Source organism: Ailuropoda melanoleuca, chromosome 20 (assembly GCF_002007445.2).
Source record: "Ailuropoda melanoleuca isolate Jingjing chromosome 20, ASM200744v2, whole genome shotgun sequence".
NCBI classification, from domain to species: Eukaryota; Metazoa; Chordata; class Mammalia; order Carnivora; family Ursidae; genus Ailuropoda; species Ailuropoda melanoleuca.
In genome coordinates, this window is record NC_048237.1 from 16,257,239 (window position 1) to 16,372,290 (window position 115,052).

At 36.3% G+C, this 115,052-nt stretch overlaps 1 protein-coding gene and 1 pseudogene across 10 annotated transcripts; one reads left to right on the forward strand and one right to left on the reverse strand.

Annotated features, from left to right (window-relative positions):
• Nucleotides 1–8,981: 8,981 nt before the first annotated feature.
• MIA2 (MIA SH3 domain ER export factor 2) lies at nucleotides 8,982–104,438 on the forward strand. 10 transcript variants are annotated; one of them, XM_019796635.2, is made up of 30 exons: nucleotides 8,983–9,132; nucleotides 22,725–22,840; nucleotides 25,211–25,344; nucleotides 28,008–28,094; nucleotides 30,862–32,089; nucleotides 39,128–39,331; nucleotides 39,428–39,528; nucleotides 47,416–47,547; nucleotides 50,794–50,815; nucleotides 50,914–51,002; nucleotides 53,473–53,544; nucleotides 56,685–56,795; nucleotides 57,598–57,669; nucleotides 58,223–58,327; nucleotides 62,525–62,647; nucleotides 64,778–64,877; nucleotides 67,115–67,161; nucleotides 67,929–68,019; nucleotides 70,005–70,143; nucleotides 74,435–74,536; nucleotides 75,486–75,546; nucleotides 76,079–76,114; nucleotides 79,698–79,765; nucleotides 81,107–81,189; nucleotides 82,821–82,949; nucleotides 86,636–86,794; nucleotides 97,472–97,594; nucleotides 101,852–101,910; nucleotides 102,568–102,805; nucleotides 103,871–104,438. In XM_019796635.2, exons 2-30 carry the CDS (start codon nucleotides 22,726–22,728, stop codon nucleotides 104,035–104,037), a joined length of 4,197 nt encoding a protein of 1,398 aa, XP_019652194.2. In that variant the 5' UTR covers nucleotides 8,983–9,132; nucleotide 22,725; the 3' UTR covers nucleotides 104,038–104,438. The 10 variants fall into 10 exon arrangements, with proteins under 10 accessions (XP_034504308.1, XP_034504307.1, XP_019652194.2 ...); XM_034648417.1 differs by lacking the exon at nucleotides 82,821–82,949 and having other exon boundaries at nucleotides 8,982–9,132; XM_034648416.1 differs by lacking the exon at nucleotides 53,473–53,544 and having other exon boundaries at nucleotides 8,982–9,132.
• On the reverse strand, nucleotides 9,931–15,073 carry LOC100478468 (annotated as a pseudogene).
• Nucleotides 104,439–115,052: the final 10,614 nt, after the last annotated feature.

A 115,052-nucleotide genomic window follows, 5' to 3' on the forward strand; every position in this document is an offset into this window, starting at 1 on the left:
TCTCCAAAATTAATGTGAGCTTCACTTTTATTCTGAGGCATTTTTGAAACTGACCTTAAGTAAATTCACATATGTAAAATTGATGGGTCAGTGAGACATTTGAAGCATATTGGAAAATTACACAAATTTATACTTCTACCAACTATAGGTGAGATTGCTTTTCTTTCTACATCCTTAACAATGCTGAGTTTTGTGAACTGTATTTTTTTTAATCTTAAACTAAAATTTTGTACTGATTTGTATTTCTTTAATAAAGAAACATATATTCTAGTACATGTATAATTTGGGTTTTTTTCCTTTAATTTTTAATTTTAATTGAGTTGTTTTAAAAAAAAGGTTTTTTTAAAAAGTTGCTGTTTGGGGCGCCTGGGTGGCACAGCGGTTAAGCCTCTGCCTTCGGCTCAGGGCGTGATCCCGGCGTTCTGGGATCGAGCCACGTCAGGCTCCTCNTGATGTGGGGCTGGATCCCATAACGCCGGGATCACGCCCTGAGCCGAAGGCAGACGCTTTAACCGCTGTGCCACCCAGGCGCCCCAATAAATAAAATCTTTAAAAAAAAAATAAAAAGTTGCTGTTAAAAATGAACTGTTGGGACTTCATCAAGATAAAAAGGTTTGGGACACCTGGGTGGCTCAGTCGGTTAAGTGCCTGCCTTGGGCTCAGGTCTTGATTGGGATTGAGCCCCGTGTTGGGTTCCCTGCTCAGCAGGAGGCCTGCTTCTCCCTCTCCCTCTGCCACTCTGCCTGCCTGTGCTCTCTCTCTGTCAAATAAAATCTTCGAAAAATTTTTAAAATAAAAAGCTTTTGCACAGCAAAGGAAAAAGTAAGCAAAACTAAAAGGCAACCTACAGAATGGGAGAAAATGTGTGCAAATGATATATCCAATAAAGGGTTGATATCCAAATATATAAGAACTTATACATTCAACACTAAAAAACCCAAACAATCTGATTTAAAAATGGGTAGAGGACCTGAATAGACATCTTTCCAAAAACATACAGGTTGCCAAGAACACATGAAAGATGCTCAACATCACTAATCAGGGAAATGCAAATCAAAACCACAATGAGATACCACCTCCCACCTGTCAGAATGGCTAAATTAACAACTCAAGAAACAGCAGGGGTTGACAAGGATGTGGAGAAAGGGGAACCCTCTTACACCATTGGTGGGAATGCAAGGTGGTGCAACCACTCTAGAAAATAGTATGGAGGTTCCTCAAAAAGGTAAAAATGAGCTACCCTATGACCCAGCAATTGTAATTGTATCCAAAGGATACACACAGTGATCTGAAGGGGTACCTGCACCCCAACATTTATAGCGCCAATAGTCCACAATAGCCAAACTATGGAAAGAGCCCAGATGTCCATCGACAGATGAATGGATAAAGAAGAGGTGGTGTCTATACATATACTGGAATATTACTCAGCCATCAAAAAGCATGAAATCTTGCCATTTGCAATGATCTGGTTGGAACTAGAGGGTATTATGCTAAATGAAATAAGTCAGTCAGAGAAAGACAAATACCATATGATTTCACGCATGTGGAATTTAAGAAACAAAACAGGTGAACATCAGTCAGGAAAGGAAAAAGATGAAAATAGAGAAGGAGGCAAACCATAAGAGATGCTGAACTCTAGGAAACAAATATAGGGTTGCTGGAGGGGAGGAGTGTCGGGGGAGGGGATAATTGGGTCATGGGCATTAAGGAGGGCACTTGATGTAATGAGCACTGGGTGTTATATGCAACTGATGAATCATTAAATTCTACCCCTGAAACTTAAAAAAAAAGTTGCTAGTAGAATGCCAATATAATTATTGAATAACTTCGTCTGTTTCCCTATGTTGAAATGTAATCATATAGCAAATTACCATATTTTCTTCGGTCAACTCCATTCAATTGAGTGCTGTATCGTATTACTTAAGGTTGTGTTATAGTAGTAGGGCTTTTTTTTTTTTTTCAAATTTTTGTTTAAATTCTAATTAGTTAATATACAGTGCAATATTGGTTTCAGGAGTAGAATTCAGTAGTTCATCCCTTACATACAATTCCCATGCTTATGGCAACAAGTGCCCTCCTTAACACTCATCACCCATCTAGCCCATCCCCCACCCACCTCCCTCCATCAACCTTCAGTTTGTCCTCCATCGGTAAGATCTGTTGGGGCATCTGGGTGGCTCAGTCGGTTAAGCTTCTGCCTTTGGCTCAGGTCATGATCCCAAGGTCCTGGGATTGAGCCCCACATTGGCTTCCAGCTCAGCAGGGAAACTGCTTCTCCCTCTGCAGCTCCCCACTGCTTCTGTGCATGCTTGCTCTCTCTCTGTGTCAAATAATTTTTTTTAAAAGAGTCTCTTATAGTTTGTTTCCTCTCTCTTTTCCCCCCTCCCAAATGTTCACCTGTTTTGTTTTTGTTTGATTCCACATGAGTGAAATCATACGGTATTTGTCTTTCTCTGACTAATCTATTTCGTTTAGCATAATACACTCCAGCTCCACCTGCATCATTGCAAGTGGCAAGATTTCATTCTTTTTGATAGCTGAGTAATATTCCATTATATATATATAATCTATAATATATCTCTATCTCTATATATCTATATATGAGATATATATATCTCCCACCTGTTTTTTATCCATTCATCAGTCTATGGACATTTGAGCCCTTTCAGTAGTTTGGCTGTTGTTGATAATGCTGCTATAAACATTGGGGTGCATGTACCACTTCCAATCTGTATTTTTGTACCCTTTGGACAAATACCTAGTAGTGCAATTACTGGGTCATAGGGTAGTTCTATTTTTAACTTTTTGAGGAACCTCCATACTGTTTCCCAGAGTGGCTGCACCCGTTTGCATTCCCAAGGACAGTGCAAGGAGTTCCTCTTTCCCCTGCATCTTTGCCAACACCCGTTGTTTCCTGTGTTGTTAATTTTAGCCATTCTGTCAGGTGTGAGGTGGTATCTCATCGTGATTTTGATTTGTATTTCCCAGATGATGAGTGTTGTTGAGCTATAGTAGGTTTTAATATCTAGTGTGCTAAATTCTCCCCCAATTATATGGTGGCTTTTTTTTGGGTTTTTTTTGTTTTTTTGTTTTTGTTTTTTTAACTAGGCACAGGACTTCATTAACCTTTGTTTCAAAATTTATTCCCAGGCTTCTTCAGCTTAGTTAGCTGCAAAGAATGAATTGTGTATAAGCAAAAGCCGAAAAGAGCTGCAATGTCTAGGGGACTTGGGCTTAAAAATATCAGATATAGGTTTTATCAGATCCATGAACAAAATTTGAAAAGCAGTTATAAAGTAGCAACTCTCATTAACTTCTTAGAGTTTTGTCCTCTTCAGAAGCTGACTCAGTTCACTCTGATGCCTTCTTGGAAGCTCACTATCCACAAGGTCTGGACCTTCATTATTATCAGTCTCTTCAATAGCAAGTGGTGCTTTTCCACCCGCAGAGTTTAGGCAGAAATTCTGCAGTCTCCGTACACTAGTCAGACTGCACCAGGCTGGTTCAGATGCTCCGTAGCGTCTCTGTCAGCAGTTTTGTCTCTGCATGACCTGTCATGGTCAAAGCATTGGCTGCCAGCAATGCCTGAACTTCAGGGTTATGGAAGTGCATCACTGCTCTTTGGTTTGTTAACGTAGTCATCTCTTCAATATGAGAGATATTGTTTACCCCTAATATTCTTTAAGGAGAATTAAAATTTCTTTTCTGTCATCTGCTGTAGCTGTTCTGTGAACCACGTAGTTTCTGCAAGCAGTTCCTTTTCTCCTAGTACACACTTGTGCCTGCAGTGTGGCAAGTTTCTCCTGGCTCATGATCCTTCCTTTCTTCTTGTTGGGATGAAAATGGAGTTGCATAGGGAACTAGGGTTGTTGCTAGTCTTAGGCAGACCAGCTGGGATTATGGGCACACATGTAGGAATGCCCCCAATTTTACTTTTCCAAATTTCCCCAAATAATACGTATTTTAGTGAAAACTTTAATGAAGAATTACTTTTCAAGTTGCCAAAAAATTAATTTCGATTGTGATTAAATTGACTTTATACTTTAGGAATAATCAACATCTTTAGAATATTGACTCTGTCTAAACATAAACTAGTGTGTCTCTCCATTTATTCTTTCATGTATATTAGTAAAATTCTATAGTTTTCTTCATATAGGTTCTGCAGATTTTTATTAACTTTAAGCCCAGGGTTTGTGTGTGTGAATGAGTTCCTATTTTGAATAGGGTTTTTTTCTTGCATTTATATTTTCAATTAGTTGCTGTTTGTATATAGCAAATTTGGAGAAGTTTTTTCAGTTTGCAGGAAGCTCCTTTGCTTTCCTCTTGTTTATAGTGGAGACTTATGTAACTCTATTTTCCCCCATCCAGTGGTTGACTGAATCATAGTTAAAGAGACCAGATAAGGCACTTCATCAAGAAGACAAAAATTTTTTTAATTTAAATTTTAATTTCTTTTTTATTTTTCTTTTCTTTTTTTAAAATTTTTATCTATTTAAACAATCTCTACACGTAACGTGGGGCTCGAACTCACGACCCCAAGGTCAAGAGTCTCAAGCTCTGACCCCCAAGAAAATTTCTTTTTGCTATATGTTGGACCTATAACATGTTTAACTGATTTGAATAATAAGTCTTAATTCATTGATATCTAATTTTTCCCCCATTCCTGTTACCAAGAATGCTCTGTTGAACCTCCTGGTATCAGGCTTTCTTAACAATTTGGTCCAATTCTGTACCCTTAAAAAAGGTCTTTGTTGTAAATTTGAGGGACGAAGAGTGTTGAAAAGACTTCTCTGACTACATTTTGTTTGAGAGGTTTTTTTTAAATATTTTATTTATTTATTTGTCAGAGAGCACAAGCAAGGGGAGTGGCAGGCAGAGCAAGCAGAGGGAGAAGCAGTCTCCCTGCTGAGCAAGGAGACTGATGTCGGACTTGGTCTCAGGATCCTGGGATCATGACCTGAGGTGCAGGCAGATGCTTAACCAACTGAGCCACCAGGCAACCCTGTTTTATAGTTTTGGCTTTGGAACCATGTGAATGGTTCATGTAATTAAAAAACTTGAATCAAAAAGGAAAAAAAAATCCCTAAAAATCTGAAACAAATAGATAAAAATGAACTTTGGAGTATATCAGATTGACGGTATAACTGCAGAAAAAATATTTCAAATGATTTAAAAACTCAGTCAGTTGAGGTACCTCCCTGTTGGATATATCCTAAGAAGTAAAAAGAACCACAATGAAATATTCAGTTGTAATTGGTAGTCCTAATTGTTAGTAGTAATATTAGTATTGTTTGAAACTATTTTATGCACTATATATATATGTATATATTATAGGCATAAACAAGTAATTATGTTAATGACATTAACATAAAGATTTTCAGTGTAATAAAAAGGAATACAAAAATAGAAAACATAAATAAAAATATAAATCAAAGAATTTAAAAGTAAAATAATTTAAGGAAACACTACAATATTTCATTTGAATTGGAAATAACCATATGGACTCATGATTTAGTTTTCTTTTTAAAATTCACATATTTCCTAGCTTTGTCTACTGAGAGGGCATAGAAATAATGACAGTCCAATAATGGTGAGCATCCCAGTGCCAACCGCAGTCTCTGAACACTGTTCTCCAACAAAAAGAAGCAGGGCTTCTTGAAGAAATGGCTGACTCTAAGTCTGGGGCAGGAAATGTACAAGATGAGTTTGAGACATCTTGTCATGACAGAAAGCAGGGATGCTAAGAGGCACTTTTAGAGATTTCTGGAACAACTCATTCTGAGAATTGATGAATGAAGGAAAAGAATTATTTACCTTGCCTTTTCTCAGAGAGGAGGAGGGAGAAGGAACTATTATGCATTCAAAAGGACTTAAGAGATAAATAAATATCAACTGAATGTGGATCTTTTTGAATCTTATTCAAACAAACCAACTGTAAAAGCCTTTTTTTTTTTTGGCAACAAGTGGGAAAAATTATACACAGTCTAGGTGTTAGAAAATGTTAAGGAATGTGTGTTAAAGGGTTAAATTTGTTAAATGTGATGATGCTGTTGTAGTCGTGTTTTTGTCTCTTACTGTTACTGGAGTTATTTATGGGTGAGATTACATGACATTTGGGTTTACTTTAATATCTAGCCCACCCAAAAAACTGAGTGGGAGAAAGAGGTGATACAAGATTGCAAAAAGCTGGTCACGGTTGAAGCTAAATGATGTATACATGCAACTTCTATATGTGAGTTCATATACTTTTGTGTATATTTCAAAATTTTCATAATAAAAATTTAAGAGAAGTCCTTCTCAGACAAATGGTTCATCTTTCTGGGCTGCCTTCTCTGAGTTTTTAAGGCAGGGGTGCCAAGAGGTGTCTCAGGAGACTTATCCTCCTTATAAAGTCTCTAGCCACCCTAATAAATGTGTGATAAATAAAAACAGTGTGCTTGTTCTACAAACAAAGACAAATTCCAAGACAAATGCCCCATCTTCTTCAAACCAGAGTGCCGTTTGCTAGATGAAATTTCTAGAGCTGCCCTTATCAAATATGTTCTGAAAGAATTTCTTGTCCTTCTTGTAGTCTGCTTATGCCTTCAGCACACATCCCTTCCAGCTGGAGGGATATTAATAGGGTCTTTCTGAATTTCTTTCACTTGTTACCTGAAATAGTTAACTGTGCCAATAAAATAGGGATTTATTGTTAGCTCCTGACATCCTTTTTAAAATTTTGATGTAAAATATCTTTTATGGTTCTAATATTATTTGGAGCTTGTAATATGAGATGAGCTTTTTAAAAAAATATATCAAAATAAATGATATTTTCCTTTCTTTACTCATCATCAAGAAAGAAGTGTGCTTTTTTATATGCTTTTTTTCCTCTGAAAATTTTGTTTTTAAGCGACACTGTACAACTGATGGTTTATACGCTTTTTACTTACATTTATCAAAGTTTTTGTTTTTTGTTTTTGTGGGGTTTTGGACCACAAAAAACAATAGGATGGGTGATGAATGAAATGAAATGAAATAATTTTTGTTTGCATAATAAAAAAAATCTGGATATTAAGTAAGCACTCAAGTTCATCCTCTGCTTTTTGGATTATGTGATGGTTAATTTTATATGTCAAGTTGACTGAGTCACAAGTGCCCAGATATTTGGTCAAACATTATTCTGGGTATGTCTGTGAGGGTGTTTTTGGATGAGATTAACATTTGAATTGGTGGACTGAGTAGAGCAGATTGCCCTCCCTAATGTGGGTGGCCCTTATCCAATCATTTGATGGCCTGAATAGAACAAAAAGGCTGCCCCTCCTGCCTGGCTGCTCTGAACTGGGACGTAGGGTTTTTTTTCAGTTTTTGGACTTGAACTGCATCATTAGCTCTTGAGTTCTGACCTTGCTGGTTTGGGGACTGAAATTTACCTTATTGGGTCTTCTGGATCTCAAACCTACAAACTTGGACTGGAACTATACCATTGGCTCTTTTGGATCTCCAAATTGCCATCTGCCCATCTTGGGATTTTTCATCCAATTCTTTATAATCTGTGTGTGTGTGTGTGTGTGTGTGTGTGTGTGTGTGTATCTCCATCCATTCGATTGATTCTATTTCTCTGGAAAACGCTAATGATAATTAACCATTCTTTTGATACCCCTTTGCTTGCTGGGCTGGGAAGCCTAAGGAAACACCACCGTACATATCCATCACAAATTTCTTTATGATTTCAGGTTGTTTGCCTCAGTACTTTTCTTGTTTCTGCAGGTTTGAATTTTAACTTCTGACTCATATTTTCAATTGAAAATAAAAATTAAAAATTAGTACACATTAAAAAAATAGCCAAAAGAGAGTGGAGGCCAGGACAGTAAAAAAATGCTCCCTTGGGGGGGGTGCCTGGTTGGCTCTGGTAGAGCATGAAACTCTTGGTCTTGGGGTTGTGAGTTTGAGCCCCATATACTTAAAAATAAAATCTTTTTTTTAAAAAAAAGCTCCCTTGAGGCACGTGACTGGGTGATCAGTTAAGCTTCTGCCTTCAGCTCAGGTCATGATCTCAGGGTCCTGAGATTGAGGCCTGCATGGAGCTCCCTCCTCAGCGGGGAGCCTGCTTCTCTCTCTCTCTCCCTCTGCCTCTCCCCCAGCTTGTGCTCTCTCTCTCTTTCTCTTTCTCTCGAATAAAGAAATAAAATCTTTATATATATTTATTCTAGAGAGAGAGCACAAGAGGGGGAGCAGCAGACAGAGGAGTCCAAGATCATGACCCAGTGGAAGGCAGACGCTTAACCAACTGAGCCACTCAGACACCCCTCACCTAGTTCTTTTTATCTTTAGTGTTGCCACTAGAACATTACATATTTGGCTCACTGTTTATTTTATAGGACAATGCTGATTTAGAACATTATGTCTGGATATTCTGTGTGTTGGACAAATGCAAAATTAATTTTTGAGAAGTCTTAGACTGTCCTCAAGCCCTCCTTTGGGTTTCTTTCAAGGTGGGGCTGGGAGGTGACTTTCTATTTAGTCATTAGGCCTCTTGAACTGCTTAGCTTTCATAAAACAATTATCAGTCTCATCTCTACTCCGCTGAGTTAAAGCATATGATTCAGCATCATCAGGCAAGATAGAACAGTCACATTCTACATATTATCCAGGAATATGACCTCATACTCACAGTTGTTCAGTACTTACCTATTTGAACAAAATCACATTTTACTGCTTATTTAAAGAAGTCATATTATTGCTGAAATTACAGAAGCAAAGATAAACGTTACACATCTGGTATAGGCCTACTTTAGGACTAACAAATGTTTGCACAAAACCATACTACAGGGTTTCTTGTGGTATAAACTAGCTAGCTAGACACTATCTAGACATCAAGTATTTCTTCCTCCTGGGTGCACATATCTTAGCTTTCCTTGGAGTTAGCTTGTAGCCATGTGATTAGGTACTGTCCAGTGGTAGTGGGCAAAGGAGATATACTTCCAGGCCTGGCCATAAAAGCTCATGCATTATCATTCACACGTTCTCTATCCCTTCTATATTAACCTCAGAGGCCACATGTTCAAGATGGCAAAATCATGAAATGGAAGGCTTCTGGATCCCTGAGGCACCACCTGGAAGAAAGCCACCAAGTGAAGTTGCATGACTGACTTGGTGAGTAAGAAAGAAGCCATTGCTTTTTTAAGTCAAAGAGATTTTTGTGATTTGTTACCATGTCGTATCTTAGCTTACACTAACTAATATAGTTCTATTTAATATTGACTTTTTAGGAGTTAATTCTGGAAATCACATGGCTAAGTTGATTTCCGATTATACATAATTTGCAAAGTACATATGCCCATGAACCAGCAGGTGAATAGCTCTTGAAATATAACTAATGCAAAAATGTGGAAATGCTCCATGTGTCCTTGGAGGCTGATGTGACAATTCATAAAGTCATATCAGAAGAGCATGACAAATTTTGTTATAATTCTGTGAAGTTACAGTTTAGTGATCTACTGGACGATGGGTACTTATAAATTTCAAACAGACAATACAGGTGGCACTTCTCTTGTTTCTATTCAGGATTTTAGGGTTTTAGTATTTCCCCAAATAAAAAGTACTTCTTCTGTTCCTAGATTCTTCTGGCTAGCCACATTGTTTAAGTATTTCTAGATATTTTGGCAGCTCAGAGAATAAAGGCAAAGCTCCTCTACCCTTTTGGTTTACTTGATGTTATTGTTTTACATATTTATTTTGTAATCCATAGGAATTTTATTTCATTTCAATATTCTTTTATTTTATTTTATTTTATTTTTTTTTAAAGATTTTATTTATTTATTTGACAGAGATAGAGACAGCCAGCGAGAGAGGGAACACAAGCAGGGGGAGTGGGAGAGGAAGAAGCAGGCTCATAGCGGAGGAGCCTGATGTGGGGCTCGATCCCATAACGCTGGGATCACGCCCTGAGCCGAAGGCAGACGCTTAAACGCTGTGCCACCCAGGCGCCCCCATTTCAATATTCTTTTAAAGAGAAGTCTGTCCTTTATTGGCCGAATAGGCTACTTGAGAGGGAAGAAGCGGGAAGAGTGGGTGGCCCGGATGCCGGGGCTGCACTGCTTTACAGGGTTCTAGGTGATGGAGAACGTGCCCAGGTGTGTCCAATCATCTTGGGCTTGATTTCCATTCGGCAGAAGACCTTGCCGCTGTAGACAGCCACCATGCTGCCCACCATCTTGGGCATGATGATCGTGTCCCTCAGGTGCTCCTTAACCACCCTGGGCTATGCGATTGCGAGGAGCTTCCTTCTTGTCCTTCCGCAGACGCTCCAGCAGTGAGTGTGGCTTCCTCCACAAACCCGGGTTCAGCCTCCGCTGCTGCTGGGCGCTGTACAGCGGCATCAACCTCCTAGGACTGTCCAGCAGCTGGTCGAGGACTGCGCTGTAGGTCAACTTGCAGAAGCTGTTGTTCTTCTGCTCTGCTTCCACCATCTTGTCAGCTCTTTGGATACGAATTTTAATTATAGATCAAAACCTACATTATTTACTGAAGGTTTTAAAGTTTATATAGTATTTATACTCGTAACAAGCCAATGAGGCTATTCTTTTAAAAATGCTTTATGAACACATGAAAACCCTTTTCCTTTTTTTTTTTTTTTTTTAAGATCTATTTATTTGAGAGAGAGAGCGTGCATGCACGGGGCGAGGGCGGGGGGCGGCAGAGGGAGAAAATCTTCAAGAGGACTCCCGGCTGAGCTGGGAGCCAGAGCTGGGGCTCCATCTCAGGACCCATGAAATCTTGACCTGAGCTGAAACTAAGAGTGGGATGCCTAACTGACTGAGCTACCCAGGTGCCCCACAAAAACCCTTTTCTATATTTTTATTACCCAACTATAGTGGGAGATGACATTTGATTTGGCATCCTAGATTGATGTCAAGGATAGCAGCACTTGACAAAGCCGAAGTTGTACTTTTTCAAAGGGGGAAATGGGGTAAGCACAAGAGGAGGAAGAAAAGACCATGAAGAATGATAAACAGAAGACATTTGTAGAGTGATTACTTTCCCAAGAGTTCAGGAGGATATCTCTGTACTTTGTCCTGTCCAGCTGAGTCGCTGAATCATACACCCTATAGCTATACTAGTGACAACGTCATTGTCTTTCGTGGTGTTGTTTCTAATAATGCACATGCTTTAAAGTTCAAGAGGACTAATCACAAGGGAGACTTTAATGCTGAAAGATGCAAAATGTCTGCACTGAGGCCTTTGGGAATGATATATTTAAGATGGCATAGATATGAAATATTGAAAACAGAAGTATAACAGACGGGTGCCTGGGTGGCTCAGTTGGTTAAGTGTCTAACTTCAGCTCAGGTCATGATCCCAGGGTCCTGGGACAGAAACCCACATCTGGCTCCCTGCTCTGTGGGGAGTCTGCCTCTCCCTCTCCCTTTGTGTGCTTTCTCTCTCTCAAATAAATAAATAAAAATCTTAAAAAAAGTTTGTTATAACAGAGCGAGGCTTAGTCATAGTATACAATGGTTGTAATGTGAATTTTTACTTCTGTGGTTATTTGCAGGAAATTTAAATCCCAACCAAATTTCTCTTGCCCCTAAGATTACTTCCAAGATGGTTCTTTTTGCCACCAGTTTACATATGTGCCAAGAAATAAAAATTCATTTTAATATAAGTTTAAGAAACATGCTACTTTTTAAAAAGATTTATGTATTTTTGAGAGAGAGAGAGAGTGAACATGAATGGGGGAGGGGCAGAGGGAGAGAATCTTCAAGCAGACTCCCTGTTGGGCACCCAGCGTGAGGTAGGTCTGGATCCCATGATCCTGCTTTATTGACTGAGCCACCCAGGTGCTCCCAAGAAACATGCTACTTGAAAAGTATTGGCAATTATTTTCTGGGATCTCATAATATGTTCCAAATCCTCACAATTACTCCCTTATTCTCATTGTTAATGAGGTTTACTAAGTTGATATCCAATGTCCCTTCAGTTAGAGAATACTGCTTAGTCCAGAGGGTAACTTGTGAAAAAAAAGAAGGAAGGGAGGGAGGGAGGAAGGAAGGAAAGAAAGAAAAGAAAGAAAGAAGGAAGGAAGGAAGGAAGGAAGGAGAGAAAGGAAAAAAAAGTTATTGAGAACAGTAAAGTTAATACTATAGTGGAGTCCTTTTTTGGAATTTCCTTGAGTGATAGCAAGATCTGCAGTGTTGGGGTGCCTGGGTGGCTCAGTCGGTTAGGCGTCTGCCTTTGTCTCAGGTCATGATCCCAGGGTGCTGAGATTGAGCCCCGCATCCGGCTCCCTGCTCAGTGGGGAGCCTGCTTCCCCCTCTTCCTCTGCCTGCTGCTTTGCCTACTTGCGCTCCTTCTCTCTCTCTCTCCGTCAAATAAATGAATAAAATCTTCAAAAAAACTTTAAAATTTTTTTAAAAATTAGAAAAAAAGATCTGCTTTGTTGAAGTGAGCAAGGACATGGTTAACATGCTTTAAAAATTTATAACTATGGGGCGCCTGAGTGGCTCAGTTATTTAGGTTAAGTGTTAGACTCTTGATTTTGGCTCTGGTCATGATCTTTGAGCAGTCCGCTTGATTTCTCTTTCTCTCCCTCTGCCCTTCCTCCACCTTACACACACTCTCTCTCTAAAATAAATAAATCTTTGAGAAAAATTTATAACTAGAAAGGGAATTTGTCATTCCTAAACCAACCATAATACTAACAATATTCAGATAATTCCAGAAACTTCTAAAATAGTGTGGCTTGTGAATATAAATTCCCAACATCTCTTTCATCACATTGTGGGAGACAAAGAAATAAACAAAACATAGTCCCACATGACCCAGGAAAAAAATCATAAGTTGTCAGCTTAGACTCATTGGCCAGGATGACATCATGCCACATTTTCTGGGATCTCAACTAGCAGCCTTACCCCACAGAAACTTTGTAAGTCAGTAAAAATCTTATTGATTTGATGTCAAGTAAAATACTTTTTGGTGGAGAAAACATATACTTAAGATGGTCGTTGTGTGAAATCTTGTTGTAATGAAAAATGGAGACTCAAATACATCATAAATGATATTGTTTAAAAATATTGTGTCCTGAAGAAATGTAAAATAAACCCCTAAGGTGACAATAATACAAGATGTTATTGTTATATGATTGCCTTCTATGAAGCAATGGTGAGCTCAAGTCATAGTTACTTCTGAGGCTAAAAGTCTGGGTATATTCAGTAGTATAATTAGAGTGAATTTAGTGGATTAATTCTGGTTTGTGGACAAAGCCTTGGAAAACACCTTCTCAAATGATTTCTTAATATCTTCATCATTAACAGTGCATTGTTAATAGTTTGCTGAATTAAAATGGTACCATATGCATTTTCCTGAGGTCAGTCAGATTGTATACTTTTGTTGTCTTTTAAAATAAATAGTAGGCTTGTGTGTGGTGAGTCATTGTTACCGTGTAGATACAGGCTTAGGAGAAGAAAAAACATGCATGCTTGAACTAGGACAAGTCTGCTGGATCCATTGCACCCTTCCTAACCTTCCAGTTATTTCTCTCTTCCTTTCTCACTGCCACCTCTGCCACCACTTCATTAGGAGTAAAGCGTATTTGGGGGACGGTTATGTAAAAGGAGACAAAATTGCCTGGTAGTGTATTGGGACAAGAATGGGTTATGGAAATTATTTATTTGAGAAACATTATTTTAAAAACTAGTTATTATACTTCCAAATTGTTTTTCATTCAATTTGATGAGTGTTCTAATTGATTTTTATTTTGCATTTCTTTTTGCACAGTGTCATATTTGTGTGATTTACCTAATCCTTGTGATTTATCTAATGAAAAAAGTCACAAAAGGTACATTTATTTTTTTAAGCACCCTCAACTTTGACCCGTAGAAAGGTGCAAAGGTAACCTTTATTGGAATTTTGTCTTCCAACAATCAAAAGATATATTTATTTTGCTTTCAGTAATCTTATATATTAAGTATCTTTCTATTCTGCTAAAGAATTAACCAACCTCATGAAGAGAATTGGCAAAATTAAGAATTCTCCACATAATTCAGATAAAATAAGTTTTTGACTTAAATGTTAACTTTAAAATGACTTTGAACTGTTCTGTATGGTATAGTGGTAGTGGATACATGACTATGCATTTGTCAAAACCCATAGAACTCTCTGCTACAGTTAATTTTACTGTATCCAAATTAAAAAAAATCAACTTGAGGGTGCTTCAGTGGCCTAGTCAGTTAAGTGTCTGCCTTCGGCTCAGGTCATGATCCCAGGGTCCTGGGATCAAGTCCCACATCAGGCTCCCTGCTCAGTGGGTAGTCTGCTTCTCCCTCTCTGTCTGCCCCTCCCTCCCCACTTGGTCTCCCTCTCTCTCTCACAAGTAAATAAAATTCTTGAAAAAAATCAACTTGAATGGCAAGGGAACCCAAGATGAAATGTAGGCTATGGCAAATAAATCTAGCTGTATTACACATGAATTACATACTGCACTGAAGGGGATGGGGAGGACAGAAGCTGACCTGAATAGCTTTGTAAAAAAGTGTCTTGATTAGCTACTGTAAGGCTAAGGGCAAAAAGTGTTATACATAAACATCTAAGTCTGATTGGTAAATTTGTTTGTCACGGGGTCTGGGTTATCAATTTTGAATCTATTTTACATGTATGCTAGGGTTAAACAAATAAGTAAATATAGATAATGAGCCAGTTTTCTTTCTGTTGGACAACTTACTGTTGAGTTCTTTGATAGTCCTCCCTCCAAGAGATGGAATTAGAGTCCCCTCTCTTGAAAGTGGGGTGTACTTAGTAACTCCTGTCAAATGAACAGAATACAGAAGAGGAAAAACAGTTACTTTACATTGGAGACACCTGGCGAAACTTAACCAAGTAATCAAGATTAATAGTACCAGTAATTAGACATATTGATATCATGTATACCCGCTGATAGGCTGTGATGAGAAGGGTACACCACTCTGAGATTCTTCCCACAAACTACAATTTCAGTGTAATTACGAGAAGGCATCAGATAAATCCAAATTGAGAGACATTAAATAAAAAGTATCAACGCATGAAAAGCAAGGAAAGAATAAGGGACTGTCACAGGAGATTATCCTAGAAGATTGAGGGGAAATGACAATTGAATACAATGTAGTAACCTGGATTTGATCTTAGAACAGAAAAAGGACGTTAGTTGGAGAAGTAGGGAAATCATAATGAAGTCTGTAGTTTAGTTAATGTATTGTACTAATGTTAATTTATTATGTTTGATCATTGTACTATGCTTATATAAGGCTATGTAAGGTGTTAACATTGGGGGAGCCTGGGTCAATAGTATACAGGAACTCTGTATTTACCACTTTTCTGAAGGTCTAAAATTGTTTCAAAATAAGTAAGCCTTTTTTTTTTTTTTAAAGATTTTATTTATTTATTTGAGAGAGAGAGCATAAGCAGGCAGAGGGGCAGAGGGAGACGGAGAAGCAGGCTCTCCACTGAGCAGGGAGCCCAATACAGGGCTTGATCCCAGGACCCTGAGGTCATGACCTGAGCTGAATGCAGACACTTAACTGACTGAGCCACCCAGGCACCCCTAAGTAAGCCTTTTGAAAACAGGCTTATGAATAATTTCTCAAAACTATCAAATTTTAATTTTTTCCGGAAATAATCTGCATTGCTTTACTTTCATTTACTTAACATGTCCTAAACCAAACTCATGATCTTCCTCCGCCTCCCTTCCCAACCTGCTCCCTCCTGTGCTCCAGTCTCAGTAAATGGCGCCTCCACATTCTCTCTCAGCTGTCCAACTAGGAAACAGAGTCATCTTTGACATTTCCTTCTCCCGTACTTCACAACAAATTAATCACCAATCCCTAATCACAAATTCTGAATGTCTCCCTTTATATTCTAGAAATGAGTTGTCTTGTTTGTCTTCTCCTGTAGATTATAATCTCCCTGGGAGCAAGGACAGTGTCTGCTTTATTCCCCCATGTGTTCCACATGCCTCACACAGTATCTGGTACATAGCAGACACTCAAAAGCTATTGTTAAAGAAAAGAATGAATGCACATTATATTGTATGTTACTGTTTAATTGTATTTTCACATCTGAATCCCTTCTGTCTAACATAGTGGGATGCATCCATATACCTCATTTATTTGTTTTTTTATAACTGTGGTCATCAAGTTTTAGAAATCAAGTGCAGTTCCATTAACAAGTTTCACCAAGTCCAATTTGATGTTCTGATTGCAGTAGTCAGTGATAGTTCAGAGAATCATGTGATACCTGAGCTGGAAGGACTTGTGGAGGAGGTCCTTTGGCACAAGTCTCTCATTCTATGAGCAAAGACTTTGAAGCTCCAAGAAACTAAGTATTTTGCCAGATCCTAGTATGAGTCCCTTGACAGAGGGGCATTTTTTTCTGTCCCAGGGAACTTGGAAGAAAAGGAGAGAAAAATAAACAAAAAACAAGGAGAATGGTAGTAGTAGATTCATTACTCTTTACATGATTGAAAGAAGTGGATAAAATAAATAATCAAAAAGAACTTATCTATTCATTTCCATGCAGAAATTTTATTCTATATGCTTTTAAAAAAATTTAGTTATTTGTGGGGAGGTATAAACATTAAGTTACTGATATTTTTGTGCTTGTGGGCATGAGGTACTTAGGGACATGGACACCAAAATATGCAAGAAGGAAAGGTACATAAATGGGGACAGAATGGCAGCAGATAGTGAAGGAGGATGATTTTGGAAGGGATGGCATAAGAGTATATAAAATTGACCCATATTGATAGTTCTTAAAAGACATTAAGCTATTGATGACTAGAAATTAATTGAAATACTAAATATGTCTGTATTATTGCTCCTTAACTTATTCATGTAGCAACCTGTCAAACATTACCTACAGTGTTTGGGAACCCAAAGCAAAAATTTTGCTTGCTGGATATTAACACTGCTACTACTAATACCAATGAGATGACAAAGATATATATGAGATCCAATTCCTTTTGTCAAATTTTTAAAAGAAAATTTAATCAAAAAGATTACCTGACTTTCTTTTTGAAACAAGAGAAAGAGAGCAATTGAGCAGCACAGCTGAAGATAAAATTTCATTTAGTCACGAGGCATCTTGAAAGTAAATAAATTCATTTATTCATTCATGCATGTATTTTTCATTCATTCAATAAAGTTATGAGTCATCTATTTATTAAGTGATTTAACCTAAGAAGAATAAGTAGAAGTTAGCAAAGCAAAAACAGTGAAATTATATGATAAAAACACAAATAATGTTACTCTCTTCCTTAAAATCTCCTATGGCATCCCACTGCACTTAGGATAAAACTTACACTTATTTCCACAGCCCAAAGTCCCTGCATGATTGGACCGCCTATGTCTCCTACCTCATCTCCTACCACTCTCCACTTGCCTTTCTGTTTCTCGATTGTATGTGCCAACTTATTTTCCACCTTTCCATCTTACATACTGGAATGCTCTGATATGGCTCCTTCATTTTTTTCTTTCAGTGTTTGGTAATCAAACTTCAGACAATGAAGTATGACCTCCTCCTTAATTCTTCCCTCTGCACAGAATGTTCTGCTTTCCTATTCCCCTATGTTAAGTCAAATGTCACTCTCCAGAGATGACTTCCCTGACAACTTTATCTAAATAGACACTTTTCTCCATAATAACTTATCACTACCTGCAGTTATCTTGTTCATTTATTTGTTTGCTTGTTCTTGTCTGTGTTGCTTCATTAGCATGCAAGGTCCATGAGAGCAAGGACTTTGTCCTGTTCACTCCTATATCTCCAATCCCTAGAAGAGTGTCTGACACACTCTGGGCATTCAATAAATAATATCTACCCTGAAGGATGAATTCGTATGTGAAATATTAAGCTCACTGGTACACAGTTGGTACCATGGTACCATGGTACCATTGTACCACTGGTACAATGCTCAACAAACATTAAATACCTTTCCTTTGCATAGATGAGACTAATCAGTTCAATCCCCTGATCAGCAAATATCTCACACATATCATCTTGGATGTCGGGGATGTCCTGTACTATTATTCAAAAACACATAGTAAAGGAATAATGGTCATGTGTGGGATATTCTTTTTTTTTTTTTTAAGATTTTATTTATTTATTTGACAGAGATAGAGACAGCCAGCGAGAGAGGGAACACAAGCAGGGTGAGTAGGAGAGGAAGAAGCAGGCTCATAGCGGAGGAGCCGGCTCATAGCGGAGGAGCCTGATGTGGGGCTCGATCCCACAATGCCAGGATCACACCCTGAGCCAAAGGCAGACGCTTGACCGCCGTGCCACCCAGGCGCCCCGGGATATTCTCTTTTTGCTCCTCCCAATCCATTTCTCACTTTTGGCCAGTGTGCTCTGTGTCCCTGGAACACAGACCTTTAAGCCTGCTCCAAAGCGGCTCCCTTATTCTCTGGCATCTGGCTGGGTTTGGTCAATGCAAATCACCACTGGGAGTTCAGAAAGTAGAAGAGTGAGGTCTTCCTGACTCAGTTTCTCTTGGGCAGGCCTCTCCTATAGTTCTCTCCAGGTAGTGCTCATTGTTCCCTCATGCCTAGGGACATTACATCCCTTACTGGTTTCCCAGATCCTTCCCTATCATTTCCTCAATCACAGAGTAGTGCCATTCCTCAAAATGGAACACTCACTGTTTCCCGTTAGAACTCTAATAGAGGCAGAGGAAGAAAATGTGGGCGGAATTAAAACACGGCCTTCAGCAACACAAAAGCAAACAAAGGTAAAAGGAACCGTGGAGCGACAAGCACAGATCATGGCCCCAAATGTGCATGTTCTGCCATCTCCCTGTTTTGTGTCTTTGGATCACTAGTGTCTGAGATTGGGTCCTCTAGAAGTAGGTGATGAGAAGATTTTGGGGTTCAAGGGATCACCACTAATGAAAAGAAGGGGGAGAAACCAGGATTAGGCAAAAGGCAAAGTCAAACTTCAGTGCAGGCTCTACAAAGCTTCAGTCAACCCAGTAGGGAGCTTTGGAGTGAGGAATGCCTGTCAGTGTTCCACATAAGGCTCCAATGACCCAACCTTTGTACTCTCTTGTAATTTATCCACTAGATCACACAGGAAGGGGTGTCTGCCATAGGTTACCTGCTACCTGTACTCTCTGCAGCTGAACAGAAGGTCTTACTTTGAAGAGGGAATATGGGGGACCATCTCTATGTCTTCCACACCAGTTTGAATCTTAATCTTTCTTGGGCCTTATCTCTCACTGTTTACCATGGGAACTGTTTTCAAAAGCTTTGTTCCAGTACCTCTCCCTAGTAAAAATCACCCCAGCTTAATTAGTTCAGCTTATCCCATGTACTTCTAATTAAACTTCTCTATCTTATAAATTTCCAGAGTAACAGACAGCTAGTTGAAAGAAATATGTTCCCACTTTAGGAAATCTGACGTACTGGGGTGCCTGGGTGGCGCAGTCTTTAAGCGTCTGCCTTTGGCTCAGGGCGTGATCCCAGCGTTCTGGGATTGAGCCGCACATCAGGCTTCTCCGCTAGGAGCCTGCTTCTTCCTCTCCCACTCCCCCTGCTTGTGTTCCCTCTCTCGCTGGCTGTCTCTCTCTGTCAAATAAAGAAATAAAAAATCTTAAAAAAAAAAAAAAGGAAATCTGACGTACTAAGAAACAAGATAGTAACTATATAGTATCAGAAATAACGCCATCAAGCAGTAGAAGGACAGCATTCATGATTATGTCTTCATATTGTCATGGAAAGAGTTCCTCTGTGATATTATCTCTAAGATACTGAATATGTGTGGCTTTGATGATTCATTCTTTAGCTTTATGCAGTAAGTACTCTTACTTCCTGTATGGTTTCTGAAGAAGGCCATAGTTCTTCCAAATCAGTATTCCTGACTGAGTGTTACCATGAAATCTTCCTCAGGAACAGTATATTTTAATATTGACACAATACTTGACCTGCAAAATGCATCAGCAATCAGATAATATCTAGCTAGCTTAATAGGACTGTCTTCATAGTGAAAATGGATGTTTTGGTTTCTTTAAACCAAATGCTCTTATCTCTTTCACGTACCAACTTCTTCACCTGGGTCTGTTAGAGAAGGTTAACATTATGCTACCACATTTCAGATATCTTGTTAAATTATATTTAAGTGATGATCTGAAAATAAAGTGAAATAATCCTAGTGCATTAAGTAAAAAGAAAGTGGGAACATTTGTAGTAGAAGAAAATCTCCAGGCTGGTATCTTAGGCAAAAATTTTTCTCCTGATTTTCTTTCTTTTTTTTTTTTTTAATTTAATTTAGATCTTATTTATTTTTGTGAGAGAGAGAGCGAGAGAGAGAGCGATCACACAAGTTGGGGGTGGGGGAAAAGCAGAGGGAGAAGCAGACTCCTCGCTGAGCAGGGAGCCCGATGGGTCATGACCCGAGTCAAAGGCAGATGCTTAACTGACTGAGCCACCCAGGTGCCCTCTCCTGTTTCTCTTGACTCAGATTTCCTTAAGGCCAATCAATGGCCAAATTTAAATTTAGCTGGGTACTTAACTTAAAACAAAATTGGGGCACCTGGCTGGCTCAGTTGGTAGAACTTGTGAGTCTTGATCTTGGGGTTGTGAGTTTGAGACCCATGCTGGGTATAGAGATTGCTTAAAAAAAAAAAATCTTAAAATAACNTAGCTGGGTACTTAACTTAAAACAAAATTGGGGCACCTGGCTGGCTCAGTTGGTAGAACTTGTGAGTCTTGATCTTGGGGTTGTGAGTTTGAGACCCATGCTGGGTATAGAGATTGCTTAAAAAAAAAAAAAATCTTAAAAAAAACCCAAAATTCAATTAATTAGTTGAGAATGTAACTGTAATGTCTTTAATATTAACTATAAAAAAGGAAAAATAATATTAATTATTAAATATTCTTGATTTGATATTATAAATTATGCAAATAATTGTGCTCCAAAGTTTGAAGCTGAAGTGTTAATCCTTTAAATGTCTTTGACAACGTACTTTATAGACTTGTAAAAGTATTTAAAAAAGTAAGCTAAAGCTTTTTTTTTTAATTAAAAAAATTTTTTTTAAAGATTTTATTTATTTATTTGATAGAGAGAGAGAGTGATAGCGAGAGCGGGNTTAAATGTCTTTGACAACGTACTTTATAGACTTGTAAAAGTATTTAAAAAAGTAAGCTAAAGCTTTTTTTTTAATTAAAAAAATTTTTTTTAAAGATTTTATTTATTTATTTGATAGAGAGAGAGAGTGATAGTCAGCGAGAGAGGGAACAGGCAGGGGGAGTGGGAGAGGAAGAAGCAGGCTCCCAGAGAAGCCTGATGTGGGGCTCAATCCCAGGTGTCCGGGATCACCGCCCTGAGCCGAAGGCAGACGCTTAATGACTGAGCCACCCAGGCGCCCCTAAGCTAAAGCTTCTTGAGTGTGCGTGTGTACAGCTCTACAGTGTTCTGATTGCTAGCCAAATGATCCTCAAATTCATCCTCTATCAGATTCTTTCTAAAGATGTAAAAATCTTTGACCTTCTGAGAAAGGGGGATTCTTACTATTGTTTTTGTAAAACATACGAGCAAAAAACACACTGTTAACATAAACACACTGTTTTTTGTTTGTTTTGTTTTGTGTTTTAGGATCCTGAAAGCAAAAGTCCTTCACTTTAGCTTGCTCAGGTGCTGGATATTTGCTTTGTTTATGTCAGGCACTAGAGGGGAGTGTGGTGTCATACAGCTGCTGTATTCTGCACGCTGTGCACACCGCAGCCTGCCCGAATATAGGGAAGAGGTACAGCAAAGGAGTTAGAAAAATACCTTGTCAAGGTTGAAATAGGACAACTGTGGTTTCCCCAAATCTACTGAGATCTAGTGTTTTACACAGGAAGTCCCAGTATAGGGCTTTGATCCTTTTTAAGCAGCAATAACATCCAAATAACTTAATTTTCATAGCTTTAATTATTATTTTACAATAAGATATGCCCCTGGTTTTTATCTTTTTGCTTATTTCTTTTTGATATGTCTCTGATTTTTAAAAAAGGCAAACGGAATAGAAAAGTACAAAGAAGAAATTGAACACAACTTAGAATCATACTATACGCTCTCACCGTATGGGGGAGGATTGTTTCTGATATCTCTCTCCACTGACAGAAATAGTCATACAATTTTATTTATTTATTTATTTATTTATTTATTTATTTGTTTGTTTATTTATTTAGATTTTACTTATTTATTTGTGTGTGAGAGAGAGAGCACAAGCCGGGGGAGCTGCAGGGAGAGGGAAAAGATGGCACCCTGCTGAGCAAGGAGCCTAATGCAGAACTTGATCCCAGGACCCTGGGATCCAAAGCACGCAGCAAATACTCAGGTTGTATTTATTGACTGATCTACCTGAAGACTTTAACATAAAGAGATGAGCCACCTTTTTGTGGAGGCCTGTTTAAGAACTGTTCTGTTGAATGCAAGGTACCTTTAAGTGAGACAGTTTTACATGGTTCACCTTTATAAGCCATGAGTCCAACTAAAAATCTGTTAATTATTAAACCCTTATGTATTATCTGGATGCCTGATTGCAGATTGCGAACAGAGAGCGTTTGTCCCTCAAGTTAAGCCTAAACACCAGTTGAAAATGTAATTTTCAAGGGATTTTAAAAAACAAACATTTTCCTCTTAAATTTAGTAGAGAGAGTGGGGTATCTCTTGTTTTGTCTGGCATATCTACGGCCTAAACAATTGGCTTAAACCTTTTTTGCGATTCCTGCTTGTTTTAGCATGGCGGAGCTTGGAGTTCACAGAACCCTCCTTTTGGTAATTTCTTTGGCAAAGTGTCTGGAGGGCACAAAACTGCTGGCAGATTTTAAAAAATGTGGTGACTTGGAATGTGAAAGTAAGTTTGCTTTTCTTTTTTTCCTTCTTTTCTTCTTAAACTAAGGTTCTGAAATAACATAATATGTTATTGTGGACATGCATGATAGAAGTGAGGATTAATATCACAGAAATATTTGCGATTATAAAATATACTTCACTATAAAAAGAAAATGCTAGAAGCAAAGCATTTCACAATAATTTTTAATGTTAGTTTATCAAGGGACAAAGATCAGCCTGATATATAAATATATCAGAAATTATAAGATATTAATCCAGGCCTCAAAAACAAATCAAAACTTTTACTATTTTTTAAGATAGCTAAATTGATTTGTATCGATCTGTATTAAAAAGATTTCAAGGCATTTGATAGTTCTTTATTTATGAAGCCCTTATATTTTTTAGTTTCTATTTCATAATCAGAACTTTCTGATTCTAATGAGTTTTCTAAAAATATTTTTATTTCATCTCATCATGATTTATTGTCTAAACTTTATCAAACATTAATCATTTCTGTGTTCATTTATCATGTAAAAATACTGAAATCAGTGTTAGCAGTATATAATTTTATTTGTATCCTTGAATATTAACTTTCTCCTATCTTCTACAAAGAAAAACTAATTTTCATTTTATTGCTTAAGAAGTTATTTTCTGTTATTGGCATTATGGTGCAAGATGAACAGTATCACAATATATTACAATTGTTTTAAATATGTTCTATCTCTTCAGTATGTGTGAATTATTTCTGATTTGCAACATGTAAATTAAAATGCAAAATATTATTAGTAGAAATGTAAAAAATTTATAAGTAAATTTTTTATGAGTAAACATTTTCCTTAATCATTTGGATATGTAATTTGATATATAGAGAAGATTTACTAGATGATGCTTTATAGTAGTAATCATCTTTCTTTCCCTCTTTACAACCTCATTTTAGTCTCCATAGGGCCAGACATGAAACATGAAAAGGGAACATTCAAATTTATAGTAATTTATAGTGTTATTTTAGCTTTAATCATATGACTTAATCAAAATGTTTTACACATGTTAGTATAATTATAATAGGTAATATGGTATGTGTATTACTTTATGTATCGAAGGGCTAAATCTAGTATATGTGGTTATGATCATAGTTATTGGGGGCCTATTATGTGCTGAGTCTGGAGGGGTAAGAGTGTGTATCTAAGAGGAATAAAATGAAACGTCAGATAAGTTTCTTGACCTCCAGGAATTAGGTCAACATGAAAAAGTAAGTAGCAATACAACATAAGGATAATAGGTAATATTAAGGTTCAGAGAAGGGACAGAACAAGCTGGACCAGTTTGGGATATCTCATAGAAGAAGTAGGATACCAGTTGATCACAAAGAGAGACTGAAGAGTTTCTAGGCTTAGGAAAGAACAGAAAGAGTATGGAAGGCAGATATTGCAGTGAAAATAATCTCAGTGCAAATCTGGCTCCACCATTTATCAGGTGTTGCATGTTCAATATGGACCAACTCTCTAAGACTTAGTTAAAGGCTCATTTGCTAGACTGATAAAAGATTATCGACCTTATAGGTCTGTTTTGGGGATTTAATAAAATAAAAATATGAAAGAGTTATCATAATGCCTGGAATATATAATAGTCCCCTTTACCCATGGGTCACTTTCCATGGTTCTAGTTACCTGGGGTCAACCATGGTCCAAAAGCAGAAGATCAGTAGTAGCCCAACTCTATGTCATAGGGCTTACCTCATGTACCTCACTTCATCTCATTAGGGAGGCATTTTATCATCTTACATCATTGTAAGAAGAGTAAGTACAGTATAATAAGGTATTTTGAGAAAGAGAGATTGGTCACATAACTTTTATTACAGTATATTGTTGTAATTGTTTGATTTTACTATTATTGTTGTTAATCTCTTACTGTGCCTAATTTATAAATTAAACTTTATTATATGTATGTATACATAGGAAAAAAACATATTGTATACAGGGTTCAGTACTATCTGTGATTTTAGACACCCACTAGGGATCTTGGATCATATCCCCCACAGATAAGGGGGACTATTGTAGTAGGTGCTAGTAAGAAAACAAATTATCTTTACCTTTCCTTCCTGACAAGAATGATAATGACATACTCCAGAGACAATGGATAGATGAACTTGACTGTAAAGGAATAAGAGGAAGTCATTTTAAATAAGGAAGAGGATCAGGTTATGGATATCCTTGAATACCAAGCTAAAGAACTTAGAATTGATTCTGTGTGCAGTGGGAAGTCTATTCTATGTAGCTTTTTAAGGTGATAAATGATATGAAGAAATTAGGATAGAATGGAGGAGGGCAAGATGGGAGGGGGAGAAATAATATTTTAATTGAAATTGTGTTTTTTTCCTCACATGTTTACATAGCTTTAATAAGCAGAGTCTTAGCCTTGAGAGATTACAGAGGTCCTGACTGTCGATACCTGAACTTCACTAAGGGAGAAGAGATCTCTGTTTATGTTAAACTTACAGGAGAAAGGGAAGATTTGTGGGCAGGAAGTGTAAGTACCTATTTTTAAAAACTGAATGTAGAATAAAGCTTGTACAGAATACCTGCATTTCATTTCTAAAGGAACTTTAATAATTTTAAAGCACTTTACATATATAATATATATGTAATATACATATATATTTAAGAACCTTATCATTTTTTAAAAATTATTTATTTATTTGAGAGAGAGAGCAAGAGAGCATATGCATGAGTTGGGGGAGGGACAGAGGGGAAAAAACCTCAAGCAGACTCCCCGCTGAGCAGGGAGCCCCACATGGGGCTTGATCTCATGACTCTGAGATCATGATCTGAGCTGAAATCAAGAGTCCGATGCTTAACCAACTGAGCCACCCATGCTCCCCACCCTTAACATATTTAAACAAACAAAAAATGGTTGTATTCAGTCTTGGTTCCAGAATTTCTATAAAAGTAGTATTTTGGGAAGGCATTCTGGTTGGGATAGAAAACTAAGAGTGCCTTGAAATTATTTTTACATAGCATGCGTAGTTTTTGAAGTTAAGTTTTATATTTACTTGGAGAATAAAATTTAGAGGTGCTGGTGGAGATTATGGGACGTCTAGGCAGCACCAGTGATCCCATGGTGCTGCCAATAGCTAAGTTAAGAGAGACTGGGAAGTTTTAGTTAATCAGATCAAAAGACATGTCTTTCTGGGTCGCCTGGGTAGCGCAGTCCTTACCGTCTGCCTTCGGCTCAGGGTGTGATACCGGCGTTCCGGTATCGAGTCCCACACCGGGCTCCTCTGCTGTGAGCCTGCTTCTTCCTCTCCCACTCCCCCTGCTTGTGTTCCCTCTCGCCCTGTGTCTCTCTGTCACATAAATAAATAAAATCTTTAAAAAAAAAACAAAAATAAAAGACATGTCTTTCTGAGCAAATAAAAGACTTTTTGTTGTTGTTTAAGATTTTATTTATTTGAGAGAGAGAGAAGTGGTGGGGGGGGTAATGCAGAGGGAGAGGGAGAAACAGACTGTGGAGCAGGGAGCACAACGTGGGGCTTGATTCCAGGACCCCAAGAACATGACCTGAGCCGGAAGCAGACACTTACCTGACTGAGCCACCCAGGCACCCCAAGGATGGAGTTCTTATTGAAGAAATCCTCAGAGAAATGAGTAGCCTAGAGAATCAAGGTATATGAATTTTTCATGAAAAACAACAACAATTGGGAGAGCCTTTTATTTGGCCCAAAGTCCTATACTGAAATTCCTAGAAGCCTGAGTAATATCTCTAAATATGTAACAGGAAAATTAATGATTAATGTTTTCAGTTGGAAACACACTTGTATCTTTGATGGTATCATTATGCTTTATAATGAAAAGATGCTATAAGAAATTTTACTCCCAAGCTGAACAAGTGTGACCAACCTGATGCATACATTGTTTCCATATTGAACATGCAACAGATTTTTCTGTTGTATAGCCTCTGTGACCACTATTTGAAGGAGCAGGTTCTGTTTGGATGTATCCTGCTTTTTAGCATCAGGGGCTGTATGACTGAACCCCTGACTGTCAATGGCCAGAATTATTTGGCTTCTGCAGTTCCCAAGATTCCTTATTGCTTATGGTCTCTTAAACGTGCCAGTGTATGTCTTTGAACACATTAGAGGCAACCAATGCAGCTGTAAGAAAAATGACATGTTATCGTAAGAGGAAAAGAAAGCATTCTTTCATTTCCTATGTGAGAAAGTGACAGTTCCACACAAAAGCAGCATGTAATGTGTGGAGCCAGGGTGAAGTTTCAAGCATACTGAGTTCCATGCATTAGGTGTTTAGTCCAGGTAGGCAGCTGTCTAAGAAACCAAACTGCAGAGTTCACCCACAGACTATCAGTTTCCAAATAGCTACAGCAACTACAGAGCTGGAGGAATCACAGTTGAGGTGTAATGGTGCTGGATCAAAGGACCAAAACATGGTCTTTAAACTTTGCCAGGGACAGGAAATGGGCTGAGAGTGGTGAAACCTTCACTCTTGGGGGACATCTTCTATGGACTTAAACTGGATTAGGAAGATCCCTATTACCAAGGTAGCCCCAGAAAACTTGAATGGAACCACATCCTCTCAGGAGGACTCATAGATCTTTGCAGTTCTGATGAATCCATTTTGGCCCTTCAGAGTTTAAACCTCTTACTTGATTTTGACATCCTGAAAATGCTGAATATGTCACAGCTCCATCTAGCTTGGCTACTGCCATCATTCTTTTGCCTTTTGATATCCCAGGTTTACAGTGTAAATCTGGGTTCCATCTGGGTAAGGAAGGTCAGTGACAAACATAAAAAGGAAGAAAATCGGCGTGTGGAATGGTTTTCCCTCAGAAGTTTGAAAAAGTGGCCTTTTACAACTTGGCTCTTTGTTCCTTCAAATTAATACTATTTTTTTGAATAATAGGGGTGTCTGGCTGGCTTAGTTGATAGAGTGTGTGACTCTTGATCTTGGAGGTTCTAAGTTTGAGCCCCACATTGGGTGTAGAGATTACTTAAAAAAAAATCTCAAAAAAAAAAAGGAATATGATTTCACTGTCTTTTAGATGGCAAATGAAATCCAATTAATTTTTGTGATTTGAGATAGATGAAAGCCAAGGACATGGGGCAAAATTAGGCTCAATAGTAATTATAACTTTGATCATTCTTCCTTGCTAATCTTTATTCTTCATTTTGGTAGAAAGGAAAGGACTTTGGATATTTTCCCAGAGACGCAGTCCAGATTGAAGAGGTGTTCATATCTGAGGAAGTCCAGATATCAACTAAAGTGAGTATTTCAGTTGTTAATTGAATTTAAAATTTCTTGACGAAAACAGTTTTCTGCAGTGTAAGTGTCCATTGGTTAAGTATCTTGTATAGTGAATATGTAAAATAGCTGGTCTGAGAACTCACTCTAGGAATAGTTTGAGTATGTGAATAAAATTAGGTAAGACAAAGTTGATGACAGGCATAATGCTTTCCGAAAAATTTACAGACAGGTTAAGAGCATCATGGATTCTGGACTGAGTTCAAAGCCTGACTGTGGCCTTGTGTGCCTTAATTTTCTAATCTGTAAAATGAGGATGATGATTATAATACAGTGCTACTTCATGAATTTATTGGGGAAAGATGAACATAAGTATATAGAATAGCACTTGGTGCTATAAAAGTATTAGATATTATTACTAATGTTATTATCCTATGGAGACAAAATTTATTTCCTATCACTCTCTCTAGGTCTCATATCTGTACAATTTCTTTTTCTGTTGAATTTTAAATGAGCTTGATATTGTTGGGTTTTATAATGTTGGGGTTGATAATGAGAAAAGGAATCAGAAGGTGACTTTTCAATATATAAATTTCATTAGCCCATTTCATTCAGATTCCAGGTTAAGACAACTTATGTTAAATAAGGTCAATGTGAAGTAAGTTAGCCTAGTCAAGCAAACTATTATCTGGCTCCTTCCCAGCATAAATTCTGGGATTAACAGTCAATTTAATGTATAATTACTGGTCCTGTCAGTTTTATCTCCAAAATACATCTGGAATATATTGTCTTCTCATCATTTTCACTTTCCCCTTAGGCCTAATCCAAGGCTTCATCATCTCTTGATTAGAATACTGCAATATTGGTCTCCTTGCCTCTACTTTTGTCCTCCTCCAATACATTCTCCAAACAGCAATGGATCTCATAAGAACAAAACCAAAACCAAAACCAAACCAAAAAAAAATACCCCCCAAAACAAAACAAACCAAAAAACAAAAACAAAAAAACCTTCAAATGTCATTCCTTTGGTTTAAAGCCTGTTAATGGCTTTCCATTGAACCTAGAATCAAGCCCTGACTCCTTACCCCGGCTCTACATGATCTGCTCCTGTCCTCCACCTCCATCCCAATGACCCTGACACTGCCCTCCCCTCACTTACTATGCTCCTGGCCACATTTGCCTGTTGACTGTTCTTAGAACATGCCAAATACTTTCCTAGCCCAGAGACCCAAACAGGCTTCTCCTTCAGGTTCAAATGCTTTCCCCAGGTTTTTCACGTAGCTAGTTCCTTCTTATCCTTTACATGGCCATGTAAACATCAGTGCCTCAGAGAGGCCTTCCATGATGATTCTCGTGGAATTACTGCATCTTAATCACAGATTCCTGTTTATTTCCTCCATAGCACTTATCACAATTCATAATTACTTTTTTCCTTTTGTTTACTGTAGAATTTCAGCACCTAGAACTGTGTATAGCACATGGTAAGCATACAGAAGCCCTGCATTCTTAGGTCAAGGTCTCTGGGAAATAGACTCTGAGGTGGACCTTTGCATGCAAGAGCTTTACCGGGGAGTACTCTTAGGAGTAACACCTGTGAGGCATCAAAAGAAAAAGCAGGATTGGGCAGAGAAGTTGAACTGTGATGCAGTTGCAACAAAGGTCTCAGTTGATTCCATAAGAAACTCTGAACCTGAGATGGCCTTTCAGAGTTGCCCTGAATAGAGGCAAGGTGTGGGGCCTTTTTACCCTTACCATTACTGGCTCATCTGGGGTGGTGTAACTTGGGCTAGGTTAAGCTAGTGTTTACTCTAGACAGTTACTATTCTAAGCACTTTATTCATTTAATCCTCACAACACAACACCCCTATAAGGTAGGTACTGTCATTATCCTCATTTTACAGATGAGGAGACTGAGGCATAGAAGGGTCATATAATTCACCCAAGTTCAAAGAGCTAATAAATGGTAGGGTCAGGATTTAAACCTAGATGGTTGGCTCCAGAGTCTGTTCTCAATCACATATTATACTACAGTGCCTAAAACATTGTAAAATTTCAATTTTGAAGTTTACTTTTAAAAAATTCTGAACTTTATTCTCATTTCATAATAATCATATCCAAAGAACAGCACATATCACTGTTTCATACCTTCAGATTAAAAAATAATAACTTTGGGGCACCTGGCTGGCTCAGTCGGTAGAGCATGCAACTCTTGATCTCCAGGTTGTGAGTTCAAGCCCCACATTGGGTGTGAAGCCTCCTTAAAATAAAATATAAAAAAAAATATTAACTTCACCGCTTTTCTTCTTGATGATCTGTTCTGTGAGCTGAACAAGAGGATTCCCCACCGCAATTGTCTGTGTACAATATCTCAGTAAAAGAAGTCTAAATGAAGTGCAACTTTTAACAAGGCTTTCATGCTTTAGAGTCTCTGGGCTGTCTGAGCTGTCACTATGTGCTGTGAAATTCCCCTCTCTCAAACCACCACACAGCTGCATGTGTTTGGTTAGTGCACTCTTAAAAGAAGCAAGATTTTGTGGACCTGTATGCCTTTTTATCAAGTTTATTTTCAGAATATACTCAAAGCCTAGATTTTTCATTTAGATTTTTATCATTGACCCTGAGTCAGTTGTGATATAAATGCTTGAGATTAGGAGATCTGATTTTAGTGTTTGTTGTGCTGCTGAGCTAGCTGTATGGCCTTGGGAAAATCATAGTCATCTATTTTAAGTGATTTAGGGAGAAACAAGGAATTTTAGTATATTTATGTCAGTCATTTTTTCTCTTATAGGAATCTGATTTTCTTTGTCTTCTTGGAGTAAGTTACACTTTTGAAAATGAAGACAGTGAATTAAACAGTGATGATGGCAAAAATATATATCCATATGAAGAAGATAAAGACCAAAAATCTAGTGTATATGAAAGTGATTTTCAGACAGAATCTGGATTTTATTCAACTTCTGAAAGTACTTTGTTTGAAGATCAGTTTCCAGCATCAGAGGCTCCTGAAGATATCAGAAGTACTAGTGAATCAAAATACTGGGAAGGAGTGGAAGCTGGAAGTATGGAAGAGGATTCTGTTCCAGAAGTGGATCACATCCCGCCATCCTCGCCTGAAGTGAAAGGTTGGTTTGGATTTGGAAGGGAACTAGCTGAAGGGAAGACCTTTGAATCAGTTATTGAACCTCTACAAGAAAGCTCATTTCAAAGTAGAAAAATAGCAGGAGAAGATGAGAATGACCTAGAAGAATTAAATAATGATGAACCCCAAACAGAAGAACCTGAACTGGAATTCAATCCAGTGCCAAAGAAACAGTCTGAACTAGGTTCTGAATCAGAGACCATTATCAGTCCTGAAGCCACTGGTTGGTTTGGGGGTAGTTTTAAAAGTTATTTAGGTTTTGGAGGTGAGGATACAGGACTTGAATTATTGTCCAAAGAAAGCAATCCACCACTACAAGATGTTCCTAATTCCCTATCATCTGAGGAAGAACCCACAGTTCCATGCACAGAAATATTAACAGAAAAAGAAGACACAATCGTCAATGATACCTCAATTCTCAAGCCAAGTTGGTTTGATTTTGGTTTTGGTATGCTAGACTTTGTATATACCAATGAAGATAAAATTCTATCAGATGATGGAAAAAGTGAAGAAGGAGGTGGGGGAGATAAACATGAACATCTTCCAACAAGTGAATTTGACCCTGATAAAGAACAAGAAACAAAAACAATAAAAATTATGGAAACTGAAGATCAAGTAGGCAAGGAAAGAGTCCTAGAGAAAACAGATGATTCTGATACCGTACCATATTTAAAGAAGTTGTTATATAATTTTGACAACCCTTGGAAATTCCAGGACATTCCCAAGGAAATGGAATTGCCATTTTCCAAACAGATACAGGATGAAAATGATGAAAATAATGTAATTGAAAATGATGAAACAGAAGAATTTTCAGCTGAAAATTATCACACAAATAATATGAAAGTTATGATGCTGAAAAGCAGATCCAGTCAGTCAGGTTGGTATAAAATATCTATAATTTTATGTATGTATGTATGTATTTATTTATTTAAGATTGTATTTATTTATTTATTTGACACAGAGAGAGAGAGCACAAGCAGGGGGAGCAGCAGAGGGAGAGGGAGAAGCTCTCTGCTGAGCAGGGAGCCTGATGTGGAACTCGATCCCAGGACCCTGGGATCATGACCTGAGCTGAAGGCAGATGCTTAACTGACTGAGCCACCCAGGCACCCCTAATATAATTTAATTTTTTAAACATAGTTTATTCTTATAAGTACAAATCGGATGAAAAAGTCCAGAAATCCATGTTTCTCAAAATACTCAATAATCAACAACCTTATCAACTACACTTCTATTAATTTCCGGTTTACTCTGGGTCTTAGATCTCTTAGTAGTATAAAATAAAATACCAAGGAAGAAAGAATGACTGGAGATACATAGATGTTCCAAGAAGATCTTAAGGTAGTTTACAATAAGTTTTTATTTTTATTTATGTAGTATATGTAAACAGGTTTAAACATATAAATATTACTAAGCCTTTTTTTTTCTTTTTAAACAAAAGCAACTTCTGTTCCCTCTGTCCATCTCTACTCTCACGTGTTCCAGGGACAGTAATTTATTTCTTTTCTTTCTTTCCCTTTCTTCCTTTTCTTTCTTTCTTTCTTTCTTTCTTTCTTTCTTTCTTTCTTTCTTTCTTAAACAAATTTCTTTTAGTATTTATCTCTTTTTTCTAAAGAAATCCTTTATATTGTTCGGCTTTGGTTAATCTGTATTAGATGATGTCCATCGACTTTCTATTTTGGTAAATGAGGATTTCTTTCTGCTCATTTACATTAAGTTTTTAGCTCATTAACACCTTCCCAATATAACTATATTTGAATGGTTTTCTTTCAATTCTGGGAGCTCAAAGGTAGGCAATGGAAGAGGGCAGAGTATCAGACAATACTTCTAGATGTAGATGTCTAGGTATCTAGCCATTTCTATGATTAAAAATACGTGGATTGTGTTTTAAGTAAAGAATTATATAACATGACTTCCCCACACTTCCATTCTGATGTCTCTCTGATGGACAGATTAGGAACTCTGCAAATACTGGCCAATAATACAGGAACGATTGAACCCTAGAATGACAGAGAGCCCTTCACAACAAGAGGTCAAAAATGTTGCAGACTCAGAAGGAAACAGATTTATTTCTATCAGAAATAGTTGATTTTCTTGAATTTCCAGAAGAACTATATGTCATTTCTTAATATTCTCCAAAATGTGAGCTCTTTACTTAATTAATATCCTTAACCAGAATGTAGACTTAGATTCTTACCCTTTTCTAAATGAGAAAGGCGTAGGTGTGATGCTTTTTAATGACTAAAATATTAAAGCCCTAGACTGCTAAAGGCTAAAGAGGAAATTATTTTGTTCGACACTTGTTAGATCCTAAAGGAATATTTGTGAAAAAGCAGATAAGAGTAATTGGGAAGAATAAGTGAGACTAAGATAAAGCAAAACAATATCAGGTCCAGAAATAGGGAAGATTCGAAATATAGATATGTGAAAATATTTTAGAGTATATGTATAGAAACTCAAGGACAACCTGAATATCACTTTGGTGGAACTAAATATCACTTTATTATTTCATATAGTGATGCTAAGGGAATTTCTAAATATGAAAACTTGGAGAACAATCAAATGAGAATAGGGCATTTATGCAATTATAACTAGTTTTGAGGGACTTTCATGAAAATAGTCAAAAATTCCTTCAAATTTCTAAAAAAGATATGTCATTCTATATAAACAAAATATCTTATTCCAAAATATTATGATATTAATTAAATGGAAAATAACCTGGTATCATGCAAAATTTGTTTTTAAAAAGAAATACTAAAAGGAATTCAGATAAAGCCATAGGCCCTATTTTTTGGCCATTGGAGAAATAGCTACAACAGCCAAAATTTTCAGATAATTTCAACAACTCTTTTAGGAAATAGCAAATGAAAATTTGCCTTAATCAGAAAGAGTGTATAAAAAAATGAATTACTGACCTTAAATCAAGATTTACGAAAGTCTGAGACCTGAGATAACCAGATTTACAGAAAAACTAATATACTGATATAGGTATTTACAAAACAGATAAATTAGGGAACATTTATTTATACCACGATATTAATAGCTATTTTACAAAAGGACTCCAGTTGAACTTATTTAAATAATGAGTTCCCCTAGTACAGTTAAATATGAAAAGTTCTTCATTATTTTATTTGACTTAAAATTGTTTATAACAATTGTATGAAAGGCATATCTGTATCTAATGTAAATTTAAAAACTTAGGTTTAAGTCGTGTGAAAATAATACCCTGACATTAATTTAATTAATTAATTAAATATAGAAATACCATAGGAAGTATTCATTTTTCTTAACACATGTATTTACTTTAAATGCAGTTAAAACAGTATTTTATTTTATTAAAGATTTTATTTGAGGGAGAGACCAAGAGAGCACGAGTTGGGGGAGGGGCTGAGGGAGAGGGAGAAGCAAGCTCCCCGCTGAGCAGGAAACCCAACATGGGGTTCCATCCCAGGACCCTGAGATCATGTCCAGAGCCAAAGGCAGACATTTAACCGACTGAGCCACCCACGCGCCCCTTTAAAAAATTGTTTTAGATGAAGACCTGAGCTGAAACCAAGAAGCTTAACCAACCGAGCCACCCACACACCTCTGATTGCTCATTTTTAACTTTAATGTCCACGGGTGGCATTATTAAATTACTGATATGTGTTTGCTTACTTGGGACTCATCTTTTGAACAATGCCAAATAAATGGCAGCATCAAAGTGTTATGTTAAATTCATAATTGAAAGTGCAATATTAGACACTGTATTATTCTCTTAGTAATCTTCAATACTACTTTTCAGAACTACACTCATACTTTCCTATGCTTGTTTTAAAAAGTAACTGAGAAGTAAATCACACAGTTTACCTGAATACTATACTTCAGGCTAGGACTGGTTAGAACTTTTTTCCCCTTTTTTACTTTTTAAAAGATTTTATTTATTTGACAGAGAGAGAAAAAAAAACAAGCAGGGGGCATGGCAAGCAGAGGGAGAGAGAGAAACAGCCTCCTGCTGAGTAAGGAGCCAGATGCAGGCTAGATCCTAGAAACCTGGGATCGTGACTTGGGCTGAAGGCAGCTGATTAACCCACCGAGCCACCCGAGCACCATGACCTTTTTTTCCCTTTAACTCTGATTAGTTAATTCAATCAAATGATCAGTTTAAACTGTGTTTGAAAATGGAATTGTCTTAAAATAAATGGCTATTTGATATGGTATGCACATGAATATATGATGCAACAATACAAATGTGGAAAATTCTGACATGGTTCAAATTAAAATTTTTTTCAATTAATTTTGGGGAAGGATAATCCTTTTTATTTTTATTTTTTATTTTATTATTTTTTAGGATTTTATTTATTTATTTGAGAGAGCACAAGCTGGGGAGGGGGCAAAGAGAGATGGAGGAACAAATTCCCCACTGAGCAGGGAGCCCAACTCAGGGCTCAATCCCAGGATCCCCAGATCACGACCTGAGCTGAAGTCAGATGCTTAACCAACTGAGCCATCCAGGGGCCCCAGATAATCCTTTTTTATTTTTATTTTTTTAAGATTTTATTTATTTATTCGACAGAGACAGAGACAGCCAGCGAGAGAGGGAACACAAGCAGGGAGAGTGGGAGAGGAAGAAGCAGGCTCATAGCGGAGGAGGCTGATGTGGGGCTCAATCCCATAATGCTGGGATCACGCCCTGACCCAAAGGCAGACGCTTAATCTTAACCACTGTGCCACCCAGATAATCCTTTTTAAATGAAGGTTCTCAAAAGATGTGCATATATATTTTCATTCTAAATTTGAACTCAGGTATATTATCATTTAAAGGTATAAATCATTTAAATATTTAATATGTAGCAAAAAAGTCAGAAAAATCAGGAATATTTTATTTAAATCTCTATCAGCCTTGTTACACTGAAATTCAAAATGAAACTTATATTTTCCCTAGTGATCATATTATCAGTTGGATAATATAAAATTTTTCTCTGCCAGTACAGATTTATGACTTCTGTAAAAAAAAGCAGTGATAAGATTTATAATTTCTTGAGTTCCTTCTCAGAAATTTATGGCACTCATTGAAGCAATATGTGAATTTCCTGAGATCACCAAATTAAGGAAACATGTAATTTTGCCTTTGTCAGACACATTCATAGCATAGTAATGAAATCCAAAATGCAATTTACTATTTATTTTAATTTGATTTCTCAGCACAACTTTATGCTGTTATTGGGTCTGAAAGAGAAAATAAGCATATATGTGTGTATACTCATGGAAGCATGTATTTTACTAACAGTTGAATGAGAATATCTTGAAGTTTTTTACTTTTATATTCTGCTTAAAATATCTGCATTTTTCCTCTACTGAGCCAACATAAACAAACAAAATGTTATTTTAATGCCGTCAATCTTTGCTTAATTGCTAAAATAACGTAAATAATGATGTCAAGAATATAGTTTGAACTTATCTATATTTGTTTTACACAACACACTCAAATTAGTAAATAATTTACTTTAAAATATAAGACATCCTATAATTACTAGCCAATAAGGATTGCTCTCAATCATTCAAAATTTTCACTTGATATAAAGGATGTATCTGATTTTAGGATTTAAAAAGCTTCTATTTATTCACTGTTTCTTCTAATATACCTACTGGATAATATGATATGCTATATAATAATATACTGGAGATGGGATGAAGGGGGAAACAAAGATTGACTTTGAAATTAACAAAGCTGCAAGAGAGTGGAAAAAGTACAATACCTAACATTTGATTGGTATGTTGTCATTTTCAAATTTGTTTCAAATATCCTAAGCTTATGGGTATCTTTCTGTGCAAATGGCTAATCGGTTTCTTTGGTAGTGGGTGGTTCTTCCATCTTTGGAGCAATTTCATTTAAAGTTTGAGAGAAGGGGTGCCTGGGTGGCTCGGGTGGTTAAGGGTCTGACTTCTGCTTGGGTCATGATCTCAGCGTTCTGGGATTGAGCCCTGAGTCAGGTTTCGCACTCAGGTGGGAGTCTGCTTCTCCCCCTTTCTCTGCCCCTCGCCCCTCTCATGCTTGCGTGCTCTCTCTCTCTAAAATAAATAGATAAAATCTTTTTAAAAAATTGAATGATAATGGCTTTTATATTTAATAGTACATACTGGCAAATATGTGTTGTAGATATGCACAATCCAGTGGACTAGATTGCAGAACTTGGAAATTAATTGCTGTAAGTTTTAATATTGCCTTTCTTTGTGTAACTGGCTCAGTTTGTTCTATTTATTAAATAGAATAGGTGGTTATGTAGGATATGATTACGCTGGTTACAATAACTGCTGTGGATATGGTGATTCCAGCAACCAGCAGAGTCGTTATGGAAAAGTATCCAGGCAAGGTGGTCATCGAAATAGTTACTGACTGTACTAAATTATTCCGTTTGCAACTTATCCCCAACAGGTGGTGAAACCCTATTTTCCAATCTGAAGATTCATTTGAAGGTGGCTCTGGCCACCTACTCATAGTAGTTTAAATAATTTTTTGTGTCAAGTCCCCAAATGGAAGTATCATGTAGAGTCCCTCTGAAGTTTGATTCTGAGTTCTCATTAAAAGAAATTTGCTTTCGTTGTTTTATTTCTTAATTGCTATGCTTCTGAATCAATTTGGGTTTTATGTCCCTTCAGTATTGTAGAGCAAGTCTTGTGTTAAAAGCCCTGTGTGACAGTGTCATGATGTAGTAGTGTCTTACTGGTTTTTTTAATTAATCCTTTTGAATTAAAAAACGGTAGGCTGTAGATCTTGTAAATGATATTGGTCATTTTGACTCTTTCTGGTTCTCTAACAGATAAAGTAAGAATAATCTATCTTACCAATTTTCTTGAATGGCAGGGACATATATTTTTGTAATGGTATTTAAATATTACACTTTCTTGGGTAATAAATGTATCTAAGAGGAATGAAATCCTATACAGAGCTATTTAATGTCTTACTCTTAGTCATAAGCTTATATAGCCAACAGAGTTGTTAAGAGTTATGTTAGTTTTTTAAAAAATAGTTTTTAGGACAAAAAGGCAATGTAGAGAACAGAATTGTATACAGTTTTAAAAATTCTTCCTTGGTAAAAGAATAAAGAAAAGGCATTGTGATAGGCTGAATAATGACCATTCAAAGATGTTCATGTCTTAATTCCCAGACCCTGTGACTATGTTACTTGACATGGCACAAATGACCTTCAGACGTGCTTAAATTAAGCATCCTGAGATGTAGAGAATATCTTAGTGGGCCCAATATAATCACAACGTTTGTTAAAGGTGGAAGGAAGAAGGGTCAGAGTAAGGGAGAGGTTAGAAGATGCTGCAGTGCTATCTTTGAAAATGAAAGAAGGGGCCATGAGCTAAAGGATGCAGGTGGCCTCCAGAAGGCAGAAAAGGCAAGGAAATAGATTCTCCTCTAGAGCCTACAGAAGGAACACAGCCTTGCCAACACCTTGGTTTTGGGACTTTTGACATCCAGAAATCTAAGAGAATATATTTGTATTGTTTAAATCACTAAGCGTGGTAATTTATTACATTGGAAGGCTGCAATTTATGTTTTAGTGAATTCATTCCATAAAGAAATGTTACAATGACCACAAAAATTCGAAGAATGTCCTGCCTAGAAAACAAAAGGGAAGCCTGCAACAAAGCAAGTATTAAAAGAACTCCAGGGGCGCCTGGGTGGTTCAGTTGGTTGAGTATCCAAATCTTGGTTTTGACTCAGGTAATGATCTCATGGATTGTGGGATTGAGCCCTACATGGTGCCCCATGTGAAGCCCCATGTGGGGCTCCCCACTTAGCGGGGAGTCTGCTTGAAGATTCCCTCCCTCTGCCCCTCTCCCAATGCACACACATGCTCTTTCTCTCTCTCTTTAAAATAAATAAGTCTTTAAAAAACCCAAACATTTCTAATTTTATTTGCAGATATGGCTTCTAAAATAGAGTCACCCGGGAGAATTCATAAAGAAGTACATTTCAAAACTCCGTCTTCTAAAAATAATGATGAAAAATCAGAAACATCACTAGGTACTGAAGGATCTACTCAGGTGGAAATAGACAGATCTGTGGAAAATATCCTGCCAAGTAGTCAGATGGTTTCAACTGGTTACTTTTTGTCTTCTCAAGAAGGTAAGAAAAAAGTTTTTTAATGCAGCAATTAAGGAAGAAATTAGATTCAAAAGTTATATCACATTAAGTGTTAACTTTTTATTTATAAATTCACAGAAGATGCTTCTGAGTATCAAATTCTGAAATATTTATTTCAAATTGACATTTGTGGTTTCATGAATTCTGCATTTTCATCAATTATAATTCTTACAGAAAGGGTAAGTTGACCTTTTAAACCTTTGCAGTAATTTTACCTATTTTTCTAAATATAGGAGCAATCGAAAATGATGTTTGAGGGAATCCTCCCTATGCAAATGTTACACAATGTTTCTCTTTCCATAAAATCTTACCTGTAAGATTTCTCTTACATGAATGTTTTGTTGCACGGATATTGTTAAGGATTTTTTTAAACCTTTCCTTAAGTTTTGTTAATCTTCAACATTTTTTTTCTATTTTCTTCCCTTTTTTTTCAAATCAGGGAAAATTATGCTAAGTGAACTAACTTGGAAATAGTATGAGCTAAAATGAATCTTAAATCTTAATAGTATCGGAGCGATAGCTGTAATCTCAAAATGGTGTGAGAATCCTACAAAAGCAACTAGTATCTCAAAATTTAACCAAGCCATAACTAAAATTCCACTTTTTATTGTAAATCCTATTAAATCCTATCTCATTTATTGTAAATGAGATATTGCCAAGGACTTAGCTATAGTACTTTACGTAGAAGGCCTTTTACAAATGTTACTTCCTTTTCTCATCTACTGCTAACATATAAATAATTGAAGAAGCACTTTTATCTTCTTATTTACATTTTAAGATGAAATTTATCAGTGGCAGCTTTAAGGAGCTTACTGTAGTTGGAGGACATAGGTAAAAAAAGCAGTAATTATAATACAGTGCTGTAATAGCCATAGGATGCTGTGATAGACTGATCAGCCTACTGATGCCCTAGTAGACTGACTGAATGGTAGGTAGAGATGGTGGGGAAGAAGGCCCTGGGAAAGTGTCTCAGAGGAGATCATACTTGAGCTTACCTTGAAGGAAGAGGAGTTAGCCAGACAAAGAAAGGTTCTGCATTCTAGGTGGAGGAGAGAACATTTTTTAAAGGCAAAGAAGTTGGAGAGATCAAGTCATTTTTGGCGAACTATAAGCAATTCAATTTGATTGAATATAGGATGAGAATGAAGATTACACAGGGATTGAATCAAGAATAGCTTCAGATGTTATAATAGGAAGGTGAACTCTATCTTGTAGATGATGGGCACTATTGAAGAATTTTAAGCAGGGAGTGAAATGAAAAAGTTTCATTTATAAAGTCTATCTGTCAACATTATCAAATAAGGATTGAACAAGTAAAGACCAAAGGCAGGCTTGGTCAAGAAGTTATTATATTAGTTTAGGAAATAAATGGTGAAGGTCTAAATCAGGGTATATAAACTCAAATGAAATGAATGAAGTCTAGGTAAAGAGGAGAACTCTAACCAACGGAGTGGGTATGCTTTCTCCAAAGGATTTAGCTACTATTTACCTTTAACCTGGTTTTGCCAGATCTTTTGATATTTCAAGAAAAGTTGGAAATCTGGATATTTTGTGTGAAATCTCTTGGTTTTGAATGCTGACAAATATTCCGATTAAGAAGAAATACCATACAGGTCAGACAAAATGTTCTGTGGATCAATTTTGGCCCACTAGCCACCCTTTTAAACCTTTGGTCTAATAGCTGATGGTGGTTGTTAAAATGATTGGAAGGACAAACTAGATAGATCTTTTGTAGATAGAATTCATTGGATTTAATGATGGATTGAATGTAGCATGGAGAGGAAAATAGAAAAGTGAGGATAACTTACCAGGTTTCTAGCTTGGGTGACCAGGTAGATCGTGGTGATTGTGGTAAGAGTCTGTGAAAACTGGGCTTAATAACATGTATCATTTTGCTTTCAGAGGCTTCCTCTTCACTTTATTTCTTCGCTGAGGTTCTAGAGAGTTGATATTACCTGGCAAATAAGCCCAGAGAAGTGATTAATTTACCCTGTATGATTTGGTCTTAAAAACACTGATTAAAACCTTTACTTAGAAATCTGCTCCATCATAGGAGAAAAGAAAAACCAATAATAATGATGATTATAAAAAGTCATAATAAAACTTTCCACTCCCCATGGAATTAGTTCTATACTGGCATGTCCTACTGACACATCCCTCCCCTTTCAACCCTTCCCCCACAAATTATACTAGTGAAGTTACTAAATTAAAAAAAAATTAATTAGTATGCCACATTCACCTCTCATATAAAGTGCTTATTTAATAAGGCTATGAAGTATGTTTATTTTTGTGGACTCAGTAAATACAGTCAAGCAGATTTTACTTTAACCCTTTTGGTTGAAATTTTTTAGACATGGGAATATTGAATTTAAATTTATGGTAATTATCTTGTGACCTTGGAAAGTTACTTGTTTTGGAGGACAGTCTCAGGTTTAAAACTCTAATAATCAGAAGGTGAGAGTAGATGACAGGCTGCTGGTTAAAACTGACTTGTGCATTGTTTAAAAAATTAAGAACCAATTACCAACATTTGAAAGGTGAGTTGATACAAAAATCTGAATTTCTGGGTTCTCTTGAAAAAGTAGAAGATTGTAATACATAGTCTCCCATTTTCATATGGCAACGAGAAGCTTAAGGAATAGTACTTGCATTTAATAGCCATGAATTCTTCATTTCCCTGCATTTATTTCACCTGTATGGCTCTAGAGGGCTTTAAGGTCATAATGTTTGGACTAAACGTTCTGAAGAATTCCTGCCAGACCTAGAATTCTAACAATCTTAGTGCATCTACTAAGCTCCCATAAGATAGCTTTGAACAGCTGCAGTAAATGGAAAATTTGAGCAATTTTCCAGTTAAATTTAGGTGAAAAGTTTTCCTTTTCTTCTGCCTGAATGTTTCAGGTTATTGTTTCTATTTGCTAGTGATTTCAGTTAGATTTTGTACACAATATACATTTTTTGAATGGTTTAAGTAATAGGAATACTACTTTTTATCTACTCAGTAACTGAGGAAGTACTTTGAGTTCTACCATTTATCTATTCTTAATTAGAATGCTTCCTTTATATGTGGAATTAACAAAGCAAAGTACCCAGCTCTTGTTCAACAGGTAACTCCTGATTCAATATGTTCTGAGAAAAACTCTTACCTCACCAGTACAGAGAATGAAAGTGTGGCTCAGTATGTGATAGCCCATGACTTGCCTGTTTAATGAAATGGGTGTAACTGGTACCTACAGCTTTGCAACAGGGCCCTTCATAAGGGAAATCAATTTCTAGGTTGTGGACAAGGTTTACTGGTTAGCATGTTTCCAGTGTTCTTTGATGCTTCCTACTAGTTGTCACTAACACTAACAGCGTTTGTTCTCCATTTCCCTTAGAGCAGGTCTACATAGGACAGTAAAATCCAATGTCTACTTGAGAACAATCTTTGAATATCTTTTACATGGTAAAAATCAGGTATTCTATATGAATAGACTATAGAATAAAACATTAAATTTAATTTTTATCAGTTATCAAATTCAGGATATCTTTTTCAATTGTAGATTTTTATGAGGGTAGTAATGTGTATGATATTTTAGAAAAAAAACATATTTAATGAGGAGTGACGGCCATGAAATTGGATTCTGTGTTGGTAGTCACAACTCCACCTATGGCACCCCTTTACCACACAAGTGTCAAAACAGGTCACAGTTTGTGTGGAAACAGGAGTGTAGCAGATGTATGAGAATCTGTAATCCTTCTCAAGGATATGAGGTGCTTAGTAGAACTTTATTTACACGCTAAGATATTTTAACATGAACTTCTTAAAAAATGGAATCGAAAGATCTAGAGGATGAGGTAAGTTTCTATATGACTATTAAGTGTACAGTAAAGAAATTAGGTTTGAATTTGGCACTGAGTTGAAGTTTTACCGTGTTTTTGTTATGGGGGAATCTTTTAGATTTTTAAAAATTTTCATTTATAATTTTGTCCCTAATCTATGTTTTTAATATTTGGAATGGTAATTACTGAAAAATTGGAAAAGGACACAGACTGCCTTAGGGTGGGCAAAAGGATTAAAAAAATGTTTTAGGTTATAAATAAGTCCTGAAAGCTGAACATGATTCTAGAGTTATCTGAAAATGTTCAGACAGTGAAGATTTTTTTTATCAATACAATGCTCTAATTGATATACATTGTTCTAGGATTCTCTGAAATTTTGAATATAAAATTTTGGTTATGCTTTTTTGACTTGAATTAAGCTATTCACATAATGTAATTCCAATACACACTGTCCAACATATAGGAAGGTTGTGTAATACCTTAAAAATGGAGAATTATTAAGCAATTTCTGCTACGTTTTGATACTGATAGTTCCTGGAAACTCCACAGGCTGATGTGGCAAAAGAGAGCACTTTGAGTTCCAAACAACTAGGCCCCATTTTGGTCCTAAAAATCAACCGTTGTTAACCTGGGCCATTTTTTGATTCTTTTTGGCACAGTTGTTCTGTTGCTGCCAGCTTACATTAGGGAACTTTGCTAAGGATTTGATATTTTGTTTAACTATTGCGTTCTCTTGGGTGATTTGTTTAGGAAGAAGTATCTGCTTCTTTTTGTTTGCTTCACTGAGGACTTGTATTAGGCCCAGTTGGTTGAGGATTATTATTGCTGGCAAGGAAGACTTACAGGTTGTCCTTTACACCTGTGTCAGCCAAAACTCTCTCACGAACCAATCCAGCACTCCATACTTTATTCAACAGACCTAAAAATAGGGTCCTAAATTTAGACCGCAAGGTGCTACTTTTAGCTACCCTTCTCAGAGGAGAACACCAGTCGCTGAGCAAAGGTCCGCTGGGGTTTGCTTTAGCGTTTGGGTAATTAGGAGCTCCTGGGATTTAAGACAGTTCTGCCTAGCAAGTGCCCAGGTAGAAGTGAGTAAACCCCTGCAATCCTCCTCAGGGCAGAGGAGACCCGATCGAAGTTGCCTTGCGTGGGAGAGGTTAAACTTTGCCCAAACCACAGCTGACCCCCGACGCCTTCCTGTCCAAAGTTCGGAAGCGGTTGGCAGGACGCACAGGCAGGGGCCCTGCAGACCATTTTCTGACTGGAATGAAGGCGGCGGCCTTTTTCCTTGGGCCGGCAGCGTCCCCCGGGGTACGCTGGGCTTCAGTGGGGTGCAGATAGGCTCTTGACTGGCTGCCAGAGAAAAGCGCTGGGGGCTGGTGCGTGACCTGGCGTCCACCGTTGGGTCGAGGGGCCGTGCAGCTCACCCGGTGGGGCTCCACACCTAGGGGCCTCCAAGACAAGCCTCACCGCTACCGCGGCCCCCCGATGTAAGGGGGTCCTGAGCCACTGCCCTAGTCTTCTGGGCTGTGTGACCCACACCACAGCGCAGAGCCTGAGGCCCAATTCCACCGGCTCTGCCTCGAGCCCCTCGACTTCCAAGGGTGGTTGGCTTCGCCAAGTAGAGCTCCGGCCCCTTTAAGAACGCGAGGCAAGGACACGTCGCGCGAAGAAGGAGGGGAAACTTACCGCGTCCCCGTGTCCCGCCTCCCCGCCGCGGCCTGGCCGAAACCAAATCGAGGGGTGGGCGGTGGGGAGAGGGCGGGTCGCGGGCTCGTGCGGGACGGGCTTGGACCTTCGGATCTTCAGGACGTAGAGCATAACTGGGGGCGAGGCTCTCTGGGTGGGCAGCATTGGACACTTGAGGCCTGTCGGTGCCGTTGCCTCCAGCAACCCCCCGCAGCCGGCTCCGCAGTGGTCTGCTCCTGTTGCCTGGTGCAGGTTTGGGTTCCGGACCGAACGCGGTGTGTTTCTACCGCTTGTTGTGGCTACGAGAGGCCCTGGCTTCGGCTACTACAGTTCAGGCAGCCTTGGCGCCATGGAGGGGCCCAGGACTGCCCCTCAGTCGTACTTGGGGCTGATTCTGGAAAAGCTACGCAGGGTGAGTTCAGGCGCGATCAGGGTTACTTGGCCCAGGGGTCGCAGGAGCCTCCTGGGGAAGGAAGCAGCCGACTTTGGCTTTGCGGTCTGAGCGGCCGTGGTTAGAGGTCCTGGAGCCAGTCCTCACCTGCCGGGCTCTGGCCTGTGTCCCAGGCAGTAGCCAGGTTCATAGCCGGCTTGGGTGGTTTGGGGGGTGTGTGTGTGTGTGTGTGTGCGCGCGGTGTGTGCGGTGTGTGTGTGTTGTGTGTGTGTGTGTGTGTGTTTTGGAAGGGGACCTGGAGATCCGGAAGGTGAAGAGAGCTTTTGCCTAGCGGGATTTTGCAAAGGTGTGTCAAATGTTTTTGGATTCCTAAAACGAATTAGCTTTTCCATCATGTTACTCGTTTTTTGAACAGGGGTCAATGACACGTGGTTCTCCCGACTGTGAGAAACTTGAGGACTGATCCTCGGAAATGAATTCTTTTTAGATGAAACTTATTGTTGTCTTGAAAGGACATCGAAGCCAGGACGGGGAGTTGGGATTGTAATTCTGCGTTTTCTTGTAATAAAGAACGCTCTTTTGAGATACTTTACCATAAGGGAGATTGTTCTTCGCTTCTTTCTGTGTGTTAATGTAAAAGGTCGTGCTAATGTAAAATTTGGAGATACTGAACTCCCAGTGCTCAAAATGTCTAGTTTTTTTAAGGTCAGTTTATAACAGGTTGCATAGATTTTTCCCCTCTTAAGTGTTTGTAGGTGTCTTTGCATGTTTAGGGGTATTTATATCCCCGTGCTTTACACTGTTTACATTAAAAATCTGAAGTCTTTTAAAATATTGGGTCAGTTATGAGGATTGGTTTCTTGTTACCTAAATTAAAAAGTGTTGTTGTCATGGTATTCTGTCATTCAACCAAGTGCACCTAGTGATTGTGTGGGTGTGTGTGTGTATGACAATTCTGTGGAGAATCTAAATGGACTGAGTTTGGGCCACTGGTATCATGCTGTCTGTTACGGGAGAGAAGGCAAAAAAAAAAATAGTACAAAGTAGAAACTGATGAACTGCTTACTGAAGCATACACAAAAAGTGGTAGGGAAATTGAGGGGTGGGAGAGATTATATTTTCTTGAGTGTTTAGGAAAGCCTTTCCAGGGTAACCCAATAGCTTAAGCAGGGGGGACGTGTAACAGCATTGTGTGTGCACGGAACTTGGACGTTTACTATAATACAGAGTGGACTCGGAATGATGAGCTATAATGCTCCTTGGAGACCTAAGTAGATGCCAGTTGATGTAGGTGCTGGAGAGCATTCGAAGAATTTCACTGGTTGGACTTTCGGTTTGAATAGCTTCCTGCTGGTAGCATGTAAGTTAGATGTAAGGAAAACAAAACTAGAAATGATGTAGGGGAGAGATGACAGAGTAGTCAAGTAGGGATAAAGAAGAGGGTACTGAATGGGGAAAATATTTAGTAGCTAAGAGCTAAAATGGGTAGGATTTTGCTGATTGGATGTGAAGGATGAGAGAGAGAGAGAGAGAGAGAGAGAAGGAATCCAGAATGACTTCCAGGATTCTGTCTATGGCAACTTATTCAGAGATAGGGTTTATAGGAAGAGAAGCACATTGTGGAACAAGAGATGATTTTAGATTGAGGGGTGAAAGCTGCTTTCAACAGCTTTCAACAATTCCTTTTCTTCACTAACAACAACAATAATCAAACTTAGTTTTTATAGAACTGTGAATGGAGAGACGCATGGAGAGGGGTAGCCAGATTTTGCAGAACTGTTTCTAGTCTTGTAAATGTATCTTTACCTGAATGATTTCTTTGCTAAAAACCACTATGCTTTCCACATGGGCCTGGGGGCTAGGATGGCACAACCCTGTTCTGCTTTAAATTTTCTTTTTAGTTTAAAAGATTATTTTTTATTAAACCATAATTCACATAACATAAGGGAAGTCTCTGTGGCCTCTTAAAAGGGGACTAATTCCATGCAGGCTCTACTTTCATGATCACCTCCCCAAAGCCCCACTTCCAAATACCATCACACTGGGGATTAGGTTGCAACATAAGAATTTTGGGGGAACACAAACATTCCACGGAAAGCAGTTTGTAATCAACACTTTTTATCAAAAGTGCATTTTTGAGAAGTTAATTTTCTTTGTTTTGAAGGTTGTGGAAGCATTGCCTGAAAATATGAGACCTGGTCCTAATTCCTATGGTTTCCCGTGGGAATTGGTGATATGTGCAGGTGTTATTGGATTTTTTGCTGTTCTCTTGTTTTTGTGGAGAAGTTTTCAATCGGTAAGTAACCCATACTAAGAGAATATTCATGTGTCTTAAGGTTGAACAGTTAGTATGAGAAACATATCTTTTATTTTAAGGAAACAAGTTAGCTTATTGTTAAGTTCGTTTCTCATGTTAACGTGTGGCTACTAGAAACTGACTGGGTTCAGAGGAATTTTTTTAAGTGTAAAAGTTTTGAAGACTTTCTTTGTAGAAGTATTCTACACTAATATTAAAACCCTACATTTATATCTTATTTATTTTTATTTATTTAGATCTGTGTTTGTTTAAAAAAAGATTTTATTTATTAGAGAGAGAATGAGTGGGGGCGGGAGGGCGGAGGGAGAGGGAGAAGCAGGCTCCCTGCTTGATCCCAGGACCCTGAGATCATGACCTGAGCTGAAGGCCAACTCTTAACCAACTGAGCCACCCAGTCGTCCTTGTACTACAGTTTATACCTTGGGGTTAAAATTACACTGATTCCCTACCTCATGCCAGACAAAAAAATTGTATTCAAGATGGGTAAGAATATACACAGCAGCACTATTTATAATAGAAAAAAACCTGGAAATAACCCAAATGTCCCAAACCAATGTACAAGTATGAAACATCTTTTCATCTTCCTTAAGATGTTTTCTGATGAACAGAAATTCTTTGAAAATATTGCTTTCAACAATTCAGTTCTTGATCCATTTTGAATACAATTTTTTTGTCTAGCATGAGGTAGGGATTCACTGGAATTTTAACCTCAAGGTATAATCATTTTCCTACCCATCTGCCATGCCACATATTAGAGTGCCACATGCATGTAGATTTTTTCTTTATTCTATTCCATTGTTTATTGTTGAAAGCAGATATATGTATATCATTCTGTATCCATCAATTAGGTCAAGCTTGCTAATGACTAATTTGTATTCATGTGTTATGTTCTTGCTCTTTTTTTTTTTTTTTTAATTTCTTTCATCTATGAAAAGGAAGAGAATTTGTCTGAATTTCACTGTCATGATAGATTTATCAATTCCTTTTTGTAGTTCTGTCAATTCTTGCTTTACATATTTTGAGCATATTTTATTACGTGTATACATGTTTAGAATTGTTATATCTCTTCTTGGTGGATAGAACTTTTTATCAATATCTGGTGACCCTCTTTAATGTCTGTGATACTTCTGTCTTATGGTTTCTCTTATCTCTTTTTGTTATAGCCATACAACTTTCTTTTGGGTGATGTTTGATGGGTCTTTTAACATCTGCTTTTAGCCTTTCTATGGCCTTCTACTTAGCGTGTATCCTATGTAAATTTATTTTATATCTAATCTGAAAAATCTGTTTTTTCCCTATTGAGTTTAGTCTATATATATTACAATTACTGATGTATTTGGACCAATTTCTTTCAGCTTAGTTTATTTATCCCACTTTTTATGTTTCTTTTACATTCTTTTTGCATTGGTAAGTAAATCTTCCTGCAATGAAGACAAGAACCTTAGCATAGTCTCACATCCCTTGGTTTCTTTGACTTTCCATCCCAGACATAGTTCTCCCTTTCTTTCTTTCTTTTATTTTTTCTTTTTAAAGATTTTATTTATTGGAGCACCTGGGTGGCTCAGTTGGTTAAGCGTCTGCCTTTGGCTCAGGTCATGATCCTAGGGTCCTGGGATCGAGCCCCAGGGTGGGCTCTCTGCTCAGCGAGGAGCCTGGTTCTCCCTCTCCTTCTGCCTGCCATTCCCCCTGCTTGTGTGTTCTCCATCAGATAAATAAATAAGATCTTAAAAAAAAAGATTTATTTATTTGAGAGAGAGAGAGCAAGAGTGTGCATGCATGAGTAGGGGGAGGGGCAGAGGAAGAGTGGCAAGCAGACTTGACACTGAGCAAGGAGCCCAGCCATGGGGCTCCATCCCATGACCCTGAGATCATGACCTGAGTTAAATTCAGGAGTTGGATGTTTAATCAGCTGAGTCACCCAGGCACCCCTTTCTCCTTCTCTTTTCTTTGTTTTTAACTTTCTCTGCCCTGTCCCCATCCCTTACAACCACAAAAAATATTACCAAGATATTTGGTTACTCTTAATTGACATACTCTTGCATGGTCTCCTGGATTTACTTATTCCGATATTTGAATACTTCTTTAGGAATTGTTTTTAGTGTAGATCTTTGTGTGGCAAACCTTCTGAGACTTTATTTTGAATGCTTGAGGATATTTGAATTATGCTCCCACATTGGAATCGTAATTTGTTTGATATAAATGTTCTAGGTCCAAAGTTCTGTCCTTTTAATACTTTAAATCCTTACTTCCTTGTCTTTTTACATCTAATCTTACTTATTGAAAAGTCTAATGTCAATGTGACTCTTACTCATTTATAAGTGATCTATTCTCTGCAGAAGCTTTTGGAATCTTTTAATTTGATATTCTTATTTCAGTATAATGTGTCTAGGCTCGAATATTTTTTTCTTATTTCTTTTTTAGAATTCTCTGGCATCTTTTATTATGAGATCTTTCATCTTTTTTTTAATCCTAGGAGATATCTTCTGCATTTTACATTTTGTTTTTCTTTTTGGGACTGTGTTTTTAGATGCTGCCGCTCTACTTCTGCCTTCCATATCTCTTAACTTCTGTTTTTCAAAATTTTTAATAGTTTCTTATTATCTTTTGAGATAGTTCCTCAATGTGATGATTCAGTTCTCTAATTTAGTCCCCATCAGTACAGATTCTACTGTGCTTTGACTTAAAAACTTTAAAAAAAAAACTTAAAAAATTTTTTCCATATACATCTTCTGTAGACGATTTAAGTCCTCTAAGCCTGCTCACTTTTATGAATGGAATTTTTCCTTCATTTTTTGAGAGAGAAAGAGATTAAAGAAGAAAAAGATTTTGTAGTCATTTCGATCTATGGCCCTATGGTAACATATTCTCAAAACTGTGTTACTTTAGATGTTTTCACTGGGGGTGATGATAATAAGGGCTTCCTGAAATAGTTTGTTTTAGGGTCAAATATATTTTAAGAACAGTGGGATAAATAAGATGAAACAGGTGTCTTTACGGTAGTTGTTTCAGAGCTTTTAATATGCTAATACATAATGTGACTCTTCAGTGGAGAGACTTTAATCGGTAGCATTTTTTCCCATTGGAAAAAGAACACTTTCAGTTAATGTATATTCATGCTAAGGCAATAAGAAACCAGTTATTTTTCAGTTGGTAGAAGTTAAATAAATTAGATTTACTTGAATATATATTTGTTTTAATGTGATTTTTGTTAAAAATTTGTTTCAGGTTAGAAGCCGGCTTTATGTGGGTAAGCTCTTTTTTCTATTCTAGATCTCATCATTATTGTTTATAATTTTGAAACTTAAAGCAATTTACATATGATGATGATATGAACTTTCTTTTCAGGACGAGAGATCAAGCTTGCTGTAGAACTTTCTACACTAATTGATGAAAAATGTAAACTACTTGAAAAACTTAGCCTTGTTCAAAAAGAGGTAAGATATTTTTGAAAATGTTAACATTCGTGTCAGAGTCAGAGGACTTAATACTTTTCAAAGCAGATACTTCAATGTAAGTTTAAGATTATTAATGCTTTATAAAGTGTGAGAGTTCAGTTGTTTTTTCTATTACCAGTCATTAATTTTAACCATTATGGTAGGTGTATAGTGGTGTCTCATTGTGGTTTCAATCTGTATTTCCCTGGTAATGAGGTTAAGCACTTTTTCATAGGTTTATTGGTCATTGTGGATATCCTTTTTGTGAAGTCGCCTGCTCGAGGTTTTTNGGGGTTTTTTTTTTTTTTTTTTTCATATTTGAAAAGGTGTGATTTCTCTTATTTTCCTTTTTGATATATAGAATATTTTCTATATTTGAACACGAGACCTTTGTCAGATAAATGTACTGCAAATATTTTCCTCCACTGTGTGGTTTGCCTTTTTATTTCAAACAGTAAACAGATGTTCTTAATTTTAACATAGTCTAATTAGTCCATCTTGTCTTCATGATGATTGCTTTTTGTTTCTTATTTAAGAATTTTTGACTACTCAAGGATTCAAAGATATTCTTTTGTGCTACTTTTAGAAACTTTGTTTTACTTTTCTCATTTAGTCTTTGTATAAGTTTGCTAGGACTGCCATAACAAAATACCACAGACCAGCTGGCTTACCCAACAGAAATTAATTTTTTCACAGTTCTGGAGGCTAGAAGTCTAAGATCAAAGTGTTGGCAGGTTTGGTTTCTTATGAGGCTCCTCTCCTTAGCCTGCATGTAATCGCCTTCTTGTCCTTACCCCACATGTCTTACCTTTGTGCAGATGTTCATTTCTGGTGTCTCTGTGTGTCTGTATTTCCTCTTCTTTTTTTTTTAAAAAAATATTTATTTGACACAGAGAGAGACAGAACACAAGCAGGGAGAGCAGCAGGCAGAGGGAGAGGGAGAAGCAGGCTCCCCACTAAGCAGGGAGCCCAATATGGGGCTTGATCCCAGGACCCTGGGGTCATGACCTGAGCCGAAGGCAGATACTTAACTGACTGAGCCACCCAGTCAGTTATTAACCTTATTTTAATGTCTTATTGAAATTCTTTTTTTTTTTTTTTTTTTAAAGATTTTATTTATTTATGTGACAGAGAGACAGCCAGTGAGAAAGGGAACACAGCAGGGGGAGTGGGAGAGGAAGAAGCAGGCTCCCAGCGGAGGAGCCCGATGTGGGACTCGATCCTGGAATGCTGGGATCACGCCCTGAGCCGAAGGTAGACGCNTGACTGTGCTACCCAGGCCCCTCAGAAAATTTTTTTTTTTTTTTTTTTAAAGACCTATTTATTTATTTGAGGGGGAGAGAGAGTGAGCACAGTGGGCAGAGGCAGAGGGAGAGAGAATCTTAAGCAGACTTCATGTTGAGTACAGAAGAGCTCTATCTCATGACTCTGAGATCACGACCTGAGCTGTATCTAAGAGTCGGGGGACTTAACCAACTGTGCCAACCGGGTGCCCCCGACTGAAAATTATATTATTTGCATCCTTCAAGAGTCTGTTTCTCTTGCTCATTTTTTCTCTTGGTTCTTAGTCAGATCTTGTGTTCATCAATGCCAGGTTATAGAAGAGAAAAATTTGAAGCTGTGAATGATGTTACCTTTCTCCAGTGAGGATTTACTGTTGCTTCTCATAGGCAGCTAGGCTGGGACATCAGAAATCATAGATTACTTTAATTACAGATTAAAATGTTTGGAAGTTTGGCCTTATTTCAAGGGGTTGGCCTGTTTCTGGTTTAGACTTTCTTATAAGGTAGCCAGTATGGGTTGGTATTAGTTTCTGCTCAGTTTCTTGGCCTGTCATCCCTTGCTTTAGGGAAGGGAGAAGGAAATGTCAAATGTAGACTTTCTTCTCTGAGGATTCTCTCTTCCATCACAAATTCTCACTATATGAATAGCTCTCTGAAGCCTTCAGACATATCCTATTATTCTGTGTGTTTTTGTCCATCTCTTGTTCTGGCGAGAAGGTTTGTGCAAATAGCTTGGTCTTCTATTTAATCACTTTTTTTTTTTTAAACATTGAAATAAGTGTATTTTGCCAAATCTTACGCATTGTATGTTTCATATTCTTTGTTTTGAATGTTTAAAGATTTTATATTGCCTACTTGCTTTATTTGTTATATGATTTGAATTACAAGTGAAAACTTCTGATGGCCAGTTTGTATTAATTTCTCTTTAATGAATAGGCAGACTCGGGACAGTTCTCTTAGTCTTAAGGGTGAAGTTCTGCCATTTGTTACTCAAGCTAGGGGGTTGTGGTGTGTTAGCTGCCCTGGCTCTATTATAGTGCTCATATTTGAAGAACATAAAGCTAAGTAAATCAAAGTAGATTAAGCATACATGTGGAAGTGGATTTTGTCTGTATCTTAGCCACCTCTCCAGATACATTTAGAATAAAATTTGTAGAGTTTTTCCCTACAATGTTGCTTTCTTTCAGTATGAAGGCTTAGAATCGTCTTTAAAGGATGCCAGTTTTGAGAAGGAGTCAACAGAAACACAGAGTTTGGAGGTAAAAACAAATAATAATTATAATTATAAAAGCTGGGGGTAAGATTCTTGCTAAGTGACATAAACTTTAAGAAAAATGTATAACTCCTCAAAACTATGTTAAAAAAGTATGAAAGAGCATTTCTAGATGTTAAAACTTAAAAAGTTAATTTTGGGAAATAGAACGTGACGTAGCATAAAATATTTTAAAAATTTGAGCTCTCCTTGCTAACGTGTTTTGAGTGAGGCATATTCAGTTTACTGGAACCTAGGTCATATAGAAGCTCTTTATTTTTCATTCATGGGAATGAAATGTATTAAGGTAACCATTCTTTTTTTTTTTTTAATTTCATTTGCTCTAGAAAGGAAAGATAGTATTCATTTTCAAAAATTTAGGAATAGTTGGCAGGAATAAATTATGTAAATTGTGGCAGTGCTTGTCTTTACTTCATCCCCATTGTATTAGGAGTTGACTATAATTAGACCAAAGATTTATACTGTAAGCAGTGGTGTGCTGGTCAAGGTTTAACAGCTGGCTCTCTGAAAAGCAGGAGTCCTTATTTGTGGCATTTGCTTGGTTCTGTTGTGTAAATATTTCCAATTTCAAGGTACCAACATGATGTCACTGAATCTAGGGTTTGGAAGAGATATGTCTAGTCAGCTCTCCTGAGCCAGGTATGATTTGGCTAGTAATAAGAAGGGAAATAATAAAAATTTATCGTTTAGCTAAGCTACAACAGATTAGGGTAACTAATAGGGTGCCTTGTTACTATTTAGAGATGGAAGTGTTGTCGGAAGTGTACCGATACTAAAGTAGAAAACAATGGACTTTGTACTTTTGCTGTATGTGTTCAGACAGTCCAGCTCGGCTGTTACCAATCACTGATGTCTGTAACCATCAGAAAGTCTGTGTATATAACACTGGATGTTAACTAACTGGAATTAAAATAGAAATTAAAAAAAATCTATAGATTATGTTTCAGAATTTCCTGGTAGAGTCTAAAGGAAGTTATAAATTGAATTACAGATGAAATAAATTTCCTAATCTTTTCTTTATTTGTTACCTACTAATATCCTCAAGAACTTGTTGAAACTGTTTTATTTACTGACCTTCTGTTTTATCGGCTGTTCCAGTAGTAACTTACTAGTTTGATTACAAAAGAATGAATTGTAGAAGACCGTTTAGCCTGCTAACAGAAGCGCAGAAACTGGACAGCAAAGGCATTTATTCAAGTTTGGTAGTATTGTGGATAAAATAAAAGACACCAATTTATTCTTAAGGCATTGAATTTACATGATCTAGCAGTAAAATTTAAATGAACATTTTGGAAGTTTTTCTGATTTTTATAATTTTAAAAAACATGTAGCGTTTATTTTTAAGCTTGATAAACATAATATAAGCTATGTATGATATAATTAAAATTTGATGGTTGAATCAGTAGATAAAACAGTACAGTAATTTTGATTCAAGTTAGGGAATTCATATAATCAAATAACCAAAATTGGGGAAATACATATAAACAAGTTTTTTAACCACTATAATATAGTATGTACTTGTTCTTTTTTAACTTTGGTTTCCATTAAATTCTTTGAATCTTTTGGTTTATTTTTTTTAAAAAGTTTGTTGAAGGATCACAAATATCAGAGGTATGTTTATTATAGTATTTAAAATCCACTTGGAATAATTCAGTAACTAATCATTTAAAATTAAAAAGGTCCCAGAAAATAATTCAATGCAGAACATTATTATGAAGCAATCTTGATTATTTTTTAAGTTTATTTTTTTTTATGTCTTTAATCGTATTAAATTAGACTTATTTCTCACTTTTTCCTTTATAATGCTCTAGAGCAGAGGTTGGCAAACTATATCCTGGGCTCTCCGCCTGTTTTATTTGTTTATTTTTTTAAATTTGAGTATAGTTGATACAAATGTTAGATTAGTTTCAGGTGTGCAACATAGTGATTCAACATCTCTATACTTTATGCCGTGCTCACCACGCGTATAGTTACCATCTGTCACCATACAATGCTATTACAGTCTCATTGACTGTATTTCTTATGCTGTACTTCTTATTCCCATGACTTATTCATTCCATAATTGGAAGCCTGATCTCCCACTTACCTTCACTCATTTTGCCCATCCCCCCACCATCTTTCCTGTGGCAACCATCAGTTTATTCTCTGAATTTATAGGTCTGATTCTGCTTTTTGTTTGTTTATTTGTTTTGTTTTTTTAGTTTCCACATATGAGTGAAATCATTTGGCATTTGTCTTTCTCAGTCTGACTTATTTCACTTAGCATAATACCCCTAGGTCCATCCACATTGTCATAAATGGCAAGATCTCATCATTTTTTATGGCTGTGTAATAGTCCATTGTGCATATATACCTCATCTTCTTCATCCATTCAACCATCGATGGACAGTTACGTTGCTTCCCTATTTTGGCTATTTTAAATAATGCTGCAGTCAGTATAGGGGTATATATATCTTTTTGAATTAGTGTTCTTGGTTTTTTTTTTTTAATTAAAAGTAGTGAGATCATTGGATCATATAGTATTTCTACTGTTTTCCACAGTGACTGTACCAGTTTACATTCCCAGCAGCAGTGCACGAGGGTTCCTTTTTCTCCACATCCTTGCCAACACTTGTTATTTCTTGTCTTTTTGATTTTAACCACTTTGACAGGTGTGAGATGACACCTCTTTGTGGTTTTGATTTGCATTTCCCTGATGATGAGTGGTTTTGAGGATATTTTCATGTGTCTGTTGGCCATCTGTATGTCTTCTTTAGAGAAATGTCTATTCAGGTCCTCTTCCCATTTTTAATCAGATTGTTTGGTTTCTCCACCTGTTTTTACAAATAAATTTTATTGGAACACAGCCATGATAATTCGTTTACATGTCTTTGCATTCTTACTACATAGGCATAGTTGGGACAGAGACTACATGGCCTGTAAGCCTAAAATATTTACTCTCTGGCTTTTTATAGAAAAAGTTTGCTGACCCCTGCTAGCATTGGTATTATTTAGATGGTATAAAAATGAATAAATATGTAAACTAAATTTATTTGATTTACAGTATATGTGTTTGATTATACTTGTCTGATTTATCATTACCAAAAATTCCTATGCCTGTCTTATAAAGTTGGCTTCCTCTTTTAGGCAGTCTGTGAAGATCTGAACAAGTCTAAATCTGAACTTGAGGATGAAATATGTTTTCTGGAACACCAATTAAAAGAAGAGAAATTTAAACATTCTGAACAAGATGAATTGGTAAGGTTTTTGTGTAAATGAGACTGTAGGAGAAGGAAAGTTTCTGAATTTTTAAAAATTAAATAGGCATCGGGGTGCCTGGTGGCTCATTTGGTTAAATGTCCAACTCTTGATCTCAGATCTCAGCTCAGGTCTTGATCTTAGGGTCATGTTTTCAAGCCCTGTGTTGGGCTCTGTGCTGGCATGGAGTGTACTTAAAGAAAAAAAAATGGTATTAGTAAAAGTATTATATGCATTCTAAAAAAGTCCAAAAAATACAGAAGACTGTTAAGTAGAGAGTAAAATTTTTGAGATCCACTAGCTTTTTTTATATGTTCAAGGTTACCAGTACCATGTTAAGTTTCTTGCATATTCTTATAGAGATTTTCTATACGCTCTAGAAACTACTATAAAGTAGCTTACATAAAGTTGAATAATCACATACATGGTGGATTTTTTTAATTATTCAAAAGTTATTTTGAGAACATTTTAACTTTGCATTATCTGTCATTTATTTTAAAACCTGTTGTAAGGAAGACCTAGATGTGTGTGATTATTTAGTAAGAGATGATGTCAGTGGACTTATCTTGAGCTTATAAATAACTTAAATGTTATGAAATATTAAAGATGAGATGAAATACTATTGTTGTCTAACTTTCATATAAAATCTCCTTAAGCATATGGCCAACAAGTTTTCTTAGAATCCTCATTTTTTTGGGTAGTTGTATTTAGGTTAACAATGTATCTAAGGTATGTGATGTCTTGGAAGCTGGAGAAATTTAGTAAATAAATACTCTTTTATTGATTGATGCTGTCTTTCCAGATGGTGGATATTTCTAAAAGGATACAGTCCCTAGAGGATGAATCAAAATCTTTTAAATCACAAGTGGCTGAAGTAAGTTGAATTAGCCTAGAAGGTCTGCTGCTTTTGAAAATCATTTTAATTTTACTGTTTCATGTTTAAGGAAGAAGATATAATAATAGAATTTGAGATATTGGGGTCTTAGATATAGTTCCTTTGTAGAAGGTACTTCAAGAAGGTTCATTTTTTTATTGGACAGATATTTATTGAGTTCTTGCTATGTACTGGTCATTGTTGAAGGTGCTTGGCACTTAACATTAGTAGATAAAATAGACAGGAAAGCTCTCATCTAGTTTAAATTCTAGTAAGAGAGGCAGATAATAAAAAGTTAACAAAATTTGCTACATAGTACATAAAGGATTACAGGTGGTTAAATCCTTTATCCAAGGCCACATGGCAAGTTCATGGTAGAGCCATGACTGGACCCTGATTCTAGATTAGCCTTTTTTCTACTACCCCACACTGCCTTTCCTATTAATATTGGCATGTTTTTGACTTTAATTCCGTGTTTTAAGGGAGTATGTATGAAAAAGAGCTTTTGTATTGAATTAATTCTTATAAGCTTGATATGTTGTGTTTTACTTAGGCCAAAACAACCTTCAAAATATTTCAAATGAATGAAGAACGACTTAAGATTGCTATAAAAGATGCTTTGAGTGAAAATTCCCAACTTCAGGAAAGCCAAAAACAGGTTTGTACTCTATAGGGACTTTTAAACTGTGAATATGTTATTATAAATGTTCTGGGCGTACTCACAACTCACCCATGCTAGGGGCAAGATTAGGCCTTTCCTGGAAAGCAGGAGAGCAGGACAATCTTCTGTATATCCTTTGGTGTCTCTTTTGTATAGGGTGCAAAAATGTATACTCCTGGCACCTTGTTCCTCCAGTAGTTAAGGTAATCCAAGGCAAATTTTAATAATCATAGCAAATAGCATTTAGTACCAACTTCTCAAAGCCAGAGTGAAGGAGGGCAGAGAATACACATGAGAATTAACTTGAAGCTATGGGTCTGAGGCCTAAAGATAGAAACAGTTCTGGTGGTAGATCGAATGAGGATTTAGCTTTTACCCTCTTCCTTCTTCATATATATAGACACTCTCACACACCCAAATATGTTTCCTGTCCCACTATTCTTCCAATATAGTTAAAATTTTTCCATGGGAAAATTTTTCATTGGTTACATTATTTACAGTTTTTTAAATGTTACAGTTGAGCCACATGATGTGCTCTGACTCCATGTTCTGTTTTACCCAACATTTTCTTTGCTCTAGGGTTAGTAATTGTTTTGTTTCCTATATACTTGTCTGTATATCTGTCTTCTGGAGATGGTGAATATCTTATTTATGCATTCAAATGCTATCTTCTGGAGATTTAAGTATCTTACTTATGCATTCAAATGCTTTGTTAATCTACTGATTTTATTTTTTTCCTGAAGCAATCCTTCTGGGGTCTTCCATCTTCCTGGTTCTATAGGAACTTATTCTCTACGTCTGTTAACGCTTCTGTTGTCCTGAGATTTCACTTCACTCCCATCTTTCCCCTGTCTTTCTCCTGTGTTGGATCTTCTCTTTTCTGTATCCAAGACTTGCACTTTTGTGGTTAATTCTCTTGATTAGCTTCTTGAGAAAGAGTTATAGAATCTATCTTTTTAAAAATTTGCATTTGAGAATGTCTTCTTCTCTCAAAGTTATTGACATTTTCATTGGATATCTTCTGGGTTGAAATATTTTTTTTCCTTGAAATTTTGACATTATTGATCTGTTGTGTTCATTTTCCAGTATTGCTTTTGAGAAGTCAAATGCTGTTTGGATAACTGGATCTTTTTTTGTGATCCACTCTTTTCCTCCCTGGAAGCTTTTAATATCTTTCATTGTTTCTGGTTTTCCAGAATGTCATGATGATGTGTGGGTCTTTTTTCATACACTTGTTGGACACTCTTAGTATTGAAACTCTTACTCTGGATTCAGTTCTGGGAAATTACTTCATGCTTTTTTTTGGATTTTTATATGATTATACAGTAATTATTTGAAGATGTCCTCTTTGATTTCTTTGTTTATGTGGAAGTTTTATTGACTTATTCTTCTATATTTTTCAGTTTTAAGTGTTCTTTCTATTTTGCTTATGCCTCTTCTTTATGGATGCCATGTTCTTATATTTCTTTTTGAAGTGTTTTTCAGTTCCCTGAGTTGTCTTGTTTTCTTTAGTTTCTGTTTTGGTCTGTGTCTTTTATCTATGAGTTTATTTTTAAAGTCAGGTATTAGGTGATTCATGACAGTCTGCTCATTTAATAGTGAAACTCTCCATGTCTGATTGGAAGCTCTGTGTTATTGGGAGGCTCTTCTGTAGGGTAATCTGCCTAGGATATTTCACTGGGAGATCCCCAGTTGTTGGTATCTGAAGACCATTTTCCACAGGGATGATACCTCCCCAGTTCCTATTTGAAAGGTATAAGCCCGTTTGCCAACAGTGAGATAAGCAGCTTAGAGAGGTAAGGGTTGTTGGTTTGTCACTGTTCAGTAAGTCATCTTTCACTTAATACTTTTATGTTTTCAATATTTTACTGACACTTTCACCTGGGCCAGGTGTCCCAGAGTTTCATTTTCTACCTCTCCCGAGAATAACTTCCTAGGCCTTTGCCAGATATGTATTTGCGTGTAAGTATGTGTGTGCATGCATGTGAAAGATGACGGTGGGTGGGAGGGATGGATGGAGAGTAAGAATGTATATATGTGTATGTGGAGGGAGAACGTGAGGGACTTTCTAACTTTTTTTATACATATTTTCAGGCAGTCCTCCTCTTTTCAAACCCACGTATACCCCTAGTGTTAGTGCCTCCAAATTATGAGCATTTTGGGTTGTATTAAATCAGCCTGCATTTGGACTCTCCCATCTTATGAGTAAATTTCAGCTTTGCTGGTCTGCTAAATCTTTTCCTATACTTCTTTCTCTTTCTACTTTTTTTTTTTTCCCCAGAGAGAGTGAGTTAGGGGGAGGGACAGAGGGGAAAGGGAGAGAATCTTAAGCAGGACAACGCCCAGTGTGGAGCCTGACATGGGACTCAGTCCTAAGACCCTGAGATCAGGATCTGAGCCGAAATCAAGAGTCAGATGCTCAACTGACTGAGCCACCCAGGTGCCCTTCTACTTTCCACATCTAGAATTACCTTTTTCCTCATTGCCTATTTTGTTTTTCCTTGTAGGTTTATGCTGCTGCTTTTTTTTCTTTTCCTAAATCTCTTAGTAGATTTACTCTCATCTTAGTAGATTTCAGGAGAAAGTGGTGGTAAACCCTGGGTTAAACTACTCTGTTGTAATAAAACCTAGCCTTTTCTGTCTTGAAAAAATTTCACGTAGGTTGATTTCCTCTTTTTTTTTTTTTTAAGATTTATTTATTTATTTGAGAGAGAGGGGTGGGGAGAGGCAGAGGGAGAGTGAGAGAGAAACTTAAGCAGACTCCACACTGAGCATGGAGCCAGACATGGGGCTTGGTCTGCAACCCTGGGTTTATGACCTGAGCTGAAATCAGGAGTCAGACGCTCAACCAGCTGTGCCACCTAAGCACCCCAGGATTGTCTTACTCTTTACACCTGCTTTCTTCTAACTCCTTTTTAATCACTAAAGTTCTTGAAATAAACTATTCTACATTTCTTGATGCCATGTTCTAATACACGCCTTCCGTAACTTCTTAAGACTGCATGCTGGGTATGCAATTTTTTGTTTTTTTATTTTTCAGATTTTTACTTATTTATTTGAGAGAGAGAGTGAGTGAGAGAGAGCAAGTATGAGCAAGGGGAGGGGCAGATGGAGAGGGAGCAGCAGACTCCCTGCTGAGCAGGGAGCCCTATGAGGAGCTCCATCCCGGGACCCTGGGATCATGACCCAAGCCAAAGGCAAATGTCTAACTGACTGAGCCACCCAGGCACCCCTGGGTATGCAGTTTCTTTAGTAATTCACTAGAGTCCACCTAATCACAAAATTCAAAATTTTGTCTTCAGTCCTCATTTGTTTTTAATCTCTCGGTATCCTCTTAATTCTGTTATACACGCATAGAAAAAATTTAGCTTCTTGTGCTAGGAAATATGCTGATGAAGCCTTAGTTTTGCAGAGAAATCCAAAAATTACTGTTTGATAGAATTGAGTTTTAAAGATTTCATAAATTTGGACTTTTCTTTCATATTTATATGGGCCATTTCTTTTGTGAATTGCTTGCTCATTCATTTTTTCCCATTTTTCTTATTGACTTCTAAGAGCTTTTTGCATGTTAAGGTTATTAATCTTTTGTTGCATATGTTATAAGAATTCCTTTTTAGTACTTGTTTGTTTTTAGATTTTGTGTTATTTTTTGATTTTTGAAGCTTGTAAGTGCTGTGTATTCAAGTCTGTGTTTTACAACAATCCTTACCTTTTGTTTCATGTTCAAAAAGTGTTTCCTATTAAAGTATATACAGTAAAAGATTGTTTATGCAGAATTTGATCTATTTCAGCTTAATGGTATCTCTGGAAGTTTAGTTATCTTAACTACGAAATAGCACATGATTTAAAAAAATATAGGACTTGAGGGATGGTAAGAAATGAGCAAATCTAACATATATGTGTGTCTCAAAAAGCCTTTTATTTGCTGTGAGTTTATTATGTAAATCAGTTGAACAGTGTTTAAGTTTTAAGTGTCTCTTATTTTACATTATCCTTCTTGAAAATTCTTTGAAAACAGGAGCCTGCCCTTCATTCTCTTCTTACCTTCCTTCATCCCTCCCCACTTTCCTTCTCAGCAACACATTGTGTTGTATAATATCTATTAATGATACATCTAAACATATAAATAAATTTCTCTACACGTAGGTATGAAAAATAATGAGTTGCTTTTTTTTGGTGGGGTTTGAATTTTAGCTTTTACAAGAAGCTGAAGGATGGAAAGAACAAGTGAATCAACTTAATAAACAGAAAATAACATTTGAAGACTCCAAAGTATATGCAGAACAAGCTCTGTGTGATAAAGAAAGTCAGATCAAGGTAAGTGGCCCTCCTGGTTTTAGTGGCTGAGTCAGCTGGAATTTTGTACTAATTCTGAAATTTGAAAATTTTTATCTTAGCAACTTTTATTTTTATTTATTTATTTATTTATTTTTTTAAAAGATTTTATTATTTATTCGACAGAGATAGAGACAGCCAGCGAGAGAGGGAACACAAGCAGGGGGAGTGGGAGAGGAAGAAGCAGGCTCATAGAGGAAGAGCCTGATGTGGGGCTTGATCCCATAACGCTGGGATCACGCCCTGAGCCGAAGGCAGACGCTTAACTGCTGTGCCACCCAGGCGCCCCAGCAACTTTTATTTTTATAATTATTTGGTCAAATTTGAGCATGTGTACTTCTTTGGCATTCATTTTAATTTGTACCAGTATTGTCATTCTTGCTCCCAAATGCTCCTTGAAGACTTACAGGTTTGTTACCTATATTATATATTACATTATGTATTATGTAATAATGTATATTAATTATATATTATGTTTATAATATATATTATTGATATTTATTAATATATAATATATGTTACATATGTATATATCAGTCAATATTCTGTATGTCCTTTTCCTCTTTTGCTCTGTATTTTATCCTAGGTATTTAATGAAGAAGGAAAAAGAATAGTGGATTTTACCTTTGTCTTTAGACTGCCATCTGTTTCTATTGATAAGAAGTTCGAAAGAATTTTAGAAATTGGACAGAAGAAGTTATATGTATTGGCTGGATATCTGTAATACCTAGATTAGCTGGTGTATGTACTATCACAGAGATGAATATTTTTCAAAAAATAAGTCTAATTGCAACTTGACTCTAATAGGAATATAATAATTGATATTATTGTAGAATTTGTTCACTTTTTCCTACTCCTGGTTTGCCTCATCCTAGCCCTTTCTTGCCTGCTCTTTTAAATCTTATGATTTCAAGCTGCAAACAGATACTCAGGTGTGAGTATCAAGTAATAAGATATAAAACTAATATTCTGTAATCTGCGCGGTTAAGTGGAGGTTGCCATCTTGAAACCTATATATTTATGCTCTTTATGTTATTACTAAGAATGTTTTTAAGATTCCAGCTTTAGGAGTTGTATTCTTTTTTTTTTTTTTTTTTAAAGATTTTATGTATTTATTCAACAGAGATAGAGACAGCCAGTGAGAGAGGGAACACAAGCAGGGGGAGTGGGAGAGGAAGAAGCAGGCTCCCAGCGGAGGAGCCTGATGTGGAGCTCGATCCCAGAACGCCGGGATCACGCCCTGAGCCGAAGGCAGACGCTTAACGCCTGCGCCACCCAGGCGCCCCTAGGAGTTGTATTCTTAATTTGGGATATTGTTTTATTTTTCTTCCTAAACTTACCCTACTAAAGAACTTGGGATTCTTCCTAAACAGAACGAGAATGAGATGCTAATCTCAAGCTCAGTCAAAGTTGTAAGCCATGTTATTTGTGCCTGGAACTCTCAAGAGGAAAGAGATTGAAGGGTAGTAATTACAGAGCAGAATGGGTTTTTAGGTGGGTCCTTCCACAGAAATACATGGCACAGTCATTTTATTACCTATAGTACTAGAAAATCTTTCTTTATTGGGGAAAATTCAAAACGTACTGTTGGAAAACCTCTAATGTACCAATTTAGATTCTGTTTTATAATTTTTTTCCTTTATTTCAGTTGAACTCCACGGGTAGTTATTTACTTGAAAAAATCAGATCTATAAAATCTGTGATCTTTTTATATATCATATGCCTCACTTGCAGATTTGTTTGACCTCACACAAAATTTGCTCTCATGTTATTGGCCACTTTTATTTGTGGCATATGAAGAAGTCCTATAAGAAGATGTCTTGTTACTTTAGAGTCATGTGATATATTTAGCAAAAATGGACCATTATCAAGTATTGTATTTGATTTAGGAATAAACAGGTTTGGTTTTTAACTTGTAGAATTTAATAGTCGATAAGTGTTACAGCTTTTCAGAGTATTTACATATCTTAATATCAGCTGGTGAATAAGAGCTTATGTATTGTTACCTAGGTAGATTGATTTTAAACTGTGACTGCACATTCAGAAGTTGTAAATCAATTAGCAAAAGGCGTTACCCTCTTTCTCTTTTTTCCTTTTTTACTAAATGTCAAGTCTCTGACTGAACGCTTGATAAAGATGAAAGATTGGGCTGCTGTGCTGGAAGAAGATAAAACAAACGACGATAACTTGGAAATGAGTGAATCAGAAAATGGTATGCAGTTGGGTCTTAAGTCATGATTCATCCTCTTTTGCTAAAAATGATGAGTCTCTTGTATTTTCTTTTAGTTCCCTATGTGCACCATGGTCTTTTTTAGAATTTTTTTTGGCTTTCAAGGTTTCTTTTTTTTCTAATTTAAATTCAGTTAATTAACATATAATGCATTATTAGTTTCAGAGGTAGAGGTCAGTGATTCATTAGTCTTATGTAATACCCAGCCCTCATTACATCATGTGCCCTCCTTAATGTCCATCACCCAGTTACCCCATCCTCCCACCCCCTCTCCTCCAGCAACCTTCAGTTTGTTTCCTATGATTAAGAGTCCCTTAAGGTTTGTCTCCCTCTCTGATTTCGTCTTGTTTTATTTTATCCTCTCTTCCCCTATGATCCTCTGTTGTCTCTGATTGACTTATTTTGCTTAGCATAATACCCTCTAGTTCCACCCATGTCATTGCAAATGGCAAGATTTCATTTTTTTTTGATGGCTGAGTAGTATTCCATTTTGTGTGTGTGTGTGTGTGTGTGTGTGTGTGTGTGTGTGTGTATGTATGTATGTATGTGTGTATTCACCACATCTTCTTTATCCATTCATCTGTCAATGGACATCTAGGCTCTTTCCATAGTTTGGCTATTGTGGATGTTGGTGCTATAAACATTGGGGTGCAGATGCCCCTTCAGATCACTGCATTTGTATCTTTGGGGTAAATACCACAAAAGTAGTACAGATATTGCTCGTAGGTTAGCTCTATTTTCAACTTTTTGAGGAACCTCCATACTGTTTTCCAGAGTGGCTGCACCAGTTTGCATTCCCACCATTAGTGTAAGAGGGTTTCCCTTTCTCTGATCCTTGCTAAAATCTGTTGTTTCCTGACTTGCTAATTTTAGCCATTCTGACAGGTGTGAGTTGGTATCTCATTGTGGTTTTGATTTGTGTTTCCCTGATGCCGAGTGATGTTGAGCATTTTTTCATGCGTCTGTTGGCCATTTGGATGTCTTCGGAAAAATGTCTTTTCATGTCTTCTGCCCATTTCTTGATTGGATTATTTGTTCTTTGTGTGCACCATGTTCTTTATACAATTCTGTTTTGGCACATCTTCTTCATCTTGTCTCTAATTCTCTGTCCTTCTCTCGCCATCCCTTATTGTTGGGCTTCAGTTGGAATACTGCCTTTTCAGTAAATCTTTCTCCCAACTCCTCAGGCAGACTTATAGCTTCTTTCCTCCTTGTTCTTTTTATATATTGTACATCTTTGTTATAGCAATTTTCACATTGCATCATAATAATTTCAATGCCTGTTTTTCCCGGTCATGTCAGCTAATCTGATGGATGGGTGGGTAGTTTAAAAAATGAATGTTATATAGATGAATACCTTTAGGATACTGTTTTTGTTTGTTTGTTTTAATTAGATGGTTTTGTACTTTAATCCCTTCCATCCCAATTCGTTATCACCACTGCTGGTTGCGATCTGGAAACTCAGGAGGAATGAGGTTCACTCTAACTGCTCACTGTATTTTCAAACCAGTTCCTTTGACTTGAAAAAATAATTTTTTGGTGACATAATTATAGATTCATTGGAAGTTCCAAAAAGAGTATAGAAGGGTTTTGTGTATCTTTTACTAGTTTCCCCCAGTGGTAGCTCTTCTGACTTTTGTGTCCTCTCTTTTTTCTCCCTCTACCCTCTGCATAATTAACAAATTTATTAAGGAGCAGAAGGTATAAATTTTTTTTTTACAAATTTCTTTGGTGATAACATCAGGGCACTGGAAGAAAACTGCATTCCTAAAGTGAACACATGTGTTCTGTTTGTACTTTTTCACTTCTGCTTTATCTTACAAGAAGCAATTCCTTTTGTAATGAGAAAATGCACACTTGTTTAATGTTATTTTACTTTGGAGTATAATTGCACTTACATTTTGTATGCTGAAAGATTTCAAGAATAGTCGAGACTGTGGACTGTATTTAGGTGAATACCAAATTCTTACTACAAATTTGTTCTTGGAATGAGTAGTGAAGAACCTCGTTACGTGAAATTATGGTACTTCCAGTGCTTTATTGTTTAGCTTCTTGGGAGCATGTCCAAGGCCGTCCTGCCTTATATCAAATTCCTTATTGTAGCAGGAAGAGGGATTATTCGGCTCTCGTTGCATGAACTAATAAAATCATTTGGATATCTGTTGTGGCATGGCACTGTTTTCCCAATTTATTGTTTTTTGTTTTTGTTTTTTCTATAGATGATCAACCAAAAGGAGCTTTGAAGAAGCTGATTCATGCTGCTAAGGTTTGCATTACTTCATAAATATAAAGAATATAGAGAAGGAAATAGAACTTGGATTAAACCTGTCTGTCCTTAGAAATTATTTTAAAGGTCTGTTTTATAGTCACCACCATAGAAGCAATCCAGATTTTCAAAAGTGATCAGAATTTCTTTATCAATTGCTTTTTTCTTTTTAATAATAACTTTAGAAATTCATATTGTTAATTTTTAGAATTATCATAATACAAATTTTTAAGGTTTGTGCTAATGTTTTTGGATAAGGAATACATTAAAAATATTTAGTATATTTTCTCTCATATTTCTATCTTTGAGCATTCTTTTTCTCTGGTCTGAGTATTTTCCTATTCCTGTTGCCCCCTATACTAATTTAAGAAGTAAATGCTAGGTTCAGTTTCTTCTGGTTCATCCCTCTCTTTTCCATTGTAGTAGTGGTCTCTTGATCTTTACTGAACTGTGTGAAGTCTTGGTAATGTAGTTTGAAGGTTGCTTTAATTAAAGCTTCTGTGTTGAAAGTAAACAGAATGAAAATAGCCACTTTTTAATGATTAGTCATTGATCTTCTCTGTCTCTGTTCTGACACTTATAACTACTGATGACTGTTAACTTTTCAAGATGGAAGCTGCATTGTTGGTTAATGCATCCTAGATGATAATTTCATCAAAATAATAAAAGAACTTCAAAAGGTTGGGATGGTATATTGAATTTTTTTGTTTTTCCTTTTTTGGTGTAACTGATTAATGTTGCTTTATTCCTTCTTCCATTCTCTGAAGTTAAATGCTTCTTTAAAAACCCTGGAAGGAGAAAGAAACCAAATTTACATTCAATTATCTGAAGTAGATAAGATAAAAGAAGAGCTTACAGGTAGGTTATCTATATAATTCCTTATACAGAATTGTACTACTAATTGAATCAATTATGTAAAGGTCCAATATGATTGTGTTTTTAACTTTTACTTTTGTTTCTGATTTGTGAAAAATTAGTACTGAGTTTTTTGTTGTTGGTGGTAAAGCCTGATTATCAGCTTCCCCCATATTCATATGAAATAACAATAATGAAAATATTTAGGGGCGCCTGGGTGGCACAGCGGTTAAGCATCTGCCTTTGGCTCAGGGCATGATCCCGGCGTTACGGGATCGAGCCCCACATCAGGCTCCTCTGCTATGAGCCTGCTTCTTCCTCTCCCACTCCTCCTGCTTGTGTTCCCTCTCTCGCTGGCTGTCTCTATCTCTGTCAAATAAATAAAATCTTAAAAAAAAAAAAACAAAAAATAATGAAAATATTTAAATAAACATGTAAAACCATACTTACCTTTGAATTTCAGTGTTATATGTGTGATACAGTTTTAGATGTTAAAAAGTAGCAAATTAGGGGCGCCTGGGTGGCACAGCGGTTAAGCGTCTGCCTTCGGCTCAGGGCGTGATCCCGGCGTTGTGGGATCGAGCCCCACGTCAGGCTCCTCTGCTGTGGGCCTGCTTCTTCCTCTCCCACTCCCCCTGCTTGTGTTCCCTCTCTCGCTGGCTGTCTCTATCTCTGTCAAATAAATAAATNAACAAAAAAAAAAAAAAAAATTTTAAAAAAAAAAAAAAAAAAAAAAAAAAAGTAGCAAATTAAAACTGTTAACTTTTAACAGATCATCCCTGTGATCCAGTTTTACCAGAGATGATTTCCAACATAAATGTCTGTTAAATGACTGTTCTTGGCATTGTCTTAAAGGCTAGGTCAGCAGATTTCTTCTGATGTAGGTTTAAAAATTTCTGTGGAAAACAGGTGTGCACATTAAACTCATTTAATGTTAGCATATTTACTTTAAACTTTCCTTTCGATATATGATTAATTAATAGATGAATAATTATATACTTAAAAAAAAGATTTGTGGTGATGATTCATACACGTTTTGGGAGATGGCACCTCAGTCTTAGAGGAGTTCAGAGGTGGAGTTATGATGTTGGAAGAGAAATGAGGTTTTTAAAAACAATCAATGCCCTAATTATCTAGCACTCATAATTAATTAGAATTGTTAATTTTTGTTTTATAGATAATTTTTTTAGGTGGGTTAGCATTTGAAACAAGCTAAAACTGATATTTTTCTCTCCAATCTTGATCTGGATTAAGCCAGGATGATTTTCTATCATTTCTTACCAGAAGATCGAAATTTCTGGCCTGACTTATAACATGTATCTAAATTTTGCTTAAAAGGAGAGCTGGCTAGAAGTATTAACTTTTTACTAAATAAAAATAAGCATTGTTCATCATGTGGAAGGAGTTTCACAGGAAATTTTTTTTTTTTTAAAGATTTTATTTATTTTTGTGAGACAGAGAGAGAAAGAGAGAAAGAACGAGCAAGAGCAAGGGCACCCTCGAGTGAGGGCATGAGGCGGGGGAGGAGAAGAGAGAAGAAGTAGGCTTCCTGCAGAGCAGGGAGCCAGAGAAGGGACTTGATCCCAGCATCCTGAGATCATGACTTGAGCCAAAGGCAGACACTTAACCGACTGAGCCACCCACGTGCCCACAGGAAATGTTGAACTAAAATATTTCCCTTCAGAACTCTCATCTCCATAATCTTGAGAATTTTACTGGTTTTTGGCACTCTAATTGAAAATTAGATGCTGGAATTAGAATATTGAAGGTTTTGGGAAATCTTGGAGTAATAAAAAAAATTATAATAGTTTATCTAGTTCTTTAGTTAAAATATTAAAGCATTTAGGGTGAACAAAATATACATTTTCTGTTGTTGGAATTTCCTTTATTAATAATTTATTATTTTTGGTAATTTTAATCATTATGAAATGCTAATGTGCATCTCAATATTTACTCCTTTAATTGTGATTCTTAAAAATTTTCTATAGAATGTATTAAAAATCTCCAGAATGAACAAGCATCTTTGCAATCAGAAAATACACAATTTGAAAGCGAGAATCAAAAGCTTCAGCAGAAACTTAAAGTAATGACCGAATTATATCAAGAAAATGAGATGACACTTCACAGGTAATAAAAATTATACTGATAACTTCACTGTATTGCAAGTAAAATAGCTTAAAAATAGTGCATATTCAGCTTATGTGATATTCAGAGTGGTCAGTTTATGATTGGGTAATATTTCATCAGTTCATTTTTAAGGAAGTTATTTGACCTTGAAACACTGTTCTTCTGAATCTGACCATTTTTCACTACCTCCCTACTATGACTCTCATCTAAACCATCATCAGTTAGTGCCTGGTTTATTGCGGTAGCCTCATGAGTAGTCTCTTTTCCACTGAGCTTTCTGAGCAGTTGTTTCCAGTGCCACGACCCTTCTAAAACATAAGTTATGGGTATTGTCAGTGTCTTGTTTGCAAACTTCAAGTGCCTTCATATAACATTAGAATTTAATCCAAAGCTTTTATATGGCCTACAAGATCTGACCATTGGCTACCTCTTTTTTTTTTTTTTTTTTTTTCTTTTCCTGGTTTGGCCTTTAATTTTAGTTTATTCGTTTTTGTTTTTGTTTTTTTTTCCCCCTTCATTGCCCACCAGCGCACTGGCCTTATCGATGATCTTTAGCATGCCAAGCACATCTGTACCTTAGGGCCTTTTGCACTTGCTCTTTCTGCCTTGGACTGGTATTCCCCTGTATAAGGTTATATCCTTCGTTTCATTTGGGTCTAGGTTCAAATGTTGCTTCAAAGAATCTTTCCCTGGTTACCCTAACTAAGATAATACCTACAATTCTCTATCTCCTTATCTTACTTCATTTTTCTTTAGAGGTTTTATAGTCCTCTGATGAATGATTGTCCTTTTTTTTTTTTTTTAATTTTCCCAACATTAAATGTAAACTCCATGAGTCAATTACTTTATTCTCTTTTCTTCTGTATTTCTGGTGCCTAATACTCTGTCTGGCACATGGTAGTTACTCAATAAACATTTGTTGAATATATGAATAAATATGTTTAGTACCTTTATATATTAGAGCGAAAGATTCTGTGCATGTGTATGCTGATGCCTAAATGCATAGATACACAGAAGACTGTTAAGATACCTGTCTGAAGACTCCAGATTTTCAAATACCACTATAGGACATATTTTTCATCATAAAAGGAAATAAAATATAACTTGATTTAATTAATGTAATCTCCAGCCCCTTTAATGAAACTTATTACAGTTGATCTTCATCATTCATAGTTTCCGTATTTGCAGATTTACCTACTTGTGAAAACTTACTTTTAACCCCAAACCAATCAATACTCACAGAGCTGTAGTGGTCATTCTTAGATGTGCACAGAATGGCAAAAAATGTGAATTGCCCAATGTGCACGTTCCCAGTCTGCCTTTGTATTTCAGCTCTCATTTTGTAAGTAGGTGTCCTTTTTGCATTAGATGTAGTTGCCACACTTTTGTGCTTTTATTGGTGATTTAGCTGTTTAAAATGGCCCCCAGCTATTTACTGAAGTGCCATTAGTGTTCCTAAGCGCAAGAAGGCTGTGGTGTGTCTAATAGAACAGTACATTGTCAGATAAGCTTTGTTCAGACGTGAATTATAATGCTGTTGACCATGAGTTCATTATTAATAAACCAACAGTAGATGTTAGCTAAGGTGTCTTTAAACCAACACACATAAAACAGGGTTATGTATTGACTGGTTGATGAAAATGCTGTCACTAGAACATACAGAAACCTAGTCCTGCTTCCCTTAAGAGCACTGGTTCAGTGTTTGCCAATTTAGGATTTGTGGTGACTTCATAGAACATAACTAATGGGAATGAGATTCTTTTTTATGTATTTGGAAACTGGTAGAAAATACCAACATTACATTGCCATTAGGATGTTGGGGGATTTATTAAGCTCTGTCATTGCCAAGCTGTATACTTCAATCAGTCTTTGGAGTCCATTCAAAAATTAAAAACTTGCTGTTCATCATGGACCTTTGGGCTACTTGGGACTGCTTGGGATATGAGAGAGAAATAAACTTGGCTAAATGAAAGAGCTACAGAGTGGACCCCTCCTGGTTTCTATTAGTAAGCTTAGGAATGGATGACCCTTCATTTTAGGTTAGGATGAAAGATATTGTGAGTAAAATTTGGACATCAAGGGGATTATTTGTGATAAAAGGAATACTTTTGAAAAAGTGTATCTTTTGAACTTGATAGGTTGATTATAGAATTTTGATGAGGAATGTTTAAAATTTCAAAGAGAAAAGGTGTTAGATATTCAGAGCAAGGATGGGAAGTTGAGTAGAATCCTGGCCCTGTGTGTGTTGTTGACATTGTGATTTCATTCATTAATCTGAAATGTTTTAAATTCTCAAAATACTATATATTACATTCTTACATTTAAATTAAAATATTTGTTACTCAAATTCAGTGAATTGTGCCGCTGGTTCTTTAGAGTGGAATATAGAGAGCTGATGGTGTCAGTAAAATGTTAGATTAAGATTTTTGCCTGCATACCAGTATGATTTAGATTCAGTCATTTTCTAGATGCTAGAGATTGTTGTTTTTTGTGATTGATATATTACATTACTAGCACTTTTCCAGGTTTAATATTGGAGAGAAGTGAAATACTATAACATAGAAGCTTGTTGTGTGGCTTTATTATTATTTTTTTATTTTCTATTTATAAAATGTGAGGGACAGTGAGGGGAAAATAATTTTTTTTTCAGATTTTTATTTTACTTATTTTTGGGCAGAGAGAATGTATGAGTGTGCAGGGGGGTGCAATGGGAGAGGGAGAGAGAAAATCTTAAGCAGGTTCCATGCCCAGTGTGGAGCCTGATATGGGGCTCAGTCTCACAACCCAGAGATCATGACCTGAGCTGTAATTGATGCTTAACCGACTGAGCCGCCCAGATGCCCCAATATGTTGCTTTAAATATGTGAAGTAAGATGTGATTGTTTTTTGATCAAATCATCAGGCTTTTTTTATAGTTCAATTTCCATCATTAATGAGCCTACCCAAATTCAAGGGGAAGGTTCATACACTTTACTTCTCAGCAGCAGAGATGTCAAAGAATTTCTGGCCATTTTTATTTATTTATTTTTTTAATTTTTATTTATTTATTTTTTAAAGATTTTATTTATTTATTTGACAGAGATAGAGACAGCCAGTGAGAGAGGGAACACAAGCAGGGGGTGTGGGAGAGGAAGAAGCAGGCTCATAGCGGAGGAGCCTGATGTGGGGCTCGATCCCAGAATGCCGGGATCACGCCCTGAGCCGAAGGCAGACGCTTAACTGCTGTGCCACCCAGGCGCCCCTCTGGCCATTTTTAATCTAGATTCTGTAAAAATACACCTCCTTCCATCTCCAAGCCCATTATATTTTCATGCTTCTTCTGAAGAGATGGCTTTTATTTTCTTCTAACACCTATGAAACAATTGACCTAGTGAGTGCTTTCTTAGCAATATGTAATGTAGTTTGTGGAATATAAAACATTTAGTCCTGCCATAGACTTTTTTCAGTAGTTTGTCATGGTCATCCCCAAAGTTCATGAAGAAGGGGAGACTCACATTTAGGACTCCAAATGCGCCTTCCTATGGTCTTCAATAAGTATTTCTTGAAGGACCAGTGTTACTGATGATACCATGTGAAACAGCATGAGTAATGTAGTATAATGGAGTCACTACTTGCTAGCTCTATGTCTAGGTTCACTTGTTTAGTTTCTCTGTGCTTCCTTTCTCTTCTTGTAGAGCTATTGTGATAATTAAAGAGGGTAATGATACATGTAAAAGTCTAAGAACAATTTCTAATGGCTCACTAAGTTTGCTATTATTATTAAAAGAACTAGAAGTAGTAAGTAGGACTATTACTACTACTTACTTTGGGTTCTTTATAAGTTGTTTTTGTTTTGTTTTGTTTTATGTGTGAACTGTCCTGGAAGCCTAATTACTATGTTAACAACTTAACAACCGATTTAAAAATTATTGAAATACAGTTCATTATTTGGTGACTTCTTGTCTAATAAATATAATGTTTCTTTATATGAGAAGTCTTGATAAATAATATATACTCACGATAATTTTTACTAATATTTATCTTTGGTCTTATTTTTCTGATAAAGTCTTATAGAAAACTCTTAAAACTTTTGTATTGCTAGTACTAAATTAGACAAGATGGTTTGTAATTCAGTTTATAATATTAAGTTCCACACCAGGAGTATTTACGCAGGTACTTTTTTTCTTGCATATGATGTTTTTAGTGGTATTATGCAAATTGCTTTATGGGAAGCACCAGTTGCCATATAATTGAAAAGACATATTTGATTATCTTATACATACTGTAAAAAAAAACCACTTTTTGTTTAAAGGAAATTAGCAGTAGAGGAAAATTACCGACTAGAGAAAGAGGAGAAACTTTCCAAAGCAGATGAGAAGATCAGTCATGCAGCTGAAGAGCTGGAGACCTACAGGTATTGAATATATTTTACCCCTTTCTTTTTGAGCTGGGGAGGGTATCCAAAAACCTAATACCAGAAAAAATAATAAAGCAACCAAAAAAAATAAACCCAAAATTTATCTGATTATTTTTCATTTGGATATCTTGCTATTATGGAATTACACAGAAAATATAAGAAGGAAAAAATGTCTTCCTTTCAGTGTGTATGATTTTAAATCCCTCACATTAGTTGTATTTGAACATGGGAAATCCTATTTTATGTTAATGTGAAGAAATTTCATGAATAGCTATTAATTTCAAGGTCTTTCCTCTTTGGTTCAAATGGGGAAGAATGTATACAATATTAAGGAATTTGAGAAGTATGCCTCAAAAAGAGTGAGCCACAGCTAAGTCTGAAGAAGTGTTTATATGTCTAGTTTTTTCCTTGGTTCACTCGTTATTAGTTCCATGAAAATAATAGAAAACCTAGAGAAAATAAGGGGCAAGATTTAGCAGTGTCCCAAATAGTTCTGATATTTCATTTTGTATTAGGAAGAGTAAGCTTGGGTTTTATCTAAAAGAAGAAATTATCTTACTAGTTGTATAAAGGTAATATTACATCTTATTTCACACAGATGGTTAATTTCCTAGAATTCTGTAAAGATTACAGACATCTGAATAAGTCTTCTAAGTTCATGCTTCTTAAAAATAAAAACAAACCAATATACCATATAAATCCTTGCATGACCTTTGGTTTAGGTAAACCCAAGTGATAGCAGTCTTAAAGCACAACTAATGTTAAAATTATATCAAGGAAAATATACTGCTTTAGAACCTCTTTAAGGTGATTAATGTGTGGAATTCTGGAGTTATTTTTATATTAAACAAAGCACTCCAGGTGTTTTAATTGATATTTTCAGTAGACATAGTGTATCCTGTCATTTCTTAGTATATGTTAATAGTATAATGCTTATTCCTTATAGAAAGCGAGCCAAAGATCTTGAAGAAGAATTGGAGAGAACCATTCATTCTTACCAAGGGCAGGTATATCTGTGTGTATGTGTCTGTGTGTGTGTGTATAAATTAAAACAATTATGATTTGTTTGAATTGGTATCTTTATTTTGATGTAGGAGTATAGTTACTTGATAGTTGTACACCTCTCTTGAGGTTTTGCACATGTCTGTGGGACATTTATAGGGAGCCAAGGTTGTGCAATAAGAGACCTTGTTTAAAATTGCTATGTCTCCTGCTTCTTTGGGAATGTGGATTGAATAAATAAATAAACATATATCTGCATTGGGGTCTCATATTCACTTGGGCTAATTATCTCTTAGTTGGTAACTCATTGTAGTTGATTATTGCATAAAACAGAAATTTACTAGACAAAAATTCATTCAATTTTTGTTTTAAGGATGTAATAAAATAAATCATGTATATGAAAATTTGCTTTAAAAATGTTACCTTTTAGAGATGCTTGAGTTATTTTTGAGTATGAATTGTGTACTAATTCATAGTGGTAGATGTGAAATTTTTTACTAAGGAAATCAGTAGTATTTTAATGAATTTCTTTTTCAGAATATTGCCCACGAGAAAAAAGCACATGATAATTGGGTAAGTATTAAATTCTCTTTGTCACATTGTTTCCTAATTTAAATGAGCAGTTTAAAAGGTATACTTGCACACTGTAAATTAAGGTAGTATTAAATAAATCAATTTCTTTTAATTTTACTGGTAGCGAAATTATGTTCGTTATGAACTAAGTGCTTTGTTACAACACAGTTATTCACAAAATCTGATTTTTCTCTCTTTGCTTTTACTTTGCAAGGAGCTTATACTCTGTCTGGGGGAGGTGACATAATGTTCATGGATTAATTGTTTGAGGGCCCTGGACAAATTACTTAAAATTACTGGGCCTCTTTACTCATTTGTAAAAACAACAGATTGAACTAAGTGATATTGAAAGCCTCTTCTAGTTGTAAAAGTTACATAATTCGGGTATCAAGTAATTGTCAGTGTTGAATTACTTGATATACATCAAGAAAAAGGTCATTGTGAGGAATGGCATGTCAGTGCTCCAGAGGAGGACTGTGTGAGAGAATGATAAGGTTGCAGGTTTTACTAATTGTACGAATTATCCGTCTAAAATGTAGAACTGTTGTAACAGCTGGTGTTTGTAGGACTTGTCCTAGGAGTCTTCAAGGGGAGACAGTTTGCGCAGTGGGTGAACACATGGAGTCTGGAGTCAGCCTGTCATGGTTGGTATCCTGGTTCCATCACCTGTAACAACAATAGCTATTGTTTCCTTACCTGTAAGGAAAGATAGATATATCAATAGTACCTATTTCATAAAGTTACTATGATGAGTGAGTAAGAGAACTCATGTAAGGCTATTAGCCAGGTGCCTGACACATAGTAAGCACTCAGTACATGTTAACTGTTATTTCACTGTTGTACGGAAGCTTGGGAGATATTTCTTAGATGTGGGTATTTCTTGGAGTGGAGATTCCAGCATAGGTTGAGAACTGGACATGTTGAATGTCAAGGCTCTTCCCATTTCTCAGATTTTGTGTCGAGGGCTCAAGTGAAGATTTGTTATTGAATTCACCTGGGCTTGGAGATGAATTTAGTCTTTTTCACCACTCAGATTGTCTGACCAGTGGGGAGTCTGCTTCTCCCTCTCCCTCTGCTTGCCTCTCCCCCTGCTTGTGCTTTCTCCCTGTCAAATAAACAAATCTTTAAAAAATGCAAAAAATACCCTTTATGTCTTAATATGAAGATTTCTAAAAAGAGACTTCATTTATTTTTTGAGAGAGAAAGAGAGAGTGCACGTATGAGCAGGGGGAGGGACGAGGGAGAGGGAGAAGCAGACTGCCCACTGATCAGGGAGCCTGATGTGGGGCTCCATCCTAGGACCCTGGGAACATGACCTGAGCTGAAGGCAGATGCTTAACCTACTGAGCCACCCAGACACCCCTCAAAATGAAGATTTTTTTTTTTAGATTTTATAAAAATAATTACTGAAAATTACTTAAAATACTTACGAATAAAAAGTTCAGATTATATAGAAGAGATACAAAGAAGTAATCAGCAATATCACTTTCATTTATTCTATAGCTAAAAAAATATATTTAGACATAAGTTACATGTATGTTTTAAAAAAATGAAACATACTGTATATTACTGTTTTATATTGTTTACTTAATATATTGTAGATATTTTTCTATGAATATTTTATAATTTATATCAACCTTTCCCATTTGATAAATGTTTCCATTGTTTCCACTTTTTTTTCCTTTTATGATTTCATAATTTCAGATGTTACTTTTTCCTTTGAGCACTTCTTTGCTGCATCCCACTAGATTTAATCTTTTCTTCCTTTGAACTCACATAATACTTTGTTTTTATATGTCCTGTGACAAGTACTGTGGTCATTTATAGTTGTCTTACCACAGATTTAAGCTTCTTAAGATAGGGACTGTTTCTTTTCCCTTAATAGCTGAACTTAATAGAATGCTTTTTTGTGTATTCTAAGTATTTAATGTCGGAATACAGTGTACTTGTTCATTGAAACTACAGTTTTTCCTAACCTTTGAAGTGTAAGCTTTTCAAAAAGCCTGTAATCATTTAGCATCAGTGCATTTATTTTTTGTAGCTAGGTCTTTCATATTGATAGCACTATAATCATAGTAGAATTTAGTTTTGACTTATTAACTTTGCATTGTTTTGTGCCTTATAATTAAGAGTAAATTGGTTATTCTAAATGTGTAGAAAACATTTGGAAGTAGTTTTGGTTCTGTATTATTAAATGAATTGGTATTTTATTAACAAATTGTTATAATATTCTTTTTTATTAGTATAAAATTGATTATATGGTTATATGTTAGAAAATGATTTATACGTGGAATCTTTTTGGTAATGAATGCTAAAATATGGTTAAGCTATGTTTTGTGTGTGCGTGTGAATATTTAACATACTTTATCCTTTGGCCAGTTAGTGTCAGTTTTAATGTGTAGTTCATAATTTTAAGTGAATACATTTGATAGTTCTTTTTACCTGTAAAAAGTTATAGACTGAGTTAATTTGCCTTCCTTTATATGATAAATACATTTGCCCAAGTGGATTGCATTAGTTTGGCTGATGTTCCAGACACTGCTGCTGCTTAACTGGAGAGTTCACAGAATGACTGGGAAACATGCAGTATTGCATACACATTTAACCTTTGCCCACAAACTGTTCAGGAATATTGTATGTTCTTGGTATTTATTATAAGTGTAAGCTTATTTTGTAATGTACTCTGATTTTCTAGCCTTTTAATAAATAAATAAAAATTTCACTAACCAAATGTAAAAGACTATAGGAATTGATTTTTACAGTGCTGTGCACTTAACAGACATGCTGGATGCTTTGATTATATTCAGCCATTTAAAAAAATGGCTTGTATGGGCATGCTGTGAAACTGTTATAGACCTTTACGGTTTCATAGAATGATAGTGATTTCTCTCCAGAGACGGCTATCTATGATATTATAAACAGCAATTTTTATCTTTTTTTGAAAATACATTTTAAAAATAACACATACAAACGTAAAATGCTTAGCTTTCAAATTTGAGGAAGTACTTTTGAAGACTCCCATTTTAAGAATTGTGAAAATTTTGCTACCAGAAGTCTTCTCACCACTGTGTTCTTAAGTGAATGTTGATTTCTGAGGTTTGGGATTTTGTGTTGGTTGTTTTTTTTTTTTCTTTCCTTTTCTTTCCTCCTTTATTTTTATGTTATTGCTGTAAGTGCTGCACGTCCAGAAGTGTATCAGAAGGACATTGGTTATTTTATGCTAATGATTATGAGTCTCCATTCCCATCACCCTAAGCTTGGGTGCTCTTACATTGCTTTTGTCATGTTATTTGGATATTTACAGCACCAATAGTGCTAATCCTTAACTTCATATCTAGATAACGGCATTCATTGGGGAGTACATGATCGAACTGCAGCCTTGAGACTCATGTCTTCTGGTTATAGGAAACTCATTCCCTTTTTAAAAATTCCCTAAATTAAAAATTTTTTACGCTGAGTTTCTGAAATGGATGCTTAAGTGATTGTGATATTTATGAATACTTGTCTTTCATTTTACATTTGTATGTGTTATTTTTAAAATGTATTTTCAAAAAAAGATAAAAAATGTCTTATTTTCTTTAAGTTGGCTGCTCGGACTGCTGAAAGAAATCTTAATGATTTAAGGAAAGAAAATGCTCACAATAGACAAAAGTAAGTATCTTGTGGGAACTCTTTAAAGCTTTAGTTAGTACTTTATTTTTAATTGTTATTTATTATGTAATATTTTTATAGAGATAAACAAAATTTACAGTGAATCCAGCGTACCTGGTGGAGAAATATTTATTAGTTTTACTATGAGTTACTAGGTTTTTTGTTTGAAACAGTCTTAGAGAAGTTATTTTAACAGAAGTAAACTGTTCACATGTTCTTCTGTAAAAAGCATAACTTAAAAAAAATTTTTTTTTTAAACCTGAGTAGGAAGAAGGTGATTACAAGGGATGGAAATAAAAAGGACAAATCTCTGATGTAGTAATTCTCAGAGTACTGGCATCTTTTGGTAGATGAATGGGTAGAATAAATATTTATTGTTTCTCTCATTCTCTGGTTTTCTTGTATTGGATGACATTGCCTTACAATAATAAAATGAAAGTGAGAATAAAAGTTTACAATGTATAATTGAAGTGAAGAGAAATACTTTCCTAGGAGGATTGTAATAGTCTTCCCAGGTGTTAAAATTTCTTCCCGGGATGTACTATTAACATTATCCAATGTTGGTTTAGTCTTTTTGCTTATCATTTCTACTCTGAAATTAAAACTACATGATTAAATGTTTTATTTCAGATCCAGTGATCAAAAACTAGAAATAAGATTCTTTTAAAATGTCACATTTTTCGGATAAAAGGTTTAGGAGTAAAATAGTAGGATGAGTTCACTGGATTCCTATTTTATGTTATGGTTGGAATTGTGGGTAACATTACAATGGTAAGCAGACATGACTCAGAGCTAGGAGCCCTGTGTTTTAATCATTGCACTTTCATTTTGAATAAATCATGTGAACTTTTAGCTCAGTTTGCTTGATTGTAAAATGATAGATTTGAACTGGTTGACCTTGGAAGGCCCTACTATTTCTAAAATTTGGGTTCTGTGATAATATTCACTGTAGTTTAGTTTTGAAAACAGAACAAAACAAAGCAATTTCAAACCTCAACAAAACATCACTATCACTAGGCAAAAAGAAGCCTGTTACCCCAAAATAAGTAGTGGGGTTATAGAAAGGTGTTTTGGTCAGAATATTTGTTTGTTTGTTTTGGTTTCTTTTATAAATTTTAATTCTAGTGTAGCCAACACATAGTGTTATTTTAGTTTCAGGTGTACAATATAGTTATTCGACAATTACATACAGTACTCATCAGAATAATTTTAAAGACCTGTTTCTTCTATGTAGATATTGAGGTACTGAAGAGTACCTTGTACTTGGTGGTGGCATTTTTCTTGAAATGTGGGTGCTTTTCTTGGATGAGTAACTTAGAGATGTTTGTTCTTTATTTGCAGATTAACTGAAATGGAGTTTAAGTTTGAACTTTTAGAAAAAGATCCTTCTGCACTTGATGTTCTAAATACAGCATTTGGCAGAGGTAGTCTTTTTTTTTTAAACCCTCATTTAAAATACATATTTATATGTATATATTGCACATACCTTTTATATTAGTGTAAATTAATACTATTATTCAAAAATATTCTAGATTTTGGAGCCAGGATTCTAATTTGACTTCTGTCACAATCTCCCAAGTTTCTGAGTTTTGTTTCCCTAGCAATAATGTAAATAATTGCTGCCTCCATTTCTCAGCATTTGTAAGATGACGTCTATTTAGTGCATTGAACTCCATGAAAAGCAAAGTGCTTGGCACATAGTAAGGTACTCAATAATTGTTTTGGGGGAGAATGAATAAGGAATGCTTAAATGGAATAACATTGTGACTGTTTACATATCCACTATTATTTGGAATTTGCTTGAATTATAAAAACAAGAATTAGAACAGTTGTCTTTAATTATTTTAAAGTTATCAGTTAAGGTGGGAAAACATTAATAATCTGAGCTTTGATTGTTTACTTACCTCAAGAGAGGGGTAGTTCTGTGGAAGATGTATTTATAATATTTTGTCCACTCATTAATGAGTTAGCATTTTAATGATCTCATATTTTCCCAAATAGTTTAAATTTTTCAAAATAATTTTTGGTTGAATTGGAATTAAGCATCTAAGGCAGTGAAAATAAAGGTATCTTTATATAGGCGGAATCCCATTTTAATAACTGTTTTGAAGGTATAAAAATCCCTTTTGAGAGTCTAATTTCATTAAAATAAACGTCTGTTTTTACGTTTAACAAAATAGCAGATTATTATTAATTTCATATAGTAATAAAGTTTGGAGTGGTGGGAATTATGCAGAAGGAATTATCTTCTAAACCTAATGCAGAAGTTTCAGAAAGATTAAATAATCCTTTGATCTTTTGTCGTAACTGCATTCGACTATTATGTAAGATACATAATAAAATTTAACATGTTTAAAAAGTATTATTTTGGTGGTACTTAAGCTTGTTTTTTGATGTTGTTGATATTTGGTCTTTGGAAGCATAATCATTACTTGGGAGTGGTGAAGTTTGTAAAATGATAGGGCTCTTGGTTATATGGTTTATAAAGTGATTTATTTGATGAATAAATGTAATCTGAATTTTCAGTGGCAATGAATCAAAAGTAATTTCTGATGCTTCAGAGGATTTTGCATTTGTGCTTTTCAAAATCTGAGCTTTACTCAAATAATTCATGGCCCAACACAGCCTCTCTGGCTCTAATTTAAACTGAGCCCTACTATATTACAACCCTCACCAGATGAAATATCTGGAAGCATACTACCATTAAAAGCAAAACCAAACAAATTTCATAGCCCCCAAATCCTCTTATACCTCTAAAATATCACCATTATCCTTTGCTTTATACTGTATGGTTATTTAAGGGTATTAGTTACCAAGAGGATAATGTTTTTATTGACTACAATATCCATTTGGTAGATAGACTTTAAAAACACAGGGTTCCATATTTAATTCTATCCCATATTAGCGAAACCCAAGGCATAGTTAGTATTCAGGATGTGGATTAAACTTAAATTGGCAATAGGGTGACTTGATGGAAATTGTTGAAATGGAATTCTAATCTGTAGTGTAGCTAATTGAAACTATGAATTTAAATATGCTGTTTTAATTATTCCAGAGCATTCCCCATATGGTCCCTCACCATTGGGTCGACCTTCATCTGAAACGAGAGCTTTTCTCTCCCCTCCAACTTTGTTGGAGGGTCCACTCAGACTCTCACCTTTGCTTCCAGGGGGAGGAGGAAGAGGTATATTGTTTAAACATCTTTATTACTCTAGATTTCTTCCTTATTTTATATTTTCATCTCAACTTATCTTTAAAATGATCTTTAAAATAAACCTTTGGAAAATACAGGCATTCCTTGCACTTATTGTGGGTTACTTTTGTTTGGAAAAGGAGCTCTGTGATATCTAATTTTAATATATTTTTCTCTTAGAAACAGGGTTATGATAGGTCACATTTTGATCAGGCACTTGATGTATATCTCTTTAAATCATTTTGACTTCTTAAAAACTATATATTATACTACATAATATAGCACTTCATAAAGAATACATAAAATACAATAACAATCTAACAGCATAAAATTGTATTTTAATGAAACATTATTAAAATGTAGAATTTCTATCATCTTTTTTTATTTCATTATCATGATCTTTTTATTGTAGAAAATCAGAAAGTGAAAGAAAGAACCTTCTTTTTAAAGAGTGGAGTAATTCAGAAATACTATCCTGTAGGCAGAGTTTTGATGGGAGCCTTAAAGGAGACTTAATTGATCTGTTAATACTTTGAGAAACTGACCCAAGATTGTTTGCTTTGTTACCCTGTATGGGTTTTTGAGAATTTCAGCAGCTATTTCAAGCCTCTGCATTAGCTCTTGGCCTTTTTGCATTTACTTCATCAGCACTCACCCTGGTGTTACGTATGTACCTGGAGTTTTCCTCTTTTGATCTTCTACCATACTTTGATCACTTTGTCAAGTTGCTTTAAAATTTTCCCTTGAATTGTGTCAAGATGCAAAGAAGTAGAAGGCACTGCTTACCCCCAAATCAAAATTAGGTTTTTAGCCCCAAGTCTGTGTTGTATAAGAGCTGATAGCATTCTTCATCAGTCTTGTGACCCCATTCCCCCACCCTTTTATTAGTCATTTTAGCATGCTGAGTCTGAGATAGGAAGATAAAGTAATGGGAATAAGTCAAAACACCTAACTAAACCCAACTTACCAAAACTCGTATATTGAAATGGATACTACTTATCAAAATAGTCTTTTATGGAGGCTGTACTTCCCTGTTGAAGCTGCCATTATCTTAAATATTTTTGGAGCTCTTTCTTTGGGATTGCCTTCAAAGAATGAGAAAATGTATTTCCTATTTTATGGTTATGGGATATTCTCCCTTTGCCCGTTTCCTACTTACATATTCTTTCCTTATCCTCAGTTTGGTACACTTAGTGCTGGTCTCTCCTACCTCCCAGTCCTACTGCTGATTCAGCCCACAGCCTGGAGACATTTCAGAGAGAATCTTGGCTTGTGTTGGCTTTGAACCAAAAACTCCTAGGGAAAGAGTGAGTTGCAGACTGACACTTGGAGCCCTGGGAAAGCTTTGCCTTGAGCACTTTAGGAAGGGGACTAATTTTGAAATTCACACGTGTGCTCTAAATGCTTTGAAATTAATTTTCCCTCTGATTTTTTACTGTGATCTGAGCAATAGGAAATATATTTTATATCATGTCCTGTTACACACCAACATAAATGTAATAGAAACCATTTACATGAAATAGTACTACTCTTACTATTTTTGATGCTTTCTGATATTTTCTATTCATTTCTCTTCCATTGCATTAAAAAAAATTGCTGATTAAGAGTAAGACAATATCATGCACCACTTTGGGTTGCAGCCAAGCAATCTGAAAAACAGTGCCCTAGAAATAAGGATATAATTGGCTAAACTGCAAATGTGAATCACTGGAAGTTAAATAACATAAGTCAAGGATTGCTTGTGGTCAATTGAATATTCGGAATAAATAAAAATTACCTTTGATTTCTCCTCTCCTGTTCAGATTACTTTCCTCTCCTTTTTAATTACTTTCAAGAAATGATGTGTTTAGATTATTTGCAAGGGTGTTTCACTATTTGTTAGAAAAGCTACAGAAGTTTTAGGTAAGTTATCACTAGGTCTTAAAGGAGTTGCTTTGAAGTAAAAGTTCCTATGACCCACCAAAGAAGGATGACGAGTGAGTGCCCTTTTCCTTTCTTTTATTATCTTTTTAAATTTGAAAGTTTGAATGAGATATATGTTCAAATAAGATGGAGTATAAGGAAAATAATTTCTTTTTAGAGTAAATTTCAAGTAGCTTTTGGTCTGAATGAAAATTTGACATCTAGCATTTTCAAGTTTGTTATTTTTCACCTGGTAGTCCGTTGGCCTGTGCTTTGGTCCTCTGAAAGGAAGCAGTCGAGAGAAGGCCTTTGACTGTCTCCTTTAAAGGTCTGTGCTTCACTCTAGATGAACTCAGCCTATTGACTCTTGCACATTTTTTTACCAATTTAATTTTCTGCTTTCCTGGCCTTTTTCTTCTAATGAACTTATTAGAAGGATGAACAAGCTAGAAGGAAAGATTTGGGAAGTTAACAGAATATACAACTATAAGGAAAAGAGATAGTTGACCTTCTGAATATATAAGTCAGTTTACCTCCTGATGGTACAAAGTGAGTAGATAGAAAAAATTTTAAAATATTGTTTATATTTATATAGTAAGGATTCTTATACTGATTTGAGCAAGTTACCAAGAAAATCTCAAATTGGTTTTAGTCTCTTAAAGGTGTACTGAAATGTGGGAGACATTTTAGAAAGATTTCTGTTAAAAAGTGTTTTTTTGTTTGTGTTTTTTAATAAAAGCTATTCCTTGAAAGGAAAAAGCTTTTGTTTTCTGGGCAATATAATTTTGGGAAGACCTTATTCTCCCCTTGGTGACAGATAAGTAAAGTATTAACATATTCTGTTATTTAATGTTTAAAAATTTTTGTATTTGTTTTTTTCCATTTTAATTGAATATGTTGTTAATTGAGGTGCTGTCCTTTTTGTGGTCATAAGAAGGGAACTTTATACTGGTGATCTTCTTTTATACATGTAAGCATGCTGATTTCCTTATCCAAATGAGTGTTACCTTGTTCTAAGTGTTTATTCCAACAGTGCTGTTGTTTTTGAAACTCTTGTTTTAGACTTGCCTTCAGAGTTGTGAGCTCTTTTTGAAGGTGAATTTGATATTCAGAAATTCCTAAAAGCCCTTTAAAGCCAAATTTATCTGGTGGGTATAAAGTTTGTAATTAGACTGGTTAAAATCATTTTTGGACAGAAGTAGTGTCCTATTTCAACATTGAGATGCAGTTTCTTGAGTGGCTTTTAAGTTAATCTGAGTACATTTCTAAAAGAGTTGTTCTAAAAAATACTATGAGTAGTTGTAGAATTATTGAAAAAGGTATATAGCGCCTAAGATGACTGTTTTAAAAGAATCATGCTCTTTTTGACTATTGGCATATTAGTGTAAGCAACAAAAACCTCATTTTGTAATTATTTTATTCTATCTGGTATAGAAATCTTTACTTTGCAATTTACTTTATACTCCTGTTTTTCAGACTTAGAATTTATAATTCACAATTTAGCCACTGATTTTATGTATAAATGATGATGGTGATAATATTTATAAATGACTTTAATAGGCAGTTGTTTATACACATGGCAAAATTATTACTTTCTCATTGTCTTAGACTTTGTCCTAGGCTTTGGTAGGATAGAATTGTAGTCGAATGTGTCTTAGGGAGACTGCTGGAATCTGATTGTTCTCACTTTTTAAAAGCTGCCTGGATTTCGTTTGATGATAGGTCTTATACTACTTTTTTAGATAAAACAGAATTGTATTTTTTTCTTTAACTAGGCTCAAGAGGCCCAGGGAATCCTCTGGACCATCAGAATACCAATGAAAGAGGAGAATCAAGCTGTGACAGGTTACCTCATGCTCATAGAGCACCTTCTGACACTGGGTCCCTTTCACCTCCGTGGGAGCAGGATCGTAGGATGATGGTCCCTCCATCAGGTATGGAAAGAGTATAATTATTTATATATGAAAGGCAACCAGTCTGTGCACATAGAGGAATGGAAGAAAAGAGGAGTACATGTATGTACTGTCTTAAGAAAAACCGTGATATATATTAGAAAACAACAGTCACATAAATTTCCAAACATAAAATTAGGGGTAATTGTTCATGTTACAGAAATCTGCTTTGCTCCCCTCCAACCCTCCTATGGAATATTTTTATTGTTTTTGTTGCTCATAGAAGTAATACATGTTTATTTTAGAAAATACAGACAATTGTGGGGTGCCTGGGTGGTGCAGTCAGTTAAGCATCAGACTCGTGGTTTGGGCTCAGGCCGTGATCTCAAGGTTGTGCGATTGAGCCCCGCATTGGGGTCCACAGTCAGCGCATAGTCTGCTTAAGATTCTCTTTCTCTTTCTGTCTGCTCCTCCTCCCTGCTCTATCTCTCAAATAAATAAATAAATATTAAAAAAAATCTAGACAATGGAGAAGTGTGTAATTAGGAAAGTGAAAAAATCTCCATCATCATCTTAGCATGCCTTTCCAAGAATTTTGCTTTACATCTTTTAGGGAATGTTGTGTTTTTGGGGTTTTTTTGTTTTTGTTTTTTCTGGCATATGTTCATAAACATAAAAATTCCTTCACTTCTCTGCAATTATACTGTTCACCTTCTTGAAATTGTCTTTTCTCATTGGACAAAATGTCTTAAATTAACTGCTAAAATAAATATATTTACAAGAAGAGTCACAGCAGAATATCCCGAAGGAAGGCAGTAACTGCCGTTTTCCTAATAGCTCTTACTCTCCCAAGGAACGTATTTAAAATTATTTGGTTTGCTAAACTTCATTTAGGCATAGTGTTCCAGGGACACTGTTACGTGAAGGGGGCTATGCCTGCTTTGTATACATTAGTTACATTAGAAAAAAAAAAATACTATTTCTGATTCCTTCCTGAGGAGTTGGAGAGGGTAAGAATGTTATAGTAAAATAACTTCAATTCCAAGAATCAGCCGTTGCTGTAGTAGTGTGTGTATATTCTAAGAAATGGTGGCTGCCTGTACTGTGGTTTTGCTTTGTCTGATATCACTAAATATCAGCTTCATGAAGACAGAGATTTGTGTCACTTTGTTCACTGCTATAGCCTTAGCTCCTAGCATAATGCTAGGCATGTAGTATTTGCTCAGCAAATATTTGTTGAATGAATGAGTATCCAAGTAATTCTGACAAAGCTGAGGTTTTTTTTTTTTCTTCTTCTTTTTTTTTTTTTTTTTTTGGATTTGGAAACCTATTTGCTGGGGTGTACATACTTAAGAATCTTTTAAAGGGTAGCATAGAACATCTTCTTCATGCCTTTAATATTCATTAAAAAGTTTTGCTGTGATAAAAATAAAGATAATAAAACACAGCCCCTTTCTCAAAGGACTTGGTTACAAGATTTTGGTGGTAGCATATCTCTGCATCTTTATAGGGGACTTTCCTTTGAGAATTTACAAGCTATTAATACCAAGAGTCCATGTCACATGCACTGCATAGCTCTTCAGTAAAATCTAGTGTAGTGGCCCAAAGTTGGCTTATTTTCAGAAAAAAACTTAGGAAACGTCAAGGAAAATGGAGATACATCTGGATCCCACCTCACATCAGGCCTTCTGACTGTGAATTTTGGAGGTAAGGCCTATATTTCTAAAAAAAAAAAAACTCCCTTGGGGGCACCTGGGTGCCTCAGTTGTTAAGCGTCTGCCTTCGGCTCAGGGCGTGATCCGGCGTTCTGGGATCGAGCCCCACGTCAGGCTCCTCTGCTGGGAGCCTGCTTCTTCCTCTCCCACTCCCCCTGCTTGTGTTCCCTCTCTGGCTGGCTGTCTCTATCTCTGTCAAATAAATAAATAAAATCTTTAAAAAAACAAAACATAACAAAACTCCCTTGGAGGTCCTGAGGAGCAGCTACGTTTAAAAACCACTAGTCTACACCGCCCCCCCCAACCAAGCCCTGCTAATCTAGTCTTAGGTTAAAACAGCTAGGCAAATAGCAGAGACTAGAACTCAGACAGTAATGACTTTGTTATTATTCATTCATAAAATTAGAAAATATTTTACATGTCCTTTAAAAATTGCCTGAAATCTATAATTTTAGAATTTTCGATACTATTTCATAGATCCCTGAGTCTTTTCATTTTATTTCCAATTGTTTTTATTCTTTTGGTTGAATAATTTCTCCATTCTGCTATTAATATTAAGCCCACTCAGTAAAAGTTTTATTTTAGATACTATATTTTTCAGTTCTAGAATTTTCATTTTTTATACTTTTGATATCTCTCCTGAGATTTCTTATCTTTTTGTTCATTATAAGCATTTTCTAAACCTCATTGAGTGTATTTAAAAAAAAAAAAGATTTATTTATTTTTAGAGAGAGAGAGCATGTGTGAGTGGGGGAGGGGCAGAGGAGAAGGAAAGAGAGAGACTCCCAAGCCATCTCCACACTGAGCAGGGAATCTGACTCAGGACTTGATCCCAGGACCCCAAGATCATGGCCTGAGTGGAAACCAAGAGTCGGACGTTTAACAGAGTGAGCCACACAGGGACCCCTGAGTATAGTTTTTTAATAGGTGCTTTAAGGACCTTGTATGAACATTCTTTTTTTTTTTTTTAAGATTTATTTATTTGTTAGAGAGAAAGCCCATGAGCGTGGGGTTGGGGGCGGCAGAGGGAGTGTGAGAGAGAGAATCCCAAGCAGACTTGCGACTGAGTGCAGGGTCTGATGGGGCTCAGCCTCACAACCCTGAGCTCATGATCTGAGCTGAAATCAAGAGTCGGATCTTAACTGACTGAACCACCTAGGTGCCCCAAGACCTTGTATGATCATTCTAACATCGGGGTCATCTTGAGAATGGCCTCTGTTGATTGTCTTTTCCCTTCAAACTGGGTCACCTTTTCTTGTTATACGGAGTGATTTGGATTGTGACCTAGACATTATGGGGATTCTGGATTTTACTCTATTTCTCTGAAGAGTGTTGGTTTTGTTTTATAAAATGTTAAGTTGATCCAACTCAAAGTTAGTTTTTTTTTTCTCTCTAGACAGCAATCCAAATATCAGTTCAGTTTTTAGCCTTAGCTGAAAATGCCTTAAGCTTGCTTCACACATTGTGGTTCACAGGTCAGCCGTTGACTTGGGCAAAAATCTCAGAATCTTAGGCTCACTTCTTTGGCTCTCCTAGGCTCTGTCCTTTGGTTTTTCAAGCCACAATATCTATGAGCTTTGACTGCTCCATGCTGCAGCTTGACTATGGTCTGCCTTCAGGCTAACCTGTAAAAAATGGAAAACTCACCCCATAATGGTACCTTCTTCCAAGTTCCCACCCTTTTACCAGATCTGTCTATTTTTGTTCATGCTTCAGAGCCTTCGGGTAGTTATTTTATTTTGTTTTATTATTTTTTAATGTTTTTCCAGTTTTATTGAGCTATAATCGGTAAACATCACTGTATAAGTTTAAGGTGTACAGCATAATGATTTGCCTTACGTATATATTGTGAAATGATTACCACAATAAGTTTAGTTAACATGCATCATCTCATATGGGTACCAAAAAATATATATATATATTTTTTTTCCTTGTGATGAGAATTCTTAGGATCTCTCTGAACAACTTTCTTGTGTGTCATACAGTGGTGTTAGCTATAGTCATCCTGCCATACATTATATCCTTAGTACTTATTTATCTGATAACTGGAAATTTATATCTTTTGACCATCTTTATTTAGTTCTCCCTCTCCCTACTCTGGTAACTACAAATCTGATCTCTGTTTCTAGAGTTTGTTTTTTGTTTTTGTAGATTCCATATGTAAGTGAGATCATACAATATTTGTGTTTCTCTGCCTAACTTAGCATAATGTCATGAAGGTTCATCCATGTTGTCACAAATGGCAGGATTTCCTCCTTTTTTTATGGCTGAATAATATTGCATTGTGTGTATATAGCACATTTTCTTTATTCATTCGTCCACTTATAGCTCTTAGATTGTTTCCATATCTTGACTATTGTGAATAACACTGTAGTAAACATGAGGGTGCAGATATCTCTATGAGATCGTGTTTTTGTTTCCTTTGAATAAATACCCAGAAGTGGAAATTCTAGATCATATGATAGTTCTACTTTTAATTTTTTGAGGTATCTCTGTACTTTTTTCAATAGTAGCCATGCTTCAGGTACTTTTTTTTTTTTTTTTTTTTGATAAATTGTTAGGAGTTATATGTGGGAGAGTCAGTGTGTTATGAACTCACTCTGCCATACTGGAAATGGAACCTGGTATCTGTGTTATTTTCTAAGTCTAACTAAAAATTCAAAATTGTGAGCTTCTAAATGAATGTCTTCATAGGCGAGTATGTATCCATTTTATAAAAAGTATCTCCAAATAATGTACCTGATCTATTTAGGATAACACGGGGAGGGGTTGCCTGTGTGAACTCTGATTTTAATGAAATAGGATAATTGTATAGGCACAGCAAAGGAATTTCAGGGACTACTAAACTTTATTGAATGAGTGGGGCTACATGACCCTTGAGGTTCTAGCTTGAATTGGAGTAATGCTGAGAAATACACTTAGTTATTAGCCCTGTTCCCACCAGAGTAAAATTACAAAAATATTCTACATTTGCCCTTGGTATATCACTATCCCTTCTAAATAGTCACTAAACAGGTTTCCAGGTTGGTTCTTTTATTTTGTATTACAATTAGCTAATTGGTATAAGGAATGAGGAGACCTAGGTTTTTATCTTATTGCTATTAACTTTTTGTACAATCTTGAGCATTTCATTTTGCCCATCACTGCTTTCTCAGCTCTAAAATACGGATTTCCGTAAAACCGATTACAATACTCCAAATTAATACTCCCCATTTTCTATTATGTTGAATTATCAGGATTCATGAAGTGTTCCGTTTTCTAATAATTGTGTCATTAAGATTTTTCATAATTTTTAAATATTTTAAACATGTTAAAAGATGACAACTAAAATAAACTTCTGAGGAATGTGGATGCTGTAGTTATCTGAGATTTTCTGTAATTTAGTCCTATTACGCATATATTGTAAATTTCAGATATTTGGCATAAATTTTAAAATTTTTTATTGACTTAAGATGAGTCAGCAAAATAATTTTAATGGTTCTGTAATTCTAAGGAATCATTTGTTTTTGCAGTGTTAAATACTTTGAGGGGGAGAAAAACTTTCTTGCCTTCCATAGTTAGAAAAAATATCCTATACTTTGTCTTTTTCCTTTGTATTTTATTACAGACATTTTTATTGCTTTGAGGGTTTGTTAACAAGTATAGACCTACTTTCTTCAATTACTGTAATTAATGTTTTATTCTCATTATTTTTAGCTGCAGATTCAGTCTTCTTATAGACCAATACAGGTTTTAATTATCTTTTCTTTCAAAGTTCTGTGTGAAGTATTAATGATTATTAAAGGTTAATATACAGATTTGGCTACCGTATTAGGATAAAACTGATTCTGCTTCAGTGCAGTTTGTACATGAAATTTATTTGAGTAGTGTGCAGTGCCATGCATCTGTTCATCTGGTTTAGGTAAAATGCATGGTTGGGTTAGGTAAAATGGGTTAGGTAAAATGAATGGTTTAGGTAAAAAAGCATTTAGACTGGCAATGAAGAAATATGGTTTCTTTCTTAAAAAAAAAAAAATAGAGCACTTGGCTGTCTCAGTGGTAGTGTGTGTGACTCTTGATCTTGGGGTCATGAGTTTGACACCCACGTTGGATGTAGAGATTACTTAAAAATAAAATCTTTTTTTTTTTAAAGATTTTATTTATTTATTCGACAGAGATAGAGACAGCCAGTGAGAGAGGGAACACGCGGGGAGTGGGAGAGGAAGAAGCAGGCTCATAGCGGAGGAGCCTGATGTGGGGCTCGATCCCACAATGCCAGGATCACACCCTGAGCCGAAGGCAGACGCATAACCGCTGTGCCACCCAGGTGCCCCACTTAAAAATAAAATCTTAAAAAAAAAGAAGTCTGGTTTCCAGTCTTCACTTTTTTATCTTTTTGTGTGATTTTTGAAACTTATTTCATATCTTTGGACCTCAGTCCTTTTATACAGTGAGAGAGATAAACTAAGTGATTTGTGTAATCTGTTTAGCTGAGTAACATAAAATATAGCCAGGTAGTAATGTTTGAGATTTGCTTCATAATTTTTAATCTAGTTGGTAGACCAAATAACATAATATGTAGTGTTAGTGAAACCAAAGACTATTTATAGCAGTCATTTCTAAACTCAATTGATGAACACACCTTTTTTCAGTTTTTACTTACTGGGAGATTTCCTATTCCAGGTCAACTACAATTTACTTGAATTGGTGAATATTGGCACCAGTAAGCTGTGATAAGTTATGCAATGCTTAGAGTAGCCACCAAAAAACCTATTTAAAGAGATATATTAAAAAACACTATAGATCAGATAAATCAAGATGGAATTCTGAAAACTGTCCAAGTAACTCATAGGAAAGCAGGAAGAAAAAAAAAGAAAGAAAAATAAACACAGGGAACAAACAGAAAACAAAAAAAAAAGGCAGACTTGAACCCTAACATATTAATTACAATAAATGTAAATTGTCTAATATCAGTAGCTAAAAAACAGATTGGCAGGACAGATTAAAAAACAAATCATTACTCAACTATTTTTACAGAAGTCATTCAAATATAATAGTATAGGTAGATAGGTTGAATGTAAAAGGATGGAAAAAGATACACTATGTAAACATTAATCCAAAGAAAGCAAGAGTGGCTATTATTACTATCGGATAAAGTCAACTTAAGAGCAAAGAAAATAATGATAAAAAGAATCAAGAAAACATAGCAAACCTAAATGTGTGCACAAGCCACAGAGCTGCAAAGTATGTGAAGCAGAAAGTTATAGAACTGAAAGGAGAAACATAAATGCAGCTGTATTGAAGACTTCAGCACCTCTCTGAACAATTGATAGAAAACTAGACGGATGGTTCAGCAAGGATCTAGATAAATTTGAATGAGACCAGTTGGTAGTATATTTTAATATGGTTTATAAACCAAAAGTTTAATTTATTCTACAGTTACTTTGGGGTTTTTACATTGTGCCAATTATTATGTTTAGTGCTTTTTATTAATCATTCTAACACTCTTAGGAGTGTTATTCCCATTTTACAGAAGAAGAAACATAAAGATAATGTAGTAAAATCTTGTCTATTACATCCCAGAATTTAAATGTTAATATTTGCTTCAGGTGTGCGTGTGTGTCTGTATGTGAGAGAGAGAATGTGTAAATAAAGCATAAAAAGAAAAAAAAAAATAGGGATGCCTGGATGGCTCAGTTGATTAAGCATCTGTCTTTGGCTCAGGTCATGATTTCAGGGTCTTGGAATCGAGTGTCTCATTGGGCTTCTTGCTCAGCAGGGAGCCTGCTTCTCCCTTTGCTTGCCTCTCCCCCTGCTTGTGAGCACTCTCTCTCTCCCTCCCTCACTGGCAAATAAATAAATAAAAATCTTAAAAAAAAAAAAAGGAAAAATGGCACACTATATATGTTAGTTGAAGTCTATTCTATTTCCTTCTTTCCCAGAGGTGACTACTCATGAGTTCAGTGTGTGTAAACTTAGATCCGTGTATGATTAAAAAAATACATATGTAATTTTTCTGTTTAATCAAGTTTTTAAATCAACATTATGTTCTTGATTTCTTTCCATTTTAATGTAAAGTTTATTACCTTAATTGCTATATAGTAATTCTGTATAAAAATATACCACAATGTATTTATCCACTATCCTTTGATGAGCATTTAGGGTGTTTCCGGTGTTTCACTGTTACTAATGGTGCTGTAGTTAACACCCCTTGCATATATGTTCTTTAGAGATGAGTCCAAGAAATGAAATGCTGAGTGATAGGATAAGCATATTTTTTAGTTTACTAGATACTGCCACATTGTCCTCAAGAGTGGCTGTGCATGAAATATTTGAGAGTAGTCATTTCTTCAGTACTTGATGTAAAACTTTTTTGAATATCTCCTCAGTGATACGAGTTAAGATTTTTATCTTATTTTTATATGTAGTTCTTTGATTAGTGAGCTTGATTATCTTTATTGGTAATTTGTATTATCTGTATTTATTTACTGCAAATTGCCTGACCCATTTTATTTCTTGCTTAAGAAATAAGATTTTATTTCTGAAGATTTTATTTATTTATTAGAAAGAGAATGTGGCATGAGGGGCAGAGGGAAAGGGATAAGCAGACTCCTTGCTGAATGCAGAGTTGGACGTGGGGCTTGATCTCACAACCCTGAGATCATAACCTGAGCTAAAACCAAGAGTCAGATGCTCAACTGAATGTGCCGCCCAGGTGCCCCGATAGGAATTCTTAGTGTATTTTGGATATTAATCTTGTCTTTTACAGGTATTTTTTCAGTTTGTTATTACGCATGTTATTATTATATGTAAGTTTCAAATTTTGTTGTAGGTAAGTTAATCCATGGTTTTTTTTTAATGGAATTTTTGTTTTGCTTAAGACCTGTTCCTAGATCAAAATGATATTATGTTTTCTTCTAAAAACTAAAAATTTTGTTTTAAGTTTTAGATCTGGATTTTATTTCTTTTTTTTTTTTTTTTAAGATTTTATTTATTTGACAGAGATAGAGACAGCCAGCGAGAGAGGGAACACAAGCAGGGGGAGTGGGAGAGGAAGAAGCAGGCTCATAGTGGAGGAGCCTGATGTGGGGCTCCGATCCCATAACGCCGGGATCACGCCCTGAGCCGAAGGCAGACGCTTAACCGCTGTGCCACCCAGGCGCCCCTGGATTTTATTTCTGTTTTAGTGTTTAGTGTGAGGAGTTCTTTTTTCTTCCCCATTAAATAGACAGTTATTTTGATACTATATATTGGTTCATCAGTTTGAAATACCAGTTTATCTTAAATTAAATGTCCATATTTGCATACATCTCTTTCTTAGACATTCTCTCTATACCATTGGTCTTTTTATTCCAGACTCCTAACCTATCCGTATTAATGCTTCTTTCATCTACTTTCTGGAAAGTTTGGTTTTGCATTCCATTTAAATTCCTTAATTATTAGAGTAAACTATTTCATCATGTTGTGAATGAAGATATTTATTGTACTTGATTGTTAGCCAGTATTAAACCTAAAAAAATTTTCATTCTTTATCCATCTTTATAATTCTCTTTTGTTTCTGTTATGTGATAGAATCCAAAATTTTTAAGATACGTACTTGGGGAGCTGTTACAGTCCAAGATTTGTTTTGGCCAGTGGAGGGCACCATGGGTATATGATTTATAAAATAGCAAGCTTGTAGCAAAAAAAAAAAAAAAAAAAAAGTATTTCTGAGCTTGCTGATATCGTGCAGATATATTTTAGAAGCAAAATAATAATATGGTATCTTGAGACTTGATTAAGAAAGAGTTGGGAAGTTTTCAGGCTTCACCATTTTATCCCCTCGCCCAACTCTGCCATTTAATTAATCCCATGTTTGAAGTAGAAAGGGAAAACTTATTTTAGATCTCAGTGGTTGGTATGGGCCTTTCCTTTCATTGGGTTAATAATTCAGACCCATTGAGACAGCTTTTAGCTAAGATTCTGAAAGAGGGAGGAAATGAGCCTGAGACTCTCCATCCAGATCTTTCTCTCCTGATTCACATCCCTTGGCCCTTGGGAGCTCATTAAATATAATTCTCTCCATTAACTCTGGTTGATGCTGAGTGGTTTCCTTGGCTTTGTGTGGGAGAGGTGTGTCAGTACGGTCCCATGTGGCTGAGTCAGATGAGGAATGACCTATCCAACCTTGTGCGGAGTTCACATTATGAACCACTGCTTAGGACAGTCATGGAAGGCAGTTCACAGCTGTTTTTCCATATCTGTGTGGATAAGAAAGAGTCACATAGTTCACCCTCTTTGACTTTCCTCGTATTTTTGGAGTTGGGTGTATGCATACCTAATCTGTCAAAAGGGTGTATGCATCACCTGTCAGAGATGAGATAGACTACCTCTATTTTTTCAAGAATGATGAGTTCTACAAGGACCCAGGAATGACAATTTTGTCATCATAAGTGACCCTGGGGGGACAGCGAAGGGTGGCTGTGGAAGTACCCAAGTCAGAGTCTGTGCCCAGGTTTCTGTCTGTCCAGGTGTCCTTAATCTGAGCACTGTGAACCTGCTGTGCATCTGTTGAGTGAGAGACCTTCCCCTTTAGTTTTGGAGGGGTGCTAAATTCCAGAATATTGAAGCTACTGAAAATTTGATCATTGATGACCTCTGAATGATAGCTGCTTTGATGACTATTTCTTTTGTCATTGTCTGTTCTGCTGAATTTCCTGATATGCTTACAACATATTCCTTTTTTTTCTTTCTTTGCTAGTAGCTATCTTCTCAGTATTGTTTTTGATACGTTGATAGATTATTTCCTTCATTGAATTGAAAACCCCAAGTCCAGAGTAGCATGTTATACTTGTGTTTACTACAAAAGTAAAGTTACTGCCTTTAGTAAGTAAATAGTTTTCCTCAAATTATTTACTATTGTCTACCAAGAATATGGGTCAGTTTTTTAGGAGGCAAGAGAAATGTCTATGTTCAATATATTAAACTTAAATAAACTTGATTTATTTTTATACTAATGAAAATATTTTACAAACTTGTTTTCTAGGCCAGCCATATCCTGATCAAGCTCTTCCTCCTCAAAGGAAAGACAGATTTTATTCTAATTCTGGCAGACTTTCTGGGCCAGCAGAACTCAGAAGTTTTAATATGCCGCCTTTGGATAAAGTGGGTAAGAAATACTTTGTGTATGTGTATGGTTTTTAATAATGCTGGCACTCTAAATAACTAGAAGTTGAAAAAAAGGACTAATAACTGATATCTCTGGTAGCTCTTAACGCCAAAATCTTTCCTGAAAACTTTCTAGTTTTATGTTTCTTGTTATATTGTATGTATCTGTGGCACGTGCATATGTGTTAATGGTTGGTTTGGGCATTATTGTAATGCGTTTTCTATATTTAGCTATGATGGCAGATTTTACTCTGTTCCCTGATGAATTTTTTAAATTTTTCCAGTCTACTTACGTATATCCTATTTAGTAATCAGGGAAGTTAAGCTAATGTGAATGGACATGAGAAAATCCACCAGAAAAGTAATTTGGGTGCATGCTTTGTTGCTGCTTTAATCAAGTACCTTATTTAAACATTACATACTCAGATAGGTTTAACTAACCTTTATTGAGCAGCCTGCTATCTGTCAGGCACTCTTTTCTTTAAACCACCTCACAGCAACCCACTGAAGTTGGGAAATACATATATCCAGTGTGTCAGTTAGAAGCCTATAACATTAAAAAGATTAAAAGTAAGTAGAAACTTAAAATAAGTTTATTGGTAAAAGATTTCTTCAGGACCCAGTATATATTTGTGTGGGGGTGGGCATTATCTGGTTGAAATATTTTTATTTTAGAAAATCAATCTTTTTTGAATAATAACCAAAGAAGGAGATCTATGGCCTGGATTACTTATAATTAATTATAATTAAATAAATTCTTTCTAGCCTTTGGATTTTGAAATTGTTTTCCCCAATTAATTGAAGCTTAATGGAGTGAAAGTATATATGTGATTGAATATCTGTTTTTAAACTAATGCTATTTAAAATTTTTTACACGTCCTTTTTTGTTGTTATTGAACAATATCCAATAAATCAAATAGTTTTTAAGTGTCTACTGTGTAGAAGGTGCCCTACATGAAATGGGAGAGAATATAATTATAATAAGGCATAGTTCTGCCTGTAAGAAGCTAATAATTAAATGTGGAGAAAGAAATATAGATCTTTAATTAATACTGATCAGAATAGTTAAGTTCCATTAGAAAATATACTGTGTTCACAGAAAGAACTGTCATCTAGTTGTGGGATCAGGGAGAACTCCATGAAGGAAGTGGCACTTGAGCTACTTTGGAGGGAATTTGAAAAATTGGTTGAGAGGTGGGGGTCTGTGCCAATGATGATGATCAGCGTAAGTAAAAGCAAAGAAAAGAGACAACACAAGTCATTGACGAATAATGGCTGTAAAGCTGAGATAGTAATCACTTGACAAAGTCTTACGAGGGTTAGATGAATTAATGTGTGAAGTATTTTGTATATAGCAGAGTTCTTTATAAATGTAATACATTATTATTGGTTTGTCAGTATATGTGACATGGAGGAGAACGATTGGAGATCTGATTGAAACACACTGACTAGCACTGGTGCTGCTTATAAATATTTATTGAATGAAAGTGACTTATTTTACCTTCACGATAACTTATGAAATAGACACTATTATCCTCATTTTATAGATGAAGAAATCAAGGCTCAAAAAGGTGCCCAGTATCTCAGGTAGGAAGTGTCAGAGGCAGGACTTGAACCCGTGCTTGTCTGACTCCAGAGCTGTGGTCTTGATCCCTATTCATTATTGAAATGAGAGGGTAATGGGTTATCCTTTGATGTACTAAATGTCTATAGAAAGCTTACCGTGTGACAGGCATGATGGTAGTTGTTGTATTTCAGTGGCGAATAGGAGCTCAGCATTCCTTATAGCTTGAGGCCTAGTAAAGATCTATATGCAATTGTACTACATAGTGACAAAAATAATGAGTACAAAATATTAGGGAACCATATGGGGCACTCACCAAGATGAGGTATTGGGGTTTTGAGTGTGGGATAGTCAAAATTTTCCTGGAGCACGTATAAGCTAAGAATTAAAGGTCCAGAATTAGTTGGACTAAAATGATGGGAATAATGTTCTAGGAGAAGAGAATAGCATCCTTAAAGATGAAGACTTAAGAAGTCCTAATAAATTATGGCTGCAACATGGAGTTGAGTCAGGGAATATTGAAACAAGTAGCGAAGAGGTTAAGTGCATAGAGTTCTCAGGGCCTTGCAAACTTGTTCAAAATTTGGACCTTGTTCACAGGGTAATGGGAACACATTAAATAATATAATCAGATCTGCATTTTAGAGAAATTACTGTGGTTGCATCATGGTGAATAGATTGGAGGTAGCAGTCAAGATTGGAGGCAGGGTGACTTCTAAGGAGTCTGTGACAGGAATCTACATGAGTGAGGGTGGTAATTTAGCAGAGGGGATACACAGATGTGAGCAGACATTGAAAAAGAGAATTGGGAGGATTTAGGATTGAAAGCATGTGGGAGTATGGGGGAAGAAGGAGTCTTGGCTGATGCCTAGGTTCCTGGCTGTGGCATCTGGGCCATTCATAGTTCTGAGACAAAGAACAAGGAGCAGCAGCAAATTTGACAGGAAAGATTATAAGTTACATTTTGAACTTACAAAATTAGCAGCACCTGTGATACACGTGCGTGAATATTCAAAGAGGCAGTTCAAGCTTTGAAGTCCTAGTAGGAAAAGTAACTGAATTACACATTTGGAAGTCATCAGTTAGTATATATCAAATTAAAGCTGTAGGAGTGGATGGAATTTCTCAAAGAGAGAATGAAAGGAGAATGGGGCCAAGGTGGAACTCCGTGGAGACCATCATTTAAGGATGGTCAGAGGTAGTGGAGCCCACCAAAGAGACTGAGAAGGAGCGGCTAGCAAGGAAAGATAGAGAAGGGGACCATCATAAAAACTGAAGGCTGAGAGAATTTAAAGAGGGAGAGAATGGTCAGCAATAGTGAGAAATAATATAAAATAAGGACAAAACATGTCTTTTAATTTAGCAAAAAAAGATTTTTTTGTTGTTGGGGAAAATAATTTAGGTGGAGTACTGGATGTTGCAAATAGATTGCAGTAAAACGAGGACAAAATGAGAGGAATTCCAAACAAAATACATAGAACAATTATTGATTACAGAAGAGAGGGGTAGCTGTAGGGGAATTTTCTTTTTCTGTCTCATTTTTAAATAGTAGTTGGGAGAGACTTGCTGATAGAATGGGTCTAGCAGAAAGGGAGGAGGAAGGCAACAGAGAGAGGAAGATTTCTGAGGAAGCTACAGGGGAGGGATTCTGAGCACAGAACCAGGGTCATAGATCTTCTAGGAGGATCCTTTTCCATGGTAATAGGAGGAAAGGTCATAGGAATATATAGTTGCTGATACATTTATTTATTTAATTACAAAAAAGTTAAGGGAGTTTCTAAGTGACTGGTATCGTAGGTTTGAGGAGAATGGATAAAATTGCTGAGGAGAAATGTGGTTTGGAAGATGCAGAAAGGTTAGTCGTTGAGCAGCTGCAAGTATGGCCGGAAATCCATCAGCTTGGAGTGGGCCCTGGCTATACAGATCTGTGATTTATTTTACCTGCAGAAGTGCTAAGTGGCTTGTGTATAGGCAAGAGTGGAAGTGGAGAGTTGGATTAATATAGGGCCAGAATGTTGTCAGGCACATGAGGAAATGTGGCCATTGGGTAGGAACATCGATGGACTTTGAAGTCCAGTTAATTAGGGGAGGAAATGAAGAGAGGAGGAAACTGAAGAAAATGAAGAGAGACCAGAGGATTGGAAGCTTCAGTGACAAGAACAGGTGTAATGAGAATAACTAAATGAGAAGGCTAGGCGAGGATAGGTAGTTGTGGTTAGAGGGAGGGTTGTTTGAATTTACCTTCTCATGGACTGAGCAGTTCTTGGTGATAACAAAGTCCAGGAACATTTATTTTGAACAGTAGCTAAATTCAGATACTAGTCTTAGTTACCTGATGGAGGAATTAGGAAAGTAGGATGAAAGGAGGAAAAGGAGAGGGGAAGAAGGGAGGGAGGGCGAAAAGGAAGGAAAGAAGGAAAAGGGAGAGGGATGGCACCTTCCAGAAGTCTCCTAATGATGCTCTTACAGCAGGTTGCCTAGGAACAAGCCACAGAAATCAGTGCCACGTGCCTTTGCAGAACTTTCAGTGACCTAAAGCTGATCTTGTGGCCACAATGCAGGATGCTGGTATCAGGCTGGTTTATATGCTAACAGGGGGAATGGGGAAATATCAACAATCCTTTGTGATGGGGAGATATTCTAGGAACGGAGTGATCAGTCACGTATTGTTCATGGTTTAACTTTTATGTTTAGATGGGCCAATGTCTTCAGAAATGGAATCCAGGGGAAATGATAGCAAAGACGACCTTGGTGTAAGTATTGAAGGTGGAATTCTATCCATGTATTTAGGAGCTTTCCAGTCTCTTGGTTTACTAAGAATAGAGATTTTGTTAGCAATCTAGTTCTTGATAAAAAGCTGCTTCTCCCATTTTGACAAATGTATATACTTCCTGCATAGCATTATAGCTGTCTCTTTTCTGGATTGTACGCTATGGTGATAAAGTACAACTTACAGACTAGAGGTTTGAGTTCGTTTACTGAAGTTAAACAAGAATTTGGATTTTCCCCCTTGAATTTTTATTTGAATGTTTTGAAGTATATTTTTGTTACTATGTTTACAATTTTTGCTTTTGGTCCCTTTATTTTATGTTGAAAATACAAACATAACATCTTTTTTTCAGTACATCCTTGATAAAGGAATGTATGTTTTGGTACCCTTGGACTATTCTTGTGTTTTATCTTTCGCCAGAGTATTACTTTGTTTTGGTTAAAGCCGTTTTCTTTTGAGTTAATATTTGTGATCGCAAAAATCCATCTGATGTAGAAAACGGAGTCTTTCTCAGGAGACTATGAAGACTGTCATAGACTGCTTTCTGCCCAGGTGCTTTCTTCTAAACCTAAGATGTTTAGGAAGGTTATTGCAAATTTTGATGGTGTTCTCCTGACCATCGTATGTTAATTTGTTATAGAATTTAAATGTGCCTGATTCATCTCTCCCTGCTGAAAGCGAAGCAGCTACGGGCCCTGGCTTTGTTCCTTCACCTCTTGCTGCAATCAGGGGTCCATTGTTTCCAATGGATGCAAGGGGCCCGTTCCTGAGAAGAGGCCCTCCTTTTCCTCCGCCTCCTCCAGGAGGCATGTATGGAGCTCCCCGAGATTATTTTCCACCAAGGGATTTCGCTGGTCCACCACATCCTCCGTTTGCAAGTATGTGGTTTTTTTTTTTTTTTAAACTTTATGTGTTTTATAGAGTAAATCAAAGATCTAATTCTACTTCCTATTCACACAGTAAGTTTTTCTCAGTGTAAGTATACTATTACTCTTCGAAATTGGGAAGGCAGCCAGCCATTAGTAGACTGCAGTGAGGCTTCCACATGATTCATTCTAATGATGTGGAATTATTTCTGTATTTTAGTAATCAGGAAAACCTTTGGCTTTTTACAGCAGTCTTACATTAAGACCAAAATTATTTATATCTTATTTGATTAGAAACTGGTTACTGTATCAAATTGTAAAAATAATTACAGCTTATCTTTTAGCCTTAAAATTACCAGCTAAAGTATTTTTAAAAGTTTTTTTCATAAGTAGTTCCTATACAGTCCTACTTATTTAAAACCTAAAATATGTTTATCATGTTTGGACTGATTATTGAATTTATTGAAATTCTTCCATAACCTCACGTAAGAAAGAAATTTTTTGCTTTTATATCTATACATTTCCATTTAGAACTATAGGTTTCTGTAGAATAAATACATAGTTAAGCAAACACTAGGTGGAAGGTTAGTATATGCCTGATGTGGTATTTCTTCCCTCATTTCCCCTCTATTTTAAGGTTTAAGGTAAATTAAAATGAATTTTGGGGAATTTCAGGATAGTCTTTAGTATAACTGTAAATGTTTTAGGATAATATAGAACTAGAATTGGGAATTACTGATCAGAATTTTAAGTCTGGTGAAAATTATATGACATGAAAACTTTTAAGAAAGTTTCATGTCTTTGAAATAATTGTTTTTAAAAAGTGTTAAGATGTTAGGTTTTCATAGGATGAAAATTGTGTCTAAAATTAATGATGTTCCCTTTAATCACGTGCAGTTGAAGAGAGTATGTTTTTTCTCAATGTTGTAAAAATACATTGGTTAGATCAAGTAATTATTCTGGTGTCAACTTTTGAATATGAAGATTGGTATTATAAGTCATAAGCTAATTGTTTATTAGAACTGCAGTACAGGTACTTAAAGTTAAAAAATGTCTTTTACCAATCTCTTTGAACAGTGAGAAATGTCTATTCACCGAGAGTTTTTCCTCATTACCTTCCCCCAAGAGCTGGATTTTTTCCCCCACCCCCACATCCTGAAAGTAGAAATGAGTTCCCATCAGGGTTGATGCTACCTTCAAATGAGCCTACTACTGAACGCCCCGAACCACAGCGAGAAACTTGACGATATTTTTGATCTCTCTTCAAAAGTAATTTTGACTTCTCATTTTCAGTTTAAGTAACTGCTGTTACTTAACTAATTACACACACTCTTGCTCAAATTGAAGCTTGATGGAATTATAATTCTCAGGATAGTATTTTGTAAATAAAGATGATTTAAATATGAATCTTATGAGTAAATTATTTCCATTTTATTTTATTCTAGATAGTATAATTATTTTAATTTGATTAACAAATCCACTATCACATAAATAATAATGGGAGTTTTATATATGTAATCTTGCAGTTGGGGATGTTTTAAACTCCAAGGGCTGTGTCTTTTTGCCAAGAACTGTATTTACTATGGTTGTAGACAAATGTGAAAGTAACTTTATGCTTAATTAAATAAATTTTAATTGACTTAAAGACTTGTTTGGTATTGATAATAATAATAAAATCAGCTAGTTTTCCATAAATATGACTCCATTAGTTAGTTTTTTACTTTTCTCAATAGCTTCAAGGCTCAAAACTAATGCTTTATATGGATTTTTCCCATCCAGTTATCTTACCAAGAATGTGCCCTCTTTCTTGCAAGTAGACAGGAATGACCGAAAGCAACAAATTAATACACTTAAATCAACATTGATTATATTTTAATTGATTTATATTTTAAAGAAAACCGGGATATTGTCTGAATGGTAATTTTTCAGAGTTTGGATCTTAGTTCATTCACTAGCTTCTTGTACGGTTTTCTTTCTGGTTTGCTTTTCTCTGAATTTGCAAGGTATTTACTGTTTTTAGTGGGGAATGTTGAAATTTACCATAGGAATATTGTATTTGGACTCAGTATCTTTAGAATGTTTCCTTAACCTTCTTAACCTGTTTCCTCAGGTTTGTATTCCATTATTATTAGTCTTCTCGCGCATTAATACGATTATGAAAGGAAAGATAATTAAGTATAGCTAATAAGTCTTACAATATTTCTGTTGAGAAGTTGGTTGTTTTTGGTTGTTTACTTGGAATTTTTCTTCAGTGCCAAAAGACAGAAGCTTAAATATTCTTGAACAAAGCAGCCATGCACTTGTAATTGGAACACTTCTGGTGAGGTATTCCTACTCCCTCTCCATTCTTATCTCTGCCTTAGGAAAAGAGGCTAAGCAGAAGGGCTTCATGAACTGAATTGCTTGGATAAGGTGTTATGTAGACTGAGGACTGTAAAATCATCATTACACTCAGTGTTTAAAAGCCAGGTTTTAGGGGAAATAGATTACTTTTTTAACACTGGAAATTTGGAAAGTGAAAGGAAGAAGAGAAGCAGAATGGTAATGCAGAGCGTTCCAGTCCGGTGAAACTTTTGTCTACCCCAGGATGCAGGAACCTGTTTTGACTTAAGCCAGAAGCAGGGAGACAGGGGAGGGCAAATCAAACATGAGAGAGCGTGGTAATCAAGTGAGGGGGCAAAATCACAGACGAAGCAAGGAGAACAGTCGATGAGAGCACAGTGGAAGACAGAAAGACTTGATATGGGCTGCAGAGTTTTAAATACTTTGGGATTCCAGAGTAAATGAACATATTTAGCTTTGATTTTTTTTTTTTTAATTAAAGAACTATAACCAAATGGGAATAAGTCAAATAATAGTATTTTAGGATGAATAGCAAGTTTTGTCCATTTATTTCTTATTCCAAATGATACTTTCTAGTTACTCTTTTTCCCTATTTAATTGTGGTGATTTTTGAATTTTAGAAGGTATGCTTATACCTCTAATCCTTGATTTATCAACCTGATTTATTTAATTTATCAGTTTCTGTATTGATTCCTCGAGATGAAAAATTAGGACTTAACACACACTATTGCCATCCTCATTTTCCTTTCCTTGTGTTTGATACTTATCCAAATTAACGTTTGCTATTGTTAATTTTGTAATTTTTATATATTTAAACCTTTGTTAATACTTTTTTCCTTTATTCCTCTCCCTCTACTCTGGCCAAAATCCTATTTTCTCTTAGTTATACATTATATTTTCAAGGTTGCTAATAATAATAATATGCCTACAAGCATAACGATCTTCAATACTTGGTCTGTAGTTGAACTAAAATTCAAAACCATTAAGTCTCATTTACATCATTATCATTATTTAAATATTGTTCACTCTTAGGCCAAATTACGTTTCCTTCTTTATGAATCCCAGTGTCATAATTTCTGGCTCACTCTAAAGAGAATTTTTTTTTTTTAAGATTTTATTTATTTATTTGAGAGAGAGAAAGGGAGTGAGAGAGCATGAGCAGGGAGAGGGGATGTATTATTTATTTTTTCTTTTAAACACTTTAGTCCTTAATGAATCATCGAACTTTACATAAAAAAATAAATAAAAATTAAAAATTAAAAAAAACAACAAATACTTGAATTTGAGAAAATCTAAATAGAAGAAAAACAAAACAAAACAAAAAAAACAAACAAAAAAACCCACTTTAGTCTTGGAGTCCTTTGTCCTCCGGTTGCAAACCGACTGGCTGGTTTCTAGGCCAATGAATAGAGCCTGCATTTTTGCTGATTTCTTGGGATTACTCTTTTGTTTCATAGAGCCTCTATTTTGCTGGAGTTTTTTGTTTTTGTTATTTAAATTTAAGTCTTATTTTGTTGGAGTTCACTCTCGAGATATTTCCTTAAGGATTTAGGGAATGTAAAATCTGAATCCTCCTCATGCCTAAAATCCCATTTCTTTACCTGCCTTACCCTTGTTTTAAAGTAGGCTCATGCCCAGCATGGATCCCAACGTGGGGCTTGAACTCAAAACCCTGAGATCAAGACCTGAGCTGAGATCAAGAAAGAGTTGGACACTTAACCAACTGGGCCACCAGGCATCCCCACTCCCTTTTTTGGTAATAGTTTATATGTGTATAGGATTCTAGGTCAGAATTTTGAATATATTGTTCTTTTAATATCAATTTAATACCAATTAATTAATGCCAATATATTGTTTTTTAACATCCATTGTTGCTGATGAGAAGTCTGAAGGGAATTTGATTCTCTTCTCTTTGTTGGTAACCTGATTTTTTCCTATAAAAATTTTTAGGGTTTTTTCCTTTATCACTGGTGTGCTAAAAGTCAGTTAGATGCATCTACATGTGAGGCGACTTCATGCATTTCTGGTTAGTCCAGATTCCAAGATGGAGGTAGACTTTGAAGAGATTTATTGAGGGAGAACACCTGTGAAGGATCAAGGGGACAGAGTTCAGAAGTAGGTAGAGAATCTTCAGATTGCGATTCAGATTGGCATCTGTGAAAAGGGGAGAGGGAAGGAAGGAAGAGTGGATGGGCAGAGCCTCTGATTACAGTGCAGCTGGAGCTGTGGGCAGTCCCCAGGGCAAAGACTGCCTGTTAGAGAAGTCCTTCATTGGGTAGGAATGGCTCTGCTCTAGGACCCTTATGTGTTCTGTCCTTGGCTGGAAGCACCCCAGGGAGAACCTGGTCTTGGTGTGAATGCTGAAGGTGCAGCAGCTAGAGGCTGGCAGCTTACTGTACTCGGCGGACTCTCAAAGGTGGGATATGACTGGAGTACCGCATTGTGTTAGGCACTCGAACTATGACGATGGGTGTCCTAAAACTCTGGGAATTTTTTTTTTTATCTTTGGTAAGTTCCTTTTCTACTTTTTCTCTCATATTTTTCATCTCTCTCCCTCTCTCTCTCTCTCTTTTCCTGGAAAATTTTGTCAACTATATATTCCAGATCATTTGTGGAACGCTTTTGTTTTTAGCAGTCATTAATCTTTGAGAGCATTTTTTATTGTATTTTATTCTTTTTTCATAGATCCTATCCTTTTTTGTAAAGATCTAATATTTTGAATTTCATAATAATTCTTAGGTAATTAATAATTCTTAATTTGGGCTTTCTCTCCTTACATGCTTGGTCAGCCTTGAGTTGTTCATGTTTAATGAAGATGAATTGGTTGGCTGATTCTAACTTATACCTTTTTCTTTGTAACAAGGATAGTTTTCTTGTTTGATTTCTTCCTGGGAGATCTTTGTGTGTGGGGGGGTGGGGGAGGTGGTGAGAGATCGAGGGTGGGGGCCAAGACAGAATCTGTGACTGACAGTCTTTGCCTTGGGGTGACCCATAGGGAGCTGGCTGATTGGGTGTTGGCCCTCCAGATGCCAGAAAGAGAAGGGCGTCATCTTGGATACCACCATTCACGCTAGAAGTCTTGCTTCTTCCAAACAGTTTAAGTTCTTTAGGGAATATCTCTCCAGTATTTTAGCTGGAGGCAAATCCTGGCTCACTGCCTTGTTTTTGGGGTTGTGGCAGGGGAATGGTGGCACCAACTTTTAGTAGTCCTGCTTGCAGATCTTCAAGTAATCTCCCTATTTTCACACTCACACCTCAGTTCTGTACACGGTATACTAACCGACTCTGAGCCCAGCTTCGGACTCTCTCAGGCCTGCTGACTCCCAGTTCCTGAAACAGATTCTAGGCCGTAGCTCTCTTGACCTATTTTATCCTCCAGCCTAACCCAGTCTGTTCTGTCCTCCAGAAAATTTTGAAACTTCATTTGTTGGTGTCCTTATTCTTTTCAACGTTACGGGGTCTACTTGTCGTGGCTCTTCTTTATGTTTATCTCAGTGGGGCCTTGGGGGCAGGTGGTCAGGGCATGTGCTTAGTCCGCCACCGGAAGCTGAAGCTTTCTGTTGTTGCTGTTGTCACCATCTGAAAAGGTAGTTAAGGGGCAAAGTTCAAGATTATGAACTGAGCATTATTTTGGACTGATAGGCGGTAGGCTTGGACATTTCAAGAAAGAATACTTCTTGGTCCTGTTTGGATGACTTTTCCCTCCACTTTGATATTCTGATTTTTTTTTTTTTAATAGAACTAATACATGGTCTTACAAGAAAAATTAGAAAATGGTCAAAAGCAGAAGAAAATCCAGGGTCACCGCTGACACAAAATCACTTTTTGCATTTAGGTTGTACTTCCTTCAGGGTTTTTATCCTTCACATATCTTTTGTATTAGTGTAATTATGTGTGTCTGTAATTTTATATTAATTGTAACCTCCTAATATAAATTATTAATCTTTGTAAGTTTTTTTTTTATCTTTTTAAGAGGTGGGGAGAGAGAGGGCAGGGAGGGGCAGAGGGAGAGGAAGAGAGAGAATTTTAAGCGGGCTCCTCACCCAGCATGGAGCCTAATGTGCGGCTCAATCTCACAACCCTGAGATTATGACCTGAGCCGAAACCAAGAGTCAGACATTTAACCGACTGAGCCACCCAGGTGCCCCTGTAAACTTCATTTTTTGTGATTTTACTTTCCCATTTGTGAATATTAATTTACTTGCCTATTCTCTTCTTTCTGAACACTTAAGCTGTTTTTACTTATTTTTTTTTAGAATTTTAAAGAATTACATATGATAGTATATCTTTGTGCACACACTTTCCCCCTCTAGATTCAGGATAATATGTTAGGGATATATTCTGAAGATATATTCTGGGGCCAGAATTTGGGATTGGGGACAGAGTGTTATTAAGAGGAAAGGAGATCACCTTCTTTGGAACCAGGTTAGTTGAAAACAAATTGACTTCTTTTTTAAAGCCAGACAATTTGTAGACATGGTTAGATGCTATGAAAGAATTTTGTGAGTATTGTTGAAGATTATCCTGCTTCTGCAGGTATGGTTCAGGTTTACCATGAATCTGTTTAAAAAAGCATCTAACCTTATAACCTTTTAAACTCACCTATTTTTTTCCCTCAAGTAGCAGCTGCTGTGACAGATTTGATATGAGTGCTATAAAAGAGATGGTGGGTTTTTTGGTGGAATATGGGAAGTCTTTAATAACTGTCTATAAAGAGCAGTTAAACTTACTACATTGTATTATGTTTCTTGCTTGTAAGACAGAAAAGCAGCTGTGAACCCAGGTTGAGAAAATCAGTGGAATGATAACTGGTTTGTATAACTAGGAATTTTACAGTTATATCCAGTGGCTTAAATTATATCACCAAAACATGGTCTTTCTCTTCTAATCTCTTAGCTCCAGTTTTCTCTGTTTCATTCCCAGATATATTATCTGTCCATGTAGTTGCAGCATCTTAGATTTACATGGATGGTATAGTGTTTAAAATCTCAGGAAAGTTCAGGGTACCTGGTGGCTCAGTTGGTTAAGCGTCTGTCTTTGGCTCAGGTCATGATCCCAGGGTCCTGGGATTGAGCCCCACATCGGGATCCCTGCTCAGTGGGGAGTCTGCTTCTCCCTCTCCCTATGCCCCTGCTTAACCTTTCTCTCTCTCTCTAAAATAAATAATGAAACCTTAAAAAAAAATCTCAGGAAGGGAAAGAACCCTTATTTTGAAATTTCCAGCAAAATTCCTAGAGATGGCTCTTACTTTTCTGAAGGCTGGGAGTAAATCCCATTACCAAACCAGTCCATTGTGGTTGGGGCATGAGATCCGGAGCTCTTGCCTGTGGTCGGGCAGGATAATCCCAGAAGAAGGGTTCTGTGTGGATTGCTGGGCAGGCAGAAATAACAGGGTCTGTTACACACGGGAACAGTCTTACCCCTCTTTTCTTAGAAAGCTAGTTTTTTGTTTTTTTTACGGTTTCCAACTTGCTGTATAGTACTGACTCACCTTTGTGTGAAAACCGTAAAAAAAAAAAATCATGCAGGATAATTGTGGAGCATTTTTAGATGTCAGCAATTGTTTTGGCATTAGTTCCTATGTCAAGGATCCATGAATTTTAAGTGAATGGAGCATAGTATGTATGCAGCCTCATACACAGTTGCTGTGAGGATTACATAGAGTACTTTTTAGTGAAGTGGTTAAAATAATGGTTGACACACAATAATCATTAAGTATGACATCAGTCATAATATTTCCTAGCTAATTTATTCAGTGTTTTCTCAGAAAATTTCACTAAAGTGGATATTTTTATTAAAGCCCATTCTTTTTTATTTTTATTTATTTGAGAGCAAGCGAGCATGGTGGGAGGGGCAGAGGGAGAGAGAATCTCAAGCAGACTCTGTGCTGAGAGCGGAGCCTGATGCAGGGGCTCAATCCCATGACCCTGAGATCATGACTTGAGCCAAAGCCAAGAGTTGGACACTCAACTGATTGGGCCATCCAGGTGCCCCTGAAGTCCATTCTTTTCAACACAAACTTTTCTTTTAACCATCTTTTGTGAAAACCTTTCTAAAATGTATTAAATGTTCCATTAGATTATACAGATGTTCTGAAGATAATGTATTTTCCTATTGATTCAGGGTCATGACAAATGACATATTTTTGATCAATTATGTGTTTATTATGTATAAAAACTAAATGTAGGAGAAAAAAAATTTAAAGATTTTATTTATTTATTTGACAGAGACAGCCAGCGAGAGAGGGAACAGAAGCACAGGGAGTGGGAGAGGAAGAAGCTGGCTCCCAGCGGAGGAGCCTGATGTGGGGCTCGATCCCAGAGCACTGGGATCACGCCCTGAGCCGAAGGCAGATGCTTAAACTGCGCCACCCAGGCGCCCCAAGGAGAAAAAATTTCAACACAGCTTTCTAAAATAAGAAATTACAGGGACACCTGGGGTGGCTCAGTTGGTTAAGCATCTGCCCTTGGCTCAGGTCATGATCCCAGAGTCCTGGGATCGAGCCCCACATCGGGGCTCCCTGCTCAGCAGGGAGACTGCTTCCCCCTCTGCTGCTCCCTCTGCTTGTGCTCTCTCTCTCTGACAAATAAGTAAAATCTTAAAACAATAAAAAAAATTTTTACATTTTAAATTGTATCTATGTTACAGAAAATAATCATTAAAAGACTCATTAACAAAGGTATATTTTTATAAAAAGCTGTGAGATAGTTGGAAAGATTATATAGCAGTCTGGATCAAATCAGGAGACAAACTGTACAGTAGTTTAAATGGAAAGTTTAATATATAAGGAATTACATGTTAAAAGAGTAATTCTAAGATGTAAGGAAACTATATGGCCTCCTAGGTGTGAGGGAAGGCGCTATGGTAGGACAAGTTTGGAGGCGGGTGGTTCAGCCCTTCTTGGTGAGAGTATGGTTTAGCCCCTGGACAGCAGAGAAGTTCGCTGTCCATAGTGCAAGCGGGGAACAGGCAAATGGCAACCAGGGTGCAGTGGGAGTCAGGGTGATGGAGATGGGAGGCGTGCAGAGCCAGCGAGTGGCTGGGTAGTGGCAGCCCCATGGGTGACCCTTGGATCACAGGGGCAGTATGCAGGTGCGCAGGGCAGGCAGGAGGCTTTCAAAGCACGTGACCATGCAGCAGCTCTAGTTTCTGTGTCAGGAGGCTGAAGGAAGGTCAGGTCAAGGCTGCAAGGCCACAGAAGTACTGTGTCTGGGCCTGTGCTTGGGGTAGGCTCCACTGCAAGTTTTCACACCCAGGCTGCCTACACTGGCCTGCCTGGGGAACTGCTGGGGAGCCTCTTCCTTCTGCCATGTGTCCCATGGCCTTTACTAAGAAAACTTAACAGCGCATGACTTAAAGGTGCATTACTCAAAGGAGCACTGTTTTTGGAGAGTATATATTGAACAGTGCGTTCAGAGCTGAGGCAACAAATTGATAACTGACAAAATATATGAGTTTAAGGAGGAAAATGAACGATGTAAAGTTTTCAAATGATCAAGAACTTATGGCAGTTTTTAAATGGATGTGTGGAAGTAGGTACTGAATTACTTATAGCATTTAGATCCCGTTGTATACATTTTTAAGTGATTTTTATAGTTCTTTTTAACTGTAGTTAACATTTATATCCACTAAGATTGTGACCAGCTTTATATGTTTAACTTAAAAATGTGCAAAGGAGTGTTTCAGAACTTCTTTAGGATTTTTAGGGCTGTGAGAACAAAAAAAGATCAAAGAGATGGGTGACATTGCTGGGTCACAGGGCAGAGGCAACTTCAACTTTACAAGATATTGCAAATTTGCTCTTTATTTTTTAATTTTTTAATTTATTTTTAAAGATTTTATTTATTTGACAGAGATAGAGACAGCCAGCGAGAGAGGGAACGGAAGCAGGGTGAGTGGGAGAGGAAGAAGCAGGCTCGTAGCGGAGGAGCCTGATGTGGGGCTCAATCCCATAATGCCTGGGATCACGCCCTGAGCCTGAGGCAGATGCTTAACCACTGTGCCACTCAGGCGCCCCAAATTTGCTCTTTAAAGTGGATATTAAGTTCCAACTGTGTTTCCCTCTTCCTTGTCAACACTTAGAATTATATTGCCCTCATTTGTTTATTTTAATTTTCTTATTTTTCAGACAGGATCATTCAAGTGAAAATTTATTCACCATATACCTTCCATTTCCTTTTTACAAACGGCAGCCCAGGTTATCTCGTAGATTGTACCAGAGTGATGCCCTTCCAGGCTGAGTTCTGGGGTGGCTAAGAGCCCTGGCCGGGTGCCTCCTGATGCTTTTATTTTCTTCTTGGAGCGCAGCTAGAGTGGAGCCAGGTCTGACAGCGTGCCCTGCACACAGAGTGGCCTCGGGCACTCACTACTCAGCCTGTGAGGTACAGAGGCTCCACTGTCCATCACGGGCAAGGAGTGTCTTTGAAGCTGTGAGACAAGTATGTCCCAAGTGTCCAAGAAGCAGGTAGGAAGCCCAGGTGTGAAACCCCAGATGTAGTTGGTTGGCTGTGATGGGCTTGGACCGGAGGGGCAGGAGGAGGGCTCCCTGCAGGCTTCTAACTGCTTTCATAGAAATCAGGTATTTCTGTCTGTTGGTGGCTGATGTGTGCTCTCAGTGGTGGCTAAACTAGCAGCAGGGTTACATGTGTGAGACTACAAGTTAGAGCTTTGCCATTGTTTTGAAATATGTTAATGAAAAAATCACTTGAATTTGAAATTAATTCACATTACAAGAAATCTCAACATTCCATTTACCATTTTGTTCAGAGCTGTTACTTTTTTTTTAAAGATTGTATTTATTTGAGAGAGAGAACACAAGTGAGGGGAGGGGCAGAGGCAGAGGGAGAAACAGACTCCCTGCTGAGTGTGGAGCCTGATGTGGGGCTCGATCCCAGGACCCTAATATCATGACCTGAGCTGAAGTCAGATGCTTACTGACTGAGCCACCCAGGTGCCTGTAGAACTGTTAGACTTCTTAAGTATAATTTCAGCAGCACACATTTTTGAATGGTTGTGAAAAGAAGTTTTAAAATTACCACTTATTTGTAGGGTGTTTCTTATTGGTGGCAATATTAAAAATTTGGAGAGGTTATCAGTTAAAACATTCGACAAGATTTTATTTGGAAAGTTCTATACAAATTTAGTATTTCCCCAATCCTCTGCATTTTGTCTCGTCAATTATATAATAAACAAAACAATGACTTCCCCCCCTGCACAGTTTTTTTTCCAGTTTATACCAGTATGCTGTACAATATTTTCCATATATGTCAGGGCATGAAAAAGGTTGGGAAGCATTAATATAGACAATGTAGTTTGATGGGTGGATATTATTCACCCCTGCTTGTGTGTTACTCCATTAGCACCACTTTATGTTGCTGGCTTCCTAAAGATCCCGTCTGATGCATGCCATAAGCCCTTGGCAAGTTAGTTTCCAAATCTGTGTTTAGCCATATGCACACTGTCCTTCCTAAGACCTACCCCACCTACTCCCTATCTTCTTTATTTCTAGGGTGGTGGGGGAAATGGGAAAACAATTTTCGTTATGTAAATCTCATATAGTTTAGTAACCTATGTTTTAAAAATATTTAATACATTTGTTCAAAGATGATCTTGTGTATGCGTCTGAGTTGTTAGACCAACGGTTAAAACTTTTAGGGAAGAATCAGTGTTTTAGATAACCAAGTCCAATCCTTCATTTTACAGATAAAGAAACTGAAGTTCAAGGGAGAGTCTGCTAATGTTGCATTAGAGTCAGAGTTTAGAGTAAAATAGACGCTGAGCCTCCCAGTTTAGTGCTTTACTATATCCCAACCTTTACTTGTATGCTATTCATATATGTTCATAAACTTTCTTTTTTCATACATTTTGGGTACTGTTTTTGTATTTTAATTAATAAACATGTTGATTCACTTAAAAG

Bases quoted from the DNA above. Each gene is read 5' to 3' on its own strand.
- MIA2 (XM_019796635.2), top strand. From the start codon at position 22,726: ATGGCGGAGCTTGGAGTTCACAGAACCCTCCTTTTGGTAATTTCTTTG. The intron at 47,548-50,793 runs GTAAGTAACCCA...AATTTGTTTCAG, and splicing joins TGTGGAGAAGTTTTCAATCG to GTTAGAAGCCGGCTTTATGT. The intron at 64,878-67,114 runs GTATGCAGTTGG...TTTTTTCTATAG, and splicing joins AATGAGTGAATCAGAAAATG to ATGATCAACCAAAAGGAGCT.